We start from the raw sequence: 144,179 nt of genomic DNA, 5'->3' as shown, positions 1-144,179 counted from the left end.
TTCCCCAGAGTGAGGAAGAATGAAGCAAAAGAGGAATAAAAAATATACAGGAGAAAAATATAATATACAAAAACTCCAGAATCCACAAAAAACAAGTCCACTATATAACACAAGCAAATTAACAGCTCCATAATGAAAGAAGCAAAAACATACTGCAGTGAGGACAACAATTAGCATTTCTAGTGTGTCCCGATGCCTGGGTAAAGAAAACAGGACACCCGACCGCCAGAGTCTTCTAAAAACAGTACTTAAGGAAGCCATTAGAAAACGGAGAAGGCTGCTGTCCTCTTCCCCTTGTAATTTGACCACTGTTTTCCAGAATCCTGTACTCCGCTGAACAAGTGCCACCCAGTTTTGCCTAATGCAAACTTTTGAGGGGCATCTGTGAGTTCCTGGCTCGGCAAAGCATCCAGGGGATTTCAAAGGAAGCAAAAAGTTTTGATTTAGGATTAAATATGAAGATAAACAATCTGGTGGAAGACGGGGCAGGGGAGAGACTTGGTTTCAATGCACAGGAGAGTTCCTTCCCCCATACTGTTGAGGAAATATTTGCTTTATAACCTTTGATCTCCACAGTACTGGCTGTTAAAAGGCGAGTTTCCTTACAACAGCATCTGTGGTGTTTAGAGCTACATCGTCCCAGGTTGGGCAAAATAAGACAGCCTCTCAGTGTCCAAACTCCGGGGTAACTCTAAGATCAGAGAGAGGGAATATTGCAGTGTGGAGGGTGGATGAGGGAGCAAAGCAAGAGACCTAGATTTTACTTAGTTTATTGCAACTTTCTCCATCAAATTTCAGAGGGTGAAATGTATTCTTTATTTCTCTATATGCAGCGGTAGTGGTTGAAGCCTGTTGGAACTGATGGGCCAGAATGGCAGGGAGGCCAACAGAAGGGGGCACCAGAACCAATGACAAGCAGAGACAATGAATTCTAGCTTTGTCCCCATCCTTCTCTCTGCCAAGTTCTGCAACAGCATCACTGAAGCTTCCAGGCAGTGCCACACCCTGAATTGGTTCTCCAGATGCTGCAGTGCAATTCTCCAGCCAAGTGACCTATAGAATAACGGGGCAAGGTGTTCGTAAAAATGTACAAATCAGTGAAAATGCATTACTTAAGAGGAAATTGCTTTGCAAAAATGTGTGTATTAGCAGATATGGAAATGCTGGTGATTTTTTCATGAAGACATTTCTTTTTTAAAACAAACTAATGTGGAAATCTGGAGAACCGAACTTAAGACTGGGGAAAAAAAACAAAAATCTGGGAGAAACTGAAACTGATACAGTGACAAGAGTGAGCCAGCAGTAAATCACAGTGAGCAAGCTGGTGTTAACTCTTTATTACCAAAACACCTGCACAGGAGCGTCAGGCCTAATGAGCACAGCTTACCCCCATGAAGCAGTTGCCAAAACTAAAGGTCCTCGCCTTCCCACAGCCAGCTATTTCTCCACCCCTCCATGGTCCCGTCCCCCCAAGCAGTTGGAGACTATGCCTGCCTTTCCTCCTTCCACTTCATGCCTTTCCTGGTACTGGGAGACAAGGGGTGAGGACAGCTTGTTGCAGCAGGAGAGGGAGACACCTGTGCCTCTTCAAAAGCCTGGCCCATCCCTGCCTTTTTGGCTTCCCTCTCTCCTGCTTCAGCTTCTGCCTCTGATTCTGAACTTCTGTCTGCCACAGACTCTCCCTGCTCACTAAGCCTTGGTACCTCTTCAGCTTCTGACACCTCTTCCTCCTGGTCTTCTCCGTCTTCTCCTTCTGACCACTCATCATTGCCCTACCACCACACCCCTGGCTATGAGCCTTCTTCCCTTCCCCAGTTGGTTCCTCTCACCATTCCTCTGTGTCCAACCAGTCCATGACACAGGGTCACCCACTCCTAATAGACAAGGAGGATAGGAATTCTTATTATGCCTGTTTCACTGAAATGTAACAATTTAGGCTCAGCGTACAGTTTAGCTTGTGTTCTCCCTCTTTCATATTATCTTCCTCCCATGTTTTAACTTCCTGTCCTTACTGCGGGCTTTTCTTTCTAGTATGTTTAACTAGCATGCTGTCAGGTTAGAATACAACATGACAAAGCTATTAATCACCTTATCAGATAGGGAGATCAGCACTGTAATATTGTTTACATTTCCCCACATGAAAAAGAACCAACATGTGCCAGATCAGTTGTCGATCCTTAACTGGCTTGAACTGGAGCTGCAAGGGAGCAATTACAACCCCATAATCAGAAAAGATTTCACTGGGGTTAGAACATTTACACTGATTTGTTATTGGGGAGGTTCTATGACACATTCATCCTGGTTTGCTTGTGGGCATCTTCCCGTTAATCAGCCCCACACTTTTTCAGCGTATTTCCCCATCATTCTTGCAGCTGCAAAAGTCTTCTTTTTCTATAGTGGATTTCTTGCATCAGGTCAACAGAGCACTTTAATCCACCTTCACTGTGCAAATCTAAATTTCTGGTATGTCGTTGTATCCTTCCCACAAAATCCTGGCGGTGACCTGAGAATGCTATGAGGATCTCTTTGACCGATTTATTTTTGCGCTGTGGCAAGGTAAAGTGGCAAGAGAGGCAATTAACAACCGGAAAAGATGCAACGAATTCCTGAACATGGTACTGAGCGTTCCATATTATGCACAGTCTCCATATGGCAAGGAGAATTCTGATTTGACTCACAGAATATGCGTTGCCAGCATTCCAGATCATGGGCTTTTGCTGGCAATCATCCCCACAGCAATCATTCTGAATACTACAAATCAAACACATGCATTGCTTAGCAGAATAATTAATACACCTAACGGTGTAGGTATATGGCACAGACTTAAATATATTCTGGTGTATTGACAGAAGAGAATTACTTATCCAGAGTAAATAATGTATTTCATCGCCTTCCATAAAACATTTCATTTGTCTTTATTTAACATGAACTCTCAAATAAATTCATGTATCTAATGTATTTTAATTAAGTAAAGGGCTTTCCTTTCAACCTCCTTAGTTGCACTCTGTTGCTCCAGTCAATGAAAGTGAAACCAAAAGCCTCCATCTTTATCAACATTAATTTCATTTTCTTTCACACCCTTTAGCAAAGTGGACTCCATTTTTTAAATTTTTTTTTAAAGTTGGATCTTTACAGATGTCTTCCCTAATTGCTTTTACATGACTCACCTTCCTTCTTTCCTTCCTTGGAGAAGTAGAGAGGGTTGTTTTGTTTTTGGATTTGAGTACACACATGGGAAATAGGACGCGGGTGGCGCTGTGGGTAAAACCTCAGCGCCTAGGACTTGCCGATCGCATGGTCGGCAGTTCGAAGCCCCGCGGCAGGGTGCGCTCCCGTCATTCGGTCCCAGCGCCTGCCAACCTAGCAGTTTGAAAGCACCCCTGGGTGCAAGTAGATAAAGAGGGACCGCTTACCAGCGGGAAGGTAAACGGCGTTTCCGTGTGCTGTGCTGGCTCGCCAGATGCAGCTTGTCACGCTGGCCACGTGACCTGGAAGTGTCTGCAGACAGCTCTGGCTCCTGGCCTATAGAGTGAGATGAGCACACAACCCTAGAGTCTGGCAAGACTGGCCCGTATGGGCAGGGGTACCTTTACCTTTACCTTACTTACACAGATGGGAGGGGCATTTTAACATGAAATGGACAAAATTATTGTATTGATCTCATGAAGCAACGAGACGTCAGGAAAGCAGATGAGCTGCTGCATGGTGTCCTTCCCCTTTCCCCACAACTTTACAATACCTGCTACCCCAGTGATGTAGGAAGGAGAGGTGCTGCTGAAGGAATGCCTATGCCGAAGGAATCCCCAAATCTCATTCTTAGACCAGATGACTTGTAGCTAGGGAAAATGGAGGATTCTGATGAAAATGGAAACATGAGTTGAAATTTCCACGTTTGCTTATTTGTCTCTTGCCCGGAATGCTCCGTTATCGATGACACCCGCCCCCTATTTAGATTCTGTTTTGTTTGCGTTGAGACGAATGGTGGGGAAATACACTACAGTGGTACCTCAGGTTACATACACTTCAGGTTACAGACTCCGCTAACCCAGAAATAGTGCTTCAGGTTAAGAACTTTGCTTCAGGATGAGAACAGAAATTGTGCTCCGGCGGTGCGGCAGCAGCAGGAGGCCCCATTAACTAAAGTGGTGCTTCAGGTTAAGAACAGTTTCAGGTTAAGTACGGACCTCTGGAATGAATTAAGTACTTGACCCGAGGTACCACTGTATTAATGATGTTAAATTCATAATTTGCATAACTTACGCAAACAATTACATATATTATGTGAAATGACGAGTAATGTAGAATTTGGTGGAAACCAAACTGCGGCAGAATGGAAACGTGTCTGAATGGAAACAAAGTCAGGTAGGAAAAGACAATGCTGCCTTCTTACATTCCCTGCTTGGAGGGAACTGATATCCTGTAGCGAACTGTGACATTGGACTCAGCTACGTAAGTAAAGAAAAAGCATGTTATATGCATTATACCACTGTGACACCAGATGGCGCTGTGGAGTCCCATCTTTCGCCAACGTGATTTCCCACTATGTGGTTTACAACGTTTTTTCCTGGAATACTTTTTTGATGTGTCTAGATTCAGCCATTGTCTTGTTCTGCTGAGAAGTATAGAAAAGGCCACACAGTATAATTCAAATTTATTTATTTAGTGTGTGTGTGTGTGTGTGTGTGTAGTTTAAAATACATGCTAGTCTTTAACTTTCCTTTTCTTTGGGGAGGAACTATTTAAAGCATAATAGAGCTTATTTAATTGCACTGGGATTTTTCAAATCATATCAGGGTAAAGCAGGATAGAGTATTGGCCCCCATGTGCTAATTAATAGCTAGCAGTACCCCTGAAATAAACCTGAAACACTTCATTAATCAGGCAGTAATTGAATTGGCACAGGAATTCTGTGCAAACTGTATGTGCCTTGTGAAATACCAAACTTGGCAGAAGAGACAGTAACTTTCTCCACAATGTGATTTCTTTTTGGACACTGGGTTTATCATTTTCAGAGGGTTGGTAGTCTCTGTATCTGAGTTCCTATCATGCAGACCCACATGATTGAATCCAATGAATTGTTGCCTTCTGCTGCTTCAGAACGGATTCCTGTGGAGACTTACCTGGAATTAAATCCCATTGAATTCAATGGGGTTTGTTTCTGAGTCAAAGGGTAGAGGACTGTGCTGCTAGGAACATCTCCTTCAACGATCACAAGGTCACCTCAGTGGAAAAGAACAAATTAGGGCAGATACATTTCACTTTGTCATCTGAAGACATCTGCCAATTAATGTTATTATAAAATAATAGTTTTGAACAGATGTTGCGTTTGCTAATTTTACATTTGACTGTTTGAAATCTAACTACCTGGGGATTTATTTAGCTGCAAACGCTTTCAATAGCGCTAACAAAAAGGGAGATAAATTTTCCTGCAAAACTGAATGAAGTTTCTTTCTGGATATTGATTGCCCCTAGTAAAAGCTCAATGAGAAGACTTATTGGCTATAAAGGAAGAGAACAAAAACGGCGCTTGAAGCCTTTTGCTAGGAAATGGTTCTCAAGGCGCTCGTGCCGAAGGCTTAACATACAGCTGCTGTGTGACTTTGAGACCCATCACTTCACCTCTGTTGGCCTGTTTATCTCCTGCCTCCTCTAGCCCACCTTTGCCTCAGAAGGTAAACCTTGCCGGGAATGGACATTTCTTCCCTGTTGACTTTTGCAGTGCCAGACAGAGTACAGACAATTCCTTATGGAAACAAAGTGCCGGATGTGCGCAGTCTTAAAGTCTCAATAGAAACCTAAGTATTGTGGAACGGCTGGGGCTGGGCTGCGAAATCCCTGTCCAAAAATGTCCCTGTTTTCCCACAGGTCTGGCAGTCTAATTCCCCATAGTCATTTGAGAGTCAGAGCAATTGTCAAATGAGGAAGGGTAATATTAATCTAAAGGAATATAAAACTTTCCACGCTTTGGTTATGTCTTAAGATGGGGGGATAAATTTGGTTCAGTTCATATTGAAAGGCGAATCTTCCCAGTTCGCACTTCCTGAAACAATGTGCGAACGAAAACATAGTCATCTATTAAAAATTCACACTTCTCCTAATTTTGCAATGCAGTTCTCTAGCCACATAAAGTGTACAATTGTACACAATTGTAAACTGTGCACAGGGATGCATATATTAGCAATCGAAACGTACAAAAATGCATTGTATTGGTGAATATTGCTATGCAGCGGTGCATACAAAAATATGTGTACAGTGGTACCTCGAGTTACAAACGTCTCAGGTTACAAACGCTTCAGGTTACAAACTCTGCTAACCTGGAAGAGTTACCTTGAGTTGAGAACTTTGCTCCAGGATGAGAATGGAAATTGTGTGCCGGCAGTGCAACGGCAGCAGCAAGAGGCCCCATTAGCGAAAGCACGCCTCTAGTTAAGACCAGTTTCAGGTTAAGAACGGATCTCCGGAATGAATTAAATTTGTAACTAGAGGTACCACTGTATTACGATAGATTTTGTATTACATTGTCTACGAATTTTCACGAGCTCTTTATAAAAATAAATTGCAAAGCGATGTGAAAACAGGGAGAAGGGAACTGAAGAACTGAAAAACGAGAACCCACAATCTGACAGATTTCACGCATTTCAAGCCTGGTCTGGATGACTGCAGTGAGCTAGCCCTAAAAATGGTTCAAAAGTCTGAGGGCAGAATGCAGTGGCAAAGAGGGTGTGTGTTTTTGGTGGGGGGGGGGGGACTTGCCCTGATTTCTCAGATCATAACCCACCAGTTTTAAAACGATACCACCATATGTGTAGTCACATATGGTTCCAATTCAGACTGCTAGTGCTTACCCTTTTAAGCCCTAAATGTTTAAGTCCCAAGTACTTAAAGGATCCCCTTTCCTCCTAACAGCTGACCACACATTAAATCATTGGCTAATGCCCTTCCACAAATGCCATCTTCTCCAGAGGTAAGGCTTGCTACAGCAAGGGAGAGAGATGTTTTCGTTTTTCCATGGTGCTCTAGTGACGGAATGCCCTCTCCAGAGAGATGTGCCCAATCAAATGTTTTTATCTTTCATATTTCTAATCCACTGAGCCATGTAAAACCATTTTTGGGGGCATTTGAAGCATCTTATCAGCTGTTGTTTGGAACGTACACATATCTTGTTTCCTTACTTGTCATTTTCATTTTCTGAAAATTGCCTTGAAAGAAATACCCGGAAGTTGTAAATAAATATTGTAAATAAACAAATATCGCGATTGCAAAGGGGAGTGGCCATGGCGTGACTGATCATGTGACAGAATATACCTGCTTAAAGTAGAATAGGGTGGTATGACCACACCAGTGTCATCATGATGGCTGTATGCAGGAACAGAGGCACCATCCAGTGGCATAACTTGGGGGGGGGCACAAGGGCGGTTGCCCTGGATGCAAAATTGTTAAGAGTGAAAAATTTCAATATGCCGTGCTGCCTCAATACAGCTGCGTGCTTCCATCGCTGGTCTCCATTGAAAAAGGCTTCTCCATGCAAACCAAGGTGTCAGTTCTCCAGACAATGGAATGACTCTTCTTTTCCTTTTCTTTTTTCTTTTAATTTTTTATTGGTAAATGCAATACTCACAAACACAAAACAAAACACAAAACGAACTTATTATACATACAACTCCTTCTTTCCTACAAAAGAAAAGAATTAAACATACATTAACCAAAAGAAATATCAACTTAAATTGCAAAAGAAACTAAACATAAAGACATAAATCTTGACTTCCCTCCACCCATGTGTGACTTCCTTTATTTCTTTTCTTCTTTTCGCTGTGTTATCTGAGTGACCCTTCTTTTCTTATCTCTGCAGCTGTGATCTGCTGGGTTATGTGGATGCTGTTAGGTAGTTTAATGCGCATGCGTACTCCATTTGTTTCCCTTTCTGCCATGTAACCCCTCCGCACAGCCCTGAGTGCTGGCAACCCATGTGGCCTCGGCTCAGTATACCTGAAGGAGCATCTCCACCCCCATCATTCAGCCCAGACACTGAGGTCCAGCTTTGAGGGCCTTCTGGCAGTTCCCTCACTTCGAGATGTGAGGTTACAGGGAACCAAACAGAGGGCCTTCTCAGTAGTGGCGCCTGCCCTGTGAAACGCCCTCCCATCAGATGTCAAGGAAATAAACAACTATCTGACTTTTAGCAGACATATGAAGGCAGCCCTGTTTAATGTTTTTAATGTTTTATCATGTTTTTAATATTCTGTTGGGAGCCGCCCAAAGTGGCTGGGGAAACCAAGTCAGATGGGCGGGGTGTAAATAAATAAATTATTATTATTGTTGTTGTTATTATTATTATTATTATTATTATACCATTGACACCATCCATCTGAATACATGTTCCTGGAAAACAACAGTGGGAGAGGACTATTATGCTTGTGTTAAATAAAATACAAAATGTTGTGCTTGTAGGCTTACCATAGGCGGTTTGCTGTTGTGGGATCAGTGAGGATGCAGATAGCCAAACTCCTTCAAAAACAGTTGAACTACAACTCCCAGCATTCCAGATGGGGATTATGGGAGAAGCAGTCCAAGAACCCCCTGGAATTGGCCATCCTAATGTGAATAACACTTACCCATAAGGAGTAAAGGTAAAAGAACCCCTGACCATTAGGTCCAGTCGTGACCGACTCTGGGGTTGCGGCGCTCATCTTGCTTTATTGGCCGAGGGAGCCAGCATACAGCTTCCGGATCATGTGGCCAGCATGACTAAGCAGCTTCTGGCGAACCAGAGCAGTGCACGGAAATGTCATTTACCTTCCTGCCGGAGCGGTACCTATTTATCTACTTGCACTTTGACGTGCTTTCGAACTGCTAGGTTGGCAGGAGCTGGGACCGAGCAACGGGAGCTCACCCCGTCATGAGGATTCGAACCACCGACCTTCTGATCGGCAAGTCCTAGGCTCTGTGGTTTAACCCACAGTGCCACCCGCGTCCTTCCCATAAGGAGTAGCTTGGCCAAATTCAGAGAGGCAGGTGGCTAGCTCCAGTGGGCCATCATTCCATCAACAACCTGCCCATATTATGGGCTATCAAAAGAAATTTGCAGTGAGGGGGTTGAAAAGATGAAAGCCCTGTTTGGCCATAGGCGGTCTCATTAGATTGCATCACTTGCGAGTTGCAGTTGTTTTTGAAAAACATACGTAGCAGTTTGAACTTTTATGCCTGGTGATGGAAATAGTACCCTTAAGTATGTTTGCTAACAATTTCTTTTTTATGTGCTATGTGGTAGACAATATTTTCCAGCTATTTTAATTAGCCTTCTCAATGCCCCCTTTCACCTGAGAGTTTCTCATTACTGGGGAACATATGGATGTATATGTTTCTTCGGCAATCAGATCTGAACAAAATAATTATTCACTCATTTTCCAATTACTCCTCAGAATCAAATGAAACAGGGCTATTTGCAAAGACAGTTTCTCATAATAAATCCCATGAAACCATATTTAATGTATCTTCCATTCAAGCCGTTTAATTTCAAGATCACAGTGTAGATGGCAAAGGGAGGAGGGTGGAGGAGGGAGGGAATTTTTACACACCAACAATAAGGGGTCTCAAGAGTAGGATTAGAGATCAAGTGAATAGCAGATTAAGGGGGAAAAACAAATTTATTAAAAGAGAATTAATAACAGGTTAAATGATTAACCTTTGCATATGTTGCTGCCTCACCCACCATGTTCGGAATGCTCCAGAAACTTGATATAGTTCATGGAAACTTTGCAGACAGTGGAAACAGAGGAGCTCCCTCTTGATGTGACATGATAGCTGCCACAGTACATCTCCTTCCTGCAGTGCTTTAGTGCTGCTGGAAGCATGAGTTCATATAGGACATATAGAACGGGTATAGGCAACCTTGGCCCTCCAAATGTTTTGGGACTACAATTCCCATCATCCCTGACCACTAGTCCTGTTAGCTAGGGATCACGGGAGTTGTAGTCCCAAAATATCTGGCAGGCCGAGTTTGCCTATGCCTGATATAGAACTTCTCAACACCAGTACCATTCATCCTGTGTCCTGGCGTGGCAATGATGTAGAAGAAAATGTGTTTTGGATATCTTGCACATGACCAGGAGCTTACTCTGTAGCAGAGCGTTAAAGGAAAGAGACATGCCACAGGTTAGATAAGGCAGGGGTAGGGAACTCATGCCAAAAATGTGCCTGTCTCTCTGTGGTCCGCAGGACTCTCCTTGGGCCACAACCCTTCCTCAGTATTCAGGCTTTTGCCTGAATGAAAGTGCGTTCCATTCCTACACACACATGTGTAGAAACCTCTGACACCTGTATGGCTAGAACGTGGCCTCCTGTATAAAGGTAAGAGTCACACCTGTGGTCCACCCACATTTGCCTTTGGCCATGCTGGCATGTGTCCTCCTCAGGCTCAGAAGTTTCCTTAGATGGAAATGTGGCCCTCTGAGGTAAAGTACCACCACTAGCAAGTCCAAGAGGATGCCAGTGTGGTTGACAAGCTAAGTCAATGAAGCTATAATAGGCAGTAAGACTTCTTTTGAAAAGTGGAAGACGTGACTAAGTCTTAACAAAGGAACACCAACCAAATCAAAACAAATATAAGGGGACATGCAGAGGACAACAAGAAGGAGAACAATCTGAGGAGCATATGTATGCCTAAAAACATGAAATACAGCTTTCTTTATAAACATCTGCTAGCAAGGTTGTTGAATTGTTAGACAACAGAAGTATGAAAAAGTAGCTGAAAGAAGATAGGTGGTTGTGGAGAAGGTAAATGAATTCTTTGTGCCAGTCTTCACTGTGGAAGATGTTGAGCACCACACACAACTGAATCAGTTAGGAAAATAATAATAATAATCTAAAGAATTTAGGCAAGTAGAGGCAAACAGAGAAATGTCCCCAGCTAATTACAAATCACCGACAAATTAAAAATGAACTCAAATCTAAAATTTTTGCTCTTCTAACAAAAATATACAACTTGTCACTAAAATTGGCCTCTTTACCAGATGATTGAGAGGTAGCTAATGCAACACCATTTTTTTAAAATAAAAGGATTCTGGAAAATGAGGAAATTACATGCTTGCAACCAGCTTCTATCCTGGGTAAATTAGTGGAAAGGACTGCAAAAGCTAATATTATGTGGTTGAGCTTCCCGTGTTTGGGGTAATCTCAAAGGGTTGGCACCCCCAGAATGCAGTGGAAGAGCCTCACTCTGGGAAAACCGCCTTGCAGTCCCAGTCGCAGGGAAACAGGGCCAGGCTGGGGCTCAGAGCATGTGCAGATGCAGTAAACATACTGGACATTGTTTTGGGGTTCAAATAGGCCACAACTTTATTGCTTACAAATGTAAGTAGGTTTTGGCATAGGCATTGGAATAGGCATTCAGGGTCGATCCTGGGTGAAGCATTTTTCTATGATGCACATTAAGCAGGGCTGATCCCTCAAGACCTCAATTTTGGGGTGGGGTGCTATGGTCCATCAGTCCCCATCGGCATCTAGACAGAAGCACCTGCTCCCAGACATCCTTAATGCAGTACCCATGAATCTCTGTAGTGAACAGGAAACACTCCCAACTACCTCCCACACAAGACTAGGGATCCAACCCAATGCTTCATCTGTGAGAAAGTTGTGACAATTGTTAAACGTCTAGACAGGCTCAATTCGTCTTCAGGAAAATTCCTCCCTAGCCTGGAATACGGTGATTGAATATCTCCAAAGCAAGGTCCTTCACAGCACTTGCCAGTTCACTTTTGGGCAGGGTCTTGTGCTACACAGGGTGGGAAGATGGGGAATTCAGCCCCAACTGAGGCCTTCTTTTATCCCTAGCAAACAGACCTGAGTGAAGAGGAAGGGCTAAAGTCCTCATCCAGGTGTGCCAGCAAGCCAAGCCCTCATAAACTATTTTGGATTCATCTGTTTAAATCCAGCAAAGCCTGTGATTGCAGACCCTCTAAGTTTCCCTACTTTCCAAGGACAGTCCAGGATTTGCAGAAGCCATCCTGGTTTCTGATTTGATCCCAGAATGTCCTGCTTTTCCTTCAGACATCCCTATTTTCATCGGAGAAATGTTGGAGGGTATGTGACTGGTTTGTTTAAAGTGTAGTCCTCAGGGGAACCTGTGCGGCCCGAGAAGGAGGGGATATCGTCCCTCAATGACCACTTTGGGTCAGAGGAATTGCAGGCCAGGCCGCAACTGCCACTTCACCTTATCTGCAGGTAAATGGTCCTTCATGATTAAGGTATCTCCCCTGCCTGAACAGTAAGCCTTGCACAGGGAAAAATCAAAATGCCTTTGATAAAGAGAAGTCCTGCCTCACTCACTAAAGTTTAGAATTCTTTGGAGAGAATGAACATATAGGAAGAGGCAAACTTGTAGGCATGCTTTGGCTAAATCTCTCACCAAAGACTCTGGAGAAAACTTAGGGAACAATCCAAACTCAAGATCTGCGGAGATGAGCAGAGTTTAGAGCAAGCTAATCTCTGGCTGAACCCTCATGACAGCTCTGCTGGAGATACACCAGCAGACGTCCACTGTCTTGCTTCAGCCAGGGCTCAGCCAGTGCCAGCTGAGCTGAGGCCAGGGTCAGTCTCATAAAAGCAGTGTGGAGGGAGAGATGGTCAGGGGGATCCCCTGTTCCAAACTAGGTTATGTGACCTAGCAACCTGGCTGAAGTCACACTGGCAAAAAAGGTGGTTCTAGTCACATTCTATTTTTAAAAAAACTTCTTTTCCCTTTGCCAGGCTCTGGATAGCTAAACTGGCAGTAGCCCCACTCCTGAATGGAGTTTGGACTAGCAGTAAATTACTCTGGCATAATTTACCTCATGCTGGTCTCCTATGGTTTGCTCTGCCCATTATCGTGCAATGAGAGCACAGATTCCGATATGCATTGGTTGATTGTGAAAGAAAAGGAAGCCGGGAGATGGAAAAAAATAGACAGTTTTTACAATGTAGAGAAATAAGCAGGGAGGCTTCCCTCAAGGGACTTTTTCCTGAACTGCTGTCACAGAACAAAAAAATGATTTGGTATCAGAGTTGCATGGTGAGGCCATCCACGTTTCTGGATGACAATGAATTATTCAGGATGTTGAAAGCAGAATGTGAAGAACTCCAAAAGGATCTATCCAAACTGGGTGAATGGATAACAAGACAGCACAGGAGATTCACAGTGGGATCTTGAACATATTGACTCTGAAGTAAGCCCCACTGAGTGCAATGATACTTACTACCAGGAATGTGTGAGTAAGTTTAAAGGTAAAGGGACCTCTGACCATTAGGTCCAGTCGTGACCGACTCTGGGGTTGCGGCGCTCATCTTGCTTTATTGGCCGAGGGAGCCGGCATACAGCTTCCGGGTCATGTGGCCAGCATGACTAAGCCGCTTCTGGCGAACCAGAGCAGCGCACGGAAACGCCGTTTACCTTCCCGCCGGAGCGGTACCTATTTATCTACTTGCACTCTGATGTGCTTTCGAACTGATAGGTTGGCAGGAGCAGGGACTGAGCAACGGGAGGTCACCCCGTCGCAGGGATTCGAACCGCTGACCTTCTGATTCGCAAGCCCTAGGCTCTGTGGTTTAACCCACAGCGCCACCCGTGTCCCTTTTGTGAGTAAGTTTAGAGTGAAGCAAATTTTAAGTACAAAGAGATGCACTTTGGAACAAATATATCCCTCAGTTTCACATAAATACTGATGGGATCTGAACTGGGGGTGAGTCCCAAGAAAATAGATCTTGAGGATCTATCAATGAAAGCCTCCACACAGTGTGCAGAAGTGATGGAAAAAGCAATTCTGTGCTGAGGTTTATTAGGGAAGGAACTGAAAATAAAACCTCCAGTATCATTCTCCTTTTTTATATATAAAAAACCTGTGATGTAGCACCTGTCCACATTGTGTGAAACACTATGTCATCCTTCTCAAAAAAGGATATTGTAGAGCTAAAAAGGTGAAGAAATGGGTAACCCAAATTATCAAGGGGATGGAACAGATTTTGCAGGAAGAAAGGCCAAAAGCATTTCAAACATTTTTCTTTAGGAAAGAAACACAAAGCTCAAGTGAGGACATTAGAGAGATTTATAAAAATACACAGTGTGGAAAAATATCACAGTTTAGTGGTAGGACATATGATTTGCATACAAAACTTTAAAGTACCACTACCAGTCAGCCTAGATCAGGTTTCCATAACTGGATTTCCTCCAGAACATGTTCTTCTGTCAGGGGAAGAGTTATTTTGACAGAGGAAGACGATTTGGGGATCAAACCACCTACCATGTTAAGGTGGGTTGCTGTAGTTTCTGTGTGATGTGAAAGCACTCTACACATGCTCTGAAACATTTGCATCTGAGAGCTCAGCCCAGGCTGAGGTTCCAGAATGTAATGCTCTTAGGCTGCTGCCTTGAGCTGAGCTCTAAAACATCAGTGCTCAAATGAAGCTCTGGCTGCTGATGGAAAATAATGTATTCTCAGCTGAGATTTCTTTCTGCCTAAAATTAGAGAGTACAACTTTCGTGCCAAAAATACCCTAGAAATAGCTATTTATATAATCAAATCTTCTTCCTCTCTATTTTTTTTTAGAGAAAAACACGCTCTATTCTTCCAGTATTAGAACACTGCTGATTAAAAAAACAAATCCTTACATTAATATTATTTTGTGGTCCATAGATCATAATAACCTTCTGTTAGTTGCTTCTCAGTGCCAGGAAGGTTGTGAGGAGGAAGCAAAAACAGTGGATGATGACAGCTGTCATCCGATGACTGAATCACTTTTGAAATTGAAGAACAATCTTGTGTTTTGCCCCTTTAGCTGAGGATCCGAATGCTTTGACACTGGGCTACAGTTCCGTGTCGGCAATTTTTCTGTATCCCAGCTCCAAATCAGAGGCCAGCTGACTCATGGCATTGAAGCCCACAAAATGCTCAGATACAAACCACCTGCACAGAAACCGCTCACTTTCCGCATCTCCTTTTATTTCTCCCATAATAGCACCATAATAATTTTGCCTTATCCTTCAGAGGTATTTCGCTCACTTTATTATAGTGTTGTCTACTGCAGCTCAGCCTCAGTCATCATTTCTATGACAAACAAATAACCAGCCTTTAAAAATCCATTCAGGGATGAAACCTGGTGTACATAGCCACAGCGTGAAAACAATTTATTGTGCTCCCCCTTCTTTTTAACAGTATGCACTTTGTTTAACTCTGTTGAAGGGTTTTGTTTTGTTTTTAAAGGAAAGCTATAGCAGGATTTCTTTCTTTTTTTCAAATAAGAGGTTTCCTGAAACAGAGGCCTATAATTTTTGTACTCCAGCAGATCCTCCGGCAAGGTATTATTCTGAATGCACACATTTGCAAAATGATAAAATTGAATGCGGGGATGAATTATGTTATATTGTCCTTTTATTCAGACCAGTCAGATGTTGAAAAATAGAGACAAATTGGAAAGACTTAAGAGAAGGGTTGGTGGTGTGGAAAACACATCCTATGATGAAAGGGTGAAAGAGCAGGAAGAATGAGAAGCCGGTAGCCTCTCAAATTCTCGAACCTTTATTGGCATATCTACGAGATTCCAGCAGGGTAAATCTTCATGTCACATGACAAACCACTTTTTAATTAAGAACACTTAAGAAGAAAAAGAGTTTGTGTTGTGGCAAAGAGGGGTGGTATTTAAAGAAAAGGAATCAAATCCCTCCCCAGGCATGTTCAAGCCCTTGGGCGTGTCTGAGGCGGCTTTTTGGCTCCAAGGCAAAGTCTGATGCCCGCATTATTTCCTTTCCGGTTCTGAATGATGAAGATGTACCAAGTTCCAAAATTTACTTATTTACATAATTTACGCATCCATCATTTACATCCTTAAAAGTGTGTATTACGAAAACTGATTGCAATGATTTAGTGCAGAACTAAGTAGTACACCATGCTAGCAATTAGCGATACCTCCATTTATTTGATACATTATGATGATTTAAGGCTCTTCATGTTGCATTTAGCAATCTCATATGCATGTCGGGGTGCAAGCCCATGCATGCACCTGCCATATAAAGCAACGTTTATGCAGCCACGGCAGACATAACAGTATATTCAGGGTAGGGGGTGTCTGCATCCTAAGGAATTGCTGTCGAACTGTGTGATGGCCCTCAGAAAACAAGCAATTTCTGTGTGTCTGATTAGTCGACAATCCATAGACTATGACAGATTAAAGGTACTGCTGAGATTTGTTGGCTTTGTCGGTTGTGTAGCTCGAGCTCACAAAAAAAATCTTTAGGGCTCAAAGGAAAATCAAAGGATAATGGCTCTTAGGGGAATGTTGAATTGCATGGCTTCCCAACCCCAAATTATAAAGTTGTAGCTATTCAGCTGCATCCCTGCCTGCCACCGAGAAAACATAGACATTTCCAAGGAGAAAAGGCAATCATATCCACCCCCTTTTTTAAGATACTGAGACATCAGGGTTCACTCAAACAAGTCAAGCCAAAATTATTAGTAGCTCATTTGCATAGCCTCATCCTATTGGCTGACATATTCCACAGGTGTGTTTGTGTGGAGGAAGCTATCAGTGTTTAGCTTCTCCTAGTGACAGGGGTACATTGTTGGGGAAGCCAATGTCTGAAAATGGCCAGATTCCAGGTGCCAGGGCCAGCGCAGGCTGTCTCAAATACTCTGGGAAGGGACCTGAGGGAAGCCTACCTACTCTGTCAGGCCCACCGCCTTTGGCTAATCTTGTAGCCAGGCTTGGAACCATTTTCCTGGCTGGCAAGGAGAGCGACAAGGCCCCTTGCCAGCCGGGCAGATCCAGCAATGATGGCCCACATTGGATCCTGGTAAAAGGAGGCATCACCGGACCGCAATGCCGCTGTACCAGGTCTTCCTGTATTGGCAGGAGTACATTGTTGGGGAATCCCATGTCTCAGAGTTGCCAGGTTCTATCTTGTAGGCATCACTCTCTGCCCAACTTTTTTCAGCAGGGGAAAATATGTAGCCACGTTCTGTTTCCCAAGGTCCGCTTGATGTGCAAACAGGTGGCTCCCCAAGGACCAACTGGTTCTGCAAGTACAAGGCACTCAGCCTGGTATTTGTATTCGATGTTACAAGAAAAGGACCGATACCCCGCCAACTCAAAGGAAGAAGCACTTCCTTATTTCCATCACAGGCAGTGAGAAATTCTCTCATTATCATGCATAACTATACCAGTTCTGCATACTTGAAATGAACGAATCGATTGTGCATCTCACAAAGTGGACCTGGATTTCGAAATAACCAGCACATGCAGAATCCACTGCCGCCGCCCCCCCCCCAAGCCTCTGAATATCATGTTATTTGTGCATTTCAGTGATTGTTAGTTATTCATCTTCGCTCACATCGTCAGCAGGCATATGGGGGAAGTCTATACAGAAGCCAGCAGAGAGGAAGAAGCAACTAAAATAAACAGATGGGTGGACAGGGAGGAAACAATATTAAGTAGTTAAATAGACAATATAATGTCTAGAGAGAAAAATAAAGGGGCTAAGAGGGAAGGAAGGGCTCTGATAGTAACCTTCCCTATGTTTCCCCCCCCCTTCTCCCCCCGCCCCAATTCACACAGTGAAACTAGGAAGGGTAGCTTCTCAGGAAAATTATGAGGCGTCTGTAAACAAATGCAAAGATCAGAAACATGAAGATACAAGGGTGTATGGGAGCCAAGAAACTCTGTGTCTCTGGTATGAAATGCTTTACCTTTAATGGCATCCTGCCCGTTTTCTATTGACATAACTGATAGCAGAATATCTGATAGCCAAGTGAGGATTGCAGAGTTTAACCAAAACAAAGTGAAGCAGTGGGACTCCACGGAAGCTCAAATGCGAACGACTATAAAATGCCAGCTGGTTGAATAATGAAAAACAGATTAATGATCTGACTCAGAACTGATTTGTTGCTAGAAATGGACTGTGGTGTTGTGGTTCCAGATTTCATTCTCCCTTCCCTTTTCAACCATTCAGAAAGTGGTCAAGAATGTGCCAGCATTTGCAAATAAAGGGTAGTGAAGTTGCTGGTTCTTGTGACGATATCGTGATGCTTATGATAGCTGAGGATTTCCTTAAAGCAGGATGGCTAACCTGTTCCATTTCAATAATCCCTATCCATTGGTCAATTGGACTGGAGATAATGGAAACAGGAATGAATGGGAGATGTACAGGGGAGCAAAGGGCTTTCTACTTTCTGAAGGGCCACTCCCCATGTGACTTTTCCTTACGCTAGTGCGCAAAACCTGTAGGGAAGCCAACAGAAAAAGTCTGAACGGCATCCTTGTTTTCAAGCACGAGAGTAGCCAAACGAGAGTTCAAGACACACATTTGGCAACACTCTTCAGATCCATTCCGTTCGGTTTGTTCATTTTATGTATCGTGTCACACTGCCAAAAAGAGCCCTGAAGCAATTTGCAGGGACAATATCCTACAAAATATACAATTAAAAAATCCATTAAATTGAAAGAAATCTACTAAAAGTGCTCAAAACTGGTACACTCCCAGTACGTTTCCGAGCATGATTCAAAGTATTGGTGCTGACCTTTAAAGCCCTAAACAGCCTCGGTCCTGTATACCTGAAGGAGCGTCTCCACCCCCATCGTTCAGCCCGGACACTGAGGTCCAGCACTGAGGGCCTTCTGGCGGTTCCCTCATTGCGAGAAGCAAAGCTACAGGGAACCAGGCAGAGGGCCTTCTCGGTAGTGGCGCCCGCCCTGTGGAACGCCCTCCCATCAAATGTCAAAGAGATAAACAATTACCTGACATTCAGAAGACATCTTAAGGCAGCCCTGTTTTTAATATGTAACGCTGTACTGTTTTTAAGACTTGATTGGGAGCCGCCCAGAGTGGCTAAGGAAACTCAGCCAGATGGGCGGGGTATAAATATATTATTATTATTATTATTATTATTATTATTATTCCAAATGCATCACTGGCATTGTGGGAAAGGAGGCCGAGAAGCCTTTGCTGCGGGTGCTTGAAGGTGACATCTCATGCCACTCGGGGTGAGGACCTGGGTGGGCTGGAGAGCAGGGATGAACGATGCCAAACTGCTTATAAGCCCCAGAGTTGGCACAGAGTGGGACCTCTTTGGACAAGGGACAGAAGGGCAGTGAGTGGGCTGCGCTAGGTTGGAGATGAGGCAGGAGCTGCTGCTAAAACCGCTTGGCTGTTTTAGTTGGCTGGCTGTCCTGTTTTCTTTAACTAGGTACTTGGTTAAATTGGAAAATCTAATAATTGCCTTTACTGCTGCTCAGTGTGCAGTTGTACCTCAGGTTACAGATGCTTCAGGTTGCGTTTTTTTGGGTTACGGACCCACCGAAACCCAGAAGTACTGAACGGGTTACTTCCAGGTTTCAGCGGTCGCGCATGCGCATAAGCACTAAATCTCGCTTTGCGCATGCGCAGAAGCACCGAATCACAACCTGTGCATGCGCAGACACGCCGCTGCAGGTTGCGAATGCTGCAGGTTGGAACCTGCATCCCGCACGGATCATGTTCTCAACCCGAGCATCCACTGTATTTGTTCTGTGGTGAGCTTGCTAATCTGCTTATGTTATTTATCTGACTTCTTTTTACAGATTCTGGAAGTTTTGGGTGGCACGCAACTAAGTGAATGCACTAGCATGGTGGTTAGCACTAAGGCAATGGGCCTTCCCTGCCCCCATCTCCCCCCAATGGAGGACCTTGGGCTCTCAAATTTCAGTAGTGCCCTGTGCAATGCCATAATTCAACCCCCTCCACCTCTTGCACTCCATTCTAAATCATAGTTTTGGCGTCCCCGACGGTGCCCCCAAGATCCTGTGCCCAGTGAAACCAAACCAGTTGTACTTCCCTAAATCTACCTCTGCTTCCACCAGTCTGGATAAAACCCTCGAGTAAAAGTTATTGCCTGAGTGCTCACTGGAAGGACAGATTGTGAAGCTGAGGCTCCAATTCTTTGGCCACCTCATGAGAAGACAAGACTCCCTGGAAAAGACCGTGATGTTGGGAAAGATGGAGGGCACAAGGAGAAGGGGAAGACAGAGGATGAGATGGTTGGACAGTATTTTCAAAGCTACTAACATGAGTTTGACCAAACTGCGGGAGGCAGTGGAAGACAGGAGTGCCTGGCGTGCTCTGGTCCATGGGGTCACGAAGAGTCGGACACGACTAAACAACAACAAAAGTTTTTGCAGAATTGGAGCTTGTTTTATCATTATAGGGCAGGAATGGGAAACCTATGGCCTTCCAGTTGTTGTTGGAGTACATGTTCCACCTTCTCTAACCATTGACCATGCTTGCTGGGACTAATGAGGATTGGAGTTTATCCCACAACACGTTCTGATAGACATCAGCTACCAATCCAATACAGATTTAGGTGTGGTGTTAAGCCTATTGAAATCAATATATTTGATGAAATCTGTACACAGAGATATTTGTGCACAGAGAAATCTGTACACAGCAATATCTGGAAAGTTGTATTTCCCCATCAGCACTGAAAGGTTTAATACACTAATCTCTGTGTGCAGCTTTCATCAAATATCTTGATTCCAATAGGTTTAAAACCACACCTAAATCTGTATTGGATTGGTAGCTGGTGTCTATCAGAACGTGTTGTGGAATAAATCCAGTTTTTGATGTGCACACATCACCAATGCCTGCCTCACTGTATGTTTAGCAAAACATGAGGGTAGGGCTTGACTGATTTTCATCATTATTAGAGAAAAAGGCATTAGTGTTTTCTTACAGATGGTCACCTATGCTGGAAGCACATGAAGAGAATCCTAAATTGTGGAAAGATTATTCTAAATTTAGGGAAGCATTAACTCCCTAATGCTAAAGGTGGAGCCATGCTGCTAAACATATTAGTATTTCCTAATTCAAACACCTGTTCTGCCCAAAAGATACATAAAAAGCTCTTATTTATTGCTCGCATCTCCATTTCAGATTTAATTTCACTATAAATTCATCTCATGTTAATTTATGTACAAACAAAGGCACACACATTTTAAATATCCAAAATGCTGGAAATAAACTTATTTTTTAATTTTGTGCTTGTTTTCCATTTGTCAACCAGCACATGAAAGGACGGAATAAATCAGTCTCTAATTGCCAGCGGTGCTAAATTTAGTGTGAGATCTGGAATCCTTTTGATCAAAACCGCTGAATATGAAATCGTCCTCAGCTCTCTAGGCAACTTTATCCGCCTTTCTATTCTCCATCTGTCAGTCACCTGGGAATTTGTGAACTATTCCATATGTCAGGCTTGTCAATCACAATGGAATGTGGGAACTATCTGCCTACTGCATAGGAATTCTTGTTAAAAATTAATCGACATTAAGCTCGGAGTTCTATATTTTGTGTACCATACCATTTAGGGTTCCCATAATATTTTTCCTATAAAGAGAGGCTAAATAGATATGACATAACTATTCTAATAACTTCAGTGGCTATATATAGGCCATATAGAAGCACATCTTTCTCTCTCCCTCTCTCTCTCTCTTTACAGACCAAGCAAGCTCTAGTTAAAGTTGGTTTCTGTGTTCCATTTTCAGTTGCTAACTTCATCCATCCATTCCTCAGGGGCTAAATTTTTACATTTCTTATCTCAACCCGAAAGGTGACTTAAGAAAGAGAAGGAAAGAGTACAAGTAAACTTGACTGAGACATTTTTAATAAGTGAGAAGGAAAGAAAAACCTTCTCTCCATTACATCCAGAAACTTGTCACTGAACTTTTGTCCAATGGCTGTTGTTCTTTGGCTGGGCAGTATGCAAGCAACTGCAGACATTTGGCTTAACCACATTAAGAAGCAGTGTGTTGTAGTGACTACGTATAGGGATGAGCTTCTCAATTGGAGAATCATTGAGCTGTAAGACAATAATGTTGCAAAGACAGAAGACCTTCTTGGTAGTGGTACCAGCCCTGTGGAACACCCTCCCATCAGATGTCAAGGAAATAAACAGCTATCTGATGTTTAGAAGACATTTGAAGGCAGCCTTGTTTAGGGAAGTTTTTAATGTTTAATGTTTTGTCGTGTTTTTAATATTCTGTTGAGAGCAGCCCAGAGTGGCTGGTCAGGCACCTTATCCAAAAATTCCTATAATTTTCTAGGTCCTGAATCATCACTTGGTGGCTTGCTGATACTTGTATTGAGTAATTTTGCTCCTAGCCCCACATGTGAATATGGGTGCTCACGTGGAACCAAAACTATCGGCTTTGACATCCCAGGTGGCTATAGGTCAAGAAAGATCTCTTCATGAGAACCTACTGAAAGCATATTCAGACAATGGATACATCTTCCGCGCAGTTCCAAATATTGTTCAACTGCTTTGTCAGTTGATCAAGGAATCAGTGCTTCATTAATTCCCACAATTAGCTGAACCACCTGATTACAGTAAAGAAAGTAATAGTATTGAAACTATCTACTTGATAGTTGGAGTCATCTGAAGACTGATGCTCCCCTTAGGGAGGGAAAGGGGACCTGTGGCTCTTTGGATAGTGTTGGACTATTTCCCATTAGCCCCAGCTACCAGAGCCAATGGTCAAGAAGGATGGGAGTTATAGCCCAACAACAACTAGAAAGCCGTGCCCATCCTCATGTTACAGGTTGCCTACAAGTGAAAAGTTGTCATGCTGAACACATTAGACAGTTGCTTGTGTTTCAAGAAACACATTCAAGCTCTTTCAGACCAAGAACGTAACTTCAAGAGATGACATGGCAGATAGCATTTCTTCTTATGATGCAATTCTAGACGTGCCTATTGAGAAGTAAGCCACACCAAGTTCAAAGGGACGTGATGCCACATAAATAGGTATAAAATTACATCCCTGAGGGGCATTTGTGGTGCCCATGAGTCAAATGTGTCTCCTCTGCCACAGTTCTACCCATTCTGCATGTGGAGCCTGGAGCATATACAGTGGTACCTCAGGTCCATTCTTAACCTGAAACTGTTCTTAACCTGAAGCACCACTTTAGCTAATGGGCCTCCTGCTGCTGCCGCACCACCAGAGCACAATTTCTGTCCTCATCCTGAAGCAAAGTTCTTAACCTGAAGCACTATTTCTGGGTTAGCAGAGTCTGTAGCCTGATGCGTATGTAACCCGAGGTACCATTGTACTGCTGATGTTATTCCTTCTCTTTAATGGTGATCCATCCAGCCATTCCAAAATGGCACCAAGCTTGAAAGAAATGTGAGTCATTATTTTCAAATTATACTCAGTCTGGATGTTGCAAACATGTTTCAGTGAGTGTGGTTGTTCTAATATGTTGCCGAGCTCTTTATGGTGTGCTTTGATTTACGCCCTCTATCAGTCACCTTATTCTATTCAAACATTTATCACATCATTGAAATTCCTTATTTGCCCAGTTGTTCTGCTGTGAGGTTTGTCTGTTTACCCTGCACAGCACAGTTCAAGAGGGATGTTGACAAGTTGGAAAGGATTCAAAGGAGAATTGCAAAGATGATAAGGGGTCTGGAAGGTAAATCCTGTAAAGGACAGGCCGAAACAATGAGACTATGCTAAGCCAAGACAAAAGAGACCAAAAGGGGGGCTTTAAACAATCCTTAGAAACATGAAAGAAAGAAGATATTACTTACTGGATTAAGACTTCAATCCTATATTAATTTGGGAAGAAGACCCACTAAATTCAGTGGAACTTTCTTCTGAGCAGACATGTACAGAATTGTACTGTAAGAGGCATGTATTTTAAAGTGTCTCAGAAGATGGAGAATAATCCTTTACACCAGAGATGGGGAACCTCAGGGCCTCCACCACTTTTTAATCGGGTCCCAGTGACCAGGGACACTGACTTGCCCCCCACATTGAGGGGGTGCAGTCATGTGTCATGTGACATGGATGCCACTTGGCATGCGCCAGGTGGTAGCCGGGCTACAGCTGAGACGAGCAAAGGAAAGATTGCCCACACTGGTCCTAGTCATATGGCGGCTAGGATGAGTGTAGGCGATCATTGCTTCACTCGTCCCAGCCTCAGCCTGGCTCCTGGGCTGCTGGGTGCAGGTTGCGGCTGGGGCGCTCAGAGAGCACCTGGCAGTGCCAGGGGTTGGTGGCCCCCTGCCAAAAAATATTGGGGAAGCTGAAGCCCCCTCTGCTCCATATACCTGGCACTGCTGCCAGTGACTCTGTTCTCACCATAGACTTTCCTCAGCCGGATCACCTTTCCCCAAGTCTTACCTTTCCCCAGCTCTGATTTTTACCCTTCTTGAGTATTTTTGCTTGGCTGGAATGTGTCTCTGAGTACTGATAAAGCCTCTTGCTTCCTTGAAGAGACAGGGATGTGTGAGTGTGTGTAGAAACTAGCCTACTGTACCATATACTATGCATACTATGAATAGGGTTGCCATATGTCCAGCAGTTGGCAGCAGTGTCCGGGCAGGAATAGAGGAAGAGCTTGGGAAAATCCGACCTAGTGCCGTTTTTGCCATTTTCCCATAAAATACCTCAGAAATGGTTTTTCTGTGTGTGTATCTTCGCTCAGAAAGCTCAACAACTTTTCCGTCCAGATTTTCACTGTTTGAAATATGGCAACCCTAATGGGACACAGGTGGCAATCCCAAGTGGGACACAGGTGGCGCTGTGGGTTAAACCACAGAGCCTAGGACTTCTGATCAGAAGGTTCGAATCCCCACGACGGGGTGAACTCCCATTGCTTGGTCCCTTCTCCTGCCAACCTAGCAGTTCGAAAGCACGTCAAAGTGCAAGTAGATAAATAGGTACCGCTCTGGCGGGAAGGTAAATGGCGTTTCCGTGCGCTGCTCTGGTTCACCAGAAGTTGCTTAGTCATGCTGGCGACATGACCTGGAAGCTGTACGCCGGCTCCCTCGGCCAACAAAGCGAGATGAGCGCCTCAACCCCAGAGTCGGTCACGACTGGACCTAACGGTCAGGGGACCCTTTACCTTTAATCTCCAAGTCAAGTGATTTTATTGTGACATGACTTGGAGGTATGCATAGTGTGAAGAATGCTGCTTGCCATCATGTCCTGACTACAGAGAGGGTTGTCAGGTATATTGCATGACAGTAGGGATGATGGGGAAGAAAGTCGTTTGGTCCTCCTTTCGCAATGGACCAACCCAGCCTGACACTCCTGAACTTGTTTGTGGATCAGAATGCAACAGTCAGTCAGACGACACACTTCTTCGGATTTTGCAGTGTAGATTAAGTGTGCAAAAAGTGCACCCAAGGTAAGTATTGTACATAAAAAATAAGTATTTTACATTTTAAAAAACCCATTATACATAAAAATGAGTGTTTTGCATTTACAAATGTATACAATGTGCATAATTTATGGGGAAAGGCATTGAGAATTGCATGTTTGACATAAATAGTGAGTACACTTTAAATGCAGGCTTTGTGTGTGTTCTTTCAACAAATTTGCAGAATGAAACGGCTCAACATGAGCATGAGAGAAACTGCAGTGGGGTGGAATTAGCCTTCTCGCTCCATCCCTAATTTTACCTTTGGCTGGCTGTAATGGAAAACAAAACACAATCATTCGATGCAACATTAATAAGCAATAGGAAGGGGTATTTTGTCAGTCCAAGGTGACTTTTACTTGACTCAGCTCCAGGTGCCACCTATAATTGTGACGGCATTTCATCTAGAGGGTTGGGGTGGCATCAAAGCTCGATACCTGTTTCTCTACCAGATCTGGCTTGACAGTAGAAAGCAAGAAGCCCCAAAACAAGGCTGGAAAGAAATAGCCCTCTCCCATTAGTAATCTCCAGCAACAGCTATGCTGGTGATTTCTCCAGACCTCATGCATCCACAGGACAGAGCAGTTGTCCATGAAATTTATTTAAGCCATTTATATTTACAGTGGTACCTTGGGTTACAGACGCTTCAGGTTACAGACTCTGCTAACCCAGAAATAGTACCTCGGGTTAAGAACTTTGCTTCAGGATGAGAACAGAAATCATGTGGCGGCGCAGCGGCAGCAAGAGGCCCCATTAGCTAAAGTGGTACCTCAGGTTAAGAATGGTTTCAGGTAAGAACGGACCTCCAGAAGGAATTATTTTTTAACCCAAGGTACCACTGCATAGCAGCCCCATGAGGTAGTTTAAAGTGAGAGGTGGGGCTTTGCATTTGGCATCTAAAAGAAATTTATACAGTGGTACCTCGGGTTACAGCCGCTTCAGGTTACAGACTCCACTAACCCAGAAATAGTACCTTGGGTTAAGAACTTTGCTTCAGGATAAGAACAGAAATCGGGCGGGGGTGGCGGGGCAGTGGCAGTGGAAAGCCCCGTTAGCTAAAGTGGTACCTCAGGTTAAGAACAGTTTCAGGTTAAGAACAGACCTCCAGAACGAATTAAGTTCTTAACCCAAGGTACCACTGTATATGCCTGGAATTCAGCTAAACTAGGGCAAAACTGGATGTAATGTAAGTCATGTCAATAGGCCTTGTGAAATTATTGAAAAACAAACAAATTGTGTGTATATGTGTCTGTGTCCAAATTGGAACTGTGGCATTATGGAGGGACATTAGCCTTGGACTTCACCACGGTTCTAATCCAAATCACCCCCCTACTCTCATTTGCATTCCCTCCTAGGGTAAAATAGTAGATCAGGACCATGGCAGGGCAAAAGGTCAAAGCTCCTCCTCATATCATGGTCTCCATTTAGTCCTCTATCGCTCCTGCTGCATCTATTTATTTTTCAAAATAATCACACAAGAGGTGATGATGTGCTTAATGCCACATCCAGTTTGGCCTTTGTTAATGGGACTTCACTTTTTAAGGCAAAATTATCCATCTTAATTGGTTTACTTATCTTGCAGATAACCTGGAACCTGATTATAATCAATTTCAAAGGAATGAAATAGATGTGTCGAACTATATCGCCAGTACGTACGGCTGTTCTGCATTCTGTTTCAAATATCACTTTGTGAATGCCAATAATAATAAAAAAGCACACATACCGCAAGGCTAGTTCATGTGTTTGGGAACTCTAAGACAATACTTTGAACAATGTGACTGTATAAACAACACATCTGAGAGAATAATACAGGTTTGTGTGTATGTGTGTGTTTTATCACACAGCAGTTCCAACAAATCCACGATAGATTCATGCTGTCACCAGATACATTGGGGGGAAAACAAGTCAACAAGAGTGTTTCTTGGGAAAACCAGCCAATTTACTTGTGTGAGACTCAATGCCGAACCATCACATCTTTGCACAAATCTTTATTCTCTAGCAAACAGCAGTTCTGGTGCAAACTATTTCCCCCCTTTGGTGTCATCACAGACTCTTTTGTAACATAGCAGACCTTGTGCTGACGAGTCCAGGAAAAAAAAAGACTTGCTACCATGATTTTAACTGGAAGGAGACATGAAAAACAAATAAATCCAGATCTTGTGAGATGGCAGGGGAGCAAGGAAGAGATTTTTTTTTTCCTTTTGAGACAGCATCCAGGGAATGAATCTAGAAATAACACTTAGGGGCACCTCTCTAAAAAATGGGTTTTGAACATACAACGCATCCTTGCAATTTGATATTAGCAAGCTGTGCCCCAAGTTTTAATTAAAAAAAAAAATGCTATGAGAAATCTCAACAGTGATGACATAATTTCACATCCCATCTTTGACAGTCACTTTTTAGTCTGTAACCATTATTCATTTACTTTATTCATTTACTTTAGCCACTGCTAAAACTTTGGCTTCATTATACAAGGCCAATTAAAAGAGGAAGACTGCTGAGGAAACATAATAGCACTTCCTTCAATTTATTACTCACGGTAGATGGCTTACAAAAAGAGAGAGAGGGGGGAAAAGGGGGGGGGAGAAGTCTCCGGGAAAAAAACACCCTTGTTCTGTTCGCAAGGCTGATGCATAGCTGCTTATGCTATAGATAATTAAGTGTTTTGGTGGGAAATTTGTTCATGAGACGGTTATATAATTAGACAAATTTGTTCACCTATCTTGGTTCATTGAAGTCTCCATGAGCTTCCTTTGCTTGGCAATGGGTCCTGATCCTAGAAGCTTTTATGCCTGATTAATTGTCAATATTAGGCAGGGGTTTGCTCATTAGCTTCGTGCAGGGCACATTGCCACTTGCAACAAGCCCCATTTGGAGAGATGATGTGTTAACTGTTAATAAACTGCAGTGTGCTGGTTGTTTATAAAACCGCAGCGTGCTAAAGGCAAGGCACATTCTGATACATTTCCTAGGGAAACAGCATAAATACATTTCCCCCCCTGTCCCTTGTATAAGCAGCAGAGCCAGACAGGAATCTTATTGCATTCTGAACTCCCCAGTGATACACACACACACACACACACACACACAAATTTACTGCGTATTATTCAGGCAACATTTCCGGGGTTTTCCATCTGTCATGTCAACTACTTTAAATCACACGTACCCTGGTTTTAAACAAGGAGGAAGGGAATTAAAGTTCATATATTTCTACCAGACGCATTATTTGGTTGGGATATTTGTTGTCAAGGACTCGGCTCTGAATCTGAAGTTTGGTAGAGAAATTTGCATCCTGTTGAATCCAGCTCTTCCAAATCTGCTTTCTGACTAATTAGGCCCAATGCTAGGCAGTTCGTTCTTCCTATCCTCCCCCATTAGAAAGTCTGAAGTGTGCTGTCTATCTGAAACTACGGCTCGCCTTATTGACAGGCAGTTGGGTCTCCTCCAGAATATTCCTAACTATTTGTGTGTGTGTTAAGACTTGCAGTTAGAAGCCATATTTCTGCAGGGCTGTGCTCAGGCCTATAGGTGTCATTAGTGCTTGTGCCAACGAGGACTCTAGAGTCTTCTACTCTTCCTTGCCCCTAACAAATTTAATTTTTTTTTTAAGCCTCAGTTCCAGAGGAAACATGTTTTATAAGACCACCACGCAGTTAGATTTTTTACAAAACCAAAAAAGTCAAAGAAATGGGGAAAGGGCTATTTCAAAACCCCAAGCACTATGCAAATGTGGTCATCTTCCCGGCACTGCTGCTCTCTGCAGTGGGAAAAAGCTGCCTCCATATTCTCCAGCATTGCATCTGCGTTTCATGAAAGGTGACTGACAGAGGCTCAAAACTCAGAGGTCTTCTGTGCTCGCAAAAACTAAAGACATGGTGCCAAAAGGCTCCCGACTCTAGAGAGGGCTTTTCAGAGGCTTATGGCTGAGTAGAAGACAGCACAATCAGCAATTCACGCCAGCACAGAGATGAATACAGGAGAAGAAAATGCCACCAAGAAAATAGGATGAAAGTATTTATGGGTTCGCAGCTCTCCATGCTCCTGTTAGGACAATCAGCCTCCAGTCATGGAGAGCTGGAGCTACTTTGAGTAAATGTATGTGGGGTTTGAGGCCATGTGTACAAGCCTGGGATGCGGGATGGAAGGGCCTGACCTTCTTCGCTGTCTCAATTCCTCATTGTTTAACTCTTAAATTTGCCTCTCTACATTTCTGCAGCAATTCACAACTTAAAAAATGCATTCTTATGAAAATTCTTCAGAACAAATTTCTTCTAACAAGCAGTTTTGACTAATGGACATATCTTTGCAAGCAATTTCTCCTAATGCTATGCATTTTTTCTGAATAATAATAATAATAATAATAATAATAATAATAATAATGTATTTATACCCTGCCCATCCAACAGAATATTAAAATACAATAGTCAGTTAACCATTAAGAGCTTCCCTAAACAGGGCTGCCTTCAGATGTCTTCTAAAAGTCTGGTAGTTATTTTCCTCAATATCTTCATTTCTATGCAAACTTTCCCCAAAAACATTCAATTTTTTTGGTAAACATTGCTTGGTTGGAGAACCTCATCCCAAATTTCAGATCCATGTGAATTTCAAAGAATGTCTGTGTTTTGGTTCTCATATTGTTTTTCGAAAGTGCAAAACTGGAAGATTCACCTTTAAATATCACCTGAATCCAATTCCTCCCCCATGCTGAGCTGGGAGTAAGTCACACTGAACACAGTGGCCTTCTGAATAAACTTGAACAGAATTGCGCTGTACATCTCAGGGTAAAATAAATATAACAGTTTCCTTCTGTTACATTTGGTAAAGAGCCCCACCTGTAAGCAAGTGTCTGCAATATTGTGAATGAAAAAAGTGTGAGTGCATATGCATCTCTACGTGGCTGTGTAAGAGAATGGAAGCGTCTGTTTTGATGGGATCGCCTGCTGTTCATTTTAAAATTGGCAGTATACATTTCAAAAGAGATCAAAAGTGGTTTTGTTTAAATATCCTCATCCGAGATTCCTGCTTTGATGATCTCTAGGTGCAGCACAAGATTGTTATCGATGCTTCGACTTGTGCCACGCAAAGTGTAGTTTGAAAATTAAGTGCTTTTTCTTCTGCTATACTTGAGACAAGTTAAAAATTCAAAATGAGCAGGACACTCCCCATTCCCAGACTGCTCCATAATTATCCAGGAAAACTGGCTTACATACAATTTGGCTTAGGCTATTCATCTAAAACAGGAAGGGGGAACCTGTAGCCCTATAGCAGTTTTTGGACGACAACTTCCACCATCCTTTACACTGGCCATGATGCCTGGTGTCATGGACTGGCTGGATCTTTTGTCTCTAAAGAGCTTGGGAAGGTAAAAAGAGTGTTTTGCCTAGTGCCAAAAGAACATAAAAGAAGTTCCTCTCGTGGGAGAACATTGGGGCAACGTAGAAACTTCCCCATTGCATTCCAGCACACAAAATGCAGTTGGGGAATAGGTGGAGAGCCCACAATCTGTCTCAGGGGTGTTAAACAAACATAAGCAAGCAAGCAAGCAAGCAAACAAACAAACATTAAGAGCCACCTCATTGACTGATCATCAATGCTTTCTGGAACTCAATGCAATGGGCTTCTCAAGACCCAATCTTTGGCTCTGAGTTTTGCAGGCTGTGCTGATCCGCAGAGCCTGAATTGTGCCCCTTGGCTCCTCTGTTGTTACCTGTCCCACCACTGACATCATTGATCATATACACCGGTCCTGAAAGACCTACATTGGCTCCCAGTATGTTTCCGAGCACAATTCAAAGCGTTGGTGCTAACCTTTATAGCCCTAAGTGGCCTCGGCCCAGTATACCTGAAGGAGCATCTCCACCTCCATCATTCAGCCCAGACACTGAGGTCCAGCGCCAAGGGCCCTCTGGTGGTTTCCTCACTGTGAGAAGTGAGGTTACACAGAACCAGGCAGAGGGTCTTCTCGGTCGTGGTGCCCGCCCTGTGGAATGCCCTCACATCAGATGTCAAGGAAATAAGCAACTATCTGATTTTTAGAAGACATCTGAAGGCAACCCTCTTTTAGGGAAGTTCTTAATGTTTAATGTTTTTATCATGTTTTTAATATTCTGTTGGGAGCTGCCCAGAGTGGCTGCGGAAACCAAGTCAGATGAGTGGGAAACAAACAAATAAATAAATAAATAAATAAATAAATATTTCAGGTTTATGGCAGTTGGGTAGGGCTTTGCTGAAATAGCCTCTCAGACTCAAAGGGGGTGCCCGGTGAGTTTAATTTGGCATGTAGCTGGAGATTTCCCACTCCTGGACTAAAACAAAAGTAAATAAAAGCCCTTCAAAAGAATGAGCCTGCTTTTCTAAATACTACCAAAATCTCCCTCCTCCTTTTGACGGGCATGAATGCACCTGTGGGAGAATTTTGGACCACCTTAATTTTGATCCCTCAACTGTGAAATCCTTAGTCTGGTTCTGATCAGAGACCATTCTCTCTTGTGTCTCCAAAGCATTCTAGGTGCTCCAGAACCTGTCTTGGACCTTACCCCTGTTTCCTGCTTGATATCTAGAAGTTTGGTCTTATTTTAGTGTTGGGATCCAGCCTTTCTTATCTGGTGACCGTAGTTACTTGTTAGGTGAGCATTGCCCAGGCCACCTGACCATCTTCCCTACTAGTTCAGACCTGCATGGACTGAGCAGCAAGCATTCGACAATATAGCTGGATAAGAATCATATTCAATTTTTCCTCTCAACACCTTCTGCACCTCAAACTGTAGTTTGCCCCAGTCTTTAACTTGAGGTCAAGGACTGCTGTATCTGCTGTTTGCTATCAGACACATTGATGGTCACAATTTTACAAGATCCACAGATGTGCTTGAAGTCATACCTGCTTGACTGCGTAACTGAGTCCATGAAAACACTCATGATTCCTGCTTACTAGGCAATCTCCTTGTAAGGGTTGAGAAGAGCTATACAACAGGTTTTGTAGACAGAATTCCACTATAGCTGCCAGAGGACCCTAAAATGCAGCAGGAATGCATAAAAATAAAAAAACTCCTCCAAGCTGTTGCCCAGAATCTAAAATTACCTAAATATACCACTGTGAATATGCCATGGTATTCTGACACCTGATAAATATCTTCTGGTAGAATATTTAACACCATCATCATAGCTTGATTCTCCATTAAGATATGGTAGCAGCTCAATTTCATGCCACGATTTTCCCCTGAGAAAGCTGCTTTTTGAGGGGCACAACGCTCAAAAGCACATGTTTTGGGGCATCACATGAGATTGCGAGAAATCACATGAGATCATGGCCCCCAAAATGGTCACTGTCCTCTCATGAGAAAAAATGTGATGTCCTGGTTCTGGGACACTTGTGGGTTATGCTATATGGCTTTGGCCCTGACTACCAGGAAGATTGTATCTCCCTATATGAACCTGCCCAGGTGCTAAGACCTCCCATCAGCATCAGATGCATGGTTGGTGCTGACAAGAGAGAGACAGCTTTTTCTGTGGCTATTCCCATATTGTGGAATTCTCTCCCAAGAAAGGTTAGACTGGCTCCCTCTTTGTTATCTTTTTAGCAACAGGCTAATACCTCCATGTTAAGACAGGCCTTTGAAAACCCAGGTGTGGATGATGCTGATCACTGGGCTGATGTCAAAGCAAACAATATTTTGCTCTGCATTTTGCTGGTTCTAAATGCATGTTGATGTATTTCAAACTGTTGCTTTTGACTAGTTTGCTTTTTATTTTATGGTGCTGCTTTAAAATGTTGGAAGCCGGCTTGAATCTCAACTTGGGAGAAAGATGAGATACAAAGACATTAAGTAAACAAATAAGCAAAATTCCAAAGAAACAAGCATACTCACTTGTGCTTCCTATACAGGATAAGTTAACAAGTCTTTAGTTAAGCCAGATTTCATTGTCTGGAGGTCCACCCCCTCCCTTGAAACACACAGGGGTGGCGGGGGGGGGGGGCAAATCAGACTTTTTCGGATAAAGAATGCCTGTAGCTTTGTGCTTTCCCTTGTAGGCGCAAACAATAGCAATGGTAAGATAACTCAGCCTTTGCAACTTGCAGAGAAAGCTGAATCTGTCTCATTTTCAGCATTAAGCAATACATGAAACCCACTTGGGGATCCTGGGAAAAACTCGCTCGGCACTCACGTTATGCTTCGTTTTGTTTTTCTCCTCCCCTCGCTAGGCCTACATGAACTCTGAAGGGGTATCTAATTCCCCCTGGCTTCCCCACCTGTAATGAAATATACAGGAGCAAATGTCCCATTAGATGAACTCGGTTACAAGTGCTTCCTTAATTCATCGTTGTGGAAGAGTCATAACAACTGGTTCTGAATCCTGTACGGTATGTTGTAGGAAAACCACGGGAGCAGTCAGAGAAATGTTCTATACTTTGTGTGTCGCAGTCACAAGTGCTGCTGATTCCAAAACGCTGACTAGCTAGGGAATGAGCAGATTGGCACTTGTTTCCATATGTGAGGAGAACCTGCTTCAGGCACAATTAGTTAAAATGAGTGAGGATTATGCAAGAGCATTATTCTGATAGGTAATGTGCAGGAGATCTTCCTTGTATGTCATGCCTCCCCCCCATTGTCTTCACATGGGCAAATGTAGTACTTACAAAACACACACAAGACCTCATACATACTGATATCAGTGTAGAGATGACAGGAGACACTTCCAATGACTTTTTGATTTTTTTTAAAAAAAATGATGGGGTTGGGGAGGGATGAAACCAGCTTCTATGTATTCAGTGTGCAGATGAACTTCACTATAAATACAAAGTTTCATGAGCAGGTCTATGCGAATCATTAACTTTTCAAAAGGCACCAGTTCCCTTCTGTCACTAATGACATGCGTAACAGTTTAATGTAACACTACTTTTAATTATCAGAGCCCTTTCTTTTAAATATCAAATTTCCCCTTTCTAAATTGTCCTGAGTTCTCTTTACAGTCTCATCTGTCACTGTAAATGTCATCATTTTATTCCTCCTTTGGACGCAATGACAGGCCCTCTCTTATCCCTAACTTTATCTCTTTTTCCATCCTTTATTGTACTACAAAGATCCCTTTTTCGCCGTTTACAGCTGTATCCGCTTTCCACACGTGGCAAATGATTGCCTCAGTAAAGGTATTTTCTGTTTCAATCTCGCATTTTCCCAAGGGAGGACAAAAAGGGGACGAGCTCTCTGGAGTTGGTTTCACTGAGAAAATTGTTTAGAATTGCCTCATTCCTCAACAGATTAACAAATGCATACAATCCCGGCTTAAGTGCTATTGTACGGCACAATTTATCCATTATACTTTGTCCTTTCCATTTAGAAAACCCCTCTCACCAATTAAAGTAATACAGCCTTCCCATACCTGCCCCCAATTAAATCCAAGCTGTATTACCTGCCTTGATGCAGCTGGTCACACATTCCTACCACTTACCAGCATTCATTAAGGCCTTTTCATTATAAAAAAGGGCTGGTGGCAGGAATTCAAGCTCCTGGCTCTATTTAGAGCCCACCTAAATGATCAGCTTTCAGCACAAGGTCCCCATAAGAGCAGGATTAAGTGAATGGAGGGGGAATTCATACAGTAGCAAAATATCATTGTTTCCACTTTGATTGTGTCTTCTTAACCTTGCTGTAGCCAAAAAGCAACAAACCACACTATCCATGTACAAGGTGGTGGTGGTGGTGGTGGGGAGAGACAGCTGGTCATGATTGAAATATAAGAAAAATGTCATGTGCTCCCAATTTTATTTCTTTATATCCCTAGGCTCCCAAGCCCCTTCCACCGAGAGGAAACAATAGCCGCTATACAAAATGATTCCCCTTTACAGATGTGCTTTGTCATTAACTACTAAGGCTTCACTTGCTGCAGGCTGGCTCGGCGCTGCTTAGGAGCCGTTTTACTTACCGAGCTTAAATAAACTCGGGGAGAGGGGGAGGGAAGAGTTTGCCAAAGGAAAAAGAGAGAAGAAGAAGTTAAAATCGGATTTAAAGCCACTGCAAAGATTTTGATTCACCATGCACAGTCCGGGGCTGTTCTGCATAGCAGAGTTATATGCAAAATCTCTTGTAGTTAATGCTGCCGCCGATTTAAACAGGAGTTTAAAACATAGGAGGAGAATAGATAGCTACTGCTAGCAGTCAGAGTTAAGGCACACATCTTCCATTAATTGTAATCTGTGAGTGGGGCTGCATTGAAGCATGGCCCATATGCTTACGGCAGATTCTTCATCATCCTGCCGGAATCCTTTTCAGCTGTGCATTTTTAGACATGCTGGTTTTCTTCTCTCCCGACATTATTGCACTTGGGGCTATGCCAATATACTGTATACTTCATATCATGAGGCTAGTTTTGTGGGGGCTAGTGGGGAGATGAGGTTTGCTTGCTGGTCCTTTTCCTAGGTTCAGCCAGTATGGGTCATTGCCCCCCCCCCCCAAGTGCATGTGAACCATGACCCGTCATTTGTTGCTGGACTCCATTTCCCATCAGCCCCAGCCAGCCCCAGCCAGCCAGTCAAAGGTCAAGGATGATGGGAATTGTAGTCCTGTGTCATTCAGAGAGCCACAGGTCCTACAGCCAATTCATAGACGAACAGCAAACCCCTTCTGAGTGTGGACCTTTGTGTAGCCAAAACAGCACCACCCACCCACAAGAGGGAGGTTCAGGGTATTCAACAAAATATCTGGGGGAAGAGAAGGAATCGCAAGATGGGGGCAAAACAGCCCCACAAATACTAATCATGCTCAGCAGGCATGATATCTCCCTGCCCCTTTGTTATTATTGTGTGTGTCAACATGGTCAGCGAAAGTCAGGCATAAGTTGAAGTCCAGATGAGGGGTGGGTATGGAATCTGTTTGGATCACTTTGTGTGGTGGACCAACCTGATCTCATGCTCCTGAGCTTGCTTGTGGAACGGAACACAACTCCTAGACAAATTGCACACTTCTCTGGATTTTGCAATGCATTGTTGTTGCACAAAAGTGCACACAAATAGACATACACACTTTACATAAAAGATATGTGCAAAAGGCTTATTTCACAAGCGAATGCATTGAAACATATTGTACATAAAAAAAAAACCCCACATCTTACACAAAAAAGTGCACACAAAATGTCTACAACTGGATGAGGCACAGCAGGAGGCCAGCAGACGGAGCAGAATGGGATAGATAGACCTACAATTGAGTACCAGGAAGACTGAAATGCTCAGACCATCCCTAGTACAGCTGAAGTAGGTCAGAAAAATAGCACAGTTAAAAGTATAAGCTTTTCATGATTCCCACAGAGGCGAAATCCAATGAGAGTGGTGGAGCAGGTTTGGGTACCCCCCACATTCTCTTCACCCACATTCTGTGTGGTGGTGGTAGGTCTACATGGGTGAGGTCAAAGGCAAAATTGAACAGAGCAATGGATGTAACATTTACCTTTATTGGCTAGTTTCTACCATACCCCTCAACTGTCCCAGAAAAACTGGGACATCTGTTTTTTTCACGCAAGAGCATGGCAGCCATTTTGAGTGCTGTGATCTCACCACCAAAAAGCATTTTTAGGGGGGGGGGGGCTGTGGTCTTCCACAGTAGTGTACAGCATCTCAGTTTTTTTGCCTTGGAAAGTATGGTTTCTACACACACACACACACACACACACACCCCTTTAGCCACTATCACTATTACAGTGGTACCTTGGGTTAAGAACTTAATTCGTTCTGGAGGTCCGTTCTTAACCTGAAACTGTTCTTAACCTGAGGTACCTCTTTAGCTAATGGGTCCTCCTACCGCAGCCACCACGCGATTTCTGTTCTCATTCTGAAGCAAAGTTCTTAACCCGAGGTATGATTTCTGTGTTAGAGGAGTCTGTAACTTGAAGCGTCTGTAACCCGAGGTAGCACTGTATTTTGAGCCAGGCAAATTCAAGGAGACCATGGACTTAGGAGATCCCAAGGGCCAGACAGAGTTGCAGCTGAGGCCTTGACGTTGAGGAGAGAGAAAATCTCCTTTTAAATGGACGTTACTTAGTTTATGGATGGTCCCCAAATAATAAATTTAAGTAGACATGTGGGGAGCCTGGTAATGAAAAGTTCATGTTGCCCTGCAAGGCTGATCTCTCTCTCTAAATATCACTGGCTTGGAGACCAAGGGCTGCCAGGAGGTTGCTGCTCCTGCTTCCCAAAAAGAATATCATGACAAGGGAGAGACAAATCTGTCCCCTTCCTTTGGATGTTGGGAGAAGAGCTGCCCTGATGTTAGCTTTCCTCTCCCCTCCTCATGCTTTTTTCCTTTTATACATCGCCTATTAGATTGCGAGTCCTTGGGCACAGAAGGACCTTATATTTTAATATCTGTACACAGCTTAGATTTTTTTAAAGTTTTTTTTACAAGTGTAGTAGAAATGACAACAACAACAACAACAACAACATGCTTCAATTAATTGCATGGACCACGAAATAATTCATATCAACCTGTGTGTGTGGCAGTCATGCAAGTAAATGTTGAGTTTTAGCTCTTCCCCCTGTTTGTTGTTCTTTTCTAAACAGACAGCCATGATATATTTATGGAAGAGGAGATCGTTCAGTAGAGTGGTAATAAGGGAAGCTAAAGAAATGTGAAAAGGGAACAATAATGCAAATGGCTCCAGTTTGTTCCATTTTGGTATCAGTTTCATGATGATTCTTCATGGCACGCCTCTGCTCTTATCAAGGATCAACAATGCACACCTAGCCATTGCATTTTCCCCTCCCTTTTTGGTGGCAGAGGATGTATATTAATGTTTTCCTCTCAATTAACTCCTAGGCAATTTCCCCAGCTAAATGCATAACATCTCTGGCAAAGTGCCAAGCAAAACCTTAAGAACCAGTGCTAAATTCTGCACTTATACAGGCAGCTTAGATTTTCATGTGGTGAACTGGACGTCTGCCAGCAACTCCCACCATAATGCCAACAGTAGGAATGCTACATATGCATATATCTATACAGTTGTACCTCTACTTACATATCCCTCTTGATACAGAATCTCTGGGTTACAGCCACAGCAAACCCAGAAGTGTATACTTCCGGGTTTTGCCCCACATGCATGCGCAGAAGCGCTCTGTCCGCCTTGCACATGTGCAGAAACGCTCAATCGCGCCGCACGCATGCCCAGAAGCGTGTCTCTATTTACGTAATTTTTGGGGTGCGAACGGACCCCCGGAACGAATTAAGTTCGTATCCAGAGGGTCCACTGTACATAATTAAGAAGTTTCCCCTTAGATTTCCAAGGCCACTTGTAGTCTGCAAGAATCTAAAAGTTCTGCACCCCAAAGTGAAATAAATAATTATCCTGCTATTAAATCAACCCGATGATGGTGGTGTTGATGATGATGATTTGGTAACCTCACACTTCTGATTGTGTTGCATCAAAGATACCAACAGAACAATCTTTTACTCCCAGTTGACTGGTAGTGGAGGGTGGGAGGAAAGAAAAAAGAGATGCTGCCATTTTGTCAGTAGGATGGTAGCTGTATCCTATGCTTGCTCTTTCCGGGATGGGAGGAGAATATATGCCATTCAATGACAAGATCTCCAAAGACTCATCAGACAGAGGCTGGGCTGATGATGATAGCCATAGGTGGAGGGAGTTGAGGAAGGATCCAAGCTCCGTGATACAGCATCTGCTTTTCATGCAGAAGGTTCCTGGTTCAATCCCAAGCAAGGTCAAGTAAGGCTGGGAGAGACCGCTGACTGAGACCATGGAGAGTTGCTGCCACTCACTGCAAATCTTACTGAGCTAGCTGGACCAATGGCCTGACTCCATATAAAGCAGGCTGCTGTGTTCCTATCAACTCCTGACAAGACATCCATCCATGGCCATCTGTCATGGATGCTTTAGCTGGAATTCCTGTATTGAAGGAGCTTGGACTAGATGACCCTTGGGGTCCCTTAAAACTCTACACTTCTATGATTCTAGGCTCACAACACACAAACGCAGCCCATGTCCCAGTGACACAGTCAATCGCTCTTTAGGCAGGGGATTAAGTCCCTGCTAGGCTATTCCAGCAGAATGGCTGGAAGTTTTGGACCCAAGATGCTGTTGGTCCCATTGCCCATCCCAAGTCTATTCAAATCCTTCATGTATGTGCAAACTATTTTTCTAGTTACCACTAGTGTACCATTTGCCACTGTTTATCTCATTTCCTTGAGAACAGACCTGATTGAACAGACTATAGGTCCATCAAAATGCTGAGCATCTGATTTCTCACAGAGGAGAACAAGATGCCTCAAAAATCCCACAGATCTTTTCACTGTTGAATTTTCTGAGAGACTCCTAGTGCCTTTAGCAATGTCCAATGGGCAAAAAACCAGTACATTCAATACAGAATGTAGGAATGGGAAAAAAGCTCTGTTGGATTTTGGCCATCATGGATATATTCAAGAACGAAGCTCAGTGGCTGTTTTTTGACCTACTTGATAACATTTGTATAGCTTCATAATGATCAAGTGAGCATTGGCTTTGTAACTTGACTTCGTGAAAAACCTCAGCATTACAAATTAACAGTAATAAATGAAGGAAACGGTCACCAATTTGCTGTGTCCTTCATGGACCTCAATAGCAACATCATTCATCTGAACTTCTAAATTATCTGAACATTTTTGAATATTCCCCAATCCATTCAGATGGAGGACACTATGCTGTGCATGTTAAATAAATACCAGCTCTATCAGCAAATAGGGCTGCATTCAGTTTAAAGGACAGCTCTCAGTGGAAAGAATTTTGACATTCAGATAAAGCTATAAAGTGGTCTTTTCAATCTGAAATCCTCTTTTTGAGCCGGACAATTAAAAGTATGAATACAAGGGGAAAGGCAATAAAAAGTAACTATTAAAAGGACCATATGAACCATACTTTAAGACATGCAAAACTCCAGCCCATGATGGCACTGCAAAGTGGTGTTTTGAACTTCCCATGGCTAAGTCAAGCATCTCAGTGGGGCACTCAGACCTTATCTTTTCATTCTTTCTCATCTAAGGTGAATGCAGGCTTGAAGTTGAAGACTGCAAGTGGTAGTATGTTCAACAAGATAAGATATATGGAAAATACAGGGGGTTGGGAATTGCCTTGCTTTCTTTTTTTATCTATATAATTTTTATTGATTTTAACATATAAATTATAAAGTGTACCACAAAACTTATCACTTATACAATTTTTTTAGACTTCCATCAGCACCTCTGATGATCCACCGTTTTAACTACTTCTTAGGCATTTCAAAACTTTATATTGCATTTACATTTCTTAACAAATCATCCTTCCCCTTATCCATTTTTGCAATAATTCCAATAATGCTCCTCACAAAACTTCTTGCAAACCTACAAACGTCGTCTGCTCTTCACAAGTACTTTTCAGATAGTCCGTAAATTTACTCCAGTCTTCCATGAATTTTTGGTCCTGCCGGTTTCGAATCCTTCCTGTCAGTTTATCTAGTTCTGCATAGTCCATTAGCTTCATCCTCCATTCTTCAATCGTCAGTAATTCTTCTTGCTTCCGGGAATTGCCTTGCTTTCTTAAACCACAGAGCCTAGGACTTGCCGATCAGTAGGTCGGCAGTTCGAATCCCCGCAATGGGGTGAGCTCCCCTTGCTCGGTCCCTGCTCCTGCCCACCTAGCAGTTCGATAGCACGTCAAAGTGCAAGTAGATAAATAGGTACCACTCTGGCAGGAAGGTAAACGGCATTTCCGTACGCTGCTCTGATTCACCAGAAGCAGCTTAGTCATGCTGGCCACATGACCCAGAAGCTATACACCGGCTCCCTTGACCAATAAAGCAAGATGAGCGCCGCAACCCCAGAGTCGGTCATGAGTGGACCTAATGGTCAGGGGTCCCTTTACCTTTACCTTTTTATGCATGGCTACCAGCCATTTTTGTAAGCCAACTAGAATTCAAGGAACAAGGATCACTGAGGACCTGGGTTCTTATGCACAGGCTGCAGCTGCAAGAAATAAACAGGAGGAATCAAGTACACATGTGGCATTAAGAAATAGGAGACTCCAAGGCCCCTTCCTTAAGCTTCTGCTATAAATTCTCTTACCTGTATTTTATTTGGCACAAGTCTTTTCCAGCTTATGAACTGTTCCATTTTTCAAAGCAGTCAACTGCAATTTTGAACCCAGAAATCTATAGAAGGGCGATGGTGTCATCACCTTGCTTCTTCATGCCCAGTTCATCTCAACACTAACAAGAGGAATTTTATTTGTAAGTCATTTTGATCATTTCGGAGCAGAGCTGGAGAGCTGCTTTCTGTTAGTAGCAAGGAACTCTGAGAAAAGTGGTGCTCATGTAGATCTGTTGAGAACAAGAAGATTTGGGATTGCTGAAATCAGCCCTGTTTAATCCTTTCTGCAAGCAGGTTCCATTTGCAATCCTTGCAATAATGACAATCACTGGCTATCCTTATTCCAACACAGAATTAAAGTTGGGCTGTTTGGGCTGCTTTAAGCAAAGGTTGTCAAGGTTTTTTGGGGGGTTTTTAAGATTGCTCCTTCAGTGGCCAATGCAGCCATGTTAGTTTTTTCTCTCCAAGCTGGCCAGATATGCATGACTAAGTCTCCTGCTTTCAGCCATGTTAGCTAAGAAGATTACCACCTTTTATTTTCCGGAAACTTTTCTGCACACTTGTTGTTTAGTCGTTTAGTCGTGTCTGACTCTTCGTGACCCCATGGACCAGACCCCAGGCACTCCTGTCTTCCACTGCCTCCTGCAAACTCATGCTGGTAGCTTCGAGAACACTGTCCAACCATCTCGTCCTCCGTCATCCCCTTCTCCTTGTGCCCTCCATCTTTCCCAGCATCAGGTTCTTTTCCAGGGAGTCTTCTCTTCTCATGAGGTGGCCAAAGTATTGGAGCCTCAGCTTCAGGATCTGTCCTTCCAGTGAGCACTCAGGGCTGGTTTCCTTCAGAATGGAGAGCTATGATCTTCTTGCAGTCCATGGGACTCTCAAGTCTCCTCTAGCACCATAATTCAAAAGCATCAATTCTTCGGCGATCAGCCTTCTTTATGGTCCAGCTCTCACTTCCATACATCACTACTCTCTGTACTACTGCACTCTGCACATAATTTTGCTGTATTTGCTGCCTCCATTGAAACGCTCTGGTGGATTGGGCAAATGAGACCAATTGTGGGTCCAGTGGTCAAGAACGTGATTAATGCACATGTTGCAGAGTGAAATGAGGGGCAGGTAGTGTTCATCAACCATCGAAGGTAGCCCATCTAGGAGAAGGAAAACTCTGATCCTAAACTTCTGCTGCCTTATAGGATATCTTTGGGAAAAGATCAGGCTAAGGAGTGAACCAGGCTTCCTCAACCTTGGTCCTCCAGATGTTTTAAGACTACAACTCCCATCATCCCTGACCAGTGGTCCTGCTAGCTAGTGATCATGTGTGTTGTAGGCCAAAAACATCTGGAGAACCGAGGTTGAAGAAGCCTGGAGTAAACCCTACAGATATCCGGAGTGGAGATTGGATGGTGCCTTGTATGCCTCCTTCCAGCAACTCCTGCAACCAAGCTGGTGCCAAACAAATTCTCTGCTTTCCTTTGGGCCACATGAACTAGGTCAAGAGGGGGTCTTGTCATCTGGGCAGCCCAGAACCTCCATACACACTGATTGAGCCCTGGATAGGTCACTTGGATGCTACTAATGCAGCAAAAACAACACACATTTGGAGAAAACAGCAACATCTTGGTGGGTGATTTTTGGCACAAAACAGAATGGGAAAGAAGGGTTTAAAAAAACCCTCTGCTGGTGCTATGATCTTGATTTTTTATCAGACTCTGCTGCTTTTTATGAAAGAAAGATGGTGGATGGTTGTGAGCATGTGTTTTAAAAGCATGGCAATGTGTGGTTTGAATCAAAAACAAAACAAAACATGCCATGTGTCTGTGGCAGTAGAGGCAGTCTGTATTTTAAAATGTTGCCCATTTTAACTCACCCACTGTTTTAAGATTAAAGTGGACACGCAATGCCCAAAACCAAACAACTGCAATTCCATTTGCATTCCAAGTATGCCAAAAGTTTATTATTAATATACTGAAACAATCCACATTAAGGAAAAGGCTTTAGTATTTCATGGTGTAATATGCATAGGCAATAGAGCAAGTTGTAACTTTTTCAGCACATTTTTTTGGGGGGGGGAGAAATCAAATTCTCATTTCATATTAATATTCAGTATTCATATTGTATGTGGACACTATGCAAACATGAATGTTCACATTGTCACATTGTTATGACATTAAAGATCACTGTTAAAAACTTTCATAAATTATCTAGGAAGCTGTAAACTGACTTTATCACTGGCATCGTACTTTTCAGAAGTGTATTAAATATTTTTGTATAGAGTGTATCAACATAAAGGAACAAAGGGAATATATAATAGCATTTGATTTCTTTATGTTATATTTATGTGCATAAATTTAGTAAATGGCATGGTTTAGGATCATGTAGTGAGATTTTCTGGGATATGCTGAGAAGATAAGAAAGCTGTTGTAAGTTCCAGTGAATTAATTACGCAGGCAAAATCTTGGCTTGGAAGAATCACGGGGTCAGATTCTGTGTCATTAAGCAAGGCTGCTCCCAAGGACTTTGCTCAGTGAGCAACATTTGAAGCTGAAATGCATTTATGGGAATCATAGCAAAGGCTACGAGTTCCATAAGCCTAAAGCGCAGAGGAAGATGCTGCGTTAGATATGTTTCACACTCTGTTCTAGGGCTGGGCAAATATATTTTTCAGCTCCATGTCACTTTTGCACATTTTTACCCATAGTTCTGTTCAGTTTCTGCATGGATTCGTGAATTTTAAAGTTTTGAGAATTTCTCTCTCCCTCTACAAGTTCAATACATATTTAAATGTGCATTCTTTATCAAAATGCACACCTGTGTGTGTGTGGTTTTTTTGCAAATAGATATCTAAATATACGTCCTCTTTAAAAATACATATTTGAAAATATTCTCATGTTCTGAAACTGATGAAAACTGTTTCTCAACATTCAGAGAAGTGTGAAATCCCAGTGGATAGCTAAGTTTCAGTCCACACATTAGTCAGTGATTTCATAGGGGAATTTGTAAAGATTGAATGAATCCCTTAAGAACCCTCCTCTGTACTTATCTCCTTCACATCAGTCTTTGCTAGGGTTGGATGAGTCTGTCAGTTTTGGATTATCTCAGTTTCTCATATTGCTGATCTTCAAGTTCAGTTTGTCCTGCTTCAGTATACGTAGTCCACCTCTCCGATTATATTTATGCAGTCTAGAGACATTTGAATGTTTGCATAATAAAATAGTATATACACATGTATGTAAGGAGGAATTCAGCTACTGGGAGTAGCTGCTGAGACCATATAACACTGGTCCTGAAAGACCTACATTGGCTCCCAGCACATTTCCGAGTACAATTTATGGGCTTGGCATGTTGGTGCCAACCTTTAAAGCCCTAAACAGGCTTGGCCCAAGGCACCTCAAGGAGCTGAACACTGAGGTCCAGCGCCGAGGGCCTTCTGGCAGTTCCCTCACTGAGAGAAATGAAGCTACAGGGAACTAGGCAGAGGCCTTCTCGGTAGTGGCACCCTCCCTGTGGAATGCCCTCCCATCAGATGTCAAGGAAATCAAGAACTATATGACCTTTAGAAGACATCTGAAGGCAGCCCTGTTTAGGGAAGTTTTTAATGTTTGATGTTTTCTCGCTTTATTATTATTATTATTAATATTCTGTTGGGAGCCGCCCAGAGTGGCTGGGGAAACCCAGCCAGATGGGTGGGGTAGAAATAGTAAATTATTATTATTATTCAGTGTCATGCTAAGGTGATCATTCCACCACAGCAAACATTTCAGTTTTCCAGACTGAACAATCCTTCCTCTCCCCATGTGCTGTTCCAAAGCTTCTCCCAATCCCCTCCACCAGCCAATTTCAGGGGAAGGAGGAGGAGCGGGAGAGAAAGCCCCATTGTATAAATGGAAGTTCTTGTGAGGGGCTTCCATTGAGGGGGCTCATTGGATTAATCTTTCCCATATTTTCTCTCTCTCTCTCTGTGAATGTGTGTGCTTTAGAGGAGGTGATCTGGGGTGCCTCTGAGGGATCTGGGGTTTATCCAAGTCAAAGCAGGATCTTTACAATGCTGGATGAGTTGAATCAAGGACCACTGAAGTGGTTCATGGTGACCCAGACATTTTTTTCCAAAAAATGCTGCAAGCAAGCATGTAGAAAAAGTGAAACAATGTCTCCAACCTTTCAGCGTAAGGAAAATGCCAGAGTTCCTCATGGTAGAGGATTTTCCCTCTACCATGAACAAATGCCAGGAAAACTAAGCCAGCTGATGTGAAGCTGTTAATGTTTTTCTAAAAATGGAACAAGCAAGAATACTTGGTTATTTTAAGGTAAGAAAGGGCAACAGAGAAACCCCCACTTTCTCCCATAAAATGTGAAACTTACAAGGGTTTTGGAATTTTAGTTGGGCTAATAAAGGTATTGCCCAAATCTGGATAATGGAGGAAACTTCCTCACAACAGCCCTTGGACCTGAAATTCAGACACTTCATACACCCTAGAGCAGGGTCAGCAAACTTTTACAGCAGGGGGCTGGTCCACTGTCTCTCAGACCTTGAGGAGGGCCTGACTATATTTTTTGTGGGGAAATGAACAAATTCCTATGCCCCACAAATAACCCGGAGATGCATTTTAAATAAAAGCACACATTCAACTCATGTAAAAAACACGCTGACTCCTGGACTGTCCGCAGGCTGGATTTAGAAGGCGATTGGGCCGGATCCGGCCCCCGGGCCTTAGTTTACCCATGCTCTAGAGATTTAAGTTTCCATTGTGCAAAGCTGGCCACTCTTCCTTGTGCTTTCCTTACTTGGCAAGTTTCCTTACTTGACATAGTTTCATTTTTATTAGATATTTGTCTGCAGTAGTGTGTGATTTATTAACTACCCTAACCTTCAGCAAAACATTTCTGAACATGGGAGATGGGTGAATTTCTCCATTTTGTTTCCCTCAGTTTCTCATTTTCTTTTTCTTTTTCTTAATTCAGTTCTCCATATTTCCAAACCAGTTTGCAGGGTTTTGTATTTTTTATGTCCTACTGGAAATCCATCAGCATTTAGTACAATTTTTTCCTAATAGACATTTTTGTGTGTGTATGCAATATTGCCTAATATGCACATTTTTGCAAAGCACTTTCCCTAATATATGTTAGTTTCACTAACATATTTATATACACACTTTACCCCGTATATGCTGTATATACATTTTTCTACATATCACTGGGTTGGAGAACCACATCACAAAATTCAGAGGAGTGCGAATTTTGAAGGTTGGCTGTGTTTCGTTTCATACATTGCTTTGCAAAGTGCAAATTAGACAAGTTTGCCTTCAAATGGAAGCAGAATTGAATCTGTCCCTCATCACTACTGGTTCCTCACAACCATTTATCCTTTTGTCTATGAGCAGCTCCTGAAAACTCTTTAAATAACCCTCCAGGAAGTTTTCCAGTGAAAACGCCACTGAAATGAATGAAAATTTAATGAATGGAAGCGTGAATAGGTGTCAACTGTGGTCTAAATAAATATTCAGTGCAAAAAAATATAAACTGGACTAGTAAAGACTGAAAAATAAAAAAAGGAACAGTGAAATATATAAATCTGAAACTAATTTGGACTCACGGGTTTCAGCTGTGAATTTTCTTCATTGCTTCATATCACCAAGTAGTCAGTTTTGTCAGAAGGCATTATTATTTTAAACCAAATAATTTTCTTGGTGAAGCTCAAACTCACCAAGGTGAGACTGCATGGCTTTATAATGTTTTAACTCTCTTTGAAATTAATGTTGGCTGAAGTTTTGTGTTCAAGCTGGGAAAGCGACACGAATAAAATGAGCCTAAAAGCTACAGCCATCTTACAACTGTACACTGCAGTCTCCTAAACTGATACTATACAGAGAGCCAAAATATTAACTCTAACACAAGCATATTACATTTCATACCTTGGATAGGTCAGTTTACTACATTTCCCCCTCTCTCTTTATCCTTAAAAAAAACCTTGCTGCTGTGATGTTTTAGATATATTTCCTTACACCTTGCCTCCCCCTGCTGGTTGTGCAAGAAGGAATTTATACAGTCTAAATAAAAGCAGCCAAATTAACAAATGGCCGTGGTTCACCTTAGTACTAAGAAACTCAGAACTGGCTCACTTAGTGCTCCTTAGTTGTCTTCTGCCAAGTGAAGAGCTGGGTGGAAGAAGCAGTACCTGGCCCAGAAATTGTCTTCTCCTCAGCTTCAGATCTGAAGGTGGAGGAGAAGGAGGTGAATCCAGGGATGAGATGCTATCTGCCAGGCCCATGACACTTTGTGTCATCTGTGCTATGCACTTAAAGCACTCTTATAACACTTGAAACAGTCATGTTTCGTAATCCTGAGAACTTTTCTCAAAGGCACCAAGAGTTCTTAGGAGACCCCTGTTCCCTTCACAGAACTTCAGTTCCCATAATTCACTAGGAAGAGGAATTGATTGCTAAACCACTCAGGGAATTTTATCTCTGTAAGGGAAAAGACGGGGTGGGGGTCTCCCAACATCTCTAAACACCCTTAACAAACTACATGTCAAAGGATTGTTTGGAAGAAACCATGCCTTAATATTTATTTGTACATACATAACATACGCCACAGGACTCAAGGCAGAAACAAGACTTGCTTAAAACATAGAAAAGGCTTTTTGAAAAACCAATTGAACATTCATAGAATTAAAACTATATACATATAGAAAATCTGTCTGTAACATACAAAAAATTACATTGGAGACTGCAGGGTTTAAAGTGGTATATATTGATTGGCAGGGGTGGTCAACATTCACATAGCTGTCTATCTTCAGCTCGATCTGGTTTGGGGATCAAGGTGGGAGCTGTACATGCACACACTGTTTTCTGAGTATATTAACAATTATCTTCGTGTGGATTTGCCATGCGTGCCTTCAAGCATATAGGGTACCCCACACGGTCAGGAGACCTGTGGATTGGAGTTCCAACATGGAGGCACCTATGCATATTATCGTGAACACACATGGGCTCCCCCTTCAGACCTTCTACTTGGCACATTCCAAACCAGTGGCAATGGGGACACTGGGTGGGGATCAAGTGTGTGTGACCCTGCTCTCCTCTGCATGCATTCTTGGAATACGTTGGGGTGAACCTACAAAGTGAACATGCAGATCTTTCAGATATGGGAGTCCTTCAAATACCAGTATACCAGAAACACGTGTGGCAAAAGAAAAATTTCAATTGCAGACAAAAGTATGTATTCCAGGAGTAATCTCACCCTAGGCGTTCTCACCATAGATGTAAGTCGGGTGGTAAAATGCAGATATGCAGCTTTTCAGGAATGAAAATATCCTACAGATCTGCAGGAATGCAAACGAAAGCAGCATCTGCAATGCTTGTAGAGGAACCTATACCCACAACTGTAGAAATCTTTGCATAAGGCATATATGAACCCCAGGATGTATAATTTTCTGCGTGGCACCAAGATGGGTGGCAATTTACATTAAATTGCTATGTTTTGGTTAAATGGCACCTTAGCTACCAAGCAACTCTTTGAATACTTGTTTCTTTAATTATTATTTAATTTTGTGGTTATGACTGGCTTTCAGTTAAAGAGGGGACTACTGACAAATTCAATTAAATGAAAATAGAGGACTTAATGGTCCATGCTAATGATTCATTTCATACATAATATTTTATCATTTTTCCATGAAAATCTGTAATGAGTGCTTAGCATGTATTAATAAATGCTTACATTGAAACTACATTCCCGCGCGGTAATTAAAATGGTTTGCTAATAGTATTTGTTTATAAGTGGCTTTAAAAAAAAAGAAAAACAATTTAAGTTTTCTCTCTGATGTTGTCATAGCACAAAGAATGGATTTAAAATAAAAATAAATAAATCAGAAGCAGAAAATCTCAACCTAAAACATGCAGTATTTTGCAATACCAACAGGTTGCCTCAGGAAAAAAGTACTTCTGTCCACACCTATATCTTGGTTATAATATATTTTACATGGTTGTTTATTTGTATATATATACATATTTAAAAAATTATATGGATGTTTTATGATGGCCTATACTTATATAGACAGCATCTTAAATCTAGACAGCATCTTAAAAAGTAGAGACATCACCTTGCCAACAAAGGTCTGTATAGTAAAAGCTATGGTTTTCCCAGTAGTGATGTATGGAAGTGAGAGCTGATCGCCGAAGAATTGATGCTTTTTAATTATGGTGCTGGAGGAGACTCTTGAGAGTCCCATCAACTGCAAGAAGATCAAACCTATCCATTCTTAAGGAAATCAGCCCTGAGTGCTCACTGGAAGGACAGGTCGTGAAGCTGAGGCTCCAATACTTTGGCCACCTCATGAGAAGAGAAGACTCCCTGGAAAAGACCCTGATGTTGGGATAGATTGAGGGCACAAGGAGAAGGGGACAACAGAGGACGAGATGGTTGGACAGTGTTCTCGAAGCTACCAGCATGAGTTTGACTAAACTGCGGGAGGCAGTGGAAGACAGAAGTGCTTGGCGTGCTCTGGTCCATGAAGTCACGAGGAGTCGGACACAACTAAACGACTAAACAACAACAATACTTATAATGCCTAATAAAGGTTTGGCAAAGTAAGTAAATAAATATAAGTACATTCAAGTGCTGTGGGTTCCTTCCACCTGCTCCAGCCCTCTGCACTGTATGATATTCTGTTCTAGAATATTTCCCTTCCTGCCAATCCTTAGGAGGAATTTATGCAGGGAAGGGAGAAGAGGGTAGTGAGAGAATGGTGAAAATTATGTTATGACTTGTGCAAATGGAAGCAACTCCCATTTATGCTAAGGCAAAGCCACCACAGAAGACAACCCAATCAAGATCTTTATCCAGTTTTCATTTAAGAAATAACCTGAAACATGACACTTCCATTCTTCAGACCTATGATCTTCTCAATTCCTCTCCTATTTAAATGCACGGTGAGGGTCTGTGCACTCATTTTGGTACAAATGGGAAACTGCCCCAAATGTGGCCCAATTTGCATCCGTACCAAAAATGAAGGACCGGAGGACAAGGATGGGCAGGAATAAGAATCCCATTTGGAGCTCTCTCTCACTTCCGTTTGTTCTGTTTGGGGATACATCTGTCTGCCAAATTAAATGAATCTACCTCTAAGGGTTGCTGTGGACATAAAATGGGATGTATGCTGCCCTGGGCCATTTGGCAGAATGTTGAGGTGCACATTTCTTGAGCAGAATTCTCCAGTTGTGGGCAAAATGAAAAATAAAATAAAATAAAATAAATAAAGGTTAGGTTGGCAAAGCAAGGGGAAAGAAGGGGAAATGGGGGCTGCCGACCAAATAATGGTATAAGAATGCCCCCTTCTCTCCCAGGCACAAGCTGGAGCTTCGCCTTTATTTTTTTCTCTGCAATACTTCCCACTGCTGAATAGGCAAACAGCTTTTTTAAAAAAACGGAACAGCAGCATGTCTGTTTGGGAGAAGGAAGGAACTGCTGCTGCAAGGAAGAGTGAAAGTCAAATTCCAGCTGTGCAGAGGGGGAAAGAAACCTCCATTCATCAGATCCTGCCCAAGGTCAAATGCCACGAGGGACTTATTCCCCGCAGTACGTAAACTTAGGCTATTCGTTTTAATTTGGACAATGTCTTGATTTTCCTTTATGTGAATTCACTGGGTTAAGCGCCCATGCCTTGGCACAGGGGCATAATTTGAAGGATGCTGCCAATGCAAATGTTCAAATATTACTTGGATTTTCCATTTGCAAATGCAAAACTTGGAGGAGTTTTGATCAGCCATGATATTAAAACCCGGTACACTCGTGGGTTAAATCCTCTACGTGTGGGGACTGTTCAAAAAGCGCTAAGAGGGTTCACAGAGCTCTGTATGCATGTACTATGCCACCCCAATCTCCAAGTGGTGAGAGATTCCAGGATTTCCGGGCGCTTTCCTAGGGTTTGTGTTTCCTTTGGAATGAGGCACAACATAGACTGTGGGTTGCTGTCGGCTAATGGTAGCGCTGCCTACAGAGCCTCTTCTGATACATATGGACGAGTCTATTACAGGTCAGGTATTCCTTCAGATATCTAGGCGCAAGGTTTAAATATAAACAAAAGTACCAAGTATATAGTTTGGTAGCAAACTGGAGGTTAGCGCAGCTCCTTCAAAATTGGCGAAATGGGTGACTACTAAGTGGTCTACCCACCACATTCTGTAATAGCCGCCACTTCTGAAACAGCATTAAGGGTAGCCCCACATATAGCACAATATAGCAATCTAGTTTTGAGGTTACCAAAGCATGGATCACTACGGCCTGGCTCTGTCCTCGCTGGTAAAAGTCTGAGGCTGAGATGTGTGATGTATTACCCCGAGGCATTCACAATTAGCTCTAAATACTCAATTTACCCCATAACTTACATTTCCCCAAATGACTCTTGATCCCATCCTGTTTTGCCATGGGAAGATTCCACCCAGTGTATGTTGCATGTGTCTCCGCCCTCCTTGCCACCCCTTCTGAAGCCTCACTTACACAGGTGTGGCTTCTGGTGACATCCTGCACGAGCCTTGCAAAATCATGCAAGATTCGCCAGAACCCAGAAGCCGCTGCAGCTTCTTCTTCTTGGTTTTCCAGTGGCAGCAGCAGGAGGAGGACACCCAAGGCAGCAGGAGGACACCCCTTGGATTCTGCCACCTGAGGCATCTGTCTCAGCCTGCCTAATGAACGGGATTGCCCTGCTTACCACTAATGATATTATTATTACCGGGTAATTTATTTTTTATACCCCGCCCATCTGGCTGGGTTTTCCCAGCCACTCTGGGCGGCTTCCAACAGAATATTAAAATACAACAATCTATTAAACATTAAAAGCTTCCCTAACCAGGGCTGCCTTCAGATGTCTTCTAAAAGTCTGGTAGTTATTTTACTCTTTGACATCTGGTGGGAGGGCATTCCACAGGGCGGGTGCCACCACCGAGAAGGCCCTCTGCCTGGTCCTCTGTAACCTCAGTTCTTGCAGTGAGGGAACTGCCAGAAGGCTCTCAGAGCTGGACCTCAGTGTCTGGGCTGAACTATGGGGGTGGAGACGCTCCTTCAGGTATACTGGACCGAGGCTGTTTAGGGCTTTAAAGGTCAGCACCAACACTTTGAATTGAATTGATAGTCTGCAATTCCTTATTCCCACACAAGAGAAGAAAACTCCCCATAGGGAAGAATATGTGCTTGAATCTTAAGCACAGGACCAGTCTACTTTCGCGAAGCAACAAAAGAGATCAGGTGCAGATTTTATTTCCGAAAGCTACTCAGAGAGCGTGGTGTCAAACTGCACCGCAGCACCAAGGAAATATATGTAACAAAAGTGATCTGATCGCCTGCCTTTCTCCCCTCCGCCTCCCCTCACTCTAGGCTTTACATCCCGAATTTCTACTCCAGTGACTCTGTAGCCAGATACGAACACAATAACGCTTGTCGAGAACTGTGCCTCTCTGTGCTGGCCACCTATAAAGGAGGCTCCCCTCTTCTCCGAGTCCCGGCTCTGCAGTCTGAGCCAGTCCCTTTCTGCATGGCTTGTGCTGGACAATGTTGTACAATCAGGTTCAAAACCTGAGGCCGCCCGGCGCTGTCGCACATGTGCAACCTCAAAGGGCGAAGAGAAAATGGGACAAGGCAGGGGTCAGTGACAAGTGGCCGTGCACGGCCGGTGCAGGGATGAAGTGGGGTGGAACAAGAGCAATAGAAACGATGGAGTTTTTTGTTTTCCCAGGCTCCGACGGGAGCTCCTAGAAAGGTGCTCCTTCTCTGTCACTCACACAGACCGCAATGCACGCTGCCTTTTGGTGAAAGGGAAGACAGGGCCTGTCATAAAAGCCTGAGTGCAGCTCAGTTACAGACCCGAGGGCAACATGTGCTCAACAACAGAGGATATCAGAAACACTAAATTTGCTAGTTAATGTTTCAGGCATCCATACATTATGGGGTGGTTGAGGGTTGCTGTTTTTTTAAAAACCACTACAGAAGGATGACTTCCCCCACCCGCCCTTTTGACAGATTTACGGCACAACCCTATGCATGTTTACTTAGATTAAAGTCCTGTGTTCCACAGGGCTTGCTCCTTTGTAAGTGGGTTTAGGATTGCAGCCTCAATATAGGGAAGAATGCTATTCAATTCCGTAGGATGACAAAGGATCGTCACAATACACATGTCTGTGTATTGAAGGCTGTGAGTTAATGCATGCTTACTTGGGAGTCAGGACAGAGGAGAAATTAGGTTTCGGTTCACACTTCACAAGATAATACACAAACTGAAATTCAGCTGTCCTTCAACATTTGCATCCCCACCCCCCAAATTTTGCAGTTCTGTGACCAAACAAAAGCATACAAACTAATAGGGGGAAATGTTCATAAAACGCCTGCATTTCTGTCAGCGTACACAAATGCATTGAATCTGGGAAATTGCTTGCAAAAATGTGTTTATTAAGAGAAATGTATACTAAAATGATGGCGAATTTTTGTGAGGATTTTTCAAAAATGCAAACTGATGTGGAAATGTAGCAAATAAGAGTGGAAAAAATGAAAGGCACCCAAACCCTGAAAGTCTTCCATTTCCTTCTCAGGAGTAAGTCCTATTGAATTTAGCAAGGCTTAATCCTGAGTAAACATGCTCAGACTCAGGTGCACATATTGAAATATTCTTTGGAGAAAATATTTCTGAAGGTATTCATTTATGCTAATGAACACATGTGAAATGCAAGCAAGTATCAGAAATAAATGGACTAAGTACAAGCGAAGAAGATTCATAAAACACATTTCAATCAGTCTTTGAATCTATTTTTCTCTGCTCTGTTACAAATTGCATACTTTTTCGTTTGGTTTTGTTCTTTAAGCATGAACAAAGCATGAACAAAGAGCAGATTACAAGCCAGGTGAATTACATGTCTGTTTACAGTTGTGTTGCACAAATCCTATGTATCATTTGCTAAACTATTCTCCAAAGAAATATGTATAAAACTTTTTTTTAATAGATAAACCAAATAGATCTGATGACAATCTGTTGGCATTTTTTTATTTCTTTCAGATGTTGAAGGGCATTTCATCTGCTTTCCTTAGATTCATATTTTTTTTTAAAAAAAAGCAAAACAAAACTGCAGCTATAGCTTTCTCATCACAATCCATTTGTTTTCTTTTGTACTTTATTGCTTTAATGCTCATCAACTATATTATTTGATTTGATGATATCATTGCAATTAAGAGAAACACAATCCTAATATATTTGAACTGGTTTTTGTTTGAACAGATCTTTTTTAAATGGCTCTGGAAGCATTTTCCGAGAGGCTGATCAAATAAAAAGTTTAAAATTGTAGTTAAAAATCTCACATTCTTTTAGTGTGTGTTTATATAGAGATGCTTTCAGTGATCAACGTATATAGGGCTCAAGTGTCACAAAGCCAGTATACTGGAAGCTACATTTAATGCCTTAGCAGACCCATGACTGGTAATGATGTTGTGCAATGTCACAAATTGTGCTTTTCAATTCGCCCTCCATGCATCCGCACTTGTCCTTGATTGTTCAAGCCCAAATCCAGATGTAGAGCATGGAGTGCCTGGGGCCAACACAGATTTCCCACATTGTCCTGGTCCTGTTTTGCCTTATGATGCAGCAGCTGAGGTTGCAGTGCGAGATGTTGCCCCAACAGTCAGTTTCTCAGGTTTCCAAATGTTCCCAGAGATGTTGGTGACCTCTCATCTAAACACTGACATCTGGGGTGAGGAGGAGTTGCAGTGTAGAAGGGGCTACATTTGCAGCTATAGACTGAGGTTTCCCCCCAACAGTTTCTCAGGTTTCCAAATGTCCCCATGGGTCTCCAAAGATTGAGGAGCCTTCTTCCAAGCAGTGAAGATCCTAGTTTGGGCACCACATGACAATCCGCTGAAATGAAGGGCAGAGCCACAGATTCCCCAGACGACATACCTAAAACCATGGTCATCTAAGGCAAAAGCCAGTTTCATGGAATACTACAGATGTACTGCAATTCAGATCTTGATACATTCTTCAACATAGCTTCATTGCTATCTGGCCAATGGGGAGATCTGGTCAAAAGAACCAAGCCACAACAGTCTTGTGCCACTGCAGCTGATATTAGCATAAGTTATGTATTTGCTCTAAATTAACCCCTCCATAGTCTTTCAGCAAACCTGTCCTGTACAAATTAAGTACAGTGGTACCTTGGGTTACATATGCTTCAGGTTACATACGCTTCAGGTTACAGACTCCACTAACCCAGAAATAGTGCTTCAGGTTAAGAACTTTGCTTCAGGATGAGAACAGAAATCGTGCTCCGGTGGTGCGGCAGCAGCAGGAGGCCCCATTAGCTAAAGTGGAGCTTCGGGTTAAGAACAGATTCAGGTTAAGTACAGACCTCCGGAACGAATTAAGTACTTAACCCGAGGTACCACTGTACTCATGTCACTTCAAATTCATAATCCACACTGCAGGAAAGAAGAGGGGATGGCAGGGGTTACAGTTCAGGCATCTGTGATTAAAATTAGAACTGGGTCAAGATGTTTTTCTGAGAAAAGTTCTGGGATTTTTCTTTTTCCTCAAACCCTTAGAAGAAGGCCTCTTTGCAGACTTTTCTCCAAATATTTTATTGTACTTCATCATTAAGATCATTTGCAATCTGCCCTCTGCTTCAGTGTCTCAGGGCTCAAAATACAGATACATGAAAAATAGCAATATGAAAATGGATAAAAAGACAGGTGGAAAAATATAAATCACAATAAAATTAAATCACAGTGATAAAACCAAAAAGCAGCAACAGCAAATGCAGATTACTCTCAGCATCCAATGCACCTCAGGGCTCCCCAAAGGCCTGGACGAACAGATGTGTCTTCACCTAACAACAAAAGAAAGAAAGAAAATAAAAGTGTTGAAGTTAGAGACACTTGAAACAACCAGCCCATTACTCCCCCGCAGACATTGGTTTGGCACCTCCTCTGCTTCTCCTGGTTCAGATAGAAGAGAAAGACAAAAATATATATGCCAGACCCTCCAAGTGTCCCTATTTTCCAGGGACATCCCTGATTTGAATCCGGAATGTCCCACTTTACCTTAAAATGTCCCTATTTTCATTGGAGAAATGTTGGAGGGTATGGAGTTATCCAACCTCTGAACCTTCTGAAGGCAATCCTATACGTTTAATGTTTTATTATGTTTTCATATATGTTGGAAGCTGCCCAGAGTGCTGGGGCAACCCAATAAGATGTGTGGGGTATAAATTGTAAAATTTTCATTGTGGAATGGGACGTCCCTATTTTTACTGGAGAAATGTCAGAGGGCATGATATCCACCATCTTTTGTGATGAACACCATCTCCATTCCAATACTGCAGAACAACATTAAGTCTTGGGCATTGGGGAGGATGCAAAATGATGGCTACACTCCAACACATTTGCTGCTGTTGCCACTTATAGATTTAGGCTCCAAATATATGAAAGAGTGCCTCCTTCCCTAGAGACCCCCCCCTTAGGTGTTAAGATAGCAGATGGTTCACCATCCTCAAAGGTGTGGGGTGGAAGTGGCAGCCCAGGACAGAGCTTTATCTATGGCAGCTCCTAGGTTGGGTAATTCCCTCCCCACCGAAGTGTGTCAGACACCTGAATTTCTGTCATATTCTGAAGACACGCCTATTAGCAGGATAGTATCTCTCCCCCCTGCACAAATCTGGATAAATAGTTGTCTCATTCCAGTGTCCACAGATTTTGTGCACAGTACTAACTGGAATATGCCGAGATTTCTAAAACTTTTCTGTACCCATTTATTTTTACATTAAAGGTTTTCAGGTGATAAAAGTGCTTTAAAAAACAACAACTGGAGGTTGTTTTTATCCCTTGCACGAGTAGTTCAATAGAAATAAATCCTAGAACACAGAGCCGGCGGTACTTTAAAGACGAGCTCTCCGTTTATTTAACTTGGGAAAGTCTTGCGTTTGTCTTTCTAAACAACTCTGTGGAAGTGATTCCCTGAAGACGGAGGACTTCAAGACTTGCACTAGACTAGCATCTGAGAATGCTCAGCCATCCTCCGTGTGCCCGTTTTAAACAATAAATTACCTGTAGAGCAAAAACGACAAACAGTACATACATTATGCATATACTGTGAGAATCGTGCCCCATGAAAGGTAATTATATCTTTGCATTGTTACATGTAAAAATAAGTTTCACTGGGGATGTTTATAGCCAAAAGAAATAGACTAGTAATGTTAGAGGATGTAAGCTGACTGGAGCAGCATGTAATATCCACTTATGCAGCTAATTAATCATCATGATTAATTGGAGCAAAAAGAGGGATAGAATACCTGAGTAAACCAAAATTGCTTGGTCATAGCAGAAAGGTCTGCAAGATGTGCGTTTGTGTGTTTATGTGTATTATAAGGATCACTGCGGCTGAGGCGGGTTGTGAAGCTTGAGAAAAGTAGCAGTTGCCCAGCAAAAAAACGCTTTTGGCAACTATTGACCTTTGAGTTCCTAACCCAAAGGATATATAAACACCGCAATGTTTTTTGGCAGGTTTTCCCTGATAACCTGCTGGAAGTAGCAGAGAATATCCCGAAGCCATTTTACATGCACAATTTAACAATTATGCGGTCAGGGCAGGGACGAAACTGTTAAGCTGCTGGGCTCTGATTGCAGATGTTTGGAACCTTTTACTCGCTGACAAAAGGAATGTAAATCCTTACCCTGCATGAGGAATATCGCAACTAACCTGTTCCAGCACCACCACCACCTCCCAAGCACCCAAATATAAAGCTAAATTAGGGGGAAGGCAGAAAGATTCACAGAGATGGGAGATACTGAAGGGATTAGAATAAAAGCTATTCAGCTCAAAGGATTAACCTGTGTTCTTTGCCTTCACGCACCACCACAATGAATTGGTAGCTCCTGGGTGCATGACCAAGGATATCAAGGTCTATGCTTAATGCAGAGGTGGTCAATATAGCGCCCTCCAGATATGGCTGGTCGACAACTCTACTTCTAGCTTAGTGGCTGCACCAGGAAATATCTCAGGTACTGGTAATTAGTGTTGCATGGAATCAAGACCTCCCAGTACCTGAAAGGATCATTCCTTAGCACAGGCACCCCCAAATTCCGACCTCCGGCTGTTTGAGGACTACAACTCCCATCATCCCTAGCTAACAAGACCAATGGTCAGAGATGATGGGAATTGTAGTCCCTAAACAGCTGGAAGGCCGAGTTTGGAGGTGCCTGCCTTAGCAAATAAGAGAACAGAGTTTCTTCAAGCACATCAGGATCCTCCAGAGTTAAGGATTCGCACCTTAGTGGTTGTAGTAATGCAGACATTCACACGGAGATGAATTCAATTGGCTAGACACCAGGGAAAGTTGGAGTCACTCAAGAACAACTGAAATAATAAAAAAGATACACTTTCATTAGTTTCTAATGAGATACAGCTTCACAGGGGCCAAATTTTTAAAAAAGACTTCTTATTTTTGCCTTTATTGGGTATTTTATAAAACTGAACATTTCCGTCATGATTCCTGCAAGCTGTGCTCTAATGGGAACCAAGAGTGCGGCAAGGTTCTCCTCTTCAGATTCAGACTCTACCATAAATGGGATTTTGAGATGAAATCCCTTGTTGACCCCATGAAATGACACACTATGTCAAGGAGCGTTGTGCAACTTTTGATTATTTTTTATACATGTAGTGTACATTTCTGTTAAAAATGTTGCTGCAACTTAATTGTTCTTTATCAAATGTTAGCTTTTTTGTGTAGAACTAAGATTTGCTCTCTTCCAAGAGGAGCAGCTTCCAACAGGGGAAGCCTATTTAGTACTGAAGTACAATTATGGGTTGAACTTCACCTGATGACTATTTTTGTATTATTACTTGTGTATTGTCCTGATTTATTTTGAAGTACAGACTTCAACACAGCAGCCTGTAACATTATTGATGCTCCTTCTATCTATCTATCATCTATCTATCTATCTATCATCTATCTATCTATCTATCTATCTATCATCTATCTATCATCTATCTATCTATCTATCTATCTATCATCTATCTATATCATCATCTATCTATCTATTGCCCAGGAAAAAAGGTTAATAAACTAAAAAGTTCGTCTGTTCATTTTTTTTGTCAAAAGGACTTTCCTCACTTTCCTGACCATTTTAGTCGCCCTTTTCCAGGTGTACTATACAACACACAGTATTCCAAGTGCAGCTGCATCATAGCATTTTCAGTATTATGATATTTTCAGTTTCATTTTCAACCCCTTTCCTAGTCATCCCTAACAGGAATTTTCCTCTTATCCCTTTGGCCACATCTTCATCCATCACCTACCCACTATGATCCTGATGTCACCTTCCAGTCAGTCACCACCGGTTAAGACATCATGAGTGTAAATATGAAATTGGGGGGGGGGCAGGATTTAGCCCCCACGTGCATCATTTTATACTTACTGAATTGCATTAGTCATTTTAATGCCTTTTCACCCAGTTTGGAAATATACTTTTGGAATTCCTGATAATCCCCTTTTGTTCAGCCTGTACAATTTGCTATCACAAGCAAGCTTGGCCACCTCACTGCTTGCAATTACATATGTACAGGATTGCAGCCTAAATCCTCCTACTTTGATAGAAATCCTAAAATTGTAGAAACGAAGCTCCTCATGCTGGATATTGCCAGTGAAATCAAGACATTGTTAGCCCTAAAAGGGCCCATTCTGCATTAAAATAATAAAATTAAAGTAAATTAAATTTTAAAAAATTAAAAAATAGATACACTGGAGATCTTATGTGTGTTTACACTGAGTATAATAGGCATGAGCTTCAAAAGACATGCATAAATCTAGCATGTAAGTGGTTGCATTAATGTTCTTATCTGTGAGGCTGGAGAGCTCTTTTTTTCTGCACATGTAAATATTTCTCTAAACTGAAAGACAATAGCAAAACCCAGTAAGTGTTCCCTGCAGACTGAAAAGTAATACAGTAATACCTTAAAAGGCACTTTCCCGTCTCCGTCCTTCTTGAAACCACCTTGGTGGGAAGGCTCAAAGGATAAATATGACAGAATTCAATTATCTGTGTTAAGGAAGCACTTTCAAATGTATGTGTGTGTACACACAGAGTGACATGGGGAGGAGAAGGGACTTTGCCCCTCTGATCCAGCTGCCAACCCCTGCCACCCCCCACCATGGGATTTCCCTAGATTTCCCCCTTCCCAGCTCATGGACTACTAAGCCCATTTCCCCCCTTCCCAAACCTATTTCTGTAGCTGCTGCTTCTATTCTGCCGGACCACTCAGTTGCGTGGCGAGTTCCCTGCCCCCCCCCCAGTGGAAATAAAGACACATGACACAATTATTAAGGTTAATGGGCTAAATAAGGCCACAACTTTATTGGTCACAGGGGATGAGCGGTATTGGCTTAACCAACTATATCCAACTTCAGCCCATCCGCTTGAAGTCCGGGAAGGGTTAACCACCATTGGGTGAGTCCTGCTGATTCATATCAACTAGAAACTTTCCCAGGGGGCATGCCTTAGGCCCTTACCTCCCTAGGCTTCGGACAGGGCCACGCCCCCTGGAATCCTTTATCGGACTACCCTTCAATATGCGGGGCAGGTGATGGTGCTTCCTCCCCTCTTCCATCTCCAGAACAATAGCTGGTAGGCGGCAAAAGCGGGAGATCCCCGGCTGCACCTGCCTTAAATAGGAATGGATTTAAAAAAAAAAAAAAGCTTATATCTTCCTCTTGTGCATGAATCGTGCCAGCACTTAAAATGTTCATATACATAAGGATTCACACTTGGAGAAAGAATTTGCTGTGAGTCTGTAGGATTACTTAGGAATGCATGTAATGCTTGGATTGCGAGTAGAAAGACAACTCAGGCAGGGCATGGGTTAGCAAACCTTTCCGGCATCCAAATCCTTTGATTCCCAATTCCTGCACTCCGCCAAAGCTCTCTTGGGTTCCTTCATATGTGCCTCCTTGCCATCTGTGTTGCATCTTTGCCGTGCCTTCATTCTGCATCTTGCTTGAAGCAAGCTTGCTAGATGCCTTCATATATTCTCAGCCATGCTGCCACCATTAAGGGAAAGCAATGCTTTTGAACCTGCTTTCCTAAGAAGCAATACCAGCACTGCCTTCTCTGAGCTATAAAACAGCTCTCTCCAAAACACAGCAACTAGGATTTCTTTCCTGGGTTCGTGGTTGTTTTTTCCTCCCCTGTTCTTGGCCAGGAATCTATTTGCTGATCCATATTTACAGTAGCTTTATTTGTCATCCAACAGATGTTTGGACAGTTAAAGTCCCCTCTGGGAAAGTGCTGTGTGGTTTTGAACAACTCAGTTGTTGCTCAATGAATATTTTTTCGTATTGTCCTGGGGGGGTCTGCAACAGCTGCTGATTGAATTTTTCTCTTCGCTTTGTTTTTGGTTTTGATCATCTAGTCTCACCCAGATTGTTCTGAGGCTACACTCGATCTTGTCAAATATTATCATTCTGTATACACTTTCAAAACAATACACATCCTCCCTCTTCTCTCTTTCACCTCCTATGCACACATATATTAGAAATGGATGTGAAACCACATTTTCTTTTAGTGGTTGGTCACATCTGCAGCACAAATGTAGATACTGACCGTGGATTTTGGATCTTCTGCAGTCCGATGCCAAAGCATCATAATATGGCGGCATATGTGAAACTTTTCAATTTCTCTCTCTCCAAATTTCCATTCTTCTTAATGATGTCCTTGCATCTTTCTCCAAACATGGGTTGGTTTTAGCATGCCTGGGATGTTCATAATTTGCCATCCTTGTTTCACTTTGCATACACATACTAAAAAGTACCTTGTTCAGTGCAAGAGCTTCCTTAAGGCAGGTGGCACAGAGATGTTTGGATTTCAGATAGTAAGGAAATGAGCAGGTAGTTTTCTTATAAAATGCATAGAAGGGCATAATGTAATTTTTTTAAATGCTTAAATTGCTTTGCTATTGGACTGTATGCTCCCCTGGGCTCCATTGGGAGGAATGGCAAGCTAGAAATTTAATAAATAAATATGAATTAAATTTTAACTTTTTTTAAAAAAATCAAAATGTTGCAAAACTGCATGGGAATGTACATGATTACCCATTCAAAAACACCAAATTAGTTTTTGCACTAGGTTCCCCAGTCAAAAACAGTCACTAGGATTTATTGTATCTTGTTCCCTGATTAAATGCCCAGACCGCAATGTGAATCAAATGTTGTTAATTAGTACAATATCTTGCACAATGAATCACTGATTGTTTTCTCCCCCACTGTTAAAACTGATCACAAGCCTATTGACCGTGCTAGATATTTATCTAGAGTGGGAAATAGTGAATATTTGCAGCATGCAACCCCTCATACTTGCCGTAGACATTCATTACTTACAGAGAAATAGACATAGGAAGGACTCATCATTTCTTATTCCTCACTCACAGGAGTTGCAAGAAAGTACTTGCAATAATATAGTTGCAATCCATTTGAACAATCCAGCTGTATGAATAAGCCCATCAGTCCATATTTAGAATTCATATTTATTGATGAGAAAGCCACTCCCGATCTAGAGGAGGGGGTGGGGTTGCGGGCTCACGCCCTCGACAACATCATCGCGGGGCTAGTCAGCCCCGCGGGATTCCCTGGGATTTCCCCTTATTACCTTAGGTTTCCCCTGGCCAGCCAATCGGCTGGCTCAGGGGGCGGTGCTTAAGCCCATTTAAGGCCGGGGCAGCCCACGGCTCGCCCCTTTCGCCTCGCAGCAGCAGATCGTTTGGCTTACTACTTGCTTTGGCTTACTACTACCTCCTCCTGGCTACCTCCAGCTCTCTCGCTACCGGCTACGTCCGTCGCCTTTGAATTCGGCCCAGCGCTCGGCATCCATCTGACTCACCGGTATCGGTCGGAGCCTCGCGTGTGCGCTGCCGCCGCGCTCGCTAAGGTAGTACCCGCACTCGCGGTCAGCCGCTACGTCTCCCTCTTCCCCTCCCAGGCAGCACAGCGCACGTGGTGGGGGTGTAAATTGACCGTAGCGCGCCAGGCTGTCCCTAGTTATTTGCCTGCTTTCAGCTTCACCGTCTCTGGGGCTACGAGCGCTGCCTTTGTCTCGCCGGTGGTATTTTAATTTCCTTACGCCGCGGAGCGGCTTTTCTCCCGGTGGGGGGCTGACTGACCTGGTTCACCTTCCCAGCTTCACCTTCCCTGGTTCACCTTCCCACCTTCACCTTCTCTGCGGCTGCGAGGGCTGCCTTTGTCTCACTGCGGTATTTTAATTTCGTTGCGCTTCGGATCGGCGTCTCTCCCGGTGGGGGCTGACTAACCTGGTGGTACACGGCGATTCCCCGTGGGGCGCCGGCTCGCTTTTATTGCTTGCGGTGTTGGTGGTGGAGCGCGAACCTGGTTGCACACGGCGATTCCCTGCTGGGCGCCGGCTTACTTTTATTGCTTGTGGCGTCGGTGGTGAAGCGCGGCGGCTGTTACGCAGCGGCGCGCAAATCTCAGCATCATCCTTGTGGGACTTCTGGGTCACGTGGTGGCAGCCATCTTTCGAGAGGCAAAGGGCGCCGCCATCTTGGATTCATCCTCGTGTTAGCAAAGGGCGCCGCCATCTTGGATTTGCCCTCTTTGTTGTCTGGCGGCCATCTTTACTAAGGGAAAACGGCGCCGGCCTGTTTTAGCGTAACGGAGCACCACCCTTCCCTACTACCGCGTTACTAACGTTTATTCATCCTTTTCGGTTAACGCGGGGCATTTTTAAGTGGTCATTAGTCGGGACCAACGTTATCTATATCACTGCGGATTTTTACTGCCATACCTGCATAACCAACGACGTGATCTTAAACAGATAAATAAATAAATATATATATTTAAAAAAAAAAAAAAAAGGGGGGGGGGAGTTGAAATAAAACTTTTAATTGATAGGGCAAGGGAACAAATAAGAGGCGAATACTAATAAAAATAAATAAATAAATAAATAAATAAATAAGAAAATAAATAAATAAATAAATAAATAAATATTAAAAATAAATAAATAAATAAATAAATACACATCATACCATACTTTAGATAGATAAATAAATAAATAAATAAAATTACTTATATATTTGACATTATTACAATAACAAGGGAGAGAAATCTCGGTGTCCGGATTTTACATCCAATTTGAACCACCTGAAGCAGCGATAGAGTGGTTTATCAAATCCAAACTCTTCTCTCTCCTACACTAAGTAACGTAAGCATATTCGAGGCAGGGATAGTGCGGTGTATCAAATCCAAATTCTCCTGCTGCTTCCGCTGAGAGGTAGCACTGCGTTATCGCTTACCGTCGTTCTTGCTTTATTGTTGACATGGCAAACAGGGGTGCATCTAGGTCGAATCAGGTGAATGGGGCCTTACTTCCCGCAGCGCAGGGTAACCCACAAGCGCTAGTTCAGCTTTTTTCCGCAATCCAAAATTTTTATGCGCAGTGCGGGCCCCAATCGGCCTCTTCGGCAGCCATAGTTGAGTTATCTCAGGACTGTATTCCTGACACCCCTTCTAGTCAACAGGACCTTGTAAGGCCCTCTACCTCCACCGGGGGTGCAACCCATCAGGGAGGAGGTCCCCCCAATCGCCCTCAAACACGCCTGCAAACCGCTCGGGCCCAGAAGGACAGGCCTGCGACCCAGAGGGCTAGGGCTGCACCCCAGAAGCCAAGGGCTACCGCCGGAAAACCCAAGTCATCGCAATCTGCTACCCGGGGGGCGGCCCGGGAGGCTATTGGTGTACCTAGTGTTTTCCAGGAGCCTCAGCAGTCTTTATCAGAAGCGCCCTCTTCAGAGGAGGACCTGCCGCCGCAGCAGGCAGTGGAACCAGTCGACGACCCTGACCGCCGAGACCGCACATCCGGTGGGGGTAAGCGAAAATCTAAGAGGAAGCACGTCTCCAAGAAGAGCAGAAGGAGGGATACTTCAGACTCAGAGGATATCACAGGTACGTCTTCTTCTGACAGTGATAGCGATGTTCCCATGGAAACTTATTGGGGTGAAGGGGAGGAAACGGGAGCCCCCTTGTGGGTCCATGAGAGGCGGGCCAATTCCCATCGGAAAAAATTTAATGGGACACTCGAGTGGAAAGATGGGGCCCTCCTGGAGGACACTAAGAGGTCCACTCACGCCCCAACCGATTTCATCATAGGTGGTCACCTATCTAAGAGGAAGAGGAATAAAATCCTCAATGGCGACTATGTGGATATGTTTTCCCTCTTGCCCCCAGTCCAAACGAAAGGTAAAGGAGAGAAAAGGAGGTATCAGGGCAGGAAGAGGTACAGATCCCCCAGGGTGGAGCGCACTTTTGAAAATTGGCTTAACGGGTATCAAGTCTTCATGGGGATAGTGCTGGGGGGCTATCCTAAGCGGGGGATGCATCTGGCATCCTACCTGGCCCACGTGCGAAGGGCCAGGGAGTTAGCCGGTGATGAGGCGGCCATAGCCTATGACGAGGATTTTCGAAGGAACGCCTCGCAGCTGTCGTCCACTCGTTGGGATCAGAAGGATAACAATCAGTGGTTGGAGCATGTGGGGCCCAACATCGAGAAGAAAACCCACGATGTTGCAAAAGTCGGTAAGCCGGATCCCAAGCGTCGCAGGCAATGTTGGGATTATAACAAGGGTACCTGTCAGCGCACCGCCTGTAAGTATCTGCATGAATGTGATAAATGCTTGGGCGGCCACCCGGCCACTTCATGCTACAAAAACAGGCAGCAGCCCTTTCGTGGGGGCAGGGGGCACCCTCAACAAAATAATCAGGGAGCCCCCGCGAATGCTCCTAACACCTCCCGTGGCGCAGCGGGGAACTGCTACTGAGGCTTACCAGCACCCGCCACAATGGAGCTCGGCTACCAACCCTTCGTTAAACCTGGCCCCCTCCCCTATTAGGCTTCACACCCTTAGGTCCCTTTTGGCACATTACCCTGACAGACAGGCGGCCCGGTTGCTTGAGAACGGCTTTTCACAAGGCTTTAGAATCCCGGTGGCAGTCCACCCCAATTCTAACTGCCCCCCGAATCAAAAATCGGTACTCGAGAGGCCGGACATCGCCCTAAAAAAGATCCAGAAGGAGATTTCGGCCGGCAGAGTTGCGGGTCCTTTCGCGGTACCCCCTTTAGAACAACTGCACATCTCACCGCTGGGCATAGTCCCTAAGAAGGCCCCTGGGGAATTCCGAATGATTCATAACCTCTCCTATCCCAAGGGAGCCTCAGTTAACGACGCTATACCTCAGGAGCTATGCACTGTGAAGTATGCTTCGTTTGATCAGGCGGTAAAATTGGTCCGTGGGTGTGGTAAGGGTGCATTCTTGGCGAAGTGCGACATTGAGTCCGCATTCCGCCTCCTCCCAGTTCATCCAAGGGACTATCGCTGGTTGGGTTTCAAATTCATGGATCTTTACTTCATTGACAAGGCAATGCCTATGGGATGCTCCATTGCCTGTGCCGCCTTTGAGGCCTTCAGCTCTTTCATCGAGTGGGCCTTTAAATTTAGAACTGGCGTCGGGGGCATAAGTCATTACCTGGATGATTTTCTTATGGTGGCAAGCAGCGCATCCGAATGCTCGGCCTTATTGCAGGCCTTCAAGGCCTTGGCGGAAGAACTGGGCGTACCCCTTGCCGGGGATAAGACCGAGGGGCCTGTCACCACCTTGACGTACCTGGGTATTGAGATCGACACCGTGGCCCAGGCTTCCCAGCTGCCCGCGGATAAACTGGTCACCCTTAGGGAAATCATTTCTCAGCTCTTACCCCTTAGAAAAGTCACCCTCAGGCAAATCCAGTCCCTCCTAGGTCATCTTAACTTTGCATGTCGGGTGGTCTCACCAGGGCGCCCCTTCTGTAGGCGGCTAGCTAAGCTCTCGGCGGGCTTGAGATCGCCACACCACAGGGTGCGCCTCCCCAAGTCCGTAAAGGCGGATCTCCAGATCTGGCTTCATTTCCTTGATGGTTACAACGGCATTTCCCTTTGGCAAGATCACATAGCCCTACAGACCGATTTCCAGGTACACTCAGACGCTGCGGGTTCCTTGGGCTTTGGGGTTTATTTTAGGGGGCAGTGGTGTGCACAGCGTTGGCCCCCCAGCTGGCAAGGCAAACCCATACTCAGGGACTTAACCTTCCTGGAGTTCTTCCCCATAGTGGTGGCAATTCACTTGTGGGCTGAGCATTTCAGAAACCACAGGGTGTGCTTCTGGACTGATAATCAAGCTGTGGTGTCGGTCCTGAATAGACAATCTTCCCGCTCCTCCAGGGTGGCTTCCCTCTTAAGGTTTTTCGTGCTATCATGCCTTCAGCTAAACTTGCATGCCTCTGCTAAATTTGTACCTGGTGTCGATAATAATATCGCGGACGCCCTGTCTCGCTTCCAGATGGATCGCTTTCGCATGTTAGCGCCGGATGCGCAGCAGCAGCCGCAACCGTTTCCGGAGCACCTCTGGAGTATTGGCAGCGAGAAGCCTTGAAGGGAGTATTGTCTGCTATCGCACCGTCAACTTTGAGATCCTATAGCAAGGCGTGGATGGACTTCACAGCATTTCGCCAAAAGAAGGGGTTGTTCAAAATAGGCAGGGCTCCAGGGCAGGCTGAGGTCATAGAGTACCTGGTTTATCTTCGTGACCTTGGCCGGGCCCCCAAGACACTCAATATCCAATCCGCTGCAATCTCATTCTTTTCCAAAACCCTGTTTTCGGTTGACCCATGTGCACATTTTGTGGTGAGGAAAATGCTCGAGGGTTGGCGCAGGGCCCAGCCTCCTAGCCAGGATGGTAGGAAACCTATAACCTTAGCCTTACTCACCGAGATTCGCACGAAGCTTAGAGCCATCTGCTGGTCGGCTTACGAGGCTAGATTATTTTCGGCAGCATTTTCCTTCGCCTTTTTCGGCGCGCTGCGCATAAGTGAGGTTGTTTTTGAGGAGCAGCCGGGTGGCATCCCTAAGGGCCTCCGCCTAGAGGATGTCTCTGTGGGAAATGGTGAGGTTTTACTGAAAATCCGCAGCTCCAAGACCGACCAGCTAGGCAGAGGGGCCTCTATTCGTTTGCAAGCGACCCTAAGGGCGGGCCCCTGCCCGGTGAAGGACGCCAGGAAATACCTGGTCCTGAGGCCCAAACTTGGGGGTCCTTTCTTCATTCACGCGGATGGGTCCAGTCTTTCTAAACATCAGTTCACAAGAGTGATGCGCAGCGCGATCGCGGCCATCGGACTCCCGCCCGATGAGTTTGCTGCGCATTCCTTTCGCATTGGTGCCGCTACCACAGCTATGCACATGGGGTTGCCAGCAGAACGCATAATGGATCTCGGTCGTTGGAAGTCGAGCGCTTATAAGGGGTACATTAGGAAGTAACGTTAATCCCCCTTCTCCCCCTTTTTTCATGCTTCCCCCTTACCCGGTTTCTTGCTTTATTGTTTCAGGTGCTGGATCGGTGCGCCTTTGGATCGTGGGGCATAGCATCGTCCATTGGGCCAGGCGGAGGGCGAACGCCACTGGGTGGCGGGCCAAGTTACTCCCCCCTGGCAAGTTTGAGGTCGACATCACTTGGGTGGCCCGTCGGGGTATGCGTTGGGAGGAATTCCTTCCGATGGTGTCCAGCAGAATTGCGGCAGGGGGTGCACCGGACGCACTCGTTGTGCAATTAGGCGAGAACGACTTGGCTTACAGAAACGGGGTCGATCTCATGTGGAACATTGTTAACGATCTGAGTGAATTGCAGAGCTCACACCCGGCGATGACTCTCTTATGGTCATCCCTGCTTGAGAGGCGTTGGTGGCGGGACGCCACGAGCCAGGTGGCTGTCAGTAAGGCCAGAAGGCTTTTGGAGCGTTCTGTGGCTCGGAAAGTGATTGCTATGGGTGGTCGGGTTATCACCCACCCGGGTATTCGGTTCAGCAATGAGGCGCTCTACCGTGGGGATGGCGTGCATTTGTCCGATGAGGGCAATGACTGGTGGTTGGCTGATATCGCGCAGGGGGTCAGGGATTGGTTACAGGTATGAAGGTATTGGCGGCGAGCTTCAGCTCGGTGGCGGTTAGGCATTGGCAGGGGTATTGTCATGCAAATGTGGTTGGGGGGAGGAGCGCCATCACCTCCCCATATAACGAAGGGTAGTTCGTTAAAGGACTCCGAGGGGCGTCGCCTCGTCCGAAACCTACGGAGGCTAGGGCCTAAAGCGCGCCCCCGAGCGGTAACCCCTGGGGGGGCGCCTACGGATGTACATCTCGGGGGGCTCCCCCTGCTGGTGTTTAACCCTTCCCGGTCAGACCGGATAGTCGTTAGGGCCAATGCCTAAAGCCAATACCTCTCTTACCTGTAATCAATAAAGTTGTGGCCATTTACGCCCATTAACCTTAACTCTGGTGTCCGTGTCTTTATTTTCCACTCATGTGGGAGGGGGCGGGTTATTGCCACGCAAAGCCACTCCCGATCTAGAGGAGGGGGTGGGGTTGCGGGCTCACGCCCTCGACAACATCATCGCGGGGCTAGTCAGCCCCGCGGGATTCCCTGGGATTTCCCCTTATTACCTTAGGTTTCCCCTGGCCAGCCAATCGGCTGGCTCAGGGGGCGGTGCTTAAGCCCATTTAAGGCCGGGGCAGCCCACGGCTCGCCCCTTTCGCCTCGCAGCAGCAGATCGTTTCCCGCCCACCCTCCCTTTAGGCTTGCCATGGACTTTGCTATGGGCTTCGGCTGGTCGCCGCAAGGGGCCTGGTAGGAGTTTTTCCATTAGGCTAATTGGCTATGTTTTGAAGCCTCTTGGTTTTTTCGCCTACCTCGTAGCAAAACGTCACAACTTCCCGGTTTTGGCGGTTAGGCATTGGCAGGGGTATTGTCATGCAAATGTGGTTGGGGGGAGGAGCGCCATCACCTCCCCATATAACGAAGGGTAGTTCGTTAAAGGACTCCGAGGGGCGTCGCCTCGTCCGAAACCTACGGAGGCTAGGGCCTAAAGCGCGCCCCCGAGCGGTAACCCCTGGGGGGGCGCCTACGGATGTACATCTCGGGGGGCTCCCCCTGCTGGTGTTTAACCCTTCCCGGTCAGACCGGATAGTCGTTAGGGCCAATGCCTAAAGCCAATACCTCTCTTACCTGTAATCAATAAAGTTGTGGCCATTTACGCCCATTAACCTTAACTCTGGTGTCCGTGTCTTTATTTTCCACTCATGTGGGAGGGGGCGGGTTATTGCCACGCAATCACAGAACTGAGCTGAGGCAAAAGAAAATTCCTGAAGACTTCTATTTGAGAAAATATATGGACCCCCCTCCCCACCTTAGAAAAAAAAAGGATACTTTGCAGATTTTCTTTGAAGGTTTCCTACCATATTGTGTTTGTTAGTGGCTTTCCCTCCCTTCCTCTTCCCTGCTAGGTCCAGGGCATTGTGAGGAATGCAAAATTCTAGCCAGCTGCCCCTGTGGTCATTACCGCTTTCACTTGTAGAGGCAGCAAAAAAAGAAAAGCAAACTACAAAAAAGAAGCTGTGCTACTGTCACTGTTCCTGGTGAGCACCACCCTGAAACAATTGTGGGAGAATTTCTCCTTCCTCGGCGAAATTAATTGAAATGGTCGTCTTAGGACTCAGCCACACAGCTGAAAACAAAGCATTTTAAATGTCTTGTAAAGTGAAATATAGAAATGTGACACTAGGTGGCAACAGTGAGCTATGCAAAATTCAATGTATTTTTCAAAACTTTTTAAAAAAGCCATTTCCACAGCGGGGTTTTTTTTAATATGTGTGTAGATTCCAGCCCAGTTTGTGTGCCTGGAAAGAGGGGTGCAGACTGTTGAGAAACCATTTCCACAGAGTTCTGAAGGACAGATCTGTCTGTCTGCGCATAGTTGTATAATGTAGAAAGTTCAGTCACAACTTTATCTATATCTATATCAACAAGCAAGATGGTGCATTTCTATGCACAGTCATGGAAGAGGACATAAAAAACTAAAGCTGTGCAGGATCATACAAAAGGCCCACCTAATTTAGCATCTCTTTCTCGAAGTGGCCAATCAGACATCACTTGGAAGCTCCCAAGCAGGATGTCATGCAGGCGTCATACGGCAGCTTGGCCTCCATGGCTGGCAGTTCCTCTCCTGCCGCTGCTATGGGCCTAGGCCTGCTTCGCCTCCACAGCAGAAAGAGAAGGAGGAGCCACTGTGTTCCTGGCTCATGCAACTGTGTTACGTCTAGCCGTCCTGGGCAACACTGTGATGCACAGATTAACAACAACAACAACAACAACAACAACAACAACAACAACAACAACAATTTATTTATACCCCACCCATCTGGCTGGGTTTCCCCAGCCACTCTGGGCGGCTTCCAACAGAACACTAAAATACAATAACCTATTAAACATGTGGGTTAAGTCACAGAGCCTAGGACTTGCAGATCAGAAGGTCGGTGGTTTGAATCCCTGTCACGGGTGAGCTCCCATTGTTCGGTCCCTGCCAACCTAGCAGTTCGAAAGCACATCAAAGTGCAAGTAGATAACTAGGTACTGCTCCAGCAGGAAGGTAAATGGCGTTTCCATGCACTGCTCTGGTTTGCCAGAAGCAGCTTAGTCATGCTGGCCACATGACCCAGAAAACTGGCCAATAAAGCGAGATGAGCACCGCAACCCCAGAGTTGGCCACGACTGGACCTAATGGTCAGGGGTCCCTTTACCTTTTACTTAAACAGGGCTGCCTTCAGATGTCTTCTAAAAGTCTGGTAGTTGTTTTTTTCTTTGGTGGGAGGGCGTTCCACAGGGTGGGTGCCACTACCGAGAATGCCCTCTGCTTGGTTCCCTGTAAGCTCACTTCTCGCAGGGAGGGAACCGCCAGAAGGCCCTCAGCACTGGACCTCAGTATCTGGGCAGAACGATGGGGGTGGAGACGCTCCTTCATTGCAGGGGCTCACCCCCACACTAACAAAGGGATTCAGCCCCTAGCAGTTGATGCCCCTGACAGTAAGCAGTGGAACAATTGTAAATGAAGTGCGGTGCATCTGAAACAAATAACTGGGTGCACAGCATCCCATTTTAATTTCATCCACGTGTCCTGCTTAGGTTGCAATATAAATAATATATTGATAACAGGAGGGGGCATCTAACTGAATTTTAGTCGCTTCAATGTATTTCTAAACTTGGGGTGTTTCAACTATGCTCAACTACATCTCCAGTCCTGCCAAGAGCATTGTCTGCTTCATAAAATAGACTACAGGAGGTCACAAAGATAAACAGATATATTTGATTAAGTCCTACTGAGTTCAGTGGGACTTTCTCCTCTACAAGTGTATACAGATGTATAGTATTACAACAGGATGGCTTGTATTCAACATTCGTCATATTCCAAGTATCAATGGATGTGACTCAGTTAGGTCCATTAAGTCCAAAGGGTCTACTTTGACGAGAACTTAGTTGGATCCAATGCCCACAATCTTATGCCTAAATTTAAAAGAGATAAATCCATGAGAAGTAGAAACTCGGCAGCACCTTGGATTAAGTGGATTATATTGCCTCGAAAATACTCCTGCTGCTGGAGTCATGGCTTCAAATGTGGCACTAAATGATCTACACAATTACCTCAAATTCTCTCTTGTTTGAAAGCAATCTGTAGCTTAAACCTATTCAGCTTGAAAAAAATAAAGTAGCCACATTGAGAAATCAAACACATGTCTCCAGGAATTAGTTTGCAAACCAGATTATACAGCTAAATTGGAAGGCACATATAAATAAATGCACAGCTATAGAGTTTGAAATAATGGTAAATATCAATTATGCACAGTTATCAGAGTCTGCAAAAGGGTTCTGCAGAACGGATCTCTGTGGATCACAGACAGGATGAAGAAATAGAGTCAAAATGACTTTTATTGAAAAGCCATTATTTTTGTTTTCCGCACATTCAGTCACAGTCCCCCGACCTATCTTGCAAAACCAGCAAAAAACAACAACTGAAAACAGCATTAAACTTTTATATGGAAAGGAAACAAGACATGAATATCTTCAGTGCCTTTATTCTAGGAAAAATGGTGCCAGAACTCACCACGAAGCAGCAAACTTTCTACCTCCGTCCTGCCAACGCATCAGCTTTCCCCCCTGTCAGTTCTCCTCACCCTCCACACCGCTCTACCCAATTCCTTCCACGTATTCTGCACTATCCTCCCTGTGTATGCCGAGACATAGAGTCTTTCTCTCCCAATGGGCCACCATAAAACCCTACACTTGCTACAAGTTGGGAGGATTATATTCTCAGAAGACATCTTGCAGCAAATGTGGCTGAGTGACTAGTGCCATCCTCTTTGTAGCCTCTCTCCCCCATAAATCCTGGGAACTGTAGTGATTTCTCTATTATTTTTATTGTTGTTGTTGTTGTTGACTGTGGTGTGGTGGTGTCTGGCATGAAGTGTACGCCTCCATGGTGCATAGGGATAGAAAGAGATTAGAAGAGCAGCACATGCTACTGACTTCTGATACTCAAGGTTGTGCTCCTAAGGTTGCTTACCTGGGCGAGAGCAAGATGGCGGGTGGGTGGGTGTGGAGTTGCTGGTATCATTGAGTACCACCAGAAAAAAGCACTGAACATCTTGAACCACATTGTGGAATCCAGTTACATATTCCTGATGCAATGATCACGCTGCCAATTTGGCAGCTACTGTGCATCAGTGTAATATCGATAAGGCGGTCTTACTGGAACAATTGTCATGCAGAATGCCTTTAAGACATGCTGGGATAACAAATTGCAGAAAGAGATACTGTCAGAGCTGGCTCCTGGTCCCAGCTCACCAAGGACCAACGCTAGCCGGTAGTAAAGTATCAAAGTCTTTATTGAAGAATAGTTTCCATTTCCAAGCCTCAGCGTCCCAGCTCTACGTCTGGAGTCTAGACCGGCGAAGCTCCGTCTGAGTCTCCGCCTCCTGTGCACCAGTTTAAGACTCTAATCTTACTCCACCTCTTCCTTCTCTCTCTCTTCCTCTGGGTCCTACTACCCCCCGGGGTCTCCTCCCTCCTGGACTCTTCTGACGCAGACGTTGACCCCTCTGACTCCTCCCCCTGTCTTCGGCGGGCTTTGGGACCTGGCTCCCTACCCGGGCTGCCCACCTTGCCGCCCTCCTGTACATTTGAACTTGGCGCGCGCGCGCGTTTAACTTTCCTGATGACCGTTTCCTCGCTCCCTGACGAGGGTGTGGTCACTCCTGCCTCACGTTCTCCCTCTGCCCGCGCGCCACCTGATCCCGATGCCTGGGACTCCTCCCCCCTACTGCACTCTGGGGGGGACGCTGGTCCGGATTTCCAGCTGCTACTCTCTGAGTCCCCTCTGGCCCCTTCTTCCCGAGGTGTCCCCCTGGGCACTCCCCTTGCCCTGACTATGGGGGCCCCTTTCTGTGAATCCTCCGAATCACTGGAGAGACTCAGAGACCTCGGACTGCTGTCATCGCTGACATTTCCTTCGGACTCCTCCCCCTCGCTCTCCATTTCCTCCCTCTCCTGTGACTCTGCTCCTGAACCCCTGACAGATACGTAAAGATACTCAGGTATCAGCCATTTTAAAAACTTGGAAGTATTTCGACAGAAGCAATCTCCTGGAATAACTCCCTTACCATCACTTGATTATAAGGGCATGGTAAAGGAAAACGATATAGGATATACGTCACATTAATAACTTGATCAACAATTGGCAATTTACTCCTGAGCTATTAGGAGATGAGGAGCTAGCTATCATCTTCCACTCTATGAATAGCTTCAATTAACGCATTCTGGTTGTGATCCCTATATATACTGCAATATGTTCCATGCTGCCGTGTTACTCCCAGTGCTATTTTTCTGGGGTTACGCAGGGGTACGCATACCCCTAAACATTTTGTGAATCTAAGTTTGGCCTCATTGAGGGGCAGTATTTCAATATGAGTAGGAAAATGAGAGTACCCCTAAACACTTTTTTTTAAGAAAAAAAGCACTGGTTACTCCTATGCTTCACTGAAACAAGTCTCATTAAACACAATAGCATTTACTTCTGAGTAAACATGCATGAATAGCCTCTAGATGTTTCAGACTCCAACTTCCATCAGCCAGCATGGCCAGTGGTCAGGCATGATAGGAGACGTAATCCAACAACATTGGCCCAAACTGTTAGACATAGATAGAAAGCAATAACACTTGGGGGGCGGAGCTACCATAAGTGATAAGTAACAGCACTAGTTAGAGGGGTTTTTTTGGGGGGAGGGATCTATATGTTACTAGATCTGAAAATGCTCAAGTCAAAGCAATTTTTTTCAAGAAAAGTGGTATAAAGATTTGAACAGTATTATTATCCTCAGTGCAGCAAGACTATGATTTGGAATAAACTACTTTGTTATACAGTGGTGCCTCGCAAGACGAAAAGAATCCGTTCCGCGAGTCTTTTCGTCTTGCGGTTTTTTCGTCTTGCGAAGCAAGCCCATTGATGGAGTAGCGCTATTAGCGCTATTGACATTTTAAGGGCTAAGAATGGCTTTTTAAGGCTTGGGGGATTAGCGGTTTTGCTGCTAAAATGCTTTTAGCAGCTTAGCGATTCAGAAAAAGGGGTTTTGGAGCGGAAAACCCCCCCGAAAATTTTCGTCAATTTTCGTCTTGCGAAGCAAGCCCATAGGGAAATTCGTCTTCTGAAGAGCCTCTGCAGACGGAAAACCCTTTCGTCTTGCAGGTTTTCCATCTTGCGAGGCATTCGTCTTGCGGGGCACCACTGTATAGAGTTAGTATTGCTAAAGGGAGAAACGTCCAATGCCAATGGACCCTAACCCCTATGTTAGGAATATAAAGGAACAGCGTAATAGTTGTTGAAAACTCATGGTTCGCATTTGAATGAGTGATAATACGACAAAGTGAAATGTGTTTTCTGTTTCTTTGGTCCGGTGGCAGTCAACAAATGTGATGCCAAGGGGGTGATGCCAAAATACCCTCCAAATCAAGGGGCCAAAGCCCTTAAAATGTTTTTGTCTGCCTAAATACAGATGATGATGACACCAAGGCTGCCTCCCTGGGGAGAGCACACCACAAACAAGGAGTCACCACCGAGAAGGCCTGCTCTTTCATTGGCAGCCTCCGCACCTACCTCAGAAGGGACACATGGAGAAGGTCCTCTGATGACAAATGCAAGGTTTGGGTTGACTGTTATGGGAAAAGACAGTCCTTGAGTTATTGGTGTCCTGAGCCACCTAAGGCTTGATAGCTCAACAATGGTAGCCAATGCAGTCATGCCAATATTAGTGTTTCATGCTTAGATTGCCTTGTCCTTGTCAGCAATCTGGCCAATGAATTTGGAACCAGCTGGAGCTTCCAAAACACACTGAAAGGTCACCCTACATATAACACTTTGCAGCAATCTAACCTAGAAGTTACCGGTGCATAGACAACAGAAGGTAGACTACTCCTATCCTTTGAAGAAAGGGTGTAATGTTTGGGGCTTCTTAGTTGAGGGACAATATGCCTTAAGAGGGAATACGATAGAAGTTTCTTAAATTATGGATAGGTTGGTGAATGCAGATGGCGAGAGCTTTATTCAGTCTTGCATAATGTTGGAACTTTGGCTATTCAGTGAAATTGACGGAAAGTAGATTCAAATGAAGCAAAAGGAAAAAAATCCAAAATTCCAGGATTCAGATGGGCTACATATAGTCTAGTTTGCTCACTTGCCATTTTAACGTAATAATACAACGTTTCTTATCCTGCAACCTTATTGTGGTTCATCAGGCCAGAATTGGATGCAACTGACAGAAAACATAAGGATCCCATCTCTTCCACTCTCTCCTTTAGAACAGATTTGTGATCATGGATAGTCATGACTTAAGACTTTTTTTTTTTAAGTACAAAAGTCACTTATTAATTAGAAACTTGTCTGAAGCAAATTCAAGGACAAATTGATTTTCAAATTGAGGTTGTTGCTGAACTTCACCAGTGTGTTTCGTGCATATGCGTAAAAAAAAAATCCTGTGTACTTGCTATTTATGGCTATTGAAGAATGACCATCTTCTTCTTGGTATAGAGGGAACACACGTTTTGATTAATTGGTCACGAAACAATAACAACAACCCTGATTTGGTTCGTATTTCAATTTTTACGATGCCGAGCAAGGAAGAGGTACAAACTGCTTTGACACTGTAGTACATTTTCCGATGCCAAAATTTAGGACTGTAGTGGAAAATGAGGAGGCAGACAATGCTATCTATTTATAGTGCATATCTGCTTGAATCCCCTCTTTTGTACTCAACAGCCATGGTCTTTCATGCAGAACCACTGTAGATGGACAGCTGTGTTTCTAAACATCTGTGATGAACAGAACTCAGATGGGAGCTTTTAAAAAAAAATAGGAGAGAGAGGGAGAGGGAGAAAGGCATCAACATATTCATAAGTTGGTATGGGAACAATGAAAGCACATATTGTAGGTCTGAAGGAAAAAGGCAGTGTCAGCTTGCAAAAAAAAAATTCTCTATGAAATTCTTTTTGCAGATGTCAGCATCAGTTTGCTGCATGAGTAAGTACCACTCTAAACTCGGGGAAAAGACAATAATGAAAGCCTTGACCATCTAGACTTTGCTGAGGACCAAAGTTATAACCAGAATATGCTCCAGTTCTGAAGATGTCTTGAACCAGGATGCACACCTCTGTACAATTATTAGCTTTGTCCTAGAGAGGAAATCTTATGATGCTGGAGAACGGAATTTGAATTTAACAGTATATGATAAAATATGGTGGATATGTTGGGGGTCTCCATCAGCTCTGTGTGACCCTGAATGACAAGGCGCATTGGGGTGATTCAAGTCATGATCTCGCATCCCTGAACTGGATCACACCATTAGCAAGAGAGATCAAGGACTCCGAACTTCCAAGTTACCTCATGGTTTCAGGTTTTCCCAAAAAGCTAAATGACCTTTATTCCACCCCCTTTATTTTCTGAGAAATGAAACCAAGCTGCCTGGAAAAACACCCAGAGCTTGAGAGACGAAGGGGTAAAGAGCAGAGAGGAGGGGTGTAGAGGGGAGAGGACTAAGGTGGAGGGAGAATCATTTTGACAGACATGTCTAGCTTTCAATCACAGTGAATTGTGTCTGAGGGCACTTCTATCACAGTGGTTTTGGGGTGGGGATGGTAGAGTAAATAAAACAGGAGTTTTTCTTCCTGTGGGTTGTCATTGTCCTCTGAGTTATCTCTGTTAGAGTAGGGCACAAATGGCAGAAGAAGACTATTGGTGTGGCCTGCTTCTCTCCCAATCATTCTTTTTCCTAACAAACAATTTAAAATCATCTCTGTCTCTTTTCTTCACAGAGGGTGGGAAAGATAGTGAAGAAAAACACCTGTGACTTTCTCAGGTATTTATAATGAGGGTAAAAATCACCTCACATGATATCCGACGGACTGATTTCTTTGAATTTTTGGAAGGTTTCTTAGCCATGCCACCAGTTTTCAAAATGATGGCTAACGATAAAATCATTAATAATAGAAACCAGGAGAAGAAATGAGATTTCTGGTTTCCCACCCCAAAATGGTGAGATCTGCCCTTGCAGGAGAACAGAGCTTTGGATTTAACAGTTTAGCTTTGTACCCAAATAACAAATTGAATTGCACAGTACAGAGTAGATCCAAACCAGACTGTGCTATTTTCAAATGCTACAGATACAAGGTCTCAACGTTAGGTTGGCACTGCTGTTTTCTGTGTATGTGATATCATTAGCTTTCTTAAGTGGCTAGCTTGCAGTGCTGAATTTCAGTGTATCGATTCTAAGAAGATGAAAAGGTTTGGTTCAGAGCTGAGGTTCTCAATAGCACCTTATAAAGCACATATGTCTCCCAGAGTTGCTGGACTCCAGTTGTCATCATTCTCAACCACTGGCTGGGGGCGACTGAGGTTTGGAATCCAACAATGTCCGGAAGGCAATAGGTTTCCCCATCTCTGATGCAAGGATTTCACTTTTGGAAATTCCTTGTGTCATAACCTTTCACAGGGTTCATAAGGTGAAAAATCACCTCCTATGCTTCCGTCCTTAGGAATTTATGTATTTCCGCTCAGTACGCTTATCAAAAATAAACAAGGAGGGAAACGACAAATGTTTAAATAAATGCAAATATTTTGTTCTACCAATTAACGTTTAAAGATGCAGTACCACATATCAGGGCATACAGAGGCAAGTACTACTGACTAAAGCAACGGGCTTCAGTTCATTAGCCTGATTGCATGAGGATGAAGTTTCCACTGATACAAGACTAGCATGTATATTTGATATACACAAGGGGTTAGGAAGCTGCTCCTTTTCTAAGAGAGTGTTGCATAATGGTTAATGTGGTAGGTAGGATTTGGAAGATCAGGGATCAATTCCCCATGCAGTCATTAAGCTCACTGGGTGATTTTGGACTACCTACGTCACAAGATTGTTGTGGGATAAAATGTGGAGACGAAGAGCCATGTTTGTCACTTTGAGTTTCTTGTTGGAAAGGTGGCATAGAAATGCAATAGAAATGACTCAGTTTATATTAATTGGGAATATACATAAAAAGTACTCTGAAGGGGTAGTGTGTGAGGTATTTATTCATTCTGCACTGATATGTAGCATGTAAACTGATTCATAAGGAATAGTCACTACCAAAGGACTTTTATCTGTCATAGTTGAATCTTCTGGATAGGGACATAAATAGTGAAAGATATTTAACATGTCTTGGAAAATTACAGAAAACTAAACTTTTCCAAGATAGGCTAAATATGGATCTTGTGATGTGGGAGTTGAATTCATTTAATCACCCATGCAGAAGTGACAAAAACTCCAAGCTTGCTGCAAGCAGCCTTTTACATGGTGAGTAAGAATTGGCTTCAGGCAAGCACATAAGGAAGCTATTGTAAAGTGGAAAATATTCCCAGGCTATTGAAGAAAGTGCCACAAATGTCTGGCAACCAATATTTGTGAATAGGCAATCCAGTAAATGTTTTGTGGCTAGGAACATCTGCGGACTCCCGTGCCAGTGTGCAGTACGCCATCTCAAAGAAATTAATGTGAGAAGGATGTTGAAGTACTCCAAGTCTTTTCTCCATCAAATATTGCTACCACAGCTTCTCTGCTCAGGAGAAACAGCGTAACATTCAGTTTGACTTGAGGATTTATTTCGTATGGGTTGGAGTCTTAACAAAAATAGCTGCTAACACAGTACTACAAATGTTTGGGCAGCAGCTGGCACAAGACGTGAGGCTGCAGAATATTAGAAGATGTAGTTTCTAGAGCAGTCTTCTGCTTGTGCATGAGATTTGGCAAGTTCTTTTTCAAGTGGAAGAACATCTTTGGATTTAGAGTTTCACGCAATACGAGCATGAGATGCCTTCTGGCTGTGGAAGCCTTGTGTGCAACCCAGTTATAGATATTATCAGTGCTATTTTTTTAGAAAAAAGGGTGCCAGAACTCACCATGAGTGCCTGCCTTGTTCTCTTATAATGGCACTGGTGCCCACCTGAGAGAGGCCCGAACTGAGTTCCAGCGATTTTTGGCTGGAAAAAAAAGCCCTGGATATTATATAAGTGGTTGTCAAAGTAGGGCCTGTCTGCAAGAATGAATGAAGAACGAAAAGCATAGGGGGATTTAAGGCAGTGTGAGCCTCACTGGCTGTGCTTGACTGGCATCGAGAAGGAGGCATGAGGGCTCTGACAGGGCCCTGGAGTTCTCCTGCCTCTTTCCTAAAACTGGGGAAGTGCTTCCTGAGCTTTGGGAAGGAGGTAGAAGGGCTCGAGGACCCAGTCAGAGCCTCATACCTCCTTCCCAAAGCTCAGTTTGGGAAGGGCATCAAATGTTGTCCTCTTATAGGGCGGCACATTACCAAGGTCTGCCCCTGCGAAAAGATCCTGTATGGAATAAGGACTTGACCACAAAATGTGACTTGGTTGCCCAGTACAATTCCACAATGCTCAAATCAATTTTTTGGGGGAAAGTCTTCCATGACATTCATCCCATGGGAAGAGAAAATGAGTTGAGGAGGCAGTCAGACAACATCATTTCCTGCCTCTGCTTGACTGCCTCTACCACCAACATCCCCAAATTTACATTCTTTACCATTTCTTTGTTTTAGCATTAAATTTGTAAAGCACCTCAGATGCCCTGGCAGAAAAGCAGGCTATAACTGTAATAAATAAATAATAAACAAGATAAATCCAGGCATGGCCCACGATGCACCTGTGAATTTGCGGCTGAAGACGGCAGGCCAGCAGATCTATATCGTTAAATATTTTTTACTGGTTTTTAATTGCATTCTTGCTTCTTTTGTGTTTTTTTATTGTATTTTAGTATATTAGAATTCGAATGGAATAAAGTACAATATGTAAGAAATGCTGGAAGCAATTAAAATGCAATTAAAAATCACACAGCATCTAGCACAGTGCATTACAATGGCTACAACAGGTAGAAAAATCATTAAGTGATATGCTAAGACCCTTAACAATTTTCAAGTGGTTAGGAACCACAATTTTCAAGTTGATGGGAACCACAATATTACTGCTGCTCATACTACTATCATAAGCATTATTATCATAGTCACTGATAGTATTAGTAGCCTGATTATTATATTGTTTCTTCATCACAGTGTAATTCTTGAAGCATGCAGTTCTTGAATACAAGAAAGTTGAACAAACTTAGCATTTATATCTGAAACAAAGCAAAGCCACAACTTTTGATTGATTGTGTGTTTGGTGTGGTGTTTTGTTTTTTAAACAAAACAAAACCCAAGGCATTTAAGGTCTTCTGAAATCTCTAGGATATAAGAGAAACCTGGATATATGATTACTTTATGCAAAATAAATGTCTAATGAATAAAAGCTAAAAAGCAACATGCCATATGTATTACAAAAGCTATCTATAATGTTGATATATTGAAGAAGCAGTCTGAAATATAATAAATGAACATTCCATTACTCATGTGCTAGAGCTTTGAATTAACAAATGAAGCTATTGACATATGGAACCAAGGCAGAAGCTGGTTTTGGAGGTGATTTCAAGGTCTGCATACTGGTTCTGGCAATGTGATGTAAGATAGATTTTTCTTATTGTTCCATCAGACTTACAGAAAACAACAAGGCAGCAGCTAGGTGTGTTTCAGAGATGCATTTCACAAGAACAGAAATATCAAAATGTTCCCAAAGTGGCAAAGCATTTCCCCCCCTCTTTAGAAATGTGAATACATTTTTTAACGTATTCACACTAGGCACAATCCACCAAGAATTTCTGTAGTGCAAAGCCCACTCATTTCAATGGAATTGGATGAGAACACTTAGCTGCATTCTGCCCAATAACTTTCACACCATAGTTGTGAACAACTCACTAATGGGTTTGGGTTTGGGGTTTTCTCACCTGCAGTGCAAATGCCGAAAATATTTCATTTTTCATTGCATTTGCCAGGCATCTGATGCAGCTTTTATTCCAAATCATTACAACTAAATAATATTTTTAAAAGTCAATAAATAAAGGCATACCATATTTTTTGTTCTGCTTGAATTCAGTATTTGCATGGCTGTGGTTGATAAACTCTATTTTAATACAGAGATTTACTTCACAGTGGAAAGTTAATAGGTCAGTATACTGAAACAGTGTTCAAAAAATTGTTGTTGTTTTTAATATTCACACTTGCAGTTTGTTCTGAAGAACCATCTAGCATCTCTGGGCTGCAGAGAATATTTGAAGAATTCAGAGAGATACCTGCTTTTTGTTAGCCCAGTTGCAGATTGTTACAAAAAAAAAAAAACATTCTTCTATATTTTTCAGCATGTTGTTGATGCTGGTTGCTCCGACATCATTTTCAAAAATAATCTCATCTTCTTAGAAACTTTTCTAAGAAATTTTTTCTTAGGAAATTCTCAATTTTTTATCATACGGGAGTGCCCAGAAGCTGTGCTATTATTTTTACAAAGATTGCAACACACACACACACACACACACACACACACACTTAAGGAATAGGAAAACATTATATCCACCATATCATTTATAAATTAGACACATTTCTGTTTAGCGTGGTTTGAATGAAAAATACCTACTTTACATTCTACATCAACAGTGATGTATTAAAGTCAAAACGGGCACTCTTAACGTCACTTACGAAAACACCCTCAAAGTTAGAGGCAATGTGCTGCGTAAATTTGCATATCATCACATTCAGTAAACATGCAAATATCTAAAATCCTTCTAGAGATGGCAAATGCATACAAGAAAGATTAATAGTAGCATCCCCTCCACACTCCAAAGTTAATGTTAGAATTAATCCAAATTCGTGTACTGCAGGTGGAGAAACAGATTTCAACAAGTATTTTTTTGGAAATTCTAGCACAATCCCATACATGTCTACAGAAAAGCAAGTCTAATTAAGTTCAATGGTGCTTACTTCCACATAAGACTTTAACCTTAGTCACTAAACATGACACTAAAGACAAACAAACTAAAACAACCAACACGTTGCTGATTATTTTTGCTACAGTGTAACCCATCTTCCAATCTGTTAACTTTGGCAATTCCCATTATTTTAGGGGGCTTTGGGTGCTGAAAAGTTTGAGAGTCAAAATAAAATTGAACCAGTGGTAGGAATCCTTAGTGTTCAAAATTCAGTCGAAACTAGATGTCAGAACAAATAACTATACATCTTGCGCCATATGTAGCCAAAATGTAAAGTAAAATATCCATTTCAATTTGAAATACAATGCACTAAAACTATCCCAAAAAGGCTTCATTCGGATCACTGATGCCACAACCCTGTAAACACTTGTCCTGGAGTAAGTCCTAATAGAAATTAAGGGGCTTATATATGAGTAGATACACATAGGTTAGCACTACAAAAATGGTTCAGTTAGGAAGGCTATACTGCTGTTCTGGATGGCGTGGAAGCTATTCTGTTGAATAAGCCACACACGAAATAAAATCTTCCTAGATCTCCCGAGTGTGGCTAAAACTAGGCACGATCGTTAAAGGTAACCATAAAATCTTTATCAACTGCAACTGGCTAGCAGTATGAGTCTTGTCCATTTTTCCATTTCGTAGGTGCACCACATTTATGATGTACAGAATAGGAACCATGGAGGCCAGTATTAATACAGTAGACAATAGGAACCCTGAAATGTATGGAGGGGATGGGGGGAAATTTCTGCTCAGGCCAGAATCGTACCGGTGATTTAAGATAGGTTGGCTCACACTGAAGCAGTAAATTAGAAATTTAAAGCATATTAAAGTGGCCTATATAAACTACAAATAATAATAAATGCAGCCATCCTAAACCAAGTTAATGTGGCCTTAAACCAACACTACATCCTGCTTCCCCTTGCCCATATCCTATAAATGAGTGAGGATATCTAACCAGCTCAAGTGTCCCCAACCCACTAAACACTAGACTTTAAAAGCAGCCAATCCCAAGCTCAGACTCTCTGTCTCTATTTTCCAGGGACTGTCCCAGATTCAGAGAAGCCCTCCCAGTTTCTGACTTGATCCTGGAATGTCCCCCTTTTCCTTAGGATGGCACTATTTGCATCAGAGAAATGTTGGAGGGTATGGAGTTATGTTGCCCCTGAGCCAAGAAGATAAGTAACTATACAAGCTTTAGAAGACATCTAAAGGCAGTTCTGTAATGGGAAGTTTTTTAATGCTTAAGCTTTTATTGTGTTTATTGGAAGATGGAATATCCAAGATGGGTGGGATATTATTGTTGTTGTTGTTATTTGACATCCCTATTTTCATCAGAGAAATGTTGGAGGATAGGCAAGCTACACTAGCCTGTGGGACTGCACCTCCCTAGGAACAATGTTCTTCAAACTTGGGTCCCCAGATTTTGTTGGACCATAACTCTGAGAACTTCCTGACCACTGGATAAGCTGGTTGAGAAGGATAGGTCTTGTAGTCCAGTGACATCTGGGGACCAAGCTTGAAGAACACTGCCCTAGGAGATGCCTTAGGATGCTTGCCAACCTTTTCCCTTTCAAGACCTGCCTCTGCCAAAGGTTGTGACAAGTACCTCAAAGATTATACAAATCCCAACTGTCAATTATGGTTTCCCCTTAACTCCCCCTTCATCCCAAGATTTGGCCTGCATGTTGAGATCATGACAAATAAAGCAAGCAGGGGGAAAAGAAAGTGCAAGGCCTCCAGCTAATCAGGAAGCCCACAGGAAAACGATGAAGGTTCTTTTTTTTTTTAAGAGGTGAAAGGAAAAAGACGAGAGGTGGCAATGGCAAAGATGTGGACCTCAGCAGGATTCATGCCCCAACACGGACTAGCGCATGACACCTTAGCACATGTACAGACCCTGATTAATTAGCTGTCACTTTTATTTGTTGACTAGTGAATTATTTATACTCGTAAAATGGTTTAATAATTTAGAGCTGATATCTTAACAAATGACAGCGGAAAGTGACAAGGAGAAGGTGGCACGAAACAACTCTCAACTTAAGTTGAGATCGATGCTATTGTGCTCAGGGCATTTGAGAAGACAATTTCTGCTGACTGTTTGCAGGGGGGAAGGAGGGGGAAGTACGTTGATTTTGTATTACGTGTTAAACAGAGAGAACTGCATATCTCAGTAATCAAAGGAGAAAAGTTCCTTTAAACCAAAAAGAACATGAAATTACTCTGAAGAAATCTACATTTCCATATGAAATGAAAATCATTGTCTTTCTTTTAAAAAGACTAAATAAAAGCTAATTGCAGTGTTTGTTTTAATTTTTTTTTTTTTTTTTTTTTTTTTTTTTTGTCTCAAAGCAGTTTTTCCATCTTTTGTTGCCACAAAGGCTTTCGGATACATATTGATTTTGACCTGTGTGTCACTTTTTTTTTTTTTTTTTTTTTTGACAAATTCCTTTTTAAAAAATAAAGTAAAGCAAAATGACAAAGCCATCCTCGTATGACGAGGTTACTTTATGTGGGATCGGAGATGGAGCAAAAATTACCATTCCATGCCTCCGTGCGATCTAAACGTGGAGGGAAAGAAATATAATTTGATCCTTAGCTAAATCCAAATTCTCACCAAGGGAAATGCTGGAGGAAGTGAAATAATTGAATACAAAATCCCTGCAAAGTCTTCTGTGGCTGTAGACAGCACCTCACTCCTGCATTTTCTGTCCCTGAAGTCCGTAAGTGGATGCATAAACAAACAATAACTTGATTTATAACTTGAAATAATGAAAGAAAATACTTAAAGGAGATCTTTCATGGCCATTGCATTTTCCTGTTTCTCATTAAATGCCATAAGGATACTGTGTGCATTTAGTAAAGTTGGGAAAGAATTGTAGCTTAGCGGTAGACCCCAGGTTGAATCGCCAGCACCTCCATTAAGATCTGGGGGGGGGGGTGGTATCTCCTGCCTGGAACCCTGGAAATATGATTCCAATGAGTGGGACGATACTGAGCTAGCTGGACCAATGGTTTTACTCAATACAAGGCCGTTTCCCATGTCCCTAACAAAATCAGAATAAAAATCAATGATCCCCCATTATTCCACCAAGGAGCACTGCAACTGATGGGAGGACTCCCCTATGAAATACTTCATATTAGAAGTCCAACTTGTGTCTACTACAAGTCAGGCATGTTGTATTACCAGTCCCATGTTATGGAACGCCCTTTCAGAAGAGATTCAGTAGGCCTCCTTGCTACTAACCATTAGGCATTTCTTTCTTTATGCCAACAGGTCTATTCAGGTGTTTAATTTTCTTAAGATAAGCCACTCATATAAATGTTTGGGAGAAATGGGAAGTCAAAGTTTAAAGAGAAAGGTATAATAAATTTGAAATCTGGAATTTATATGTGAAGATTTTAAAATTTAATAAAAATTCGAGCCATTGTTTTTACGCTGTTTTGTGTTTAATTCATTTGTATCTGTACACTGCATTGATATTTTATATGATTGCACATCTCAGGGTGGTGATGGTAACAAATATTCTTAATAAATAATAATATCCCTCAATTTCCTGTTCCACAGCCAGGAAATGTGGGGCCTGGTCTACCACTGTCCGAATAATGTTTTTAATGCACAAATGATAAAAGCCATATCTTAAAATCAAGACTTCCTTCAAGTAATCAATGCCGAACCAGCCAGTGAATTACCTCCTGTTATAAGCAGCTTCAGGCGAGGGCAAAAAGTACTCAGACAACACCAATTCCTTTTTACAAAGCTATTCACTCTCTGACCTGGCTCTTATTTATTTTTCTCTACAACAAACAACACTGTAGATATTATGAAGCATGGTTTGAGCTGTTCTGTATTGATCAAGTTCTCCAGTGGTTCTTGACCTTATTTTCAGTCGGTGGCACCGTATTTCACAGCACAATATTCCTGAAAGGGGTTTCCCACCTTGCAGTTCTCTTCTCCTGAACAGTTTGGAAATGTAGGGAGATTTCAGGCCAAATAAAAATATGTCACTGCTCTTCCTTTCCACATTCCCATTATCACAATGAAGTACAAAGGCCCAACTTGGAATACAGTGGTACCTAAGTACTTAATTCGTTCCGGAGGTCCGTTCTTAACCTGAAACTGTTCTTAACCTGAAGCACCACTTTAGCTAATGGGGCCTCCTGCTGCTGCCACGCCACTGAAGCCCGATTTCTGTTCTCATCCTGAAGCAAAGTTCTTAACCTGAAGCACTAACAATTATTGGTCAAAAATCCCAACTGCTATTTTTATCTATATGCTTTTCTTAATCCTGGTCTATGACCGTAATTCATTCATTCAAACCTGCAGCACTATTTCTGGGTTAGCAGAGTGTGTAACCTGAAGCATATGTAACCTGAAGCGTATGTAACCCGAGGTACCACTGTCCTAGGGAATGCAGCATCCCAACTGGGAAAGGGTGAGTTCTAAAATGAGTGAGTTCTAAAATGGTTCAGTACCTCCCCTCACCACATGTTGTAGTACAGAAGCAATACCTCCTCGAAGAGAGACCATGGCTCCCTGGTAGGTCATACATGTTTCCCACAGAAAGCTCTAGATGCAATCCCAGCCATCTCCAGCTATGGTGAGGGGGAAAGGTTCAGGCAGCAGTAGATGATAAGAACTCTCTGCATGAAGCCCCCTGAGGCCCATCATACAGAGTAGACAATAGCAGATTAGATGGTAGAGCTGTGTCCAGGGCCCCTGACCAAATTAGGGTCCTGATCTAGTGATTTGTGGCTCCAATCTGACTCAGGATGTTCCAGGAGTAAACCCAACTCAGATCCGGACCTCAAACTGGTTCAAGAAGGTGGGGGGGAGGAGAGACACACAGGATCCCTGCACATCTTCTTCCCTTCTTCCTTGCTGTCAGGTCACCCCTCCCACCTTTTGACAGCCCCAGATTGCTCTAGGTGGACCCGATCCAATGTGCCTCAATCCAATCCAAGCAAATCTCAGAGTCACCCAAATTAGCCCAGTTTGGTTCGGGATCCAGGATTCAGATGGATCTGGTGCATTGCCCTACCATACGGAGATAGTCAAATATGATATAATGCGACTCCCCAGCACAGATCTTTATTGTGCCTCTACATATATTTTATGGGTGTGATAGAAGGAGAAGACTTCAACAAATAATGGAAGGCAATAGTTCTTCTATGCTGTTCCTCTATGGTCTCTAGCTAAAGAAGCTTTCCACATTACAAAACCTGTTTCTACTGTGGCCACAATAGAAATGGGAATGAAAATATGTTTACCAAGGACAACAAAGGCATTGTTATACCACTTTCAGTCCACCAAAAGCTAGTGGCTCTGTTCAGAAGATCCTCCATACCATGGTCTGGAGGCCAGGGGACATGTTCTGTACTTCCCCTTGTCTCTACCTCTCAAACAGCTTAACTAATTACTTCCAGGGTTAAGCAAACCATAGCTTGCCCACATACTGGGATCACAAACCGTTGAAGAGGGAAGGGAAAGAGGTTGCCGGCAGGTGCAAGCTGCTCATCATCTAAACCCTGTTTGGTGGCTTGGTTGAAAGAAGCCATTGTCACAGACCTATTCCTTGATCTTCCTTTTCTTCTGCAAGCAGTTCTGTCTTCTCTCGGTCAGTCTCTGTATGGAGGAGATGACCCTTTTATAATAGTTTTGAAAGTACTAGTCCGTGCTTTAAAACGGCATGTTGGGATCAAGGATAGAAATATGATACATTTCACTACATGGATGGGATATGATCTAAAAGGAAAGTGAAATGTAATCTGATGGGGAAAGTGGGGGAGGCAGGGTTCTACTATAACTTGACAGGGATCAGAACATTTTCTAAATATCAAAACCAAAGTATTGCTTTTAATAGTGAATGTTGGCAATAGTCTCTTGTTCCTATACAAAAATGGTTCATTGGAATACTAGATTCCAGTCCTATCCCCATATTTCTTCTTTCCATTTTGCTTGTAATAACATTTATGCAAACATATAAAAAAATTCCTGAGGTCATTATTGTTGCTACATAGAAAAAAAGTCAGTATCTAAAAAGAAAAACCAAAAGCCTGATAAAAATTCTCATCTCTGAATTCTAATGTCAATTCAAGATATCAATAATGGATAGAAATTAAACCAAAAAAAAATCATGTCTACTCAGAAGTAAGTCCTATTGATTTCATTGGGACTTGCTCTCAGGCAGGCATGTTTAGAATTGCAGTGTGAAAAGAACGTAAGAATCCAATTAAAATGAAATCCCAGCTTGTTATTTTCATGATGAAATTCAGTTGGGTCCACACAATAGTTGCTAAGGATCTTCATCCCAGAATTAAAATACCTTATTAGTGGATAATTTCATCATTTAGGAGAGAAGAATGTTTAATATATATTTATTTTAATGATTGTGTCCCACCCCCCACCCCCCCGGTGGTTTTAGCTATTTCTATTTTATCTGTAAGCCGCCTTAAGTCCCTGTCAGGGGAGAAGGTGGAATGATGCTGATGATAACAAACACAAAAAAAGAGAAAAGCTTTTTTAAAAATCCGTGCCTGAACTTCAACTCTGTGCTATACTGTCATATGTTCAGTTTCAATGTTGCTACACCTTCCTTTTTCAAGGCATTTATTGGTGTTAACATTTGCTTTTAATTTGTCTCTAAAACTAAATACACAAGTCTCTTGGGTTGCCATTTGCAACATTGCTTCTGTTTACCAGATAATCAAGTTTTGCAAAATTAAACAATGTTTCCAAAAACATATATGTTCTCTCTCTCTCTCTCTCTCTCTCTCTCTCTCTCTCTCACACACACACACACAACGCATGCCAAAAATGTGCTCTTCAATATCGATTCTTTTCCTGACCCATAGTACTATCTAGCATGCATTCTTTTCCAAACATGCAACATGCAAATTTACCTTGTCTTTGCTACAAAAATTAGACACAGATGTCAAAATACCGTAGTCTATGAAATATACTGAAGCAGATGTTTAGAACATACTACTTCCTCATTTGCTGTCAAGGATATGAAACTTCTCTAAAATGATTGGAGCATGCCTGCAACACTCAAGGTGTAGGGGTGAATCTCCATTCACATCATTTTGACAGTTTAACGGAGTTAGCCCTGATTTACATGGGCATGAATGAAAGAAGGAGTTATCACTCAAGGTCAGAGTTAAGGTTACGCATAACATCATGACTTGGAATTTACTGGCTTAGAAATACATTTGCCTTACAATTATTAAGCGAGTACTTTAAATTAATTGGTAACCTTAGATCTAATTGCCTTTTTGCTTCAAAATAAGCTAACCTAATGAGTGGTGCCTGTGTTTCAGTAATAATAAAAGGCGCTTTTCTTTGCAAAGCTGATCAACAACCATGCAAAATGTGTCAGAAATACACCCTGCACCAGAATCAGCTCACTAGGTGGGTTGGAGTCACTATGCTAGCCTTTGGAAGATTGGTTGCTGTTGTTTACTGGGAGGGAGAGATAACATGAGGTAGCAGGAAGAATGGTGCGGTGAAAAATACATTGGCAGTAGTGCCAGATTGGCTCTGCCAGTGTGTTTGCACCATGCCAACCTCCCCACCACCTCACCCTTCTTCTTCCTCCTCTAAGTAGACAATAACAACCCATCTGCTGGGAAGCAAACACAGCTCTGCTTCTCCTAGCAAGCCATTTCTGGTGGTGTGCAGAAGATAGACTGTGATCTGCTAATAGATCTCTGGAGGATTTACTGTAGATTGGCAAAGTTTCCCTGATTCTTAGTGTCTAACAATAGCAGCAACTAAAAAGGCTTTCCTTCTCACCCTAAATGTAGTTACTAAAAAAAATAAAATGCTGGGGAGGGGAGGAATTTTTGTATGAAAGGATATGTGAACCCTGTTCCTTAATTCTTAATGGAAGTCCACTTGGCTGAATCACAATTTTGCACTTGGCTCTGGTTGGTGGACCTGAGGGCTCTAGAAAAATGAACAAACTACAAGCACTACCCTAGATTCTGTCCACCATGCCCTAAACTAATATGTACAGTTAAGATCTAATTAGGGTTTGGGGAATAATTTTGTCCAGTTCACATTTTCATGCAATGCTACCTAGCTCGCAAAATGAAAATACAGCAGTCCTTCAAAAATTGCACTTTCCTGAATTTTATGATACAGTTCTCCAAGCACATTAGAGGAAAGCATGTATAAAACTAGAGGACAATAAAATGTAGAAATACACCACAGCAGGCAAAATTGCATGCAAAATTGTGGTTTTTCTTGAGGTTTTCTTTTGAAAACCTATGTGGAAACCCGAATTGACAGATTTAACCATCCCTAGTTGGGTTCGTTCAGATATATTAGCCAAAATGTTTTTGAGGTCTTGTCTATATAAACATTGCAGCGTTATACTCTGGCTGTCTTGAAAACCATAGCAATTGCAGGGCTCAGACAGATACTACAAATACAGAAGCATTTTAGCCATAGCAAGCTAGTTGTACATTCCACTCCCACAACTAGAGGAATAGTCTCTTCTTCAATAAGTACTTGAAGTAGAGTCCCCTATGGTTTCCATCTGCAGCTTCAGAACCCATTTGGATGCTCACATCCCTTGTGCTCTCTGCTCTAAGATGCATAGCACAAATGCCCTTGCATAATCACATTGTGCCTCACATAAAAGATGAGCAAATTATAAATGCTCTCATTGGGTTTTAATCAACAGTGGCATGTGAGAGAGTGCAGTGGCAGATAGGGATGGGGCAAGGTGGCAATGAGGTCAGAGGAATCTGAGTTGACTGTGTCGTCATTTCACAAGTGCACACCCACCCATGCACTTGTAAGACACTACTGGACCAACCCTAAGGCTCCCACAATCTCACTGCTACCTCACATCATCACAGCAAACACAGCCCTGCCACAGAGCAGAAGTCACTGCTGTGCTGCCCTGTCTCATGTGCCACTACTGGTTTCAATGCAAAGAGCTATGGTGAGGTGCTAGAGTCTGGCTTTACATACGTGAATGTTCAGCACCAGAAAGAAGTCAGAATAAATCTTGATTTAATAAATCTTAATTTATTAAAACCTTTCACATATTGAAATATATTATATATTTTCTTCTCTTCCAGTACATATTAGCAGAGGGGTGGTACAAACCTCTGTTAATAATAATAATAATAATAATAATAATAATAATAATATTTATATCCTGCCCTCCCCAGCCAAAGCCAGGCTCAGCATTCTAAAATCAATTCATTTTAAAATCAATTCAAAATCAGATTAATGGCAACCATTGGGGTAGAGTTCTGTGAGGATAACCAAATGAGGGGGTCAGACTGTGCCTTGGCCAAAGGCCAGGTGGAACAGCTCTGTCTTGCAGGCCCTGCGGGAAGATGTCAAGTCCCGCAGGGCCCTAGTCTCTTGTGACAGAGCGTTCCACCAGATTAGGCCACTGCCGAAAAAGCTCTGGCTCTGGTTGAGGCCAGCCTAATCTCCCTGTGGCCCGGGGCCTCCAAGATGTTTTTGTTTGAAGACCGTAAGGTCCTCCGTGGGACATACCAGGAGAGGTGGTCCCATAGGTACGAGGGTCCTAGGTCACCCCAGAAGCGGCAGGTATTCTTCCCCCCTCATAGTAATACATGAAAAGGAATGCTAAAATCTGTTGAATAGTTTTTCATCTTCGGCAGGAAGGAAAGCATTTTGGGGACGAACATTTTCTTGAATGGACTATTTAGTTGCATTCACCAGTGAAAACAACATGATGGACACTGCAATCCTATACACATTGCCCCACTGAACTGAAATACACCTGAATAGGTTTAAGCTTAAAAGGCATCTTAGAAAGATCTGTGAACCACCAGACCAACCCAGTCTGCCAGCCACATCAGCAGATTCTTGGTACTCTTGATGCTTTTACTTTCTGCATTGAATGGCAGAAACAAGGGGGTTGTCATTTAACATAGCAAGCCCCGCAAAAGGGTCTGGTAGCCTGCATTGACCTTGGCCTTGTCAAGCCATTTTATTTAGGCTGGCACATCAGTACAGTGTAAGGGCAATTAAAAATACAATATTTTGCTTTGCTGCTGTTATTAGAGTTTCCACAACTGTGGAGAAATTTCTAGAGTTAGCATTAGGTTTTGAGACCAAAATTTGATGTTTGCTTCTGCAGACCCTCCAAGTGTCCCTATTTCCCAGGCAGGGGCACCAACTATAGGGGGTTCTGGGTGCAGAGCACCCACAAAAAATTGTTGTGGGTGCTCAGCACCCACACTGCAGGCCCCCAACACAACATTCGGTGCCTTGAGAAGCACTGGAAGCTTCACGAGACTTCAGAGATGTTGTCCGAGGCCTTGCGAGACCTCAGAACCAGACTTCCAGTGGCACTGGATGTCAGGTTCAGAGGCCAGGCGGTGTGCATGATGTCATGTCGCAACGTGATGTCATAATGTCACATAAAGGGGCACCCATAGCTTGGAGCCAATTGGCTCCCCTGTCTCCAGGGATAGTCTCAGATTTGCAGAAGCTGTAAATTTTCATTGGAAAAATATTGCAGGGTATGGAGTTATGTGACCCCTGAGCCAAGGAGAAAAGCAACTATACAACTTTTAGAAGGCATCTGAAGGCAACCCTGTATAGGGAAGTTTTTTTAAATTTTAATGCTTTATTATGCTTTTATATATGTTGGAAGACACCAACATATATGGCTGGGGCAACCCAGTGAAATGGGTGGGGTATAAATAATAAAATGATTATTATTATGGAATAGGATGTCCCTATTATCATTGGAGAAATGTTGGAGGGTATGCATCTCTATTTCTAAATTCTATGTACACAAGCCTTCTGTATTTCCCTGTATAATGCTATACTATGACACAGAGATTCTGTTTCACCAGCCCAGATGAAAGAGGCCACGCTTGGATCCCAAAAAGGGATTTAAAGTTTAAAATGAGTCAAAGGATCACTGGACTTTAAGAATCATCATCATAATAATTTATTATTTATACCCCGCCCATCTGGCTGGGTTTCCCCAGCCACTCTGGACAGTTTTCAACAAAAGATTAAAAATTCATTAAAACATCAGCCATTAAAAACTTCCCTAAAAACTTCAGATGTCTTCTAAATGTAAGATAGTTGTTTATTTCTTTGACATCTGATGGGAGGGTGTTCCACAGGGTGGCCCTCTGCCTAGTTCCCTGTAACTTCGCTTCTCTCAGTGAGGAAACCGCCAGCAGGCCCTTGGAGCTGGACCTTAGTGTCCGGGTTGAAATTTTCAAATATATTAATATTCTTCCAGCTCTTTTATATAGATTAGATAACTTGATTATATTCTCAGTTTATTTCCTCTACCTAAACATCCCCAATAGATTAACCAAAAATAATGGCCTTGATTCAAAGATCCCCATGCATGAGGAAAGTGAACTGGGTCACACATGGGTCAGGTCACAGAATTTCCCTGCTGCTTCAGCTACAGCTCCCCTCAAAAACCACTCCAGGGACTTTGGTACCCCTTAAAGTGGCGTTAGGTGTATCATAGGAGTTGCAGGTGATGTATTAATAAAGCCCATCCTACAGCCTGCACATAGAACTAAATATTCAGAATTCCACAAATTGTTGATTTTTACCACAGAGAAAGTCAAGACGAGCATTACTCGGCACTGACCAGAATTCCACTATGTAACTTCTTCAAGTTAAGTGTTTTTTGTCATGTAATAAAATGGCCAACAGTATCTAGTAGGTATTGTGGATTTTTCTGCGGCTTATTCCTCCCCAACAGACTACAGGCATCAATCTCCCTCTCTAGCAAAATATAATTAAAGTAAAACAAAAAAGTAATATAAATGTAACATTACAAGTTACTTATCCCTCCTTTCTTTTTTGAAGCAGGAGTTTAAAAGACTCCAAAGTAGCACATAGTCTGTAATCATCCTCTTCCTGAATGCTGTAGTAAACAATTTTCATTTTTCTCTCTCTCAGAAACACTGCTACAAGAGTAGTTTGCTGTTGTTGTTTTCATAGATGACAGAGATTTTCTCCATGCTATAACTCATCTTGTTTTGTTCACATCTTCTACTTTAGTTGAATTGAAATACAATTTTCAAAAAAAAAAAAAACCCCCACAAAAAACAAACTACTACTTTCTAACTTAAAAGAATATAGGCTGTTGGGCTTTGAAGTTAAAAGAACTGCACTGACACACAGCCATCAAAATTTGAAACTTTTAAATATATGAGTTCATTTTTAAAATCATTTTAACTGGAGGTATGAGTGGCTAATAGAAAATTATTTTTCAGAAGTATAATATGAGCCTTTAAAAGTAAGTGCTTCCTATTTCAAACCTTTGCGCCTCGTTTATGAAACAATGAAGAATCTGGCACTGGAATGAAGAAACTAAGATATTACTTGAGTAATTCTGAAATATTAATGTTGACTGGCTATGAATAACGCTGCAAGTTCCTTATGGGCTTTCAAGCTTTTGCCATGTTTTCTTATGGTGTTTTTATTTTTCAAAAGGGAAAAGAACAATAGCATTCCTTTAAAATTTATAGCCCACACCCCATGTGGAAGGCTCGCGGTGGGTAACAGTAGATTAAAAACAATTACTACAGCCCATTAAAATGGAAGTTAAGATCCAATTAAACAGTTAAGAACATCATAAATATTAAACCACAGCCCTCTGGCAGCTTAACCAAAGCCTCCCCAAATCAGCCCAAAATATTATTTGAAAGCAAATTTAATGAAGGCAAGGGAGACATGACCAAAGCTTATCTCCTCGCATCCGTCCAAATTGTGACTCTTTTAATATGCAAATATGAAATAATATGAAGCAGAATGCACAACCAAGTAAAATAAATAGCTAAAAAAAACCAAAAAGAAACCACGGTCCTATCAAATCTAAAGAGATGTCATATTGTTAATATCCCATCTGAGGCGTTCATTCCTATCAAATGTAATGCAACAGGAAACCTTCCACTGCAGTATTTTCTCATGCAGGCCTGTGCACTAATTATAATGCTCAGCGCTTGCTGCTACATGATAGCTTCCATTTGAAGGTGGCTTGCAGTTTTTCCTACAGAAATATCTCCAAGCCTGCATGGAAATAAGGCTGTAGCCACTGCAGGAGAAATGTATTGCTTTCAAAAGTAAAAAATAAAGATGTGAATGCAAGCCAGAAACAGAAGGAGAGCAACGGGTAGCTTGCAGGTGCCCCTTTTCAGTTGCATTAGTAGGTCAAGGCTTAACATCCCTCTGCTCTTTCATTCTGTCCATGATCATCCCTGAATCCTTACTTTACATGTCCCAGCTATTCCTGAAGCAGCGAAAACTATGAGAACAGCCCACTTTGTAGGCCTCTGTCTCACAGATACATGGGACCTCCCCCTCCCCCACTTTCTTTTTACCACACACCTGCCCTTGATGCATAGAAAATCCTCCTTACCACTTGGCCAGAAATTACGGAGAAGCAGTTTACCATAGGATCACGTGCAGACTCTGCTAATTTGCCACTTGTTAAAAGAAAGTTCACCTCTATCTACTCTGGTTATCTTTCTGTCACACGCTTAGAAGAATTTTACGCATCCTGTGTTGAATGTGCAAAAAACAAAAACAACACCCTGTTGGTTAAAGCGGTCACCAATATCCGAAAGAGGAGCCCATAATTTTTTTATAAAACAAAACAAACACGTTTTGTTAAAAGAGAGAAGGAAACAGTGGTTGTGTATATATATATATATTACTTCTTAAAATGCAGCTAAATCATTCTTCTTCTCAAATTGGATTGAAGCTGGTATGGGGGAAATGCATCAAAATGTCATATTTCATAAGAAACAACAGGCTAGAGACAGGAAAGAGAGGGAATACAGCTGGAAGCACACTGCAGAGTAAATGGGAGCTTGTACACAGCTTGTTTTTCCCCCCTTCTAAATATGACACTTATTTAAGAAGTGAAAATGCCCACTTCCCTGGTCCTCTGCTACCAGGAAGCTTACATCATTTAAATTATTATTCAGGTCTTCTGAAAGTATAAATAGTTCCTATCAAATTCACATGTTACATGTAAGGCATAAGCATGTAAATGAAGGAGTCACAGACCCTCCAAGTGTCCCTATTTTCCAGGGACGTCCCTGATTTAGAGAAGCCGTACCGGTTTCTGATTTCATCCCGGAGTGCTCAATTTTCCTTAGGATGTCCCTAATTTCATTGGAGAAATGTTGGAGGGTATTGCATTATCCAACCCCCGAGCCATCTGAAGGCAATCCTGTATAGGGAAGTAGGTTTTTTATATATATATATAATGTTTTGTTATGTTTTTATATATGTTGGAAGCTGCCCCGAGTGGCTAGAAGAAGAAGAGTTTGGATTTGATATCCCGCCTTTCACTCCCTTTAAGGAGTCTCAAAGCGGCTAACATTCTCCTTTCCCTTCCTCCCCCACAACAAACACTCTGTGAGGTGAGTGGGGCTGAGAGACTTCAAAGAAGTGTGACTGGACCAAGGTCACCCAGCAGCTGCATGTGGAGGAGCGGAGACGCGAACCCAGTTCACCAGATTACAAGTCTACCGCTCTTAACCACTACACCACACTGGCTCTCTCAACCCAGTAAGATGTGTGGGGTAAAATTATCATAATGGAATGGGGCTTCACTATTTTCATCAGAGAAATGTTGGAGGATATGGGAATGGGACTGTCCTTTTAGCCCTACCCCAGAAGTCACTTAGAAACAGCAACAACTATGCATTGTGTGCTGTTCTTTGAGCAGATAGTCCAATACATGAGCTCCTGTTGATGCGTAGGGGCTCTGTGCAGTAATGGTGAATGGTCGTTTAGGTGCCCTGATCATGTTGAGCTGCTACTTGGAATCAGGAGCTTGTGGCTTGAGCTTTCAGCTCCCCAAACTGTGCCCAACCCTTGGTTACTGGGAAAGACAGATGTGATGGCGCCACTCCTTGTGGTACAGGTCTACGCAACCCAGGTAAGCAATGTGGGCTGCGATGTCCTTCTGGAAAATTGAAAGCTGCCTTATACTGAGTCAAAAAAAATGTGTCCATCTGGCGCAGAACTGTTGACACCAGCTGGCAGGTACTAGACATTCCCAGTTCTGTGTGGAGATGCTGGATATTGAACCAGAGAACATCTATCTGCATGCAAAGCAGATGCTATCTCAATATGTGAAGAGTCTTCCACCCATTCCTGCATTATACCCCGATGGCATCAGAACCTGGTACAGCATCACAACTTCCCATACTGCTAGACTAGGGAGGTCTTGTTTTAGAAAGGTCATATCATTTTACAAAGGACAGTTTTCTGTTTGAAGGTGCCCTCTATTTCAAGGGCTGTCCAGTCCAAGTCTGGTTTAATCAGAAGGAACTACAAGAAGGGAGAAAATGACCATCAACAGCACTTGGGCAGCAGACAGAGCAGACCCCCAGATCACCTCACAACCAGGTCTTCACCCATTGCAATGAGATGCACTGCATTCCTACTTAGCTTGTAGTCAATTATGTAGAAATTTGCATCTCTCTATATATCCATTCATCTATATAATTTTCTAAATTCATTTTTATTTGATTTTACAAAAATGAATTTATAACAGTGCCAAATGCATATCCGTATAAAGAGATTTCTCTGAATCTCTCAACCATCCCTTCCATGTGTCCTAATGTGAACATTTTCAGCTACATATTATTTCCTAATCTATATTTTATATTCATCTATATTATCCATAATACCTGTTACATTACAAGTTGTATGAAAATCCTGCTAATGTTTTTATCTGCTTACAGTGGTCTCCTAAGTAAATTATATTTTTTCCCATTCTTTTTAAAAGTTTTTGTCCTCTTGGTTCCTGAGCTTTCTAGCCAGCTTTGCCATTTCAGCATAGCCCATCAGCTTAGTTTGCTATTCCTCTCTGGTAGGGACTCTTTCTTCTTTCCACCTCTGGGAACATCTATATAAATTAAATTTCTGTCTTCTTTTATCCTCTTTCTGCTGATGCACTCTGTTGATGTGGGAAGCCATGGGCAGTGTGAGAAGAGCTCATGCTTCTCTTTTCAGTACCAGCCATTACCCCAGTTTCTAGAGAGCTGGTGGTGGCATGGGGCAAAGGAAAAGTGCCCCAGAAAGACAAATGATAATCTTCTCCCATGGTCCAGGGTTTTTCATGTTAACTAGGAGATTCAGGAAGCAGGAGCACTGCAATGCCCCCAATGGTACCAGAATCCAAAAGAATCTGCTCCAAGGACTGCATTTCCTCAGACTGTATTCAGATGGACAACAGATCTGGAATGTGCTTGGTATCATTCAAGAAGGAAAATAATGTTAAAACATGGGGAGACATACATCCAGTCACTGATGTGAAGTGGATGAAACGTGAGGATGGAAAAGACCAAAGAGGTGCTATCATGTGGTTTATTTGCAAACTGCCCCATGGTGCTAGGAGCTTGTAGCAGTGGCCCAATTACAAGTATGTATTATTTTGATCCAGTGTTGTTGCATGCATATAGAAAGAGCTACCTGCAATGCTCATGCATGCATGTGTTTGCTTCCCCACCAAAACAACTTCAGACTCCTGCTGCAAAAATGCATCATAACCGACTTTAGTCAATTGCACACATGAAAAGCGATTTAGAAAAATACATAGGGCATGCCACTCTTACCAGACTCAGTAACACCTTGGAAGACCACATAAGCCATAAAATGTGTCTTTTCTTGCCACAACACCAAACATATGACAGTTACAACATGTCAGTACGATATGTGAATGAAAGCCCACATCAGTAGTAGGATTTGGACATGGAAGAAGACCACATCTGGTAACATTTTTGCAATGATAGACAGGGAATGCAACCACACACACACACACACACACACACACACACACACTCCAACACCAACATACCATGCCAGAAACATAATGTCTGAATCAAGAAATAGACAGGCACTTTTAAAAAAAGAACAAAAGTGATTCCGCACCACACACACACACACACAAAGGCAGAGAAAAATAGCTGTAGAAATATTAAGCAATGCAGAATGCAAAGTTGGTTACTTATGGGAAGATTGCCACAGAGCAAACAAGGAAAACAGACCCATACTTTATTTATTACTTAAATAAATAGTTTGTACAGCTTGCATTTTTGTGCTCAGTTTTCTGACAATATAAATCCGGTTCCCCATCACTCCCTAATATCTATATTGTTTAAGGCTTTATATACTGTATGATTAGTTGGCAATGGTACTGTTCAATCTGTACTAATCTGTATGCATTTATATTGTCTGAGCAGTTCCCTAATTGGTTTCCATCCAAGTAATACCACAGAGAATAAGGTTACATGCTGAAAAGGGCCGAGGTGAGAGAGTGGTTAAAAGGGGAGTGCAAACTCTATTCCTGTTCTTATTAAGAATGCATTGCACATCTGCATTTTTCAAAACATTTCTAAAACTGCCTCTCTCTGAATAAATGGGAATTGTATACCAGCACGGGGTGTGTGTGTGTGTGTGTGTGTGTGGAGGGATGGAGGGAGAGGATCATTTGGGACAGCTCCACCCACTTTGCTTTCATTCATGGCTTGATACTGTACATATGGATTCTTTATGGGAAATGTTCTGAAAAATGAGCAATTTTCACACAAGGTGCATCACATTTTTATCTATAAAAGTGTGTGAAAATTGGGAGATGGAGGAGAGGTGAAAGCCACAAAATAAATGACCAATTTTGCTTTCACGGCCAGATTTTTCAGACATCAACAAATGACACTAAAAATTGGAAAGGACAAAGTATTCAAGTCTACGCTGTCAGTTACAATTTCACCCAGATCGAGAGGAGAAAACGATGATCTAACGGGCCCACTTAGACTCAGTGTCTGTCTAATGGTCTTCCAGGTTCTTTAGATCCCTTAAATGATATCTACCATTCCATAATACAAAAGAGCTGCAACTCAGATTCTTGCTTGTTTGAAATCAATATAATTTTTTTTCCCATTGATGCCAAAAAGGAATAGAGTCTCACCCGCTGAAATAAAATATGAACTCAACATTTTCTGAGGACTGCACTATGGCATAGCTCAAAACTGGCTATCAGCAAAATCGATATATGACTCAGATAAACAGATGAATGACAGGTGTTAGGTACCACTACTCACAACTTGCACTGAATTTAAGATGATGTAGCAGAACTAAGAACTTCAGCAGATTACCGGACTTGTAGTGCAAGAAGTCTCAGCATGCTTATAGCCTCTTGATTATGCCTTCTGCATGCCATAAAATTAATATTAATTGTGTGCCACGGTTGTAAGTAAAGAGGTGCACACATGCATGTCGATCAATTGCATTTTCCAGCTTCCCCCTCCCCTCAAATAAAGCATTTCGGGGCTTGCAAAAAAAGGGGGGGCTCTAATGCGAAAAACTATATGCCAGGAAATAAGTTTATTTAGACAAACAGGTTCCAGACACAAACGTGTTTGGGGTCTGTGGAACAGATACACAACTACCAGAGAGAGTTGGGGAAAGGAAGCATTGGCTGTGCGTGTGTTTTCCGTTTGTTAAAAAAGTAAACAAAAAGCTCACATCCCTGTCAGACATACTGACGTATATTCTTGAAGACACATATGGAAGCTTATTTTAAAATCCAGAAAAAATAAAAGATTTATTTTCAGTGAATGATGCTGTGATTAATTTTGGTTTTTGTGTTTTGCACAATTGGGCAATATTGTAAAAATTACATCATCTCAGATATATTTTTAAGAGCATCCTCTGTTTTAGGCAACACAAGGATGTGAGTCTCAAGTGCACTAAATTCACCACTGCTGAGGATAGAAATTTATGAGAATTCATTTTGAAAGGAGAGCGTATGGGATTTCCATTCTGGAAAGAATGGGGGAAGGGAAGTACTCAGAATGCATTTCTGGTTAGTCAAACACGGAATACATTAGAAGAAAATTTTGAATTAAATATTAATGATCATGTGGACCATTAATCCAGTTTGGGTTTCGTTTTAGAGGCTTATAATGCAGTGACCCTCTAAGCTTAAGGAATGACATGCAGGTACATCCTGTTGAGGCCACTGGAAATTATTGCTCTGTAAGCATAGCCAGGTTGGCATCCTAATATGTTTTCTTGTTTCCTGTGAGACTGTTGCTAAGTCTCATAAAGGTATAGATATATAGATATATGACCCTTTCACAACACCAAATATTTTCTGTTCTTTTTAAACACATGAGCCTATTTTCTCCTCAGGTGCTCAATTCAAAAAGTCCCCCCAATGATTCAGAAAAGTAAAATTATCCTTGTGTTTTCTTTTAAAGGTAAGTTACATTAACAATGAACTTTATCCTGTAAAAGATTAGTCTTCTGTAAACCGTTAGGTCTGCAATAAAACCATTAAAATTGTCCATCTTGTGATTCATATACTTACTAGATTTTCAAAAACAACTTTTAAAATGTTGATCCCTTTCTGATTTGATCACAGCAAACCAATTCCTTGCAGAAAAGTCACTGCAACTTAATGTAAGCAACACATTCCATTTATTTGTAGACATTATCTGTGCAAACCCTTCCTTCTTTGTGCAGCTTTTTTGCTTTATTTAATCTTTGGCTTAAGAAATCTGGGTGCAAAACTTGAGACTCTTTTGGGTCTCATTAAATGTAAAAAAACTAATGTTATTTCATGTCTTCAGAAAAGTGCAAAATCCAGCAAGGTGCAACATCCCTCTCTTTCATAAATGATCTGGATTTTACAGAAAGATGGGGTGGGGGAAATCAATGAATATACTTGCATAGATAATAAATATGATCTTTCTGCATCACTGTAGCATTATAGAAATGCATTTTTCTTTAACAAAAAACACTTACCAATTTCCATTCACCTTTATTTGGTGTCACTCGAGTTAAATAAATCAATAGACTCAACTGGTGATTCACATTCTTCAGGTGATACTTAGGATTGCACTTTCAAGCTTTTTTATAAAGTTACCAAAATACATATAAAGATGGCTTGGATATTGATCATAGCAAATCATTGTGACCATAATCTCTCTGAGGCTTGACATCCATACCAATAAATTCCTTCCTATCATTTTTTTTTTTTGGGAGGGGGGGATCAATAGATTTTCTATATGTACTTAAAAGGATATCTCTAAGTTCCCTTTGCAGTCATGTGATTCCAGGAAAGTGTGTCAGGCATCACTCACAATCTCACAACCTTAAATCTTGTTACGCAGGATGAATGTAATGTCTTCATTTACAATGCATCCCTATGCATGTCTACTCAGAAGTAAGCTTCCAGTCAATCAAATAGCCTTTTGGTATAAATTATTGTGAGGCAGTAAAGGTTTCAACCCTCAGCTATGCTGTAACATAGAATCTATGAGAGAAAGATAAAGAGATAGAGAGGAGATCACCACAGGGCAAAGGATAGCTAATCAATCCTGGCAACTTTTTTCTACATGCCTCTGGGATCTTCCTAGGCCTGGCCCGATCTCAAAACCACCTCAGCAAAGGCTTAAAAAGGAGAAGAAATGTACACAGAGGAGGATCTTGTCCTGCCAAAAAAAAAATCTCTCAAGCTCAAGGGTTGTTTAACGTAACCACAGTTACTTAGTTGATCTTGCATTTGAGAGAGCTTCTCATTTAACTCGCCCGCCTATAATAGGCAACTTTTCCCAACACAGAGCGAAAGGTCACTATTATATGTAAGGAAAATTAAGCCGATGTTCTCGGTTGCCTTACAGTTCTCCTAGTTCAACTACTCCAATAAATGAACATGTACTACAAGCCGAAGGGCTTTTTATTACAAATTTAATTCATTTCTCTAGACAACTGTGAAATTTGCCATTGACATTAGTCATTACCCCAAGGCGAACTAAAAGATGATCTCAGTTAATAAATGATCCTTAACAAGGAACACTCCCTATCTTCTCTGATATTGGCAGAGGCACATTTTATTAATGCAAGGCTTGCTTCCTGCCAGAACACTAGCATTCACGACTATTTGGTATACTTGTTTCCTCTTCCTGCTCCTGATATTAATAATTATGCAACGGGATAATTAACAACACAAAGAGACAGTACTCTGAGCTTGCAGCTAGATTTTCAGCATGTTAACCTTCTGGGAAATAAAGAACAGAAGCAAAGAGCCTAGCCAAATAAACCAATGCAGGTTGATTTCACAGTGTGTAAAAGGCTAATTATCTGTGAAAAGTCTGACCTCCAGTAACAAAATCACACAAATGTGCAGGAATTTTATTTTAAACAAAACTCAAGTCTTTTTTTTTTTTTGTTAGAGTATCAAGAATTCTCGTTAGCTAGCTTGCAGAAGGATTTGCATATACATATATGTGTGGCAATGCATGTACACACACACACACACATATATACACACACTGAGAGAGAATTCCTCAACGCTTTTATTTCATTAAAGAATTGTATTTATTAAGTGTGCACTCACACATAATAGCATCATGTAATAAATGGTAACTAGCTATTCACAACACCTGTGAAAGTATGGTAAAATAAACTCCCCCCCCCCCATACACACACACTCTGCCACTACAATATAAACAAGATAAACCTAACATATGACTGAAGTGGGTTAAGTGCATATTGTTTACTGGAGACAGGGTGCAATAAAATACAGGAAATATTATCACTTCTTTACAGATTCTATATGTAATTCATTCTGATATAAGAATATTTATCCACTAGCAGTAATAACAAAGCTACGTGGGGTGTTTGGTTTTCCCCCCCTCTTCATTCCAAGAAAAAAATAAATTGTATTTGCAAAAAGCAAACACATTACGGAGTGTGTAAAAATGCAATATTCCCATTTTCTAGTCAGAGTTCCAATTTATTGAAGTAACAGAGCAGAAAATGCACTGACAGCTGTTACATTTTATTGCGAATTAGTATATACGTTTTATATCCAGTGAGCAAATGCATGATACATTGTATTCCAGTAATTGCCACTGGCTTTCCAAATGGAAACTGAATGATCTTAGTGCAATTACACTCAGGAGAGTAAATGTAACAAGCCACAGTTCTACATTATAGCTCTTTAACAATGCGACGAATAGCATTCTTCTTTTTCACAAATAAACACATAAAAGGTCAAACCGCCGATCAATTATCTATAAGCATGAGGCAAAGACAAAATTAAGAGTACTGCATTAGAGAGGTCTTGTGTACCACAGGGTAGAAGATTAATAAGGATCGTGAGAAAGGCAGTGAAGTTTTCACCAGGCTGAAGTAGTTATTACTTCTACACAGCTTCAAAACTCTCCCCCCTCCTCTGTTTGAAGGGAAGTGAGGCTATAACTGAACAGTTGGGAAAGAGTTCTCATTTCCTATCAAATTCCAAACATTACAGCCTGTTAAGCAACTCTTCAGTTTAATCTTTTATATGTGCGAAGAAACAAACAAACATGGACGCATCGAAACATCTCTTTCTATATTTAAAGCATTTTCTCGCAGAGAGCATTTTTCGTGACTGGAGATGTTGCTTCACTAGGTTAGGAGATATTTTAAAAGATCCTGTGTTAAGAGAAAGGAATAACTGCACACATTAAGGAAAAAACACCTTTTTTTTCTGTACTAACCTTCATCCCACCATCTTTTAAAAGCTTTTTCTTGGGCAACCGGTTCTGTGACAGCTTCTTCACCTTCATGCTCTACGGTGGAAACGCTTGGGGAAAGCCAGCAGTCTCCTCCCCTCTAGTGGCTACCGGCTCTATTTGCAACAACACAGAAAATGAAAGGCCCACAGCAGACCACCTCTGGGGCATTTGTGTAATTTCTAAGCTTACAAGAGAAAGAGAGAGAGAGAGAGAGAGAGAGAGAGAGAGAGAGAGAGAGAATAGACCAGGCAGCCTATCGCAGCAGCAAATAAAAATTATCAGTCATTTAAAACAATATGTTCGTGAGGACTACAACTTAATCAACACCAACCTGCTGACATAGATTTGCAATTTGAGCAGGTTATTAGTGATCGAATTAGCAACGTGTCACAACTTGTATCTGATTTATTAGAAGAACTGACTAATGCAAGAGGACTATAAAACAACACAGAAGACCATTTTCCCCCTCCAAAGCTCACCGGATGTAATAGCATACAGCTCCTGAGAAAAAGTAGAGGGAAATGCCAGGAGGCCTTACTGTGAATGCATTTATTTTTGCATATGCATTTATGCTGCAATGCTTAAAATAAATAAATAAAGTCAAGGTCTGGTCACTGGACTAATGTGGCTAAATTTTCACAAGTAACAGAGCTGTTGTCTCCAAACGGATAGAATAAAACAAAGTCAAACTATTATCTTTTTTTTTCCCCAGGGGCTGGAAAGGCGGGGGAGAGAAGCACAAACTCTCTTAAACTCTCTTAAATAATGTGGCTCCACAGAAAAATGCATTGTTAAGGACAATTCAGCGTTGTTTCCAGGTTGCATAAATACCAGGCCGTGTTGCATTTTACTAGATAGCAACTATGTTCATGTAACATGTGACAGTGCTAGATGGGAATAAAGATATCTCTGGCGCAAGCACTTGTTTGATAGTTAAGTGACTAAGCATCATTCCTAACATCAAAGTAGTTATCAGCATCTATCAGCATCAAAGTACAGTAGCTTTCAGCATCTAGCATTACAACCTGGATGTTTCAATGTCCCATATCATGGACATTTGCTTCCAGACAACTCCAAATGAAATCTGAGCTCTGAAAACTTCTCTTGGGCTGAAAATTCATGCATGCAAGGAGTGTCTTGAGCATTCAGATTTTAACCTATCCACTTTCACCACCAACGATTGTTTCCAATCACTTTTGGGCTATATGTCCATCTGTTCCAAGCAATATGAAATTAATACCAGACCTGTCCACAGTGTCAGATCAGCAAGGCAACTCCTTTGGTGCAAGAGGAAGGTGCAATTCTAGGAGTGGCTGAAAATGTTCCGTACTCCAAAAAAGCTTGCTTAGCTACTCAGAATAATTACTTAAATTTCCCAAATAGCTACAAAAACAGAGCCAAATTGGAAAAGCCCTGCAAAACACAAGCCTCAAATTCACAAGTCAGCCGGACTGTCAATTTTGGAAAGGAGGCAACTGCAGGGCTTGCTGCAAGCATGCCTTCATCTGAACTCTTAGGACTTAATTTCAGTAAAATGTGTTTGCCATTAAGGGTGGACAGATTTCCATCTTTCTCTTCTGTCTGTGTTTTCAAGTCAAATTCTGTTGCTACAGAGCAGATTGTTACAAACTGTCTGCGTATAAGTTCGCTAAAATGCATGGCTTTGCAAAATATGCAGTACGATTAACACATTCTTATGCCTGCATGTTTTCATATTTTTGAATTCTGGTAGCTCTTCACAATCCAAGTTTTCTTCCCCCTTACTTATCAAGCATCCCTATGTGCTATGTTCCCTATATGAGTTGAGCGGGCACACAGTTTTGCCAGTTGCTTGTAAAACATGCTTTGAAATCTCCAAGGCAAGAGTGCAGCAGATACCTCAATCTAAAAATAAATGAAATAAAACATAGTGGAATAGAGTTGTGATATGCAAAAAGAAAGAGGCTTCATAGGTCTGGCATGACCCTAGCCCTGATTTTGAGATTCTCTACCTTTCACTGAGAAGGTGCTGTCTTCCTTCCTCAAATCCTTGAATTTTTCAAGAACACCTGAAACCTAAAACATCAGCTGCAACAGTTTTTATTTTATTTTATTTGTATTCTGATGTAGAATTCCTGATCTGGGCTCAGAAATCACTCCTTCTGGATCAATTTGCCAGTAAGGGCAGCTTCAGCACAATATCACACAAATGTTCTCTACCTTTTAGTTATATCCTTTAGTTATATCCTAGTTATATTTTAGTTATATCCCGGAGTTATATCCTGCTCAGTTTTACTCAGAGTAGACCCCATGAAATAAATGGATTTAATTTCCTTAAGTCCACAAGGACAAAAATGAGCCCTGCTGGATCAGGCCAAGGGCTCATCCAGTCCAGAACAAGCAGGTGCTTTGGGGGACACCGCAAACAGAACTTGCATGCAACAGCAGGCACCGCAACTGTGATTCACAACAACTGATATACAAAGGCACACTGCTTTAGACTGGAGAAGTAGAATGTAGCCATCATCACTGTTGTTGTTGTTGTTGTTGTTGAGTTGTTTTCTTACAAAACAACCCAAATTGATTTACACTGAAATCGGTTGAGAACAGCAATAAAAATCTCAAAACACAGCAATACAAAAAAGCAGCTATTGGTTTCCCCTGGGTCTGCTCCAAGCATAATATAGTTGCATATCACCCTCTGTTTCTACATGTTTTTTCTCCTTTCCCAGTTTCTCTTTCCTTAATCCATTACGTTGTAGATATAGTACTTTTTTCTACTATTTGTTTCTTTGCCTGCTTAATCCTTTGTGGTGAGAGTTCCTTTGGGGAGCTAAAACTTTCAGTGGAAGATGCCAGGGACTGAAGCTGGAGCCTAATTCAAAGGATGTGCTCTCAACCACAGTCCTGCTGCGCAAATGCCTTAAGTCCAATGTAGCTTCCTACAAGTTCATTGGCATTTGTTGCTTTTTCCAGTTTGAGCTCAGGTACCCTCTCATATGTGGCTGGGAGAGGCAGAACTGTGTTCAAGGATCCCTCAAAATTACACTCATGTGGATGCCTGCAGATCAGAGATCCTTTCTAGAGTGCTATTTCCATTCCTGTGCTATTCTGATACATTACCATGAGACTTGGCTGTTCACCACAGGGGAAAAGGCAGCAGCAGCAAGAGCAACAAAAACTCAGTAATAAGCAACATATTGTCATTGGCACACTGGCCTATTTTTGAGCATTAATTTTCTTCTGGCATGACCTTTTTAATTCTAACGATTAGTGTTACTTAAGGTGTTAACACTGAAATATTCATATCTCCTTCTCAATCATCTTCTAAAGATTTTAGAATATATTTAATAGCTTGAGCCGACTCTGTGCTTTCCTTCTAGATCTCAGCTTGAAGTTATTCCAGGAAAGTTCACTGAGGGTTCCTTTCCTGAAGATCACCCAGCGCTGCATACCTGAAACTCAGACCTCCTCAGCTGAGGAAAAGAATTTGTGGAATTTATGAAGAATGGCTTGTGAAGAAGATCTATTACCAAGTGTTTGGTGCATAGTTATTTTGAAAATAGTCTCTGGTTTTCTGTGGATTTGAGGGGAAAGATTATGGGTTGGTGGTAGAGAAGGTGAAGTCTCTTAATTTCAGCTTCTCATATTTTTTTCCCCAGTCTTCATCATTAGTTTGCATTTTTTAATTAAACTAACATATGCATTTTCATACACACAACTTGGTTGGAGAACTGCGTCACAAAAATCAGAGATGTGCAAATTTTGAAGGATAGATGTGTTTCAGTCTGTGTATTGTTTGGGGGAAGTGTGAATTAGGTATTCTCCACCATTCCTAGTTGGTAGTTATTGTGAAGAAATGCCCTTCTCTTTCAGGGTCCATTTTACATGACAGCAAAGGTTTGGTTGTGCCATTTCACACTTCCCTCCGTTCCCATTAGACCTAGGAAAAAGGCTTCTGGTCTTTTGGGAAAGGTATACCTAAATATCTTTTTAAGCTCATTGTAGATTGATTCCCAAATTTTTTTAACCTTGTCACAGGTCCACCACTTATGAAAATAATCACCATCTACTTCTTTACATTTCCAACATCTTCTATCTCTCTTTCTATACATTTTAGCCAGTTTTGTTGGTGTTAAATGCCATCTATACATCAGTTTTAATACATTCTCCTTCAAAGCCATACATCCAGTAAATCTCAAACCCTCCTTCCATAATTTTATCCATGCTTCCAACTCAATATTATGCCCAATAGAGAAGTTTTAAAGTTTTTAAAGAAATAAAGGAACACCACTGTCTGTTATGCGGTTAATATGTAGGGGGTAAGTGAGAACAGACAAATATAAGTCCCTGTTGTATCCAAAGAGGGTACAGATGGCTCTGTGGGTTAAACTACAGAGCCTAGGACTTGCCGATCAGAAGGTCGGCGGTTCGAATCCCTGTGACAGGGTGAGCTCCCATTGCTCGGTCCCTGCTCCTGCCAACCTAGCAGTTCGAAAGCACATCAAAGTGAAAGTAGATAAATAGGTACTGCTCCAGCGGGAAGGTAAATGGTGTTTCCATGCGCTGCTCTGGTTCACCAGAAGCGGCTTAGCCACATGACCTGGAAACTGTATGCCGGCTCCCTTGGCCAATAAAGCAAGATGAGTGCCGCAACCCCAGAGTCAGTCACGACTAGACCTAATGGTCAGGGGTCCCTTTACCTTTTACCCAAAGAGGGCATCACTTTTGCAGAAGAAGATGGTCAGTGGCAAAGCTTCAGCAGATGCTGGCAAGTGAGAGTCTTAAGGCATTCAAAAACAGTTACAAGCAGCACAAGGCAGAGAAGAACATACAGTGTGCAGTGTGGGTGTTACTGCTCAAATGCTGCAAATGAGAAAGGCACATATTTGAAATTGGCGTTGCTGACAAAGAAGTGGCGCTAAAGTTACAGATGGAGTCAGAACTGATGCTGGAACAAGCAGCCTAAATAGCTTGTCACTCTGAGCTCATTAAGAAGTAAAATGCAGATCAGGGAACAGCTGAGCAGCTGGGTCAGGTTGTTCATTGGCTAATTTAGCCTAAACAAGAAAGAGGGAAGGAATGAAACATATTCCAGAAGAGTAAAAAGAAAGCAAGGCGCTGGCAGAAGGGGAGATGTCACCCACTTGCTGTAGTGACAAACAAAACTTGGAAGAAAGCTGACGATTTAAGGGCACCAAGAGAAGAAAAGGAAATGTCACAAAATAGGTGTTGGGAATAGCATTTTTCAAAAAAGAAAAGAAAAGAAGAATAACCATGCAACAGCCAATTCTAGTGTACAAACTGTACCAGGACATTCAGAGATCACATGTTAGGATCTATATAAGTGTGATCCTCTTCTCTGGAACATATGTTGACCCTTGTCCCATTTCACTTATCTTTTATAGGTCTTCGAGAACTCTGCAAGCAGATGGACAGGTTTTTTTTTGGTAGACACTTGGATTTCCAAACAGCTTTTGACAAAGTTCTGCACCAAAGCCTCCTGAAAAAACCTTGGCATTCATGGGATGAGGGGAGAGGGCCTCTTACAGATCAGTAACTGGCTAAAGAACAGAAAGCAAAGAGCAGAAATATTTGGGCAATTTTCAAAATGGAGGTGTGTGAGAACTTGACGGTCCCTCAGGGATCTGTATTGGGACCAGTGCAATGAATGCTTCCTATGGGATGTGTGTGTGAAAATGTGTCATACTGAGCTGAATTTATTGACCTATCTTGCCCAGGTCATTAAACTGGAAATACTGGGGAGTGGACCTGAAAAAAATGCTATGCAAAGCTTATGCTTCATTACTGAGCTGCGCTCTCCTCCTCATAAGAACTTCTGAAAGGTGTGCAAAGACCCTCAGATATCTCCCTCATGGGGTTGCCAGTTTGGACGCTAGAAGCCAAGGCTGGCTGAAGGCATTTTGCTTTCTGGGGCAACTGTTAGTGTCCCCTTCCTACGTTCCACATACTGAAGCTGACTGGACTGGCAGTCAAATCTTGGTTCAACACTGACAAATGGGACCACACTCTCCACTATACCAGAGGGCAGGAGGCTCGGTTAAGGAGTGCAGATCAGGCCACATGGCAGATCCACCTCTGTGCTCTGATGCCTCACCACCACTCCCCAACATCTGCTTCCCTGTAGCTGCCTCATATTAGGGCCAGCCCTGCCTATAGCCATAGCAGGAACTTCAGCCATAAGCCATAAGCCATAAGGTATTTTTCTAGGAAAGGAGGACTGAGGGTGGGAGCAAGGGTTTTGTGTTTTTTCCCCTTGGAATATACACAGTATCAAAGGCTTTCAGGGCATCCCTACTTCTCAGATTGTCTACTCAGATGTAAGAGCTATTGCATCAAATGGGGTTTCTCTCCAGCAGGGATGGGAGAATCCGTCTATTTTGGTTTATCTCAGCTTCTCATTCTTCCACTCCTAAGTTCAGTTCTCCACATTCTAAATAGTTTGCATTTTATTTATTTTTTGGTAAAAGAAGTCCTCATGAAAATGTAGTGCTTTCTCCTAATATACATTGTTTTGTTTGCAATTTTAACTAATATATACATTTTTTGCAAAGCAATTTCCTCTAATATGCTGCTCTTATTATATATGAATTCCTATGCACATTTTACCCCAATTATATGCATTTTTGTGCACATTGCTTGGCTGAAGAAGCACATTGCAAAATGTGGAGCATAGGATTTCCAAGAATGGCTGTGGCTGTGTTTCTGTTCTTGTATCGGTGCAGAAAGGCAGGTTTGCCTTTATAGGGAAACAGTCAAATTTTTCTCCCATCTCAGCTCCCAGGTAACTGAGGTTAGGACTGCAGCCTTGATCAACTCAGATCAGCTGGCTGGGTGGGGGCAGGACAGACACACCAGCATATCTCTATTGGAGCTGAGGATGAGGGAGTGAAGCCGGTGTAGTCAGAGATCCACTGGATCCCTAACACCACTCACCCTGGCAGATCTGGCTGTAGGCTGACTCTCTTAAGGGCTGAAAATGTAACTCTTATTTTTCACATTTTTAATTGATTTTATCCATAGATACATGCAAAGAAGATGACTTAAAACATAAATAAAATTCAGTCCCAGAGACTAAGAGGCAGAGCGGAAATTGTGCAAGAATTGCTCTCTACAAAGTATGCTATAAATATAACAAGTGTCACCATTATTCCTACTGTTACAACAGAATAAACAAACAGCTAAGAGTTTTCACATTTTTGTATATGCGTTGTTCGTGTTTGTTTGTTTTTTAAATGAAAGCATGCCTTTCAAGTAGATGACTTAGGTGTTTAGACCTCTTGTGATTAGTAGTTTCTAAGATATGGTTCAAAAGATAGCGTTAGGTCCAGAGATTAAAAGAGCAACCGTATTTCCCACAGCAGAAAGAAGTCTCTCTGGAATGTTCCATGAGGGGTTTTTCAAACAAATATACATCCCCTCTCAGTTCTTCTCCACAGGCTTTTTGGTTGCATAACCACTTTGTATTGAATAAATAGGCTGATATTTCTAGAGAGGTAAAATGATATTTAGATTTGACAGAAGCAGGAGTTAAAAGTAGAGAGCTTTCTCCTGTGTGGGAACTGCTATAATGTTCTATTATCCCTGCAGGGATGGAGAGAAATTCTTGTAAATATTACTTATTTAACAGAACATTCTTCAGCAACCTATCAAACTACTTAGCAGTATCATAGGAACAAATCATGAGAGACTGGTGCGTTAAAATGATTAAGGCTGGCTTAATTTCACTCCATCAGAACATTTCCTCAACAACTGAAATCAGATTTCTAGATTATAGATTTCTCAAATAACTTGATCCAACAAATACTATTTGCATTATTGCATTATGGTTGGCTCTTTTCCTTTTTTTTACATTCAGTTTGTGTTAATGAACTAAATGAAAAGTATCTGATATTTGATATGCCAGCTTTCTTCCTTCACGGAAGTCACGGCAACATATGTGGCGTTTTTCGGCAGTCTCCCATTTAGGCGTTTCCTGTACAGACTTAAACCTGCTCAGCTTCAGCAAGATGACTGCATCCTGTGTCCTCAGGCTAGGCAGTATCTGATATTTTGTTTTGTGAGCTTGTAATGTTGATATGCATTATAACATGGCCTGCTGCTATAAGGAGGCAGGCTGCATGGCAAAGGGGATAATTGTGGGTGATTCCAGCAGCTCAAGTTCATAGTTTAAAGATCCTTTTCATCCAAGCATGAACTCCTTTTATGCCTGAGGCAGAAAGGTAGCACCGGTCCTCACAAATTACAGGGTGTACCTTTTATCTGATACTGATCTCATTGTTGTAAGAAGAAGAAGAAATACGGGGGGAACCCACAATGGAAGGCGTGTGTGGGAAATGAAAGGCCTCCAAGCTGTGGGAATTCGGTGCAATAGCAATTCTAGTTGAAATATTTTTTATGCTCTGTATATACAGTGGTACCTCGGGTTCAGTACTTAATTCGTTCCAGAGGTCCGTTCTTAACCTGAAACTGTTTTTAACCTGAGGTACCACTTTAGCTAATGGGGCCTCCCGCTGCCGCTGCGCTGCCGGAGCACGATTTCTGTTCTCATCCTGAAGCAAAGTTCTTAACCCGAAGTACTAGTTCTGCATTAGTGGAGTCTGTAATGTGAAGCGTCTGTAACCTGAGGTACCACTGTACTCTGTTCCAGTGAGGGCTGATCCATTTGAGCAAGTGGGGCTCTGCCCCACCAACCTCAGCCTACCCTTACCTGTCAGCCTTCTTACCTGCAACCAGTCAGGGAAGTGGCGCTATCTTACAGCTTTTTCTTTCTCATTGTCAGTGTTGCCTGTGTAGAACTCAGTAGGACAGAGGATGGAGAGCAAACCAGAATTAGTTGGCTCTGCCAGTTATTGGCTCAGGCTCCGCCTACTGCATGGGCTCCCTGCATTCTGACTCACCCATCTTGGTGGACACCAGACACTGCTTCTCTATTCCATTAACCCCCCGTCATGGCTTTCTGTCCCGTCCTCCCCACAGCAATCTTAGGTATGCCCACTATTTCGGGAGTTCTCTCACCTCTGGGTTTTTTGAGTGCAATTTCCCCTGGTATAAGCATTTTTGCAGAGAAACGTTACATAATATAATGCATGTAAGTTATTTTCACTAATAAATGCATTTTAATGCATGCTTTAGTAAGCAATTTTGTAAATATTATTTGGCAGGAGAACTGCATTGTAAAATCCGGGAAACTACAAATTTTAAAGGATGCCTGTGTTTTGGTTCACGTAGTGCACCGGAAAGCACAAACTAGGTAGGTTCAGCTTTCAGTGCAAGCTGAATTGAATTTATCCCCCATCATTAATCTGCACTAGAACAAATCCATAGCTATTGGCTACTCATTAGGTGAGTAACTTCTTTTATCACCTGCACTTTGCTATGTGGGTTTGGGTATATCAGATCCTCAATTTCATTCAGACCTGAAGTTGGGTGTGATTGTGGTTGGAGCATCATCATCGTCGAGTTGTCTCACCACATTGTTCATGTTTAAATAGCTACATTCTCAATCTCCCCAACTGGGAAAGAGGCATCAGATAAGAAACCTCCATCTAGGGAACATTTTTCTACAGTTCTCTCCATGCTTCCCCCATAATTGTTGGCACATCTAAACCAGTGTTTCCGAAACATGTGGGCACATGTGACCAAGGCTGCAATGGAAAAGAAGGAGGGAATGGAAAAGACAACAAACGGCATTGAAACAATGGGTGGTATTCAACTGAGTAGACCCATTGAACTGAAAGGACCTAAAATAGTCACATTCATTCATTTCAATGGGTCTACCCTGAGTAAAATTGAGTTGGATACCATCCATTGTGAGCATTTGGGGGGGGGTAATATGCTTAATTCCATTTAATGTGCTACTTTCGAAGTGAATATCAACATGAGAGAGTATTTGCCAGAGCCCTAAGATATGCATGTATATAAATGACATCTTCCTTGACATTACTGAAGTTTTGCATCCCTAATCCAAAGCCCACATGAGCTGAAGCCAAAGAAAGTTTCACTAAACCCCTTGTGAACTGAATCTGCCAAGTTCTGCCCGGCACTACTTAAGACTCACATATGTGATCACTGACTTTGAACAAGCTACAATCGCAGCAACCAAGGAATTTGCACCAGTTTAGAACAAAGCTTGTTCCTTTCACTTGAGCCAAAGCTATTGGCAAAGGATACAAAGAGCTGGATTGGCAACTCAGCATGGATTAAATCCAGAATTCAATTTGAAGCTCCATTACCTGCAAGCCTTAGCCTTCCTACCAATTGAGGAAATGCCTACTGCTTTTGATAATAAAAGGGAGCAAATCCCAGTGGATGCACATAATGTACAGTAGTTCAGGTACAGCTATGTTTCTGGTGGTGTCTCGCATGCTTTCAGTAATGAATCTACAAGCAGGAAAACTCCTATTTCCTTCCCCAAAGCTCTGATCAATAATCTCCAAGGGCCATTCTCAAAATGTAGAAAGCTGACACCGGCGCTTAGGAAGGTTATTCAGTTGGGTTCCCTTTGGATTTTATTTATTTATTTATTTTTAAAGCGATGCAAAACAGAACAGAAGCAAAAAAAACCCCAGACAAATAAACCTTATGATATATATATTTTTCTGGAGGAACACTTCTGTTCCATAAGACAACAATCGCTTAATAGAAATGGAATAAAAATTGTGTGAGTTCTTGCTGCAAGCAATATTTGGAAAAATATCAACATTTTGTTGAACATATTAGCATATGTCGAATTTAAACATATGCTATCTTACATTTTGCATAGCAATCAGGGCTTCGTATTATTCTTGTTGAGTTTCTTGCAACTTAGATTTGATGCTTAAACGCTCGCCGTCAAGACATGATAGGGCAAGTTTCTAAATTGGACCTTTTGGACTTTATGAGAGTCAGAAAGGTAAGTAAAATACTTGCAGAGAGAAGCACTGTTCTTACAGTAACATTTTCTTTTCCTTATTGCAACATCCCTCCATAAGCAACAAATGATTTCTGGCCAGATTCTGTCAACAGATTCTGAACTTTATACAAGACTGATGAGTTTCCCTTGACACTTTCATTCATGTCACTGTTTTTAACCCTGTCCATAGAGATGCTCAAACAAGGGACGCGGGTGGCGCTGTGGGTAAAAGCCTCAGCGCCTAGGGCTTGCCGATCGAAAGGTCGGCGGTTCGAATCCCAGCGGCGGGGTGCGCTCCCATTGTTCGGTCCCAGTGCCTGCCAACCTAGCAGTTCGAAAGCACCCCCGGGTGCAAGTAGATAAATAGGGACCGCTTACTAGCGGGAAGGTAAACGGCGTTTCCGTGTGCGGCTCTGGCTCTCCAGAGCAGCGATGTCACGCTGGCCACATGACCCGGAAGTGTCTCCGGACAGCACTGGCCCCCGGCCTCTTGAGTGAGATGGGCGCACAACCCTAGAGTCTGTCAAGACTGGCCCGTACGGGCAGGGGTACCTTTACCTTTACTTTCACAAGTAGGCAGGTGACTTCATCTTGATCTGATATGATGTGCAAGCAAGTTACACCTGGGATGGGGAACCTGCAACCCTTCAGATGTTGTTGAATTCAGCTCCCATCATCCTCAACCAGCAGTTGATCTGGCTGAGGCTAATGGGCACTGAGTTTCAACAACGTATAGAAGACCACAGGTTCCTCATTCCTGAGCAACACCAAGGTATAATTTGCATTGTTCTAGGAGTGTGAGCATAGAAATCCCATCCTGGTGGTGGCATGGGAATGAAAGGGTTTAGTTCACAAGTCCTACCCATGTGGCATACATTCCAGGAAAATTGTGGAATTGTACCACATGAACGGGACGCGGGTGGCGCTGAGGGTTAAACCACAGAGCCTAGGACTTGCCAATCAGAAGGTCGGCAGTTCGAATCCCCATGACATGGTGAGCTCCCGTTGCTCGGTCCCTGCTCCTGCCAACCTAGCAGTTCGAAAGCATGTCAAAGTGCAAGTAGATAAATAGGTACCACTCCGGTGGGAAGGTAAATGGTCTTTCCATGCGCTGCTCTGGTTCACCAGAAGCAGCTTAGTCATGCTGGCCACATGACCCGGAAGCTGTACGCCGGCTCCCTCGGCCAATAAAGCGAGATGAGCGCCGCAACCCCAGAGTTGGTCATGACTGGATCTAATGGTCAGGGGTCCCTTTGCCTTTACTTTACCACATGAACATTCTTCCCACTCTACTACAGGTAATGCGGCTCATTTTTTTAAAAAAAGTTTTTGTTAAACATTTTCTTGTGCTACAAAACAAAGAAAGCCCATCTTTCAGCTCCACTTTCAATGCCCCCTGTGCTCTCCTCCCTCCATTCCCTCTGTGCCCCCACCCAGTTTGGCTCAGGGGGGTCAGGAGACCCACCAGAATAATGCACAAGAGGAGGAGAGGAGGGGGTGGTTCGGTCTGGCAAGATGGGGCACCCCAAACTCAGCCCTCCAGATGTTTTGGGACTACAATTCTCATCATCCCTGACCACTGGTCCTGTTAGCTAGGGATGATGGGAGTTATAGTCCCAAAACATCTGGAGGGCCGAGTTTGGGGATGCCCGGGCAAGATTAAATGCTTGCACTGACAGAAATGTTGTCTTAGCGCTATACTGCGGTCTTTCCAAAACTTCACATTTGTGTACAGTAGTACCTTGGGTTACATACACTTCAGGTTACATATGCTTCAGGTTACAGACTCCGCTAACCCAGAAATATTACCTCGGGTTAAGAACTTTGCTTCAGAATGAGAACAGAAATCTTGCTCCAGCGGCGCAGTGGCAGCAGGAGGCCCCCTTAGCTAAAGTGGCGCTTCAGGTTAAGAACAGTTTCAGGTTAAGAACGGACCTCCAGAACGAATTAAGTACTTAACCTGAGGTACCACTGTCTTTTAAAAGACTGTAGGCATATTTTCCAAACTTCTCCCCACCCACCCAGTGATCAGACTAAAATCTATTAGACTCTTCCATTATAAAAAGGGGGAAATGACTAAGTATGAAAGGGGTGTCTGCTCAATGTTCTCACAACATTCAGGAGGCACGAATTCAATCTCTACAAATTCCAGTATCAACTGACCCTGCTCTGCACCTCTAGGATGAATGTGTGGATCAGAATTTAGTTATCCACTCGATTTCACACTTCTGGAATGTTCTGATGCAGTTAGTGGCTTAAAATGCATTTAAACAGGACGAGGCTGGATGAACTTACGGGTGAACAGATGTGAGAGGTGACACAGGCTGCAAATAGACTGAGGCTGCAAGCCTATGCATGCTTTTCTAGAAGTCAGCCTCACTGAACACAACTAGGCTTTACTTCCGAAGAAACATGAACAGGATCGCACAAAAGTTTCCCCGCTCTCCTTTCCCAGTGTATAAAAATCAAATGTGTTTTATCATCTGACAAATTCTAGGTAGTCAGGCTTTGAATGAATGAAATCGCTTACAATTTTGAGCATGTCAAAAGAGTGTACCCACATAAAACACATCACATTACCGTAGTTGTAAACACGTTTATTTTGCTCTTTCTATCTCTTCCTGTTACTATAGAGATTTCCCCACTACTGAAAAGTTGCTCTGTTGTTTCCATCCTTGGAAACCTAGAACCTATTTTTACATCCGCTGTTTGCACTTGAGTTTCACATTTATTTTTTTTAACTCGTATGTTATAGTGCCACAAGATAGGTTTGGGGCCTATATCTTACACATATGAATAAATAATGTTAAAGCTAATAAGATCTCTGAGAGAAAATGATGATTGTCTTTAATCACTAACCTTAAGCAGCAGCAAACCATATTATCAAACACCTTCATTTCTTATAAAACTATCTATCACACACAATATAGACCTGATGAAAAGGAAGGTGGAAGTAATCAGGACAGAATGCCAATTACCTCATTACTTGTCATAGCACATTGTAACTGGAAATTGCTTCTTTCAGGTTCTGTTTGCTCAGGCAATTACAATAAACTCTCTGCTTGACATGTTGTTTGCACAGATGTAGAGCATTAATAAACATGAGGGCTAATCTGAATTATTGAACCAGCCGCAATAATTCCAACAAAGGATTTATAATAAGTCCAAGAAAGCTGAGGTATCACTGGAATTCCCTGTAAGCAACACTGACATACTTTATCACATGTAAAATCCTCAAATTTAATGTACAGTACTGGAATATGTCCCATAGGTATTTTATATTTTCTAGTACTCTAAGCCCTCAGCAACTTCTATTATGAAAGAGACTCAAGACTGTTAAGGGAAATGGCAATATCACAGACTCACAGGGAAATTACTTTATTTGCCATATGCTTTGCACACCTTTCAGACCCTTATTACCCTGATTTTACTAAAAAGGAAAAATGTTCTATATTGAAACATGAGTAGTACCACATTAAAAGCTCCAAAGTGGGTCTAATTTTCATTTATGCTAAGACAACGTGACACCACTTTGGCAATGGGAAAGTGCCTTAAAGTGGGTACAAATTGCATTTATTCTCACCTCGGGGCCCTTTTACATTGCCAGAACAGGTTAATGCAGCTTCCCAGTTAATGAGAATTAGACCCAGGAACTATACAGGAGTGAGGTCTGTTTATTCATTCTTGATAAACTTTGGCCTGAGAAAACTTTGTTGTTAATATACCAGAGGAGAGTGCAGAGGGGAGGGGCGGAAAAAAACATATCACAGAATATAGCTGCCTGAGTGAAAATGAGATTACACAGCACTGAGAGTGTTATTTATTTATTTCAAAGGTAGGCTACCTACTTACAGTTCTTTTGAAGGGACGGATGAATCCCATCTAGCTGAATGATATGAATACAAGGCAACTTCCAGCATTTTATTTTTTTAAGGCACAAAATGTGAGGACAGGCGTATTTAACATAATTTAGAGTAGCGCTCTTTTGCAAAGCTTTCTTATTTTAAAAATGCAAACAGATCTTTCCCACTTCTTTTTTTTAAGCAAACCATTGTTGGTTTCTGAAGTAAAGTGTTCCTGTTTTAACACAAACTTTTGTGTGGTTTAGTAGGTTAATGGGCTGGACTAGGGCTTGAGGAACCAAAATTCAAATCCTTACTCAGCCATGAGGCTCGCTGTGTGATTTGGGGCCAGTCACTGCCTCTCAACCTAACCTACCTCACAGAGTCGCTGTGAGGAAGAATTGGGAGGCGGAGAAGCACACTGAATTCATCATTTTTATCAGGTGATGATTGAATTTCTGTGGTTAGCTAGCTGAGATAAGCATTTTTGGAAATGGTGAAGTTATGGCACAGCCCTTTACTAAAACTCAGTAGTAGGCTTTCTCAAAGGTATGTATCAGATTGCTACATCAGCTCCTTATTATTTTTTATTGATTATAAAAAAATTAATTGTTTATAAAAATATTTATATACCACTAGTCTTTTTTTTTGTTAAAAAAAATCAAAGTGGTTTACAACATTAGAACATAAAACCATACAACTGTTGGAAATTGTACCTCATCTGTTACTATTGATAACTTTTTTTTAATCACTTTCAAGTCAAATTCCCTCTGTAGCTAATAGTTTTGGGCAATTTAAGCCAGGAAACGGGGTGGGGACCAAAGTTAAAATCCTCTCCCCACCCCTACCTCCCAGTGTTGGGGTCCTTATTCAAACTGGACCAAAAAGACATCAGGAGATATTAATAGATAATGTGTAAAACGTGCAGGGATAAGCAAGGAAATAATAAAAGAATCAATTGAATAATTATTAAACAACAACAACAACAACAACAACAATAATAATAATAATAATAATATCTTATTTATATCCAGCCCTCCCCAGCCGAAGCTGGGCTCAGAGCAGCTAACAACAGTAAAATAATACAGCATTCTAAAATCAATTCATTATAAAATCAGTTCAAATCAAATTGATGGCAACCACTGGGCTAGAGTTCTGTGAAGAATTACCAAATGAGGGGGGTAAGGCTGTGCCTTGGCCAAAGGCCTGGTGGAACAGCTCTGTCTTGCAGGCCCTGCGGAAAGATGTCAAGTCCTGCAGGGCCCTGGTCTCTTGTGACAGAGCGTTCCACCAGATCAGAGCCACAGCCGAGAAAGCCCTGGCCCTGGTTGAGGCCAGCCTAACCTCTCTGTGGCCCGTGACCTCCAGGATGTTTTTGTTTGAAGACTGTAAGGTCCTCTGTAGGACATACCAGGAGAGGCAGTCCTGTATGCCCGAGGGTCCTAGGCCCTATAGGGCTTAAAAGGTTAAAACCAGCACCTTGAACCTGATCCTGTACTCCACCGGGAGCCAGTGCAGCTGGTATAGCACTGGGTGAATGTGATCCCGTAGTTAGGACCCCGTAAGGAGTCTCGCCGCGGCATTCTGCACCCGCTGGAGTTTCTGGGTCAGTCTCAAGGGCAGCCCCACGTAGAGCGAGTTACAATAATCCAGTCTGGAGGTGACAGTCGCGTGGATCACAGTGGCTAGGTCAGGGTGAGAGATGTAAGAGGCCAACTGCTTAGCTTGGCGGAGATGAAAAAATGCCGCCTTTGTTATAGCTGCAATCTGCGCCTCCATGGAAAGGGAGGTGTCAAAGATTACACCCAAACTCTTAACGGACGGTGCTGGCACTAATTGCGCCCTCGCAAGAGATGGGAGTTGCCCCCTCCCCATATTGTCCCAACCCAGCCAAAGGACCTCTGTCTTCGAAGGATTTAACTTCAACTGGCTCCCACGCAACAACACAACAAGATGGAAGAAGTAAAAAAATATTGAGATCACACATGGGTGAAGGGAAGTGGGGGGTATAGGGGAATTTATAAAAATTTCTAATATAATATTTCTAATTGCATTGCATTTATATATAGCAAAGGGGAGTCTATAGCAATTAGGTATATTTTAATCTAGTCAACTCTCAGGAGAACTGGTAGTAGACCTCCCCTTTCACATGCTGTTTAGCTCTAAGCAACAGGTGTTGTTTCCTCCCACAGTGTGTGTCTTTTTGCTTCACTTCCTGGATATCCATGCCTCCTCCAACCCAGCTTGTCTCTGCATCTCCAACTGTTCTTCCCATGTTCCTTTGAGTCAGATTCTTTTCCACAGACTGAATTTCTGTCTTTGGCTTGACTCCGAGTTTGGCACCTGGATCCTCCTTCCAGCTGACCTTCCAGATTTTTCTGAAGAGGATTCACTTCCCAAATGGGATCCTGTGCTTGGTTTCAGAATCCACCATGTAACAGCTTGTTCAGCATTGAAGAAGAAGAGTTTGGATTTGTTATCCTGCTTTATCACTACCCTAAGGAGTCTCAAAGCGGCTAACATTCTCCTTTCCCTTCCTCCCCCACAACAAACACTCTGTGAGGTGAGTGGGGCTGAGAGACTTCAGAGAAGTGTGACTAGCCCAAGGTCACCCAGCAGCTGCATGTGGAGGAGCGGAGACGCAAACCCGGTTCACCAGATTATGAGTCCACCGCTCTTAACCACTACACCACACTTGATCATGTGGTAAAGATAGGGAACCAGTGAACTTCTGGATGTTGTTGGGACTCCAACTCCCATAATCCTGGAGTGGCAGTGCTGTCTGGGGCTAATGGGGGTTGCAGTCTAACAATATCCGGAAGGCCAAAAGTTTGCAGGGTGGGGAGTTGGTGCAGGCATTTTGGGGGCAGAAATATCCTTGCATCTTTCCTATTGCTACTGATGAGTCCTCTTCTGAGGTGCCAGGGGGAAAAAATATTTATTTTCAAATTAGAAATGCGCAGATATGACAACTGCTATTTTACTCCACATGATATCAGAAAGCAGCGCTTTCTTCCTAAGAGAGCAGCAATTCAAATGCAAATCAAAGAGCAAGTCACTTTCAGTCCTTCCTATCTTTTAAGTTCTTGAAAACTTCAAGTTCCTTCAGATCGATGGTCTTTCATGTATTTATCCAGGAGTAACTGAGCATGTGGTGGAATGGATAAAGGACGGGGAAACAACAGGACATTCTTCCCTCCCACCCACCCCTTTTTTAAAAAGACAGTTTAGAGAAATATAAGAACTTAACAGCCGTTCCATCAGTTGGCTGGAAAAGTCTATTATATGTAATACTGTATGATTCTGTGAATATTCCTTTGTCATTGTTTTGAAGTCCACTTACTCACAGAAAGGAAACATGGTAACAAAAAAGAGAAAGAGAGCAGTGAAGCGTAGATCTCTTGATAATACGCCTTTTCAGATCAGCCCGGCAGAAGTGTATTTTGTAACCTATGTCCTGTTATGTGCTTACTGTAGGACTGTCTTCAGATAATTCTCTCTCTCTCTCTCTCTCTCTCTCTCTCTCTCTCTCATTTGTTTAAACAAAGAAATGCAACTTAAGAACATAGGAGGAACCCTGCTCAGTCAGGCCAGTGGCCCACTTAGTCCAGCAACCTGTTCTCACAAAGGCCAACCAGATGCCTGTGGAATCAGATGCAAACAGGAACTGAGAACAACAACATTTTCCCCCTCCTGCTGTTTCCAGCAACTTGCATTTAGAGTGGAGGTAGAGCATAGCCATCAGAATGAACAGCCATTGATAACTTTATCCTTCATGATAATCCTCTATTACAATCACCCAAGTTGGTGACTATCACTTTTCCTTGTCAGAACACACACACACACACACACACACACAGTTTCGATTTTTAAATCAGCCACCAAATTTTCTCATTTCAACAGTATCGATTTGCCCATCAACACAAAATATATACACTTTTGGGGTCAGTTGGGGAATGAAAGATGCCTATTTAATTTTTTTTCCCAGGTAAAAAACCCCAGCAAGTATTTGTCGAAAGGTTGTCATGTCATTGTCCCCGTGCCTTTCTGGTGCACCAAACACTGCGACACAAAAAACATGCTTTATCTTTTTAAAGGTAGGGAGGTAAATTCATGTTTGAAGCCACCCTGCGAAAGTGCTTTGGTAGTTAACTCAATGATGTTTGATGGCAGGAATTATTCTGACAGATCCAGCTGGTTTCAAGTCAGTTTTGACTGCTTGCAAATATACCTCGCTAACTAGGTGTCAAAGTTTGCAGCTTTCCACCCTGAACTTGGAAAAGTTTGATGACAGACTGTTGCCACTCACAGCTATTTTTATATTAAAAGCTGGTGGTAAATATTGAAGTTTTCGAGGAACCACTCTCTGGATCTCCTCCTCAGGAAGGGGGGTGGGGAAACATGCTTGGAGTGATGCAACTGCAAGCTTTAAGTTCTATCACAGATTTCTTCCACAGTTTGTCTTACTCTGCACTTTGTTTATGTCATAGTTTTAACAACATTGCTCATCACTTTCTCACAAACTTGGCACATCTCTCTTATGCTTAAGGCTGCAGCCTTAAAACCTTGGCTTTCATACTGCTCTCGAACACAAAGTGCTGTTCATGGATTGCTGCCCATGGAAAGGACAATGGCCCAGACATCCAAGTGGGATGACACAATTCTAGGGGTGCTTGTGCTATTCCTAAAACCAGGGATGAGCAAACCAGACTATTCCCTGTTCATATCACTTCTGCATGTGTTCATCCCTAAGTCCATTCTGTCCTGTTTCCATAAGTGCATAAGAAAAGCCTAGCTGAATCAGACCAAAGGCCCACCTATTCCAGCTTTCTGTCTGCACAGTGGCCAACCGGATGCCTATGGGGAGCAGGACCTCAACATATGAGTCACGCTGGGCCAACAGACCTTATTTCCAGCTTGCATAGGAAATAATTATAGAGGCTGAATATGAAATAATGTTCACGTCTGAATGACCCAATTCAGGGTAGGACTCTGTGGCAATCACACAGGGTCCCCAGACGTTTGATGGTCTGTTGATCCCTGTGCTACCACTGTGATTGCTTCCCCGCTGCCACCAACCCGTTTCTCTCAGGACAGAGTCCAGACAGTTGTTAACATTAATCCAAATAAACAAGTTTATTTTATAAGCCTTAACAAGTTTATGGTCTCAGATCATTTTTCTTGTCCGTTTCTTAATCTTAGTTTCTTTACCGACCTATACCTTCCTAATAACTCTGAACTGATTATCCCAACTGTCTATCTGACTCCTCTTAACAGATTCTCTCATTCTCTCACATCAAACTATCCCAACCCACAGACTTATCCTCCCTCTCTCTTCTCTAACACCAGACTGACTCCTTAACAACACTAACTCTGACTCTAAGTCCTCCCCTTGGGTTCCCACTTGCCAATCACTTCACACTCATTTAACCCTTTCCTTATGACCCAGCAGGATGTCACCTAGGAGGGCAAACGCCACATACTCCAACCAAATGGCTTCAAGTTACAAGAAAGGAGATTCCAACTAAAGATCAGGAAGAACCTGCTGGTGGTAAGAGCTGTTTGACAGTGGAACGGATTCTCTTGGGAGGTTGTGGACTCTCTGACCTTGGAAGTTGAAGAACAGGTCTTGGATGCTTTAGTTGAGATTCCTGCATTGCAGGGGGTTGGACTAGATGACCCTTGGGGTCCCTACCAACTCTACAGTTCTGTGATTCTATGAAATCCAGAGCCCACTGAAGTCAGTGGTGGCCCCATTGTTGGTTTCAGTGGCTCCAGTTTTGCACACAGGAGGCTGATATGCGCTCTTAGTACACTCATGCATGCAGCCCCTAGTGACACTGAGCCAAACATGGGAACTGCCTCCAGGGAAACAAACTGACATCAGGCAATATACGCGTTCTTTCTATAGTGACTGATCTGCATTGATGCTGATGACAAGAGTAGAGTAACTTAGCGCTTATCATAGATGGGTTATATTCTGTTTATTTATCTTTCAGTGTGTGTGTGTACACACAAAAACCTAGCAAATACATTTGGGCCTTTAATTTGGGAGGTGTATTAGTAATATTCAGTCAAAAGAGTTGTTTGGCCAGATTTTAAATTTCCTCCCAGCCCCTTTAATTCCCTCATCATCTTCTGTTTATATTCCACTGAAAAGATTCTACTTTCATTGCTGACTCTCTTGAGAATTAGCAGACCTCAGAAATACTTTTATATGCTTAACAAACCACTCTATGAACACCATTTTTTTGTACAGTGGTTCTTGTATTTTTCCTTTTTTTTTTTCAAAAAAATGAAATAAAATAAATCTCCATTTTATAATGCATGCCACTTGAGCAAGATCAGCAATCTTAGAGAGAATATTCTCTTCAGATTTCACTGTTTCCTTAGACTACAGTCGGTCTCCTACCTCTGTAATTTCTGGCTTTGTGGAAAGTCACAACCTCAACCTTCAACACAGTGTTTTGTGTTAATTGCGAGCATTTAATAGCATGTGCAGAGAAGGAGTGGGGGGGGGGGGAACAGGCCAAGCACAGTAGCAGTCACTTCTACAACTGCTCTTTTGTAGATTTGCCTGCTTTTTATCAGCTCCCCTTGTCTTCTAAATTAACTCTCTATTTTTGGTGCTGAAACTGTTGCTGATACGACTAATCCTTCTTGGATGAACTGTGGGGTTGGAGCCCATGACATTCAGTGCTGAGGTCCCAGTTCAGCAAAACACTTTTCACCTCAGGTCTTTAGCTGCTGACAAAGATAAGTCCCTAGTCTCTGGGAGGAAGGTGCCGTCTGTTACAGCATCACAGCCTTTGCCTCTCTCTTCTTTTTCCGGAGGTATGCATGGTGGTTGACAATAGCGGTTTTATAAAAAGGAACCCATCCTTCAATGAACTTTTTATAGTGGAGAGATTTGAAAATGAGAGAGAGAGAGAGAGAGAGAGAGAGAGAAGGAAATATTTGAAGGATTAATTGGTTAAAAGAGCACCCTAATCTCCTTCCTGTTCTGGCAATGTGATAGGAATATCCTGCTTTGGAGAACAAGCGGGCAAGGCGCCCATCATGGATAAAAAGAGTGGGGAAGCGAATGGCTTTTGAAAAGTGGCTCATCTCCAGTTGTTAGCTACTCTGATGGCAGAAGACATGCCCGAATGAACAGCCACACACACTTTGTGAGAAAACTTGGCAGAAGGTCTCAAGGTTTATTAAATCAATAGCTAAGTGTGTAAACCGATTATAGCACCCTTTAGTCAGCAAGTAATCCTTACAGAGCAAAACTTCCAAAGGTTCCATTCTGTACCACAGAGCCAGAGCTTTAGGCCTGCAAGATGGAGCCAACAAAGAAGTTGTTTATAAAAAGAAGAAGTCAGGGACAGTTCACAGATGATGGCTCTCCTGGGGGGAAAAAAAAGTATATTTGAAGGAAGGGCACCTCTTCATGGGGCTATATAACTTGGCTTTGAATAGGGGGTCCTATGGCTTCCACTCCATAGGATCAGAGCCTTCCAGAGGAACTGTAGAAGGTTCTAGAAGTCTGAGGCTTTTGTTGTTTGTTGGGTCAGGTGCCTGATTAAAACTCTAAGGTGAAACAGTTGCCAGAGAGACAGGTTCCCCCCCCCCCAAAAAAAAAGACAATTCCAGGAAGGCAAGGAAAGTGTGGAAAGAGAAGTGAACAGCAAAACTGGTGGAACCAAGGAACCAGGAACAGGTTTACATTACAGCATCAGGAAATGAAAACAGAGACAAGAGAGGACCAGAACATGGAGGGGAGACTGTAAGTTGCATGCAGAAGCCACTTTCCTGCACAGCCTGCTATTGGTGAGTAAAGTATATGAAGGAAGAGTTTTGGATTTGATATCCCGCCTTTCACTCCCTTTAAGGAGTCTCAAAGCGGCTAACATTCTCCTTTCCCTTCCTCCCCCACAACAAACACTCTGTGAGGTGAGTGGGGCTGAGAGACTTCAGAGAAGTGTGACTAGCCCAAGGTCACCCAGCAGTTGCATGTGGAGGAGCGGAGACTCGAACCCGGTTCCCCAGATTATGAGACTACCACTCTTAACCACTACACCACACTGGCTCTCTTGAAGGACAAGAAAAGGTGGATGATCTGTTACGCTGGGGAACACTAGAGCAAAGTAAAGAACCAATGTGTAATGGCTAGAGTGTCTTGACTAAGACTAAGGAGATCTAGGCTTGAATCTCTACTTAGCCATGAACATACTATGAACAAAACTCCACCAGACACAGTTTATAATGAGGAAACATCTTGTTTTTCATGGGGATGCAGTGGCTCAAGTAACAGGACTCCCATCTAGCTCCTGTGGTTCAAGTCCACCATGGCTCTGACGTCTCAGTTTGATTATGTTATGAGGATTTATGCTAACTCCACTCTTTCCTGATGGCCCCAGTATGAAGAATTTCCATATGTTTGCCTGATTCATTTGATGAGCGCCTTTCTGATATGAAGTCTGGTACAGAGTCAGTTTGGCCTGACTGCCTTCTGTCTCCTATTTCCAGAGCTCACAGTTGCAGAGCAGTGAGCATAGAGGCAGCCCCACAACATCCACTCTCAGATAAGCAAAATGTTTGATTTCAATCCCATTGAAAATAATAGTTATTCCAATGAGACTTCTGCAAAATACATTCTCAGCTGATCATGCTCAAAGGGTTTTGCTTATTGCTGTTATGCAGTACAGTATGGTGGGAAGAAATAATTCAAATTTATTTAATTGTTAATAGGAAGACCCTGTAAGGCATCTTTTAAAAGTGAATTATTGAAATCAATGTGTTCAGTCTGTCCAATAAAGGGGTCAAATTGTTTGATAAGTCTCCCAGGAGTTGTCTTTTTGTCATTTATAACAGAAATTCAGATGAACTAGACAAACAGTGTATCCCACAAGTTCCTCACTATTGTCCCCTAAACAGGGCTAGGGAATCTGAAAGATCAAAATAACATTTCTAAGTGAATTTCAATTCTAGGTCTCCTAAAACCGCTACTCAGTAGCCAGATAAGATGGGAATGAAGTTTTTCTAATTGTTATAAAGTGTCTCAAGTCTCTGCTATTTTTGAAGCAAGAGTCCAGTGCTTTTGGAATGAAATACTATTATTCAGTGATGGTTAGTAGGTTTCAGAAACGTTGTTCAGTCTAGCATTTCAGGATCCTTCTATCTGCTGGAGCTAAAGAAATGTATTGTGATTGCTTTAGCATGCAGATGACTGCATTAGTTATCTGTAAGTCAATATATTGATTTTTGAATTGTTTGCTTATAAGAGTGTAAAGGAATTGCCTGCAGACAAGTTTACATCTCTATATGCCCTTTTCTCTCATGGTCAGCCACAGCATGAAAACAAACCAACATGTGCCACCCATAGCCGCCATTGGTGGAAGAATGTGGAGCTGCCTACATGCTCATCTGAAAAATCCGAAATACATTTTAGGGAGAGCACAACTTACATGCTCTGTGCTGTTGAGCAATGTATTTGGGCCCAAGGTTATTCTTTTTTCCCCAAAAACGTGTAGATTTCTTAAGATTTTGCTTTATTCCATCTGTTGAATGGGGGTGGGGCTCTTATTTTAAGCAGATAGGTCCCTTGTGACTGAATGTTCTAAACATCAATAAAAGTAATCAGGGTTAATGCTTCAATGAGTATTAAACTGAAGATTAAACCAGAAAAGCAATCTGAAAAATAAGTACTCTTAAACCTCAATGGCAAAGTAAAAGATGAAGAAGCTCACCACAGTCAAGAAATGAGCTGAACTTGCCAGTTGTGAAAGCACTGTGCTATTTTGAAATGAGCAAAGCATAATATTGATTGTGGATACCAGGTGTGTGTTTTTTCGTTTTCTTAAAAAAATAGAAATTGTATCATCAACATTTCATTTCTTGGAATGTATAATCACAGAGATAGCAAAGTTATGATGAGTGGTGCTAGCATCATAGTCCCTTGAGGTGCCTCGTAGGGACAGACTTTTATCTGGCTTTTGAAGTTCTCATGAAATAGATTATCTCATGGAAACAGTGCAGCCAGGGACACAAATAATTCACATTACTTTTTCTAAGCTCTCCAGGTGTCAAACATATGGAGATATTTAGACTGCCCAAAATGCCACTCAATGTTTTTGATAATGAATTGGTCATCTGAGGGGGATATGAACCGTATCCAGATGACTTCCATCCAGATTGGCATTATCAGATAAGTCACAACTTCTGCTGCCTCCTGAAGCTTTCCTGTGATCTCTGCCTCTGCTTGCCATTTGCCAATATCTAACAGGCTAATGTGGATCAATGATGCCAGTAGTGACCTCAGTGGTTGGTACAGTAGCAGTACTCTGGCCAGAGACTTACTTGTTTGTTTGTTTGTTTGTTTGTTTGTTTGTTTGTTTGTTCCTTCCTTCCTTCCTTCCTTCCTTCCTTCCTTCCTTCCTTCCTGTAGTGCCTCTGCAAGGATGCTAATGGAAGTTGGAGCTCCATAAAAGGTAGAGCTCCATAAAAAGCAAAGATGATGATAACAACAACAACAACAACAACAACAACAACAACAACAACAGGTTTAAAAACCTTCCAGAATGGCATTGGAGATGGGGGGGGGTCAGTAAGAAGAAGGAAATGGGCAAAATTACCTCCTCACCTCTTCCATAAGTGGAGGTAACTGCTGGACCTCCAGATTTCCACATCCAATTTGATAAAAAAGAGTCCTCATGGAAATTAATCCATGCTTTAGTGCACAGTTCCCCTAATATACCCCTTTTTGCATGCAATTTGCCTATTATAAACCCTTTGCAAAGCAATTTCTTGAATTTAATATACATTGTTTTCATTAACATTTGCATTTTCATGCAAGCCATACCCTAGTGTATGCATTTTTGTACATATTGCTTGCAAAAATGCATTGCAAAATTGAGAGAGGTGTGAATTTTGAAGGATCACTGTGTTCCAGGTCCTGTATTTTTGTGCCAGTTCAGTGGGGGGTTTCACCTTTAAATGCAAACTGGACCAAATTTCTCCCACACCTGGGAGCAGGCCTTATCAAACAGTGTGGATACCTTCTATGTAAACATGCATAGGAGCCCATCGGTTGTCTTGAAACACATTCCAAGAAGACCCTTGTACTTCCTGGCTTCAGTGTACACACAGAGAGCCTGCCTCCCTGACAATTTCGATTTGACTAACTGGAATCAAATATCTGATTTCCATGCCTCCACAGGCCAGTGCTTAACTCCTGCTATAAATCGGAAAGACTGAAGAAAAAAAAACAATGACACTTAGCAGCGTCTTTGGAAATCTGTGCATCACAAGACAATTCGTGATTCATGCCTCTGTATAAGATTTGTTTTGTTACTCTCCAAATCCTTGCAGTGGTGACAGGTTTGCCCCCTCAATAGGACAGAGTCTTAGTAATTACAAGAGCCTGCTACTACTCTTCCTGAAAAAGTAACATTCACTTTACTTAATAAAAGTGTCACTGGCACAGCAGTTTATAAAATGTCTTAGCTATACCGAACTCATATAATGATGCCACAAGATGTCTAATGGTAAGTGCATTGTTATGAATAAATGATGGGAGTCAAAGCGAGCGCTAAATGAAGGCACTGGAAAAAGCCACGAAGGAACGTCTCTGGGGCAGGCAGGTGAAAATACCCCACTGGTTGGGGTTGGGTACAATGGGAAAAAGAGGTGCAATCCCAACTACAGTGGTATCTCGGGTTACAGACGCTTCAGGTTACAGACTCCGCTAACCCAGAAATATTACCTCAGGTTAAGAACTTTGCTTCAGGATGAGAACAGAAATCGTGCTCCAGCGGTGCGGCAGCAGCTGGAGGCCCCATTAGCTAAAGTGGTGCTTCAGGTTAAGAACAGTTTCAGGTTAAGAACGTACCTCCGGAATGAATTAAGTACTTAACCTGAGGTATCACTGTATACTCATCTGTCCATAGATTTTCTGCAGTTTCTGCTTTCATCATCGCCAGCACAGGCACATAATGGGTTGTTTGTGTCCTTGCAGGTCTCCAGTACACCTTAGAACTGTCCAAAATGTTGCCGGTGGAGCTGTGGTGAGCTCTGCATTCTGCTGCTCTTGTGAAAACAGAATAGTGCAAGTGTTTTTAAAAGAAACTTTTCACTTTTTTTAAAAAAACCCAAAACCTTGTGTTTTAAAACAACCCAGAGCTCTTAAGTGCGCCACAGAAAATATTTTTGACATTCCTGCTAAACAGGACGATGAGCAGCCCTCCCAGAGCAATAGTGCAAGAAAAGGGAATGGAGAAGTTAGTTTCTGCAATTTTGCAGCAAGTGAGGTTACAAGCTCCTAACCTCACTTTCCCCCCTCCACAGTAGCTCATAGGATCAGGCCAGAAGTCACAGGAAATGGAGGGCAGGCAGCCATCACTGGCAACATTACTTGTCCCTGGCAAGGAAAGTGATTTGCAGCAATCATTGTCCAGTCAGTTTACACAAGTTCCTTGCTATGTTGTTATTACTTCTGTCCTTTTTATAATGAAGCAAACATTAAAGTAATATTATTTCAGTTGAGGGTTGGTATCTATAGCTTATACCTTGTGATGTTAATTAAAAACATAATTTTTATGTACTTATCACAAAGGAAATATCATTTCATTAAAATCCAATTAGATTCAGACAATATCTGTAAAGACTACTGAATAACTGCTGTTTGAACATGGTCTGCTTTGTTCTATTTTCATCACCCGAATAAAAGCAACCACAACAAACAAACCAAAGAAAGAGAATATTTTTTATATTATTAATCTCTGAGGTTACAGATCCACTCGCATTTTAGAACAGTGGTTTATGTGAGTAACATACCAAAGATTTCATGTTTCACCAACTGCAGCAAAAGTGACCTTTCTTAAAAGACCATTCTTATCCACCACCCCTACTATTTTCATACAATAAAAAAAAAAAAAATTATTATAGCGGCAGAGATTTCTTTGTAGAGAAAATTTGGCTCTGCTACAATAGTTCAGCACTTTTCTGTGTGATCCAAGAAAAAAGCTATGAAGTGTAATGAATTAGTGCCCTTTACACAGCAAAATCCTGTGAGGAAAAGGTACTGTTACAGAAACTCTGTGTGTGTGTGTGTGCGCGCGCGCACGTACGTATGTGCACACACACATGCATACAAGGCAATTCACAACATTGATGAAATGCAGGTGCTGCATTTCAATTCAGAGACTGCTACAATATTTACAAGTGGGGCTTAGAACAAAACACTGCAATATAGCCTCACCTCTAAACAGAAGTGTTCTTGTTCTTCGCCACCATCACCATCATTTATTATTTCTACCCCACTCATCTGGCTGAGTTTCCCCAGCCACTCTGCGCAGCCCCCAGCAGAACACTAAAAACAGAATAAAACATTAAACATTAAAAACTTCCCTAAACAGGGCTGCCTTCAGATGTCTTCTAAAAGTCAAATAGCTGTTTATTTCCTTGACATCTGATGGGAGGGCGATCCACACGGTGGGTGCCACTACCAAGAAGGCCCTCTGCCTGGTTCCCTGTAACCTCACTTCTCACAGTGAGGGGACCCCCAGAAGGCCCTCGGTGCTGGACCTCAGTGTCCGGGCTGAATGATGGGGATGGAGATGCTCCTTCAGGTATACAGGGCCGAGGCCATTTAGGGCTTTAAAGGTCAGCACCAACACTTTGAATTGTGCTCGGAATTGTTCAGGGTTCCAGCCAGTCATGCCTTACTCCAAGATATGTCCCGCAACCCAGTTTCCCGTTTTACTCAAGATTCCAACTGTTACTCAGGTCCTATGGATACTGACCGTGATCAATCCTCCTTGGACGCTGTGTGTGTGTGTTTTCAGCAGCACATTTTTAATGTGTGTGTTGTGCTTCTGCAAACCTCTGTCTTATTTCTTAGTAATACTAAATTGGCAAAAGGTCCCTTGTTCAAGCCCTGGTATTTTGTAGTAGGGCTGGGGAAAAGGTCTAAACACCACTGGAAAGACTACCATACATCTGGTATTTCCCAGACATATCTGGGATTTGCCTGTCGGAAATAGTGTCCTGGTGGAACTTCTGAAAATCTAAAAATGTCCGGGGAAACCCGGGTGTATTGCAACCCATGTCAGAAATGTTGATTTTTTTGTGTGTATTTCCTTAAAAATAGCTCAAAAACTTGATTTTTCTTGGGGAGGGTTAGGGTTATATCTTCATCTCAAAATATTTCTTAAGGACTGTATTGCAACATTCAGAGAAGTATGAAAATCTAATGAACAATGACGTTCCAAATCTGCACAACAGCCTAGGAGAAGTAGATCAGGTCTGTTTGTGCTTGGATTCAAAAAGATTCCTTAAGCATCCCTATTTTCCCCAGTTGGAACACAAAAGTGCCTTGTAAGGCAGAGAGCAGAAGTAATGAAAAATACATGGCAGAAAAGCTGGAGATCAATTTTAGATGACCCACGAAGCCTTGTGAGTTATGTAAAACGAGCATCTAGCTTGACCAAACTTGCAGGGCTGCTGTTTGTTGCCCTCTGCTTGTCTTTCTGACAGCTGCTGTCCAGCCTTTCCTCTCTACTTGGGTACTTAAGGGCGGGGATGCAGGAATGAAGTGGTTGTCTAAGTCTGCTGGAAATGCAGTACCTTCTGGTACGGAGTACCTTCCTTGGTCCTGCTCTTAGTGGAACATCTCCCTGCCCCATGGGTGCAGCATTGGCCATTGAAAATCCTGCCACTATGTTATGTTGTTTCGATTGATCATTTTCTGTATTGCACTTTTATTCTGTATTTATAGAATAACATGCATTCATGTTCTCTGCCGCTTTGGAAGTTTTTAAGGCTAGAATGTGGCTACTAAATAAACAATACAATGCCATACCATACAACTCCCCTCTCCCTTTACTCCTGATCTTTACCTTACAAGCGGCTTCTATGTTCACTTTCTGGAGTTTATCCCAGGCATGGAAACAAAGCAAAGTGGGTGACAGACTCTTCAAAAAAGATCCATGATCAGTGTCCACATGACTCTCTCTCTCTCTCTCTCTCTCTCTCTCTCTCTCTCTCTCTCTCTAACACACACACACACACACACACACTGACTTGCTGCAAGCTTGCCTCAAGCACACAAGTTGATTTAAATAGTAAGTGGGGTATTTCAGTGTTGAATCTATCTGTGAGTAAATGCTTGCCATTTCTGACTTCCTGACTCTATTGACTTGCATGAAGTTAAAGAAAATCTACTGCCTCAAAAGGGTGGGCGCATCACCTCTCTCTTTTCCTCACTACAAGACAGACACTCCCCCCTTTTGACAACCCCAGATTGCTGTAAATGGACCCAATACAACCTGGAGTGATCTGAGTCTGCCTCAATCCAATCTGGCTAAATCCCAGGTCAACCACAATCAGCCCAATTTGGTTCTTTATCTAGGATTTTCCCAGATCTGCTGCCCAGCCCTACTTTATATTTCTTACCCCCAGAAGAAATCAGTGCCCAACTTGACTGAGTGGAACCAGGCCAGATCTGGAAGACTTTTCCCCACTACAATTTACCATGTGACCATGGTTTCTGACATGCACTTGGAGTTTTCTGAAGTCATGTAATTCTGGTTTGCATTGATGTATTGCCATATGGACACAACAGGGGACCTGCAGGCTGCAACGAGTATACTTGGGCCCATTGTCCCTGCTGTCCGTGGATGTAACACACATCGTGATGTGTGTGTGGAATGGTGTGTGTACACACCTCCATGTGATAGGCACATTGCACAGTGAGGCACCAGGCACTGCAACATAGCAAAGCAGACATGCAGAACCATGGACAGCTCCAAGTGAGTAACTTGCTCAAGCAAGGTCTGCACTGTGAAGCCTTTTCCTGGTCCAAGGACAGATCACCCATTCCAGGTTCTACTTCTTTTCCTGGCTCTACCAGAGTCACCTCTTGCATCCAGGATCTCTGTACTTGTTGGTATGCACATAGCCTCTTCTCATGTGTACCAAACATAAAGATGTGGGCAAGTTTTACCTCCAGGAAGCGATAGCAGGCCCAGATGCTAGGAATAACATCTTGTCACTTGGTGTGAGGGAGGTGTTGTCCACATGTTCAAAGAATGTGTGAGGCATATATGAAGGTGATTCCTGCTATCACACTCAGCAGCCATGACTTCACCACCTGCTCATTTAGTGCACATCAGGAACTCTACACACCTTTGAAGACTTGTACAGACTGATGTGGTTCTCTACACATATGTTCATATGTCTGAGCCTCTTCTCGCATGTGACATACACATTTATTATGGGGGATGGCATGGCTAAGGGATGTGATAGGCTTAACCTTCAGAGTTCTGTGGGCCTCTATGCATTCCTTGCGAGATAACTGGTCTCCCCCAATTCGAGAAGGTAAAGGTGAAGGGACCCCTGTCCATTAGGTCCAGCTGTGGCCGACTCTGGGGTTGCGGCGCTCATCTCGCTTTATTGGTTGAGGGAGCCAGTGTGCAGCTTCCGGGTCATGTGGCCAGCATGACTAAGCCGCTTCTGGCGAACCAGAGCAGTGCACAGAAACACTGTTTACCTTCCTGCTGGGCGGTACCTATTTATCTACTAGCACTTTGTGCTTTTGAACTTCTAGGTTGGCAGGAGCAGGGACCGAGCAACGGGAGCTCACCCTGTTGTGGGGATTCGAACCGCTGACCTTCTGATCAGAAAGTCCTAGGCTCTGTGGTTTAATCCATGTCCCTATACAAGAAGGTATTCTTGGCATATTTCCATAATTATTTATTTTTGACCCTGAACTTGGAAAGTGTCATTCCAACAAGAAACCCTCTGCTTTATTTAATGCAATATATTGTATGATGTGGATAAGATCCACTTCCTTATAGGACCTGTGAAAGAAGTTCTTTGGGAGCGGAGGTCCAGTGGCGAGGTCTGAACTGTTTGTGTCCTAAGGCAAGGTCCTCTGATTCAGCATTAAGGAATGAGTGGTACAGGAAATAAGATGCCCACATGGGAATAGCAGTCACAGTCCTCCTGTCAGGGGGATGTGTAATCACTGAGGCAGAAGTGCTGATTCAATAGCTTTTGCAAAGAAAGGTACCGATGTTGATAAGAACTAAAAATAAAAAAAAAATTTAAAAAATAAGATGGTTTTGTTTGTACTAAGTAACTGACATTACATCCAAATAAAAGTCTGGAAGAAAATCTAGAGAGATCAATATTGATGTTGTAGAGTTTGCAGACAACTAATGAAATATTTGTTTAATACTTTTCCTTATCTGCTCCAGATGATAAAAAAAAAACAACCTACCAAAACCTCCTAGGTTTTTGTTTAACAATAAATTGTATTTCTATGATCACAGTTCAGTAGGGAGAAAGAAACATTTGCTGTAGCAGGACTGGAGAAGGAGGAGGAGGAGCGTATTTGAAGGATGAGAGGGGAAATGTCTCAGAAATCTCTCATTCTGCACTTGTCATTCCCCAGGTGATTGTGACTATGAACTCTGGAAATACACTTCATTGTGACGTGCAGTGCCTCAGTGGATAATAACGACACCTGGTCATGTGATCCATGCTGCTAAGTCTGTTTAAAAAAATCAATAAATCTAAGGGTCTCCAAACAGGGAGTGATTGCTCCCCACAACCTAATCAGGATCTTTCCACAACTCCCCAGTGGGACCTTGAGGCTGTTTTGACCATGTCCTACACCTGATACAATATACAATCTCAAACGTGGTGCAGGTAAAGATGTGGCTGGGTCAAACACTTTACAGATGTCGGCCATCAGCTGATTGCAATGCTCAGTGCCAGTCCTGGGGCTGCACCAAGGCAGAGGGAGGCTATAAGCAAAGGAGCCAGAGATGGGTTGTGGGTGGGATGGAGGTCAGGCAGCACATCAGGAGAACCAGCAACCAAGGCAGAAGGTGGGGGCACAGGCAAGGCAATACAAAGTGTTGTGAGTCAAGGTTGGGGATCTGCATTGCTAACTTAGTCAACTGAGTTCAATAGTGGCTGGTGATGCGACACAGGGTGGAGAACTCTTGCTCTCCTGGCTTCTCCACACAGCAGGTCACTGGTGCTTTCCGAGAGAGAGAGAGAGAAGGAGGAGGAGGAGGAGTGAGGTGTGGGGAGCACGGTGTGGTGTGGCACACCACTGTAGAGCCAATCTGACGCTCCTGCCACCACGTACTACATCAGGCCAAGCTCCCCCTCCTCTCAGTAAGCCACAGTGACCCACTGTGTTGGGAAGCTGTGAGAGTGATGGTGCTTTACCCATGCTGCCTCCCTGGCCGCTATTGATTGAATGGCCGAGACTGAGGAGCTGGTTTGGCTGGGCAGCTTAAAATAATTCTGTGGAGCTTAGTGTGTCTTCACTGGCTTGTGAGACCAGCTGGCAGGACTCGGGCCAGGACTGAGGGTCACTCAAGTGCCTATCAGGCTGCTTCCTAATTTCCTCAGGGATCAGAGTGCTCTGCAAGAAGCTGGGCAGGGGAGGTAAGGAACTGGCCCAAGGGCTTGATCCAGTTCCCCACATCTCCCTTACAAGCAAAATTATCCACTGCAAATGTAAAGGACTGCCAGTTGTATTTCCTCCTTTTATTTATTACATGTTATTGAATTACAAGGTATTGATTTTATACCTAGCTATCTGCCAACCTAGCAGTTCGAAAGCACTCCCGGGTGCAAGTAGATAAATAGGAACCGCTTACTAGCGGGAAGGTAAACAGCGTTTCCGTGTGCGGCTCTGGCTCGCCAGAGCAGCGATGTCACGCTGGCCACGTGACCCGGAAGTGTCTCTGGACAGCGCTGGCCCCCGGCCTCTTGAGTGAGATGGGCGCACAACCCTAGAGTCTGTCAAGACTGGCCCGTATGGGCAGGGGTACCTTTACCTTTTTATCTGTCTGTCTTACAGGTTACTGAGTTATATGCTTTCCTATCTATCATCTCTCTCTCTCTCTCTCTCTCTCTCTCTCTCTCTCACACACACACACACACATCTATTATCTATCTATCATCTATCTATATCATCTATCTATCTATCTATCTATCTATCTATCTATCTCTATCTATCATCTATCTATATCTATCTATATCTATCTATCTATCTATCTATCTATCTATCTATCTATCTATCTATCATCTATCATCTATCATCTATCATCTATCTATCTATCTATCTATCTATCTATCTATCTATCTATCTATCTATCATCTATCTATCTATCTATCTATCATCTATCTAATCATCACTTTTGTACTATCTGCATTATTTCAGATGAGACTGAATTTAATGGAAAAGTCTAGGTTCTGCTATCAGCCTAAGATTTAACGTGAGATTTTCATTGCTTGCCCATTGCTGAAAAGTAGCACAGTCATCAATATAACCATAACAAAATTTTGATTTTTGAAATCATACCTTTGCTGGCCAATGCATGTGTGCTTTTCTCCCATGAAACTGGAAAACGGGGATTGTAGGAATCCTCATGCTAAATACAAGAGTTCTTTGCTTAGCTTCACTTTTTGCCAGCACATGGATAATACCATACAATTCCTTTTAAATATATATTAAAGGAGGAGATTCTGTGAGCAATTAATTTGTTCTCTTCTAATGTATCTTCTAATAATGATTATTTAAAGTTAATGTGAATGGTGCTATTGAATTAGTGAACTAGAGAATTAATGAATTGATGAGTTATAAATCAAGTAATACTTGATAAAAAAAATACGTTAATCTTTGGGGGAAATCTGCTCTTCAATTTTGAAGTGTAAAAGTTTTAACGAATTAGGGCTGCAATTCTATGCACATTTCCCTGGGAGTAAGACCCACTGAACTCAATAGGATTTATTTCTGAGTAGACATGTACATTGGTTTTGTATTTATGAATATTTATGAATATTTGTATATATGTATATCTGGCTGTTGTTGTTGTTGTTTGTTGGAAATTGATTTGCCTCCTCTGAGTGATACTATAGATAATCTCTTGTATTTTACAGATTAGAAATCTTATTAAGGAGAAATGTGAAGTTTCTTAATTTGAGATATTTCTAATTAGCATATGACTAATTTGATCAGGGCAGCCTCAGACTCATTTGACTGGCCAACAAGGATAAGCTTTTTTGTCATATTATTGACCTTTCCGTCAGAGCAAAATGGTGGCTGTGCAATACAGCCTAATACCTGTCTGTTATTGAACTTTGGTCTTTACAACGATTTCTAGAAGAGCTTTTCTTGCTCTTTGTGCAGTGAGAAACAGCAACCTTCTGACAGGGGGAGGGGGAATGGAACCACCTGAAAAAGTTGACAGCTCAATGTAACATTATGTCAGGGACCGGGGAAAGTAAACTACACAGAAATGCTGACTACATCATAAGCAAATAAAGCCCTGGGTCTTATTGACTCCTGGGGAAACTGATACCACCAAGATAGGTCTTTGGGACATGCTCAGAACGAAATTGCCACCTTTCCCTGAGATGTTTATTATGTGGAGTCTAATGGGGCGTTGAGTCCAATAATATCTGGAGTGCTACAGGTTCCTTGCCTATGGCCTGGCATGCTTTTCTGTACCAATACATTTCCTGAGTTTTCCAGCATGCATCCTGATTGATCCCAACCAAATATTCATTTTTTAAGGAAAATTCCTACCCATTCATTCACTGATGCTGTACTACTAAGCCTTCACGGACTCAAGGGGTGGATCCTGGCACAGCTAGGTGATGGATTTGGATTGCACCAAAAACAAGACTAATAGGAAAACTCATCTGTTTCCTTCTGGGGCTCATACTGGCAGCTGTCCTTAGCTTCTAGTGTGCAGCAACAGTGGAGCTGCACAGAGAGGTGGACTTGTGCCTTTCTCCATGCAGTTCTGCATATCCTTCCTCTTGTCACTGAGGAATGGGTAAAAAGCCTGTTTCTGCTCCTTTCATTCACTCCCCCTGTTACTCGAACAGGGCAGACGATGTTGGCGACAGTACCGTATTTTTAATTCTATCTCCATTGGTAATTAATTTGTATAGCATGCAAATTACAATGGGAAAATGTATGATATGGTAAGCTCGAGAAAATGCAAAATAAGTTTTGTTTAAACCTTTATGTGCTATTGTGGGTGGGGGAAAAGCCAGAGGAAGATATCCAGGGACCGCTCTGTGTATCTCAGCCTCAGGGCACACAGTAACCTTATTTCCTCTGCATAATGCCAGCTCTCGTCAGTCTGGGATGCAGACTGTGGTACTCAAGCTTCCAAGTGTCTTGCCACCAAGTCAAATGGCGCAAGTGATGGAGCACGGTGCCTGGAGTCCGAAAAGTGCCTCCACCTCCATGAGGCCTCCACCGCCAAGCCTCCTAATTAGATGACGATTCACTTCCATATGTTCAGCAGCTCATTTTTGCAGGCAGCACTGACCTACATTTTCATGGGTGTTGGGTACCCACAGTTCTCCCTGACAGCAGCCATATGTCTTATCAAGAAAATGACCCGCTCCAGTGTGTTTATTCCTGTACTACAGACTACCAGCCAAGGATGGTGGCTGACAAGGGGGAGTAGAAGCGAAGTTAAATTATGCCATCCCAGTTCTAGTTACAGCATATCACAACAAAATTCCTCAGTGCAAGAGGAACTTTGGGCCCTGCTTAATTGAAGATGACCAAGCGATGGGTGTTTGCCAAGATATATAGAGTATCCTTTTACCATGCGAGGTGTTTATATGCTAAAGTTTTCATCTGGCATGAATTTTGTATGACTGATTTCTAAACCCCGGGAAATAGGATGGTGTAGCAGAGGAGCTCTGCTTGCCCTCTTATCACCAACACGGTACCAGGTGCCAGTCTAATAATCCCTGCTTCTATAGCCGGCGTCTACTTTTTATACCCTATAGAAGTGGTAAATAATATTGGGACAAAATGAGTTAGGATACTTAGGATTCACTGTAGCAAAGAGAATCAGAACAACAAAGGCACTCTCGCTGATGAAATTGGAAATGTTTTTTTTTAATTAACACTTCTAATTAGAATTTAACATCTCACTAGCTTCGTATGGGATTTTTCGCTTCCTTAACCTCACGGAAACCTATCTATTGGTTCTAAATAGGCAGTCACTTACCACGCACCACTTGAGGATTTCAATTAATCCCAAATCCTCTAACTTTGGTGTTTGAACTTGCGTTTGTCTCTGCAGGCCATTCCCTTCCTCCGAGCACTTTCATTTAAAAAAACAAAAAAAACCTGGAACCTGCTCAGAAACTTTCCTCCTCCTTCTCGTCCCTCTCTTTTCTTCTTACTTTCTTTTCTTTCTCTTTTGGAAGAGAAACCCACCCCCTCCACCACCGCCTCCATGAAAGAGCAATGCAACATATGTGAGCAAATAACATGTTCTGCTAAATTTATTGTCTGCCAAACCATACAGATGCTGCTCAGTTCTTTGTTACCCAGTAGGCCTCAAGTTAAACTAAACTCTTATCTATAAGAAGGAATTTGTACTAAGGGAGATTAGCTGGAGACGGGTGGGAAACGCTCAATTAAAATGAACTGCATATCTTTTTTAAAAAAACAAAACCAGACATTGATTTTCATTTCTACTTCCTCAGCTAAAAAGAGCGTTCTAAGCTCAGGATTTCCCAAACTTGGACCTCCAGCTGTTTTGGACTACAACTCCCATTATCCCTTACCACTTACCTAGGGATGATGGGAGTTGTAGTCCAAAAACAGCTGGAGTCCAAGTTTGGGAAATCCTGCTCTAGCTACTTGCCATGATAGCTATGCTCTGCTTTCCATGCTCAGAGGTAGTAATACTTTCAAATTCAGAGGTATACTGGGCTGGCTTTTCTTTTCTTTTTTTATAATAATTTTTATTAATTTTAACATATAAATTATAATACATACCACAAAACTTCATCATTTATACAATCTTTTTTTGGACTTCCCTCAGCACCTCTGATGATCCACCGTTTTAACCACTTCTTATGCATTTCTTAAATTCTTATTACCTTTAATTGTCTTAGCTAACCCTCCTCCCCCTTATCCATTTTTGCAATAATTCCAATAATACTCCTCACAAAACTTCTTGCAAACCTACAAACATAGTCTGGTCATCACAAATACTTTTCAAATAATCTGTAAATTTACTCCAGTCTTCTGTGAACTTCTGGTCCCGCCGATTTCAGATCCTTCCTGTTAGTTTATCCAGTACTGCATAGTCCATTAATTTCATCCTCCATTCTTCTTTCGCTGGTAATTCTTCTTGCTTCCATTT

At 42.6% G+C, this 144,179-nt stretch overlaps 1 long non-coding RNA gene across 1 annotated transcript; it reads right to left on the bottom strand.

Moving 5' to 3' along the window:
* Nucleotides 1-55,883: 55,883 nt before the first annotated feature.
* Nucleotides 55,884-106,457, bottom strand: LOC310676367. The gene is made up of 3 exons (XR_014510498.1): nucleotides 106,225-106,457; nucleotides 58,589-58,675; nucleotides 55,884-56,150 (listed from the first exon to the last, which is right to left on the bottom strand). It is a non-coding gene; the product is annotated as an uncharacterized lncRNA (long non-coding RNA).
* Nucleotides 106,458-144,179: the final 37,722 nt, after the last annotated feature.

This window comes from Podarcis tiliguerta (assembly GCF_965153285.1).
Source record: "Podarcis tiliguerta genome assembly, chromosome: 4".
Classification (NCBI taxonomy): Eukaryota; Metazoa; Chordata; class Lepidosauria; order Squamata; family Lacertidae; genus Podarcis; species Podarcis tiliguerta.
The sequence above is the reverse complement of the archived record's forward strand: the minus strand, read 5'-3'. Positions and strand labels throughout refer to the sequence as shown.